The sequence below is a fragment of the Prosopis cineraria genome, unplaced genomic scaffold (genome assembly GCF_029017545.1).
Source record: "Prosopis cineraria cultivar Desert tree isolate PC_DT_omini unplaced genomic scaffold, ASM2901754v1 PC11, whole genome shotgun sequence".
NCBI classification, from domain to species: Eukaryota; Viridiplantae; Streptophyta; class Magnoliopsida; order Fabales; family Fabaceae; genus Prosopis; species Prosopis cineraria.
In genome coordinates, this window is record NW_026555342.1 from 5806575 (window position 1) to 5950753 (window position 144179).

Sequence of the window (144179 nt, forward strand, 5' to 3'; positions counted from 1 at the left end):
TTAAAAAATCGGATGATTTTAAACATAATATTAAAAAAACGGCTTAAAAATAAAAAAAACTATAAAAATTCATAAATTAAATCCTACTAAATGATAACTTTATTTTTGAAAAATTTACATATATAAAATATAATTTGAGATCATTTTTATAGAGATATTGATAATTATAGATGTAAATACAAATATTTTTAAATTTACTTATATTTAAATTAATTAAAGTTCACCTATATTTGACAAGTTATAAAATTATAATTTATTATTAATTTATTGTTATGTTATATCATTTTATTAACATACTATAGATTTTTTTCTTATCTTTATTTTATATATATATATATATATATATATAATATTATTTTTATTTAATTATTACATGTTTGACTATTAGTCTAACCCGATTTGATCATATGAACCGTGATCTGTTAGCCTTTTTGATTTAATATTTGGTCCAATTATGAAAATATTGGATTTTAGTTTCACTGATCATATTATTTTAAAGTTTTTGTAATATAATATTACATGATTGAATTTTTAAAATTTTTGTACGAATATTATTAATTAAATAATAAAAATGTACACGACTGTGACAAAAAAAAAATGAAGTCCAAGAGGTTCTACTCAAGCTTCCTCCAAAAAGTTGCTACATTCAATTATTTTTTATTTATTTATTGTTGAGGAAATGTTTTTTTTTTTTTTGGAAAGACACACGCACATATATATCTTAATTACTTTCCACATGACTCGGTTTCTGGACGTTACTTGGTCCTATTTTTGAGTGACAAGCAAGCAGAGAGATCCGCGAGTCAACAGTTTTTCATAATTGATTATTATATGCGTTTTTTCAGAGACCTTTTTTTCTTAAAATAATTGTTCACCACAAAAAAATGTCCTGAAAAAGTTGACTTTGAGGTTTAAGACATTGACTGCGTGTTTGGATTAGTAAAAAAAATCGATTTTCAAAAAAAAAAAACCCCCAAACATCAATTTAAATAGGTAATGGATTGTTGGGAGAAAAATCAGTTTTTTTTTTTTTGGTTAAGTTGACTCTGTGAGCTTCTGGAAACAGAAGGGAAGAGAATAAAATATTAATTTAAATAAAATATTAATTGATAGAGAAAAATTAATTTAATTTAATTTAAAATTTAGAATACTTACAAAGATTTTTATAAAGGTTTAGAGAGAAATTTTGGATCATTTATTACATTGCTACATTTTTTATGTTGTCAAAATTTCAAGGTAGTGCCTAACATCTTCATCAGATATGGCTCATATTCATAATGTTATTAGAGATTAATTTATATATTATCATCTTCATTAGCTATTATAAAATTAATATTTGATAGTTAAAAATTAAATCTTTCTCTTTTATTAAATTTATTTGAATTAAAATATATTGAGTTATTTATTTATGTAAATTAAATTATTAATATTAATAAAATTTAAATTTTTATAATTAATCAAATATGTAATTTAAATAATATATTTTACTTCTTAAATAAATTTAACAAATTTAATAATGATAGATACAAGTATATCAATAATTTAATTTTAAAAAGTAATGTTTTTATAGTAATTTATACAGTTAAAATTAATTCTTATTAAATCATCTAAACATCTTCAAATTTTTTAAAATTAATTTTTTAAAAAATAATATCCAAATAAATTACGTTATAACATAATCAGTTATAATTAAAAATAATTATATTAATTAATTTTTTTATAATTAATTATATCTAACTGAAATTCAAAAAGGCTCTAAGCTTACTCCAGAAGAATCACTTCTTAATTTTATTTATAAGGGGTAAGCTTTTTTAAAAAAGAAGAAGAAGAAGTGTTAAACTTTTGATGTTGAAGCCTCTCACAACCTCCAAAAGAATTAAATTTTGTTATTAAAAAACACAATCCCGATTGTGACTGCAAAATATTTAATTCATAATAAACTTAAATCCATAAGATCTATGGCTCAAAAAATTTAAAAAGGCATGATGACTAGCTGGTTTGACAAAATAAAGTTGATCAAATCTAAATATGTTCCATACGGTGCAAAAGAAATTCTTCATGGTTCAGATAACTCAAATTAAATTTTGTCAAAAATTTTAGAAGATGAAAATTTGAACACGATTGCTTCTTCTTCTTCTTTCTTTGGTGAATGAATTATATTGCTTTCTGAATTCCTCATGTTTCATCATCATTACAGAAAATGCTCCCCATTCGTGCGTGTCGTTTTAACATTATATTTGTTTTTATATTAAAAAAAAATGTCGTTCAATCTTGTGATGTTAGGTAATGATGCATTGTGCACTTAAAAGGGAAAAAATATAAAATATATATGAATTTAGTTTTATTATTTTTATTTTCTCACTTTTAGAAATGTAAATCATGTAATTGTTTATCAAATAAAAAAACAAAATGAAAATTCACATGTGGCTCTGACTAAAATTGGTTAGGTTTTTTTCTGCTTTAGGTAGGTTTGCATTCGGAAAATCTATTTTTTTTTCTTGAATTTCATGAAGTAAGTGAAATTAACATTAAAAATTTTATTTTAGATGAATTCTTATATATTTATAATTAACCATTGGACATTTGGAGGCTTAGGCGACGATAATCTCTTTTATTAAAACTAGCGTTTATTAGTTGAAATATTGTAGTACCACAAAAACTATGATGCCTGTTAATTTTGCTGGTTTTTATAAAGTAAATATGAATTGCATCTCTTAAAACATCATGATGGCTTATGTTTTTTATTTTTTTGGTAAGAGCCTTATGTTTTAATTGTGTTATTGTTACACTATGAAGTTAAAAATATTGTGAAGATATAGCATAATTAATGCACAACGTGATTCTTTTTTTTTTTCTGTTTTTTTTTTCGGGTTTCTAGTTGAAATGAAGGTTCATAGGAAGGTGTAGTAGCAGTGCACACCAAGACAAGATGTGATGAAACTCCTCCTAGTATGGTTCGCGTAAAGTGTGCTTTAAAAGTAATGGTTAAAATTAAAAATCCTAATAGATTATGGCCCCATAAAATCCAAATACATAAGCTGTAGCATTTTTATTCATATTATAATGTAGGGACCATTTGTTTAAGGGTTTTTTCATGAAAATTACTTAATTTTTTTAAAAATAGATTTTGTGATATTTATAATATTTGTTTAAGTTTTTAAAAATAATAAATTTTTTTAAAAAACATAGATTTATAATTTTTTTAAGAATAACTTATAAAAAAAATCTGATGTGATAAATAAAAAAGTTCATAAAATTATGAATATATATCCAGATATACAATAAACATTTAAGAACAAATGTGTGTGTGTGAAAATATTATAAAACAGCAAAATTTTTAAATAATAATTAATTTTTTATAATCAAATACAAAACAATTTCTTCTTTTCATAAAATTTTTTACCTATCGAAATATTATTTATTTTTAATTTTAAATAAATGGATTCTAAAATAGATGGATGATATTCCATACCAAATATAAGTGATACCCACCTTTATCATGCATAGAAATGAGTGTGTGTATAATTCTCGATAAAGAAGTACTACTTTTTAATAGTATAATTTACTCTCATATTGTTATACATAAAATATTTTTAATTAAATTTCATATGTCGATAAAATTTTATTATTTAGAGTCTATTTATTTCAGCTTGTTTTATAAGAAAATCACTTATTTTTAAAAAAATACATTTTGTGAATTTTTAATATGTTTGTTTAAATTTTTTAAAATAATCAAAATCTAAAAGAAACCATATTTTTAATTAAATAACAAGACAAAAAATTTGATACTGTAGATGAGGGAAAATATTTTAAAAAATCAAGATATCATAAATTTTAAATAATTAAATAATGAATTATTTTTATAATATAAAAATAAAGAAGATATCATAAAATTTAAAAATAACTAACTAATAATTTTTATTATTATTGTAGCCGAATATGAAACAATGTTTAATTTTTATAAAATATCTAGAAAATAAATCTCTTTTATAAAATTTTCAAACTATCTAAAAATAATTTATTTTTTAATCTTAAACAAATGGACTCTTATTTGAAATCACATAAATTTGCAATGATTTTTCAGTTTACTCACAATTTATCATGGTAGTGGCAGGTAAATCATATACTCCTTCAATCTTATATATTAGTCACAATTTAAAAGCATAATCTAGCTCACTTTATAAGTTATTAGTTAATGGAATTATTTTATTTTAAATTAAAATTTCCAAACTATCATTAAAAAGTAAGAGAGAGAAAGATAAAAAAATATATGATTAACTTATTTTTTGCTTTTTACTTGAAAGTTATGTTTGGTATTGATGAGGTTAGTAAAAATAACTCATAAAGAGAATCGAGAGAGTAATTAATATCTCCTTCATTTTTCAACATAAGGGCAAAATTATCTAATCACTTAAAAATATTATGCCACTCCTTATATTTAAGGATAAAATAAGCTTATAAAAAACACCTTATGAATGGAAAGAGTAACTTTTTGCATGTTTGAGAAGACAATCAAACCTTTTAAAGGAATAATTAAGATAATTAAAGTAAAAAGAGGCATCTTAACTACTCTATCCTATCTAAAAATATGAGCAGTTTTTTGAAAAAATTTGCATACCAACAAAGTTATTAATCTCATAAAAATAATTATTTTTCCTTTTTCTCCTAATTTCAATTATCAATATATTCTATGATAAGTGTGAAACATATTTATGTAAATATTTAGGTGAATAAATATAAGAAGTAAAATGAAAAAAAAAAAATACATGCACTAAATTATTAATATTTTCAATCGAGATGGGGTATAGTTTCAGCAAATATGCCAATTGAGTGGGCCTTATACGCAAGTTAAATCAAACCTAGATGACGACTTTCGTTGATTAAAAAAATTGACTTTGAATGGGAAACAAGAGACATAAAACCTAGACTTTGAACTGGCTCGCAAGACTATGTCTTGTGGTTGTTGCTCACTCGGAATTTACCAATTTTTTAATTAGCATCTTAGTCAGGGGTGGAGCCACATGTTACTGATGGGAAGCATATGTCCCTCTCACTTGAGAAAAATAATATGTTTGAAAGTATAGGATTTTATATTTTATAATTTATACCTTTTACTTGTCATACTTTATATTCCTTTATTTTCATATTTTAAATTTTAAATTTATTTTAATCTTACTTTTTTTAGCTCATATTTATTTAAATTTTTAACTTAATCTCATAAATATTAGCTCATGATTTTACTATACCTAAATACTAATATTATTTATTAATTATTTAAAAAATAAAAAAATTTAATATGATTAAATAGACTCATTACTTGCCTTGAATGCTATTCAAGGACTAGTTAGAAAAAAGAAAATGATAAATAATAAAGATTTAAAATTCAAGAATAAATTAGCTGAATATTTTTTACTAGCTCGTTATATTTACGAATCTATAATTGATAGTTAGATAGAGAACAAAAAAAAAGAAGAAGAAAAATAGTTAATTTAAAAGAGATAGAATTGTTTTTTTTTTTACCAAAGATCTTAGCTTCATTATTATCTCTCTTGACCTAAAATCCTGCCTCCCTCGGTGATTTTAGTATTATTATAGTGATTATTAAATGTTAATTTGGTCTGAAATTTTGTAAATGCTAATTGCAGGAAATTACTTACCGTGAATGAACATTCGAAAGCCTTTTTTTTTTTTCTTCCTTTTTTGACCAACTTCGAAAGCATACGCTTCTGAATATGAAAGCAACAAAACTAAGTGCGTGTTGAAAGTCAAAGAGACTCGCGCTGGCACGTATTTCTGTAACGAGCAAAACTTGTGAAAAAGTTAGATGAACGATTCAATATGATTTGGAAATAAGGGTACATAATTGAATCATAATATTTCCACACACGCGACGAAAATAGTTATAAATAAAGTCAATAAAAGTAATAAAAATTTGCCCAACTAGTAAAATTTTGACTCAGACTTACTTGATCTTGAGTTTTCACTGTTCATGTGAAGACTTTTTAACAGATGATCTTAAAATATTTTTAAATGTACACTTGGAACTTAGAAATATAGTGATCCCAATAAACCTTATTACACAATTTACCAAAACTTTTAATTATAAAAATAGTTATAAATAAAAATAGAGATGAATAATCAAATGAAAATTGAAACCGCTCAATTCCGATATATATGAATATATATTATCAACTATAGAGAAGCTACACCCCGCCTATCCTTGTAAAACAAACCTAACCAACTATACGTCTATTAACATTATTAAAATATATATATATATATATATATAACTTTTCATTTTTTTTGGTAATTAATAATTATAATAACTTGTTGACTAGGAATTCAAATAATAATAAATAAATAAAGAGTGAAATTTAAAAAAAAAACATTACTTTTAACTTTTTCTTATATGAAGAATTAAAAAAAAAAACTCAAACTTTGCCTTAAATAAATGACAGGAGTATTGCCAAATTCAGTTCTCTCATAAATGTAAGTTCCACTTGAAGTATTACTGTTTTATTTATTCATTAAAGACCCGATCCCTTCCTTTCAAATATTTTATTCACACATGACTCCGCGTGACATAGAAAACTTCCAAAAATTTAAATAATTATTTAATCTTCACGTGTATTTATATATATAGAACCATACATACTTTTATCACATCTATCCCTCTGTCGAACTACCATACTCTTCAGAATCTGTCACCAAATTCCCAACCATTTAAGCATCAGAAACGCCACCTATGGCGCTTTCCACCATGACTCACACTCACCTTCCGGCCACCCGCCAGCCCAGATTAAGCCAGTTAAACGCAGCTCCGGCCATACAAGAGGTGGTTCATGATCACCCACAAGCCAAAACCGCCAGTAGAGCTACTCGTTGGGCTGAATCACTATCCCATCTCCTTCACCTGCACGTTGAACCGCCTTCTTCTTCACACGCCGGTGTCCACAACTTCACTTGGCACTTGCCGAGAGACCATGAACAAAAGCTTTCAACTCCAGCCATGTCTCCCAAGGAAGACATATCCCAAAAATGGAGGGAAATCCAAGGCTTCTCTGATTGGGAGGACCTCTTAGACCCACTTCATCCATGGCTACGTAGGGAAATAATCAAGTATGGTGAGTTCGCACAAGCAACTTACGACGCCTTTGACCATGATGCCTTCTCTGAGTACTGCGGAAGCTGCCGATACAATAAGAACAAGTTGTTTGCCAAGATGGGCCTTACAAGACATCGGTATAAAGCAACAAAATACATATATGCCATGTCACACATTGAACTGCCACATTGGATTGAAAGGTCGCATGTGGCAGACACATGGAGTCGGGACTCAAATTGGATGGGCTACGTGGCAGTTAGTGATGATGAGGAGACACGAAGGATCGGGAGGAGGGACATTTTGGTGGCATGGCGTGGCACTGTAGTACCGTGCGAGTGGTTTGAGGACTTTCAAAGCAAGTTGGACCCAATAGGACAAGGGGAAGCCAAGGTGGAACATGGGTTTTTAAGCATTTATACTTCCAAAAGTGATTCCACGAGGTACAACAAGTCAAGTGCCTCAGAACAAGTTATGAGGGAAGTGATAATGTTAGTGAACTCCTACGAGGAAAAAGGTGAAGAAGTGAGTCTCACAATCACGGGGCATAGCTTGGGAGGAGCATTGGCTTTACTCAATGCACATGAAGCAGGATCCACCATTCCTGATCTTCCTATAACTGTAATTTCCTTTGGAGCACCAAGGGTTGGGAATCTTGCATTCAAAGATGAACTGGATAATTTAGGGGTGAAAACCCTAAGAATTGTTACGAAACAAGACTTGGTGCCAAGAATGCCAGGGCTAGTTTTCAATGAGGCACTTCAGATTTTTGACGAAATTACAGGAACATTGGAATGGATTTATACTCACGTTGGGACTGAATTGAAGCTTGATGCTCGTTCATCTCCTTATTTAAAGAAAGGGATGAACTTCTCAGGGTTTCATGGCTTAGAGACATACCTCCATCTCGTGGATGGGTACTTGAGCTCCAAAGTGCCATTTAGGCTTGAAGCTAGAAGGGATGTGGCTTTGGTAAACAAGGCATGTGATATGATAGTTGATGAGCTCCGTATCCCACATTGTTGGTACCAATTGGCCAATAAAGGGTTGGTTTGTAATGATCATGGAAGATGGGTTAAACCAAAGAGAGAACCAGATGATGTGCCTTCACCAACTATAGAAGCGCATAACCATGGTAACCATGATCTTGCAGTTGAGATGCAGACATATAATGTAAATATAACTGGGCCTCTTCGTAGTGCATAAAATTATAAAGTTAATTTCCTCTAATAATTAGCTGAACAGTTTTGTAATTTGTTTTTCTTCGAATTTGTGTTGTGGCTACTGGCTAGAGGCTAAACAGTACACTGATCATTACAGCTATGCTGAACGGAGCAAATAATTGGGCAAATGCTCATCCTTCATAGTAGCAGAGGTTGTATTTCAGCAAGAAAAATCTCAATAACTTAAGAAGCCTTGCATTGTTTGAGCCTAGTCTGACCAAAACGCTTATTGAATAGAACTTTTTATTCTCTCTAGAAATACAAAACAAAAAGACGATAAAAAAAATGCATGATAAACATATAGATGATTGAAGGAATCAAGCATATAAATCTGCAACAAGCAAAGCTGAAAGCAAGAAAAGTCACACGTCTCATAGCAGAAGAGAAAATGAAGATAGAAAAGAAATTCTAAACTGCTATATGTGCTAAATGGGAGATAAATAACATAGCAAGAAGAAGAAGAATAAGGAGGAGAGATAAAGTGAGTAAATCGGAAGCTGAACAAGATGATAGAACAAGCTGGAGCTGGATGCCAAGAATACAGGAACAGATGACTAATTAAAAAGGAGAAAAATAAATTAACAAGAAAAGATAGCACATGAACACTAGTTTTTATTGTTAGAAATGATCAAGCACAGAAGCACCAAACGAGCAGTGGAGAGTCACACCTTTATATGTCAGAGTGAGCCTTCTACAGGAATTTTTCTAAATGATCACCTCCTGATCATAAATCTCCAATTAGCTCTGATTTCTATATCACTGCGTTTAAACCTCACAATATTCTCTGAATGTGAGGATCTAATAAACAGTGAATCGAGAAATATGTGCAAGAATTTTAAGGATTTCACCAGAAGCTTTTATGAAGATACCGATGGGTTAATGACAGTCAAAATTATAGACCAGAGCATAAAGCAGATCATAAAAAAGGTTTACACTGCTGTGATCCCCAAGGATGGATGATTAGAAATTAACAACAACAACAAGAAGCCTTATCCCACTAGGTGATTAGAAATTAATAAATTAGAAACAAATGAAGCAGTGTTCACTACATACTCTTGTCCTCACCATTGAAGGTGTTCTGCCTATAGATGCCTTTGGGGTCACATGTGGGCATAGGTGCAAAGAGAGAGTCAAGAGACAAACAATGGAAACTGAGTACCAAAAATAAAAATTTGTTTTCCTCGTTTTATAACTCAACCAAGAAATTCATCCAACAAAGTATATGCTGCTGAAAATATAGGTCTATTCAAGGAATACAAATAGATTAGGCATGGAAAGAATAAGAAGACAAGATATGATAAGCCATATCGCAGTTACAACCCTTTATTAACAAAATAGAGTTTCCACAATTTCAAAAAGGGTTTACCTAAAGCAAATAATAACTTAAGAAATCACTTCTCAACGATATAATGAATTAAAAAATATGCTTTTTTTTTAAATGATTTTTCACGGGTTTCACCTTCAGATTATGTATCAATCTTGATATCGATAAAATTGAATGGTCCTTGGAGGGTAGAGAAGGCAACCAGGGCCTTTGTAAACAAAGAGTATTGGTGCATAATGATGAATCAAATGAATATGAGAACAAGGAAGCAACCAAAGTCATTCAAGACATGACCAATCCAGTCAGAACTCTTACAATAACTGACCTTTGACAATCAAGCAATTCATTCTTCCCTGCGCCCCACAGAAAACGAAGGAAAATCACTAATAGGCTCTTGCACAATAAGCACAACTAATCTCCTCTTTCCAACAATAAATTGATTTAACAAGAATGCCAAGAAATATGTAATTTGCATAGTATGAATGGAAATATCATGTATGGCTGTATGCTCTTTTGAAAGAGTTCCTATTTCAACAAAGTAATCGTGCAAAAGAGGGTGAAAAAACATTGAATAGGCTACTTAAGCTTTCCCAGTCCCAAATCATTTTCCATGGAGATTCTAATGATATTTTATACCGACTCGTGCAAAATGCCAAATAACTATAGCCTAAGTCAGGAATACTGAAAAGGAAAAGGGTCATGTAATCCGTACTTGAGTATAAGCCTGTTAGTACATCAAGTACAAACCCACCTTGAAAGAGGCTAACGAATCAGAGACTTACTTCAGGCTACCCTACAAATCATGATGGTGCATTAGGTTAAGAAATAGAGTCCCACATTCAGCAAGTGCATTATTATCTAACGACTTGCTTCAAAAGAGTTATTGCTAGAGGAAAAGAAAAAAAAAATTACTTGTTTGAAATAGACTCAAATGAAGGATCCATACGAAGAAGTCCAGTGTGTACCTCTCGCAGGAGCTCAGTTTTCGCTCACTAATCACTACCCATTAAACAACTGAGAATGAAACGGAGAGGCCAATGGAAATCGATGCTCAAGCAGAAGAAAGAGAAGACGATGGCCTCAGAACGGAGCAGGGTAAGGGAAGGAATAAGCAGCCAGGGAATCGGAGACCAGAGGAGGAGTAAATTTCGAAACTGCCGAATTGGTCGGAATCCATCGATCGTTGAGGAGAGAAGGGATTATCGTTGTGATGCCAACAAAAAAAAAATTGTAAATGTGATATTGACAATTTTAATTATAAAATAATACTTTAAATTTTTTAAATTTTGTTTTTTCTTGACAATTTTTTTAATTTAGTTGTAGCTGAAATATACTAATGCTGTATAAAATAATTTTTTATTCGATAGTATTGGTAACACTTTTAGCTTTATTCTTAAAATGTATAACTAATTTAAACAATTTTCGGCCTTTTGTGCTCTATTTAAAGTGGCAATTTTAAATTGTGATGATAAAAAAAAATTAGATTAAATTTAGAGTGGTTTAATTATTACCCAACACTGTTGGTAAGTTTTGAGCCATCTTTGAAAGCCTTGTCCTTTTTTTGAATAGAAAATTTATTAAAATTAATATCTATCTGAACTCTTTTAAAACTCTCTTGCTTATTTAATACAATTCCAATCACCTTATCTCAAAAGCTATCAACAAGAACAAGAACCTTATCATAAGAGATTGATGATTATTTCAATCATATATTTAGAGAAATGAATAAACATGTTAATTGACTTGTTTCTGGCTTCTATAAAAAAAATTTAAGCTCTAAAAGTCTTTGAGCTTTGATATGATTTGATTGTTACACCTAACATAATTTATCATGATCTTTTTATTCAAAACATAAAAAGTAACAATTTTAAAGTTAACATGTCTTTATAACTGGTCACATGTTGCCAGTATGCATTGCTAATGAAAGGAGTTATAATTGCTTAAATGCAACGACTTGAGTTTAAGTTTGTGTAAATACAAGAAAAATGTCTTTGAAATATTTATCCCTCATTATACTTGACAATGCTCAAAATTGATCCAATTAGATAATTATATAAAATACCTTATCACATGCCATTCTAATGCTGTAATATATTTTCAAAACAAAAAATATTTGAGCATTTATCATCTTCTATTTAAAAAAGAAAATACTAGATAAAAAGGACCTTAAATTTTCAAATTTACGTTTAACATCATGAAAAAAAGGCATTTTTGGCTTTAAAATTTGAAATATTATATTTATTTAAAAAAATATCTGAGACTTCTAAACAATGTTAAAAAAATGAATCAAGCAATAGTCGACTTTCTAAAATGTTTACTTTTTGTGAAGCTAATTTTCTGATAGATTTGATAAATCGAACCAAGCAACCCATGAATTTTTCTGTATTGACTAGTATTTTTGTTTTTGCCAACATAGTAACTTAAAAAAAATGTTGACTCAATTAAATACCCAATTTCTGAATTTTCATTTAATATGCAAGTCAACGTCCATGCTCTTAATTCAATTTAAAAACGTCTTTAAATTTTAACTTTTACAATTCAGTCCTTTTAGTTTTATTTACTTAAAATGTTAGTCCCTACATCTTAAAAAATAAAATTACAAATAATCAATTTATTATTAAGGCTTAGAAACTAATGTTTTAAATAGCTAAAACTATAAAATCTAAGCCACATTAAGTTAAAATTCAAAGAATGGGTTATAATTGAGTCAAACTATATAGATTGAGTTAAAATTTAAGTATCAAGTTACAATTAAATTAAAAGTATAGTGATAACCAAATAATTAATTTTTCTTTTTTAAAACAAAAAAAAATTGAGCACTGCTTATCTTATATTTTGTTGAAGGGAAGTAAGAAAGAAAAGGCAAGATTGTTTGAGAGTGATTGTTAGATTATTCAAGTGTAAGTGGACATATATAAGACGATGTGGGAAGTCTAACATCTAATAGAGTTAGACTTAATAATTAATATATAATAAAAAGATTTGTAAACTTGAGCATTGAGGTTTTGAGTTAAGAGGTGGCTTTTTTTCACTAATCTTGCTCGTCTCTTCTCTCTCCCCCCCATTCCTAAGTGTAACATCCCAAATTCTAACCCCTGGATTATTAAGGAATTAGTCAAGTTTAATTATGCAGATTGAGTGATTTGTTGTTATATGTAGCCTAAGAGGTCTAATAGTTGTATTCGATTGTACTTTCAGCCTTAATTATGGATTCAAAATGAAGTCGAGCCACCTAGGCATCGAAAAAAAGGAAAAAACATGAAGGAATAGTCTCTGTGTCAAATATCACAGCGTGCAATATAGTTGCTGTGACACATAGATGGCAAAAGGATAGGAGAACCTCTTTGTGACATGCGCTGCAGTGTGTATTGCATGTATCGCGGCACATGGCCTAATCTTTTGATAAAAAACTCATGAACAAACTAAAAATCAAAAAGAGAAAAAGGGAGAGAACGAAGAGCAACTATCAAAGCTCTACTAAGGTTCACATTTAGAAGGTATTTAAAGTATTTTGAAGATATTAATCACTTGAGGTAAGTTCTTCAAGCCCTAATCTCCCTTTTTCTTCCATTTTCTTAAAATTTTGTGTTAAGATTTGATAATGAGAGATGATTTTTGATTCATATAAATTATGAATCTGAACCCATTAACTCAAATGGTATTAATAGGAATTGTTTGAAATATTTAAACTTAAGAATAATGAGCTTACACGTTTTGGTAATTGTGGGTTTATTAATGACTAAAAATGCCATTTATTAGGGTAGTTAAACTTGGTTTGGAAGTCATAAATGATAATGTGAGAGTTTAATAAAACTATTGGGAGCTAAAGGGAGTTGATAAGCCCAATAGATAAGCCTAAAGTGAGAAATAAGATGTTGGAAATTTTAGAAGTGAAAAATGTGAGAGTGAAAATTTATTCTTGGCAATGTTGATGAGTTTATAATTTATTAATTATAGATTTAAGCATTCGGGCACCATGTTTGGCTTGAGAATCAAGCTTAGAAGCTAATCATTGAGAGGTAACTTTTGACTTCTCAAAGGTTTGAGATAATCGAAGGAACCCTGCTTTAGGTAGTTGTGTGTTAATTAAATGTTAATTGTAAAATATGCATATTAGCATGTATGATTTGACTTTTGAACATGAAAGCATGTCATTAGCATTGATAATTATTTGAATTTTGAATGTACATAATGTTTTATTTTGACTTGAAATGTGAAATTGAAGTCAAAATGATTTTTAAAACTATGAACATGTATATATTTTGGGACGAGAAGTGTGGAGTATGTGATGTAATAATTGTTCTATTGATGAAGAAATATTGATGGTTTAGTAAAGTGAATAACGATTGTGAAAACATTATAGATGCTCACTTAGGTAGCATATTATCGTGAGCCCAATGTGCTAATGATGAAATTGTGGAGTGAGCATCGTACATGTCGTGATCAGTTGGTGAGAGTTCACCTAGAGAGAGGAGTAGTTAAAAAAAATTCATATGGTATTTTTGGCCTCCTTCCGGTGCATGAGGCATAGCTTTATCACATAGTTTATTGAAGGACTTGAACCTAGTTATCCACACTAATTTATCAAGGATATTAGCTTAGAATATATGACATCCTAGAGATTCAAGTATGGGGGAAACTATGGTCCAAGAATGAGTCATTTGATTTTTATTCGAGTCACACCTCATAATTGGTGAGCTTGGGTAGTCCAATCACATGGACAGAACCTTGTTTGATGTTATAACCCACAAAGGAGGGTATAAAGATGGTTTGATCATACATATCTATTTATCTAATGTGTCACGTGGTTGTTTAAGTTTGTGGTAAGTTATGATAATAATTTGGGTCATTGTCATATGTCTGTATGTCTTGTGGCAATATATCGTATGATTTGAGATGAGAATTTATAAGAATGAGTTAAATTGGAAAAGGCCCCGGGGGCTTCGGAATCTGAGCATTCCTATTATAGTGCCTCTTTAATTCATTTATTTTGTGCAATAGTTTAAATATTATTAATTATAATGTATTTTATTTATACTTGCACTATATGGTTGTTTATAATGCCTGAAATGTATTTTGAGCCCAAAGATATTGTTTATAAGAAGTTGTAAATGTTGATAGAGCCAAAATACTAGTACAAGTATGGTAAGGTTGGTTTAAACATGATATGGATGATTTTTGAGAAAATGCAATGCTAAAATCTCCCCCGTTCATTTTTAGTATTAAAGAGGTTAAGGGGTGAAAATGTAAAATAGTGGTGAAAATGATATGAGCTTTCAATATGCACCTATATTATCTCATTTGGATGTTGGACAAAGAAATAAGACACGCTGGAAAAAATGATGTCATGAATGTGCAACATGCCGTCGTGGATTGTACACGAGCTGTGGCGCAATGCTTTGTTTTTTAGCTTTAGAGATTTTTCAACCTATTTTATATTCTTTCACTCCTTTAAAATATCTCATATTTTTGAAATATTATTTTACTCTAATTAAATGTTTAAAGAATGATTTTGACTCATTATAACCTATAAAAATGTAAAATCTCAATATTTCAAATTACAAATTTAGTAATCTCTTTATTGATTAACCCCTTGATTAGCTTAGGTTTTTTAGTTTAATGGTGATTAGATAAGGGAGAGCTTACACTGAGCGGTTGCTTTACATTCCTAACAAGTGGTATTAAAGTCAAGTTTTATCTGGGACCTGTAAGCCCTTATTTGCTCACACGTTTGAAACTTAAAAATGGGACTGACCCTGTTTCAGCAAGGATTTATGTGCGCCACATGGTTTGAAGCTCGAAACTGGGCTTGCCCTAAAAAAATAGGGACTTAGTGTTTGGGGTGTCTTTTGTAACACCTCCAACAAATATATATAGATAAGGTAGGATTCCTCTTATAATTTTTGAAAAATTCACATGTTTTCTTGTATTTTGCAAAATGGTAAGTATTTAATTCTCATATTTAGGTAAAAAAAATTGTTGGGTGGCATATACCAATGTAGTAAATCTATTTATTATAGTTCTTTTTATAAATTATTATTCTTTGTGATTTTAAACTTTAGCCTTTTTTTTTTTCTTGTAATAATAAAGTTTTGCTTGACTACTTTTCTCATAATTAAAGCCATGCATGGAAGGGCGAGGGATGTATCAAACTTTGGAGAGAGATAAAAAAAAAAAAGAAGGAAAACGGTGGGAGCACATGAATGAAAAAGAAAAAGGCATAAAATATTAAATAAATATAGGATATGGATGAATTTATAGTGAGGAAATGTTTTTGTAATCTAAGATGAATCCATCAGTGGTAAGTAACGAAATAAATTATGAACTACTTACCTTTCTAATCTTTTTCTACAAATAGCCAGACAATCAAGTAAAGGGGATGAAAAAAATTTACCAAGTAAAAGAGTGAGATAAAATCTTGAAGACAAATACGTGAGAAAAGAATAGGAGAAATATAATAAGATATTTCCTTAAAATTTTTCCTCATCTTTTCATAATACAAGGATATTATATTTATTTTTTAGCTAATATCATTATTTAGTTTCTATCAAAATTATTTTAGATATTTGTTTCTAGTTATCCTTGTGCTTTCGTATCTATTTTAGTCACCCAATGGCATATATATTTATATATATATATAGTGGGAAAGGAAAAGACATGTAAATAAGGAAAAATTATACATAAGTACCCCATTTATATGCTAGGGCTAGCTGTAATTTATACTTCTTATAATATATTCTCTCCATTCTAAATTATAAAATAATTTTAGATAAAATCTTATGTATCAATAAAATTTATTAAATATATCTTACAATCTTACTTTTTTAAGACAAATATATAAACTTTCAAAAATACTTTTCATTTAATACTTTATTCATGAAAGAATATTGAAAAGAGAGAATATATGAGAAGGGTAAAATTAAAAAATGATCATTATTAAAACGTTATTTTTATTAAAGTGTCTTATATTTTATGACGCTAAATATTTCTTAAAATATCTGATAATTTGGGATGGAGGGAGTATATATATAACCTATTTGTGCGAGGAAGAAAAAGGTGTGAACAAAAGGGCAAATTATACACAACTTCTCCACTCACATGCTAGGGGTTCCGGTTGTAGTTTATGCTTCCTAAAACATACATATAAAATTTTTTATGTGTGTGTATATATATTTAGTTAGTTATTTTGTATTCTTTTTATAAACATTATTATTTATTTATCATATAGTTATTAATTAAAAATTAATTTGTTCCGTGAACCTACAATTTTAGTTTTAAGTAATGATTATTTATTTGCTCATTTAGTATAATCAATTATAGTTAGTTATTTTCATAATTGATGCATTATTTTAACTGCTTATTTACTATTGTATATACCATGCATGCTCCATTGAAATTTATTTGTATTAATTACTCTCTTGGATAAATAATTAGTACTCCCTCTGTTAAAAAATGTAAGGCATTTTTTAAGAAATTAGATATTAAAAAATGTAAGACATTTTTAGTTTTTTGAGGTGTAATCATTATTTTTTTTTCAAAAATATCCTTGTTGATAATAACTTTATATTTATTGTAGGGTGTTTAATGGAAATAAATATAAAAAAAATAGGGTTATTTGAAAAGTAGGCAACTATTTTATTGGGAAGTGAGATTTGATTAAAAATATTTTTTATTTTTTAATAAGGGGAGTATTTATTTCATGCGCACACATTAATATGTGTTAGTATTAGCAATATCTGTTTAAATCATACATTAACTCTTTGAATTTATCTTAGTTACTTGATGAACATTTATTTCTTCTTGTAATTATTAGGGGTGTGTGTGTGTGTGTGTTGTTATTAATATTTAGTTTTTGTGATAATTGTTTAATTATTGTGTCAATGTTTATTTTTGGTGTCATGTCCGTATGAATAAAATTATCACTCTAATATATATATATATATATATATTTTTTTTTTTCTAAAGAAAATTCCTTTTATGGCATAAGATTTGGGTAAAAGAAACTATTCTATGGATTTATTCTAGGAGACACCATAGTACAATTTCTTATGATAAAATATGGTTAATTTAGAAGTGTTTATTTTCAATTTTTTTGACAATCATTATAGTATTATTAGCTAATGTAATTAATTATTTATGATATGCTTTCAATTATTTAAAAAGAATTTTTACACTCGAGGCAATTGGACCATTATTAGTTCTTAGATAAAAATCTTATCAAGACTCTAAATTCTTATTTGGTCATCTTTGTAATGTATCTAGATGGCAATAGAAAAGATTGTCATGAATATCAATTGGATGACAATCATAGTGCCAGATTATGGATTGACTTGAGTGATAGCGAACATTCGCACCCACTTTGAGACCATCTAGGGTCCCTTGCTGCCACCTACTCTGACCAGATAATGCCACCCTCACCCTTTCATTCATCACACCTTTCACTTTCCCTGTCACCATTAGTGCCTTCACTAGATTGACTTTAACCACTCTTTCACCTGCAGGCTGCCGCCGCCACCACTCTTTGTGCCACCACCTCCACCATTTATGTAGCCGCTACTACTCTTCATGCAGCCGCCACCTCCATTTATATGTCTGCCACCACCACCTTTTATATGCAGCCCACTCCGATGCGAATGATACCTCCAAACATACCCAATGGGGATAATGAGATATTTTAGGAATGCATATGTAGGACTTTTTTTAGTATATTATATTAAGAGATACTTTGGTATATGTTTGGTATAACTACAAAATCCCCTTCTCTTACATGCATTAGGAATGTCTAAAAATTCCACAAGTTGATCCGATATAACTTGGCTTTATATAAATAAATATAGGTATATATCTATTTGATCTTACTTAAATGTGTGTAAAAACAATTCTTCATGACTTAATTTGTAGTTTAATTTTTATTCCTTTAAATGTGGTATTAAAAAAAGAATGTCCATGATTTCTTGTCACTCTTGGATAAATTTAGTTTTAATAATAATAATGTAAAAACAAACAAATAAATATTCTAACCTGTTAACCAATTAAACCATCCTGAGGGGGTTATATCTTAAATATGGGAAGCTTGTGGACTCACATTAAAGAGGGAGATTTTTAGATTATCCAAGTGTGGGTGAACATAAAATGATGTGAGAAATCTCATATTTGATAAAGTTAAACTTAATAACTAATAATAAAGAGGAATGATCCATAAACTTGAGCCTTAAAATTTTAAATTAAGATGTGACGTCTTTTTACTAATCTTGCTTATCTCTCCTCTCCTCCTATTCTTGGGCAATCATTCCCCCATCCCCAACAGTAATAAATTTTATCGGCTTGGTTTACCAAAAAGCTCAATTTTTAGGAAATTAGGCCACTGATTTTCCCATGATTATAAAATTAACTTATTGGTTAATAATTTAGTTTTCCGATGACAGCCAAAATAACAACAGAAAGATATATATTCAAATCTTACCTTTTCAAAATTTTGAAATAAATTTCAATTAAAAGGCACTTTTATCATTAAAATCTTAAATATTACTTTTTTAAAAAAAATATAAGGCATTTTTTAAAGGATTAAACGTTAAAAAATATAAAAAATTTTAATTTTCAAGATATATATAATCATTGCATTTTTTTAAAAATATCTTTATTGAATAAATTACTTTATAGTTATTTTAGGGTGAAACACTTTATTAAACAGGGATAAATATAAAAAAATAAAATTAATTTAAAGATAAATAACTACTTTATTGAGGTGAGATTCGATTAAAAATATTTTATATTTTTAAATAGAGGGAGCATCTATTAAAAAATAGTTGAGACTTCAAAAAATGAAACAAGCAGCGGTCAACTTCGTAAAATGCATTCGTTTGTGAAGCTGATTTTTTGAAGAAACTGGTAAATTGAACCAAACAACTCCAGGAATTCATCTCTACTGACTAGCAACTTCTTCTTCTTCTTCTTTTAACGCGTCCATTTTAGTGAAAAAGTTACTTTAAAAAAAAATGGAAACAACAGGAGATTGCAAATTTAATGTTATAAACATTCAACCTTTTGTAGGATGGTTCTGTATGGATGTGAGCTACAGATAGAAATATAGCCTAACGTTTACACCCAGACACATTTATAGTATACATTAATAATTAAATCCAAAATTGTTAAATCCATTTCTTTTTGGTATTTAAAATATTAATCAATTTATCAATTACTTTCTAGAAATACTAAATTTGTCACACATTTTTCACATCTATAGCCAATTTATCATATTTTTTTCAAAAAAGGTTTAACATATACACTTACCATTTCTAATGAACTACCTCAATATCAGTTTATAAGACATTTTTTTAATAAAATTATATATATTAATAAAATTTATTAAATATATTTTACAGTCTTATTTTTTTTAAAAAAGTACAAATATAACTTTTTAAAAATATCCTTAATGTAATACAATTTTATTTGAGAAATATTAAATAGAGAGAAAAAATATATTAACAACGGAAGCGTAATATTGGATCAGATGTAATCAATAAAATTTCATTTTTGTTAAAATATTTTATATTTTGAGACACTATAAAGTGGGACCCACTGAGTAATATAATCCTTGGTAAATCAAATTAATCTTTCACCTCCGCGTGTGTATATATAGCCCTCATTCTTCCTCAAGCTCATCCATCTCCAGCTCAATATTTCCTCTCCTTTCTTCTTCATCTTTCACATTTCCGATCAAACAAGTTAGGGTTCATGGGTCGTCGAAAGATCGAGATGAAGCTGGTGAGAGACTCAAGCTCAAGGCAAGTCACCTTCACCAAGCGTCGCAATGGCGTGTTCAAGAAAGCAAACGAGCTCACGACATTGTGCGGAGCAGAAGTCGCCGTCATCGCTTTCTCTCCTGGAGGAAAGCCTTTCTCCTACGGCCAACCCGGCGTCGACGCCGTGGCCAATAGGTTCCTCCGCCGTGGTTCCGTCAGAAGCAAACCGGACAACATTAACGGTACTGCGATTGAGAAGCTGAGCCAGGAGCTTATGAATCTGATGAATGAGAGTGAGGCCGAGAAGAAGAAGGCAGAGATGCTTGACGAGAGGTTGAAGAAGATGAACTTGACTTGTTCGGGGAAGCTGCCATTGGAAGGTCTGAATAAGGATCAGCTTCAAAAGCTGAAGAGGTCCTTGGAAGAAATGAAAGAAGAAGTTCGAGAGAGCGTGAAGCAATTGGAGGCATCTTCAGGCTTGATGCTTCTTGTTCAGAAAGCTGCGGACGATAAAGAGAGTCATAGTAATAATGCTTGAGATTTAAATATTTCTTCGATTTATGCAATCTAAAATAATATAATCTATCCTATTTTTATTTTCCTTCGTTGAATGAAAAAAAAATGAAGGAAACAAAATTTTAGGGTGATAAAATAAGTGAGGTTTATTTTTCTTTAATTTCAATTTAAGATAGATTGCTCTTGTTAGTCTAAATTATAAATTTCATGTTGATGTTTCTCTTATTTCATGAATAAGCTAAGTTTTTATCCCAGATTTGCAGCACATGAATCACCACAAAAAATAATATGTAAATAGCGTAAGGCTCTTCTATCAACTAGTTGAGTTAAATCAACTGATGATGGGGTTTCAAGTTTGAATCTTGACATATGCAGTGAGGCTAAATAAATACTCTCCCCATCCCTATATATAAAGTGTTTTTCATAAGTTTGTTTTGTCTCTAAATGTAAAGAGTACTATGATAATTTTAAGTAGTTAGTTAATTTTGTCCTTATCTTGAAAAGGGAAAGAGATATTAATTATTACTTTACCCACCATAATAATATTAATTTAGACATTTATCAGGGGCAAAGTTAGACAGTTGTTATAATTTTATGAGTTTTCAACTAAATAATAAATTTTTATTGGTATGTGTAATTTAGTTAAAAACACCTTATATATAAAGATGGAAGAAATATGTCAAAAATATTTTTAAAATACTCGTGAGATTATCATTGGTAATAACGATCTCACACAACAAAGATTTAAATTAGTGTAAGAAGAAGGTAGTAATACTCTCAAGTTTGTCCATAATACTGAAAGATGGAATCAAGAAAATATTAATGTTGCTAATTTTTCTCATCCTTTATGTATGTAACAGCACAGTTGTGGAGTTATGTTATTTGCGAGTTGCCATAAGTAGTTGGAGGAAGATAATATATATATATATATATATATATTTGCAAGTGATTTTAAAGGAATATTCTTTTCCATTAATTAGTTAAAAGCTGAAAACGTTTTATTTTAATCTTTCTTTCTTTGAAAAATCAAACGAGTTTTTGGGGCATGCATTAAAATAAATACAAGAGATTCCTTTAAATATAGTATGAAACATACATGCGTACAAGCATCTTAAAACGCACGCGCCAAAATAATTTTAATAATTTTAAATAGTATGTTATGTATTAATAAGAATAAATTAATATGTAATATAAGATTTATAACAAATTATGCTAATTATAATATGTGATTTGTTTTTATACTTAGACTGCATAATATATTTTATTAGAATGACAAACTGAATATTTCGGCCCAAAAAAAAAAAGAATGAGAAACTGAATAAGTAAATTGCATGTGTATTGAATAGTAATTAATTAATCGAGCTCTGCCTTATAAATATATCAATACTTTAATCAAAATAAAGTGGATAGATTTCACAAGTCTTTTATAAAGTGAAGTGAAAATAAATTTAAATATTACTTTCATAAAATCAATATCAGTTGAAAATTTAATAATCAACAAGTCTCAAAATTTTAATATTAATATAATATAAAATCTATGAGAAGTTGTGTTATTGATTGATAGATACATGCATACATACATACAAAATAAATAGCATATAGTAACTGAGCTTATTGATCCTATAATTTGAATTCTCAATGTGTTATAATTAATTATTAATTGCGGTTAAAACTACATGCATCAGCAAAGTTATCTTGAATAATAACTTTCATATCAAGCATCAAGTGAATAGTTTTAGTGATTACATCTTATATGAAAACTTTTAAATTAATATCATCATGTGATTCTAGCTATCACAAATTGTTGTGATTAAAAACATTTTGCAGTGATTATAGAAAGTTTGGTTTGTTTTCTGTAGCCCATGGTTTCTAAAACAACTGAAATGAAAATACATAACTTGCAAATTGAAGAACAATTCATATCGATGTGAAATATATTTATACTTTGAGTAATGCTAATATATTTTTTTAATTACGCTTAATTTAATTGGTTTATAACTTTAATTTATTTATAAAGAAAATTAGCGTATGCATTTTATTGCGTGGACATTTTTTATATATTAATAAATAACTTTCTTCATTTGTGAAAATAAATTTTTTAGATCTACACCTTCCTTGTATATATTGTAAAAGGTATTCAATATATGTGTTCCTTTTTGTTTTTTTTTTGGGGGGGGGTAGAAATGGGAACTAAAATTCAATCAGAACTAAAAAATTCAAAGCACAAAGCAAAACAACAAAGAAACAAAGAAAATTTTCATCAACCGCTAACTTCAATAATATGTTTTCCTATTTGGAAAAATTAAGATGGCTTGCATTTTTTTAGAGTGATTATGGCTTTGTATCTAAAATTAAGAAAGCTTTTGTAGAGTGATTATGGCTTGCATCCAAACACTATCTATGCAAATCCTTTGGAATGGGGAGCCAACAAAGCCTTTTTCCCCTTCAAGGGGCCTCATATAAGGTGACTCAATTTCTCCATATATTTTTACTTCATGTATAGAGAGACTCAATCATAGTATCAAAGATGCTATTTCGGAGAATAAGTGGAAACTAACAATGGTGGCCCTAACATCCCTCATATCTTCTTTGCAAATGATTTGGTATTCTTTGGGGAAGTTTCAACTGATCCAGTGGAAATTATGTTAGATTGCATTAATAAGTTTTGTGTTGCCTTTGGTGAAAACATGAACAGTAGCAAGACTAAGGTATGCTTCTCATCTAACGCCTACATCTCTAGAGCTTTGGAATTGAGTAATGTAATGGGGGTTAGACTCACTAGTGATTTGGGTAAGTATTTGGGTATCCCTCTTATTCATAAATGTGCTTCCTATGTCTTGTTCGCTCTGATTCTAAATAGAACTAGAAACAAGTTGGAAAATTGGAAGGGGAGATTTTTGACTATTGAAGGGAGAGCGACCCTAATTAAAGTGATGTTATCTGCCTTACCTTTTTACTACATGTAAAATATGATCTTGCCAAAACATTTGCCTAGAGAGGGGGCATAGATGATTCCTCTGGGGTGAGTTAGACACGGAAAGAAAAATCCACCTTCTTTCATGGGAGATTGTTACCAAACTAAAAGAGGAAGGGGGCTTGGGAATTAAAAATCTTAAAAAGCAAAATGTAGCTCTTGTGATGAAGCTTTGCTGAAATCTCCTTTGCAAGAAAGAAGCTTTATGGGTTCAAGTTCTTAAGAGTAAATATAATTGTGGTATGAAAGCTTTACCTTGCATCTAGAAAAAGAGAAGTTTTTCCTTTACATGGAAGGGCATTTGTGAGGTTTAGGAGAGGTTCAAATGTGGCTTAGGCAAGAAAACTAGCAAATGAGAAGAAAATGTCTTTCTAGTTTGAAAACTGGTCGACGATCAATAGGCCCCTTATTGACCTAGTTCCTGGTTTGAAAGGTTACATATACAACATGGTGATTTTGTTTCTAAGTTTGTGAATCAAGAGGGAGATTGAGGTAAATGAAAGTTAGGAACATAGTTTGATTCTTATATTATTGAATGTCTAACTTGTGCACACCCACCTCGTGAGGAGAGGGAAGAGGATATGTTTGTTTGGAAGCCATCTCTGGATAGTTCTTTTACTATCAAATTTGCCTATCATTTTCTTCTTGCAGTTACAGCACACGATACTGGAAGCATCTGGAAACTTTTTTGGCAGTGGAATGTTTTGGAGAAAATTAAGACATTTATGTGGCTATTCACTCATGGAAGAGCTTATATCTACCAATTTAGATTGAGCAGAGGTATCTTGAATACAGTTCTTTGTCCTTGGAACTACTAGCACATGCTTGGAGATTGCAAAAATGCATTTGACAAATGGAATTCTATTCTGAAGCAAGAATGCAAGAATAAATTTTCCATACTGAAAGGTGAGGATTGGGTAAGATGGAATCTAAAGATTGAGGCAGGCCAAGCCTACATGCGGAAGGTCCCATGGTCTACTTTATTTAGGTATATCTGCTAGGATATTTAGGTTGAGAGATGTAGAATCTTGTTTGAAGCGGCTCCTTCCTTGAACAACTAGTCAAGGATTTCCACCTACTATAGAGGTTGCATGGATAGAGATTTGATGCTATCTTACAATCTACAACAGAAGGGTTTAAAAGAAAAAGTAACTTGGAGAGCTCTTAAGATTTAATTTGTGTGATTAGATGTGGATGGTTATGTGAGTAATAATGGTCAAAGCAGTTGTGGAGGAGTTTTGCATGAATGTGAAGCAAAGTGGATTTGGGAATTTAGTTGTAAACTCTCTCTGGTCTCGATCACCATAGCTAAATTATTAAGTTTTATCTATGAGCTTAACCTTTGTTGGCCCAAAGGTTATAGAAAGATAAAGGTTTTCATGGATAACATTGAAGCAATTAATCTTTTTACCCATGGAAGCAACATTGTTCATCTGTTTCATGATATCATTGAGGAAGCTCACTCTTTTTTTTTTTTTGTGGAAATTTGTTTATTTATGTTAATTTTATGTTTAGAGAGTAAAATGTTTTGGCTAACTCCTTAGCCAAATGGTCCCTTAAGTCTAACAGAGCCTTTTATCTCTTTGATCAAAAGCCATCTTTCATAATAGAGATGGGGTTTGATGGAAGAAGAATTGTTTAAACTTTTGTTTTGTTTGTAGCTGGTTGCATTTAGTGTTCAGACTTTATTCCAAAAAAAAAAATTTAAGATGGGTGTAATGAATATTTGAAAAGAAATGAGTAAACATTATATATGAATGAATAAAAGCATGCTAGCACAATAATCCTTTGATTGTAGCTATCATAAAGGAAGACAATTTTTATTTGATCAGTTGATGAAAATAATTTTTACTTTTTAAAAAATTGTAGCAGTGAAACATACATACGATATTGCATATATAGCAACAGCAATCCGTTATTAAAATTTAGAAAGATGGATGTCACCAGATCTAGAGGTTTTTACATATATAACTTATGTCATAAGATTAAATCAAGCAAATAGTTCAATATTTATTATATTTTGTATTATAAATGGTTTATTATTTTTGTTAATAATATATCATTATATATCAATAATAAACCCTTTATAAATTTTTAAATTTTTAATGATAAATCTCTTGTGTATCAATAATAAAGTCCTTGTATACTAATGTGAATTGGTCATATTTCAAAATTTTCAAAAATTCAGTCTATATTTATTGAACACAAAATTTTTTTAGGCCAGTGGAACAATTTATCTCTAAATATATTGTTGAAATAAATTAAGAAGAAAATGTTTATATATCCAGAAAGGGATTCAGCCATGTTATTATTTTATTTCGTTTTAATCAGCAAAAAACAAACATAAAAAATTTCTTAAACATGTCCTCCCTTGAGTAGTCACAAGCTAAAGCTCGCAATGCCAATCTGGCAAAGTTACTGTTAGCTACAAACATTTGCATATTTTTAACAATTTCAAATTTTTTCCCTCGATGCCTGAAAGCTCTCCTTTGTTTTTTTTTTAAACAAGAATTCTAATTTCCCTCAGACTTAATTGCCATTTGGTATTCTGGTTTTCCTTCAGCTTGCCAGAATTATATTTCAGAAAAAAGACTAAGACGTGTGAAATTTCATCCAGTCCCAACCCACTATAAAGGGTCACTATTGACATCGTTGTGGAGCCATTTAATGGCCGGAGCCTGGCCCATGTGAGCCTAGATTTAAAAGTCTGATCACCTTAAAATTAATTAATTCTTAAATTTGATCTCTTATTAATCAGGATTAAGGCCGGACTCATGAACCCTTGTATAAATTTTTTTAATTTTTTAATTTTTAAAAATAATTTTTACATTATATTATTATATATTCATGCTCTAAAATCCAAATCATAATATTTAGAAGTAAAAAATAAATAATGTATATTCTAATTCTAATTTTTTTATATTATGTAAATTCTAATTTTAAAATACAAGCATATATTTTAAAGTCTAAATTTAATTAAAAATTTAAAATATTTCATTTTCAAAGGTAAAAAAAAAAAAAGAGCTTAATTGAGTAGCTAAATTTAAGCTTGAAATCATTTTTTCAAAACTCGATGATTATATTAAAAAATTAGGCTTGAATGGATAGCCTTATAAAAGCCTGGCCTGTATGTATCCCAAACTTTGGTTAACTAAGAAAGACTATAATTAGTGAGTTAGTCTGACGGAATAGGATTCTTAATGCTCTTTTTTTGTTTTTTTTAAGAAAATTCTACAAAACGCTTAGAAGATTGTGATATCTCCTTGGTAGTTATCCATCATTATTGATATGGTTTCACTCGGTTCAGGTAATGACACGGTTACATTCTTCGTTGGAGACCCTACACTCACGCACTTGTGTTGTTAGATCCAAATCAAATTTACTTCTTTCATCAACACATCAAAACGTGATCGTAGATAATAAGTAACGTGACATTGCCTCATCATCATCATCATCATCATTCACTTTATTCTCGTTTTGTTTATATTCATAAAAACCTGAACCTTTTTTGTATTCTTCATGCAATCAAGGTTTTGAACAACATTTGTCATGAACATTATTATTTTTTTCTTCTCTGAATCTTGAGGAGAAAAAGTAACAAAAAATCATACTCACTTTTTTTTGCCTGCATGCATGCAGGTTCTTTGATTATTCTCATAGATAATTCCAATTTTACATCCTAAAAAATATAATAATTTATTTTCATCAACTTCAATTTGTTTTAAAATATATTTAATAACCAAAATTTAACATAAATTAAAATAAACTAATTTTTTAAATTAATTTGAGAGAATTAATCAAATTTATACTTAACACGACGTTTGACAAATTAGCGATGGCATATTTGATAAAATAATTTTTTTCAAAAATACTTGAAGAGCTTTTTGAAAGTCAAAAGTTCTTTGGTAATCAAAATTCATCCAAAAACTCATTCTGAAATCACTTTATAAAAGCTTATCAAAATATATATGTTAAGAGTGACATCTACTGACTACTAGCAATTATAAAGCACATTTGCCGCTGAATATTGATGTGTTATTTAAGCACGAGCAGTTTATTCATTGGGAGAAGACGTGTGTTATGAGAGCTTTTGGTAGGGATCGGTGATCGTATGACAGATCAATGGATGTTAATTGGAGATTTCAATGAGATAGCTTCAAAATTGGAACAGCAAGGAAGTGCACGTGTTAATTTGAATCGCTGTAATATGTTTTGTGATTGGATACATCATTGTAAATTGATTGATTTAGAGGCAAAAGGTCCTCTTTCTACTTGGAAGGGACCTCATTGGCAAGGTTATGATAGGGTGTTCAAGAGGTTGGACAGGGTTTTATATAATGAAGCGTGGCTTAATAGATTTCCTAATATGGAGGTGATTTGTATTACTCGTGTTTGTTCAAATCACCTTCATCTTTTTGTGGATACATGTTCGATGGCGAAAAGGTCTTTTTAATAGGCCATTTCACTTCGAGGCAACTTGGTTGTTGCATGAAGATTTTGACGGCTTTTTGAAGTGAAGTTGGTGTAGGGAGGATAAGGTGCGTGCTGTACTTGGTAAATTCCAAAATTCTATAATTGTTTGGAATAGAGATGTATTTAGGAGAATTGATTAAAGGAAGCGAATTCTTAATCAAAGGCTTTTTGGTATTCGATGCTGTTGAGATAGAAAGGATAATCCATTCTTGTTGAAGTTGGAAAAAGAACTTAAATTAGAGTTGTTAGATACCTTGAAAGCAAGAGGAGATTTTGTGGTTTTGAAAATATAGAGGGAAGTGGTTGGATCATGGTGATCGCAATGCACAATTTTATCATAATAAGGTTGTAGTGAGGCATACAAAAAATAAAGTGCTTTTTTTGAAGAATGATAAAGGTGAGTGGGCGTGGGATGAGAATGTTATTTCTGGCATGGGGAAGAAGTACTATCATAATTTGTTTAAGGAATACTGTCTTAATAGAAGATGGGTAGGTATTGGACCACGTTGGGAATTAGTGGGGGAGGAGGACTTAAAGAGAGTGGGTCGGGATGTGACAAGTGATGAAATTAGGGATGCTTTCTTTGATATTGGCAATTTTAAAGCTCTTAGTGGGGATGGATTTCCGGCAGTGTTCTATCAAAAAAAATTTGAGTATGGTGGGGGAAAGTGTGGTAAAGTTTTTGAAGATTTTGTGGAATGAACTTGAAAGAATTAGTGAAGTTAATTAGACCTTGCTTGCCATGATTCCTAAGTTGGATAGTTCAGAGGTTGTTATACATTTCAAACCCATTGCTTTGTGTAATGTCCTTTATAAGGGACTGTCAAAGTTGATAGTGAAGAGAATGAAGCCTCTTATGGATAAATTGGTTTTACCCTATCAAGCTAGCTTTGTTCTTAGTAGAAATATCCAGGACAATATTATTACAGGAGATGGCTAATACCATGTCTTGAATGAGGGGAGGGAAGGGGTACATGGTGATTAAAATTGAGTTGGAGAAGGCTTATGATAGAATGGCTTGAAGCTTTCTTATCAAGGTACTTCTTGAAATTAAGCTTCCTCTTCGTGTGGTGGATGTGATTATGCACTAATTCTGCTAATCAAATATGTCTATTTTGTGAAATGGTAATGAGTTTAAACCCACAAGCAAAATTAGATAAAGGGACCCTTTATCTCCTTACTTGTTTGTGTTGGGCGTAAACTATGATGATTGATACTAGGATGCTTTTCTATCTACCTTTAGAGTGTGGACATCTATCTTTTGGTTGTGCTGAAATTTGCATAAAATTCACCCTTGATGAGCCATCATTGGGATATGATAAGAATCTGGTAATGATGAGTTGATCGGAATATGAAATTAATTTAATTAATTTTTTTTATTGAATTTCAAAATGAGAAATAATCCTCCACAATGATGGTAATTATTTCAATAATTTTATTTCCTAAATAATGAGGCAAATTATTATTGATTGGATTCCCCTTATTGGTGGAAGCCTCCCTCCACTATAAATAGAAACAAGTGGTTGGAGATAAAAATCATCCCAGAGTGAATAGTTCTCTAGTTCACTCTTCCTCTCTCTCTCATTTTCTTTTTAGTGCATCTATTGTGTGCTATAGTTTAAACTCTAATAATCTAAATTCGTGTGGATAGTCGGGTAGACCCTGCTAAACCCGAATTTGGTAACATTATGACCAAACTCGTTTACTTAGTTTATTATTTATTTAATATTCCTTCAAGTTGCTCGTTTAACTTAACTTGTTTTATCACTCGTTATTATCACAAGTTTGCTGTGACATTGTATTAAAAAAAAACATCATAGGAAAGCTTTAGATCTGACATTAGCAAATCATAAAGATCATGGCCATTTAAAAAACATTATATATCAAGGATTAACTTAATTTTAATTTAAGTTTTGAATTAATCTTGAATATTTTCAGATTACTCAAATTCATACTTAAGTCTAACCTAACAATTCCTTGCTAAAATTAGATTCTAAGAGCATTAAGTTCAAATTCCTTTTAACCATTTAGGTCTTTCAAATATACTTTTGTCCTAGAGGCAAATTAACTATAATTAATCATAAACATTCAATTCCAATATAATGGCCCAAATAGAAATTACTTTTTGAGATTCATTTTATTTTTTTTTAAATTATCGCTTAATGGTGGCCGACTATTAAACAATACAAATTTAAACTAGAATTAAAATATAAAACATTCATTAATGACAAACTAATCAATACATTAAGGCCATGTTTGGTATGATGGAAGAGTTTTTAATGGAATCGAAATCGAAATCGAAATCAGAATTGGATTTAAAAGTGTGTTTGGTATGATGATGGAATCCTGATATACTTTTAATAAAATATAAGTACTTAAAATAAGAAAAGACTAAAGTGTCCTTTTTAAAATTAAAAAAAATTATATTGGAGGAGAGAGAAGGGGCAAACTGGAGAAAGGAAACCATGGAATTGGATTTCATGATGCATGTGATGGAATTAGATTCTGTCAAATTTTCTTAAATCCTAATTTCAAAGAATCATAATTATTGCATACCAAACATACATGTTAACAGATTTCATGTTCAATTTCATTTCTTTCTCCATGATTTCAAGTTACCAAACAGAGTCTGAGATATAGTCAGAACAAATGAGTTCATAGCACTTTATAATATCAAAGTTTCGCTACATATCTTACCAAAAAAAAAAAAGTTTCGCTATCTATATAGCTAAATAAAACATCAAAACAATAGAATAATGGTTCAAATTCGGGCACATAAGAGAGAGAACGGGAAAAGTCATAGAAACTCAATAAAGACGCGAATTGTGATGAGTTATCTTCCTTCCATGCTCTAAATTCGATCAAAGATTTCCAAAATCGCTCCAAGATTAAAAAACGTAAAAAATGAAGCCTAGTTCCAAAAACTAGCTTCCTTAAGCTATGCATTTTAACTGTAAAAATTGCGATGGTAGGTTCCTATTCTGGTGCTTATATGAGATCAAGCTCTATTGTAGGAATTTATTGTGGCAACCAGATGACATGTTATGTCATCTTTCTCTTGGTAAATTCTCTCCACTTTTAATATCATTTCATGCTTTATTTAAATTCATCTCAAGGTCATCTAAAATCATATATAAACAAAATAAGCAACTAAAGACACATAACAAGATATGAACAAGATTAAAAAGCGCTGCAACAAAATAAAACACTAAGCGACCTAAACTAAATTTCTAAATAAAAGATCGAAACTAAAAAGGAAAAAAAGAAATAAAGTGATTCTTTAAATTCATAAAAAAATGTAAAACACCAAAATATAAAAAGTTATAATATATTGCTACAGTGAAAAAATGCCTTGTAGCAAAGAAGCTATAGTATATTGAAGTGGCAGCAACGGGTTTTAATTTTAATATAAATATAAATATAAACCACGTTATTAATGGGTTCTTTTTTTTTTTTTTTTCATTGGATAGCCAGCTAATCCTACCTAACAAGTGATCTTACATTGAATGGATGGTATAGTTCATGACTTCATGGATGGGGTTTGCGTTAATGCGCATGCATATTTCACTTTCATTGGTAGGCAGGGGATATGTGAACCGGAACATGTTTGTGAATAAAGCTACGTGGGCCATCATGCTGACGTGATTTTCAGATATGTGAACCAATCCTGGCCGTTTGTTGGAGTTCAAAGTCAACTGATCGTAGGGTCCTTCGTGGTTTGTGATTATTGGTTGGCTCAGTGGTTTTGCTTGGACTACTTCTAATCTTTGTTTAAAGGAGACAGATCACTTCTAACAACCCGGGATTAATATTTAATTGAATTAAGGGATCTCGTTACACTTTGACTATATGAAGGGTTTATATATTGCTTACATGGTGGATTTTAGTTGTCACTTCTAGTGTTAAATTTTCAATCTAGATCTTCTTAAATTTTACAAAAGTCAAGCTAACATGTTTATATTATTTTTTTTCCATGCAAAAGAGTATTTTATGACTCTGTGAATTAAAAATTCGTCTACATACTTCTTGTTATATCTTATATGGAGAAGTTAGTTGAAAATTTTGTTTTAATATTGAATATAAGAACTCAATTTAATTTCTTTAAACTTTCATGTTTATTTTCTTCTCAAGTTCCCTTCCAATAATGCAACCAACAAGGTAATTTTTAATATTAACAATGAAAAGAAGGGGTAGTTTAGTTTGGAATACTATATGTAATCTTCCATGATACTTACTCTCTCCATTTCAATTTCTAAACTAGCTTTTGAGGTAATGTGATATCTCAAAATATAAGGTGTTTTTGACAAAAAAAATTTCAATGATAATTATTCCAATATCATCTCTCATTATTTTACTGTTTAAATAAATTTATTTCCCTCCCATCTCTTTTACCAATAAAGGATATTTTTAAAAGATTATAAATTGTACTTAATACACATGATTAGTAGATATAATTTTATTAAAAAATGTCTTATAAATTGAATTTAGACATAATTTTTTTAAAAAATTTTATTTTTAATTTAACCCTTTCCTATAGAAATGAGACACACATATATATAAATTCATGTTAATGTTATGTTCAAACTCATGATCTTTTGCAAGCAAGGTAGGTGACAATGCTGACTAAAAGATTGACATGATACAAAAATTGAAGTCTATCAAATGCAATATAAAATATGATAAATTAAAATATATTTATTGCGCAGGTCCCCTAAAGGAACAATTGATAGAATTGGAAATTGCTTATTAAGTAATCCAGTCACATTTTATTCTAAAATAATAACTAACTCCACGAATCACAAGGAGGACCTACAATTTATCGTCCAATTATGACTCTCCACGTATCAAACTGAGCCCTATAAAGTATAAGCAACAAGGCCATGTGATGTTGGGGCAAAAAAAAAAAAAAAAACAAGGCCATGTGTCGCTTCTCTCGGAGCTGGATGCTTCCTTGGGCTGTCGGCAACCTCCCTCTGCTTAGCTGTCACTGCACACAAACGAACGAACCCAGACACGCGGCACACCTCTCATTGGCCCAAGATTCTCCCGTCGTACTCCGCCCACTCACGATGCTTTTCCCCACTGCGCCAGCACTATAAAATCCCCACACACCCAACATTACAACTTGATAGTGTCGGCAGATCAATGCAACGTTCTCCACTCATGCCTTAGAGGTATTTTCTGTCACTTTCCCGAGAAAACAGTCTCCCTCCTTCTCTCTTGCTTCTTTTTATGTTGTTCGAGACTTTTTTCCCGGGAAAATTGAGTTCAAAATGATGAGGAGTAGACTCAATGCGTATGGTAGAACCGATGGCGGCTCCACAACGACGAGGACGCCGGTGCCGTCGTCTTCGTCGTCGTATACTTCGAGAGGCGAAGATGCTGAGTGGGAAATGAGGCCTGGAGGAATGCTGGTGCAGAAAAGAAGTGAAAAAACAGAAGCTCCGGTGCCGACTTTGCGGCTTCGAATTGCATATGGTGCTCTACGATATGAGATGTCAGTTAGTTCCATAGTGACTTTCGGTAAGATAAGCTGGATCTAGGATTGCCATTGTTACATTTTCATTTCCTGTTTGGCTGCTGAGAAAATTTAACAGGCTAGTAACTGCGTTGGAATGTCAAAATTGAGTTAGGTGGTGAGTTCAGTAGTACCATCATTACCAATGCTACGTCGTAGCATTGCATGGTGGATTTTTTTAGTTTTCTCTCTGCATCTTAGAAACCAAACAAGTCATGATGACAAAAGAATTGATGATTGTTCTAGAAGGATGCGCGGCCACTATCTTTGGCATTTGATACGATTTGTGATGGAAACTGAGAAAGAAAAATGAAAAACTTAATTACAGGGGAGGTGAAGAAGCTGTTAACGGAGCGGACAGGGTTACAGCCGGGTGAACAGAGACTTGTTTTCCGAGGAAAAGAGCGAGAAAATGCAGAATATTTGGACACATGTGGGGTTAAAGACCGTTCAAAAATCGTTCTAATTCAAGACCCGGCCAGCATTGAGCGTCGCTTCCTTGAAATGCGTAGGAATGCCAAGATCCAGAGTGCCCGTTGCGCCATTTCGGACGTGTCTGTGGAAGTTGACAAGCTGGCGGAGCAGGTAAGCAAAACCCCCTACTACTTTTTTTGGTGTCTATAATATTGGATGTCAAGATGACTTGACATCGGCAAAAAGTCTCACGTGGATTGGAATTGAATTGAAGAAGAGCTACATAAGTAAAAAAAGATTTGTAAACTCAATGTTTTGAAGTTTTGGATTAAGATGCGTTCCTCTTAAAACCCATTGGACAGTCCAGTTGTGTTTTCCCCTGGTCGCAACAAATAATTGTGTCTTTTACCTGTAATTGTCATTAATGTCTATTTTTGTTATCGGTGAAGATCCTGATATAAGTATTAATGGTTTAAGTTGTAGTCGAATAGTATTAAACAAAGCATTTCATTTAACCGTTCAAATTTCCACGGTTTAAATGGTTCATAGGTCGAGCTAATTACCTTGCTTTTCAATACTACTTTAAGTATCCACCATTTCTATCCGTGAATAACTGATAGCTATAGCGACGGAGTGCATGACAGTTCAACTTAGTGGGTTATCATGATCCCGCAGCTACGAGTGCAGGGGTTTCATACAGGCAAATTCGTAGAAATTTGTGGTATTTAAATTCGAACCTTCTGAAGATAGAGAAAAACTAGACTTGCAGCTTGTTCATAATCAAATCTACGTTAAGGCGCGGTGTTGAATTTGAATGCTTGATGTAAGTATTGGATGTCTAAATCTCGATCTTAAACATCAAGTTGCTCTCAAGCGGGCTTAAGAGAGTTTTGGGTTTCAAACTTGGCATAATTTAAGCTTAGGGGAAGAGTCGAAGGGATGTTTCAGCAACTTTTCTTTTTTAAGTAGTTGATTTCTGATAAGCAGAGGATCTCTAATCTATTGGCTCAGATTCAGATGCCCCGGGACCACACTGAAAGTTTTAGGGAATCTGATTTTTTCTTGTCAAGTAGTAGACTACATGGTGAGGGAAAAGATTGGCCCTTTCCCACTCATTGTTTCATCCCTACTTCATTTCTTTGCCTTCATTTTCATGTTTCCCAAATAAGTAGTGTTATGTGTAACTAATATAAAATGAAGAGAACTCATAGACTTTAAGCCTTAAGTTTTTGAGTCAAGATGCGGTATTCCTGACTATGGCGTTTGAATGTGAACCCATTTGTTTGTTTCGGTTTTCTTTTAGTGCGAGTTAGGTGGCAGAAACCTATAAGGCCTTGAAAATTGAGTCAATTTTAAGTCTTAACCCAGACTATAAGCATGAATTGTTCAAAGGAATTAAACAAATGCTCAGCTCGGGCGATCATGTTCTGCGATTTTTCACCATACAGATTCCATTTGTCAGAGCTTAGTATCCTCTTTCATAGGTTCCAATCCTGTGAACAGTTGTATGATGCCCTGTCTTCGCATCTAACTCAACTGGTTTACATGGTAGAATTATCCAACAAGGCATAAGCTTATAATCCTTTTTGGCATGCTCTGATCTATATTAATTGATTATTGTACTATCTTTTCATATTAGCAACAGTCTCTAGCAGTCTAGCCAAGTTATTAACGTGGTATAATCTATGAGTGCCAATGTAATTGTGAATTGTAAGTGCTAGCTGATTTTCCACCCTATTGCTGAGAAACTAATGAAGCATTTATCCTTTTGTAGGTCTCCGCAATTGAAAAGTCTATTGCCAATGGAGTCAAGGTACCAGAACTTCAGATCACAACACTAATTGAGATGCTTATGAGACACGCAATTAAATTAGAAAGCATTCAAGCAGAAGGAGATGCTTCTGCACAGAAAAACTTGCAGGTAATAACAACCTCAAATTCTCAAATCTTACTTGAAGTTTCCTAAGCCTTTTTAGTAAAACCGATTATTGGATGAGTTACTATTTATGGTGCAGTTAAGTAATATACTCTAACAAAGCCTTTAAGTTCAAACCTTTTTGCCCTCACAGATATAATAACCAAGTTAACCTTCATAATGGCTATTGGCTCCACATTCTCACCTTTATCTCCATTGGTTCAGCCGGTGCATAATGTGTGTGTGTGTGTGTGTGTATTCTTGTTTTTCCATTTAAGTGTATGTATAGTTTATATGTCCAAATAACCCCTAAAGCCATGTAGAGTTTATAGTTGCATGTAATTTAATGTTACCTGTGGGAAAATACTGTTTAGTCATATGCATTTGAAAAAGAAAAGAAAAGAAAAGTCAAGGAAATAAAACTTCACTGCAGGATTTGGGTCGTTCAAAATGCAAATAATGAAGTGCAGATAAATATATGATGATTTTCTTGTAAGATTTGGATAAACTAACTGATAACAGCTTACATATTCAACCCTCAACTTTATCATCAATGATCACTTTCTTTATCACTCATTTCATCCTAGTTTATAAGATAGTTTTAGATAAAATTATATATGTCAATAAAATTCATTAAATACACTTTATAATTTTATTTTTTTAAAATAATAATATAAATTTTTTAAAATATTTTTCATTTAATAATCTAAGAATATAACAAGAAGGGAAATGTAATATTAAAAAAATGTATTTAATAAAACTTTATTTTTATCAAATTGGATAAAGGAGTGTTTTTTTAAAGTAAAAAAGGTGCGCTTATGTAGGGCTAGATCCATCAGTTCTCTTAACCTTATTACGACGGTGGGGAATATTAAATGAAACTGGAAGGCTAAATCCGATGGTTGCAATTTTCAGGGCAAAAGAGTACAGAAATGTGTAGAAGCTCTTGATGTACTGAAGATATCTAATGCACGAATAAAGCCTATTGTTGTAACAACCAAGTGGGAGACCTTTGATCCTCCTCCGTCCACCACCACCCAATGGGAATTATTTGATTGATCTTTCTCTGCCATTTCTCTCTCTCTTTGCTTGTTTCACGTGTACGTGGCTCAACAGCGCATAAACAAGCATATAAATTTACTGTCTGCTTCAAAATACAGTCTCAGTGGCAGCTGATCAACATGTGAATATGTCCATTTTTGTTGTTAAATTTGTTTTATCATTCTAGCTTTGGAGTTCGCTACATCGTTTTCTATATTGGGGCATATGAAATGTATATTCTTCATGTATTTTCTATTTGAGTGGTTGGAATAAAACAGCTCAGCTTAGCGTGAGTTTATTGTAATTGTAACTTTATATTTTCCAATTTTCGAGGAACGTGTCTGGGAGAATTCTTTTATCAATCGTTAACTTGCATTTTATGGTTATATTAACTGATGGTTTAGAAATGATTATTATAATTGAATTTTATTATCTTCATTATATTTGGATTCAATTATTTTGAAGATGTTTTCAATTTTATCTTTTTGCACAATTCACAAACAATCACGCATTTATATAAGCATTTTAATTTCATTGGATTTATTTAAAGGGCAAATTTTGTGTTAGAAACCACTAAAGTGAAACAAACGCCTACTTGCTTCAACAGTTCAAATAGTAACAAGTGGTACCTGCGCCACTTCGGCCTTCAACAAAGGACGTGATTGCAGAATGCAAATGCATTTGTTTGTCATTTCCTTTTTAAAATATTTTTTCATATATCAGCATGCAATAATAAATAATTAAAGGGTAATTTAACCTCTTAAATTATAAATTTGAGCACATTTGAGACCTTAAATTTATTTATTTTTTAACAATGCTTCCTCCCAATTTTTGAAAACAATATAATATAATCCTTACCATAATTGAAAAATAATTTTAATTATTAATTGATTAAAAAATAAAAAAATTATAGAAAATGATTCAAAAATTTCAAATAAGGGCCATAAAATATAATAGTATACTTTAATAAAAATAAGATTTCATTTGTTCCAATTACCCTTCATCTATTTAATGTTTCACGTATAAGATTACTTCTTTTGTTAAAAAATATAAAATATTTTTAATATTTTAAAGTATAATCATTGTTTTTTTTATAAATATATATTAAATAATAATTTTATATTTATTTTAAAATAAAACATCCTAATATATAGGGGTAAATATGAAAAGATAATATTAATTTAAAAATATGCAATTATTTCATTGGAGGTGGGTTCGATTAAAAATATTTTATATTTTTTTAAATGAAGAAAATGTATTAAATTAAGGCTATTTTTAAAAATTTAAAATTTTGTTTTAAAAAAATAAAATCACAAGTATATTTAACAGATTTTATTGGTAATGCATAATTTTATCTAAAAATATATGATAAATTGAGACGGATAAAATATAGTAGAAATATCCCATAAAAAAATTTCATTTGTTAATCACTAAGGAACTATTTAACCCAGCTAAAATTCAAGAAAATTGCCCGATTGGTAGCATGAATCTCATGGATTTCCATTTCCATTCCGCCCAAAATTGGAGGAATTCATCCTCCAAACCAAAGAATTCAATTTCCATGTCCCTTAGCTGATTTTTGCCCTCTCACCAAGCCCTTGGGCGATTGTGCCCCACCTTCTCACCCGAACAGCCCACGGCCCTCTCGTCATTTTCTTCCCCAATGATCCCTGTGGCCGGTGCGACGGCGAGGAAGAGACGGCGAGCTGACGAGGATGACGGTGACATCAATCCATCGTCTTCAGCCTCACATCTTCGATCCCACTTCTTCCTTCCTCTAGTGACAGCGACGGCAACCTCCTCATTGATTTCAACCTCATGACAGCTACGACGACAACGACCTCCTACAGTGACAGTGACGATTTCCCTTCTCTGTCGACGGCAGAACCCCTTCGATTTCTAGGTGATTTCTGGTTTCGAGCTCTAGGTGATTCCCTTCAGCGTCTTCACTTGCTATCTTACTGTGATTATCACTGTAATTTAATCTTCAATTCAGTGTAGAAATTCCCTTTAAACCTTTTTATCATACAAATACTAGTTTATATATCGAATGCACCCCAAGTTTTCCTTCTTGTTAACTTACAATGCCAGAAACTACTCATGCTTCTTTTCAAGCTCTTTATCAACTTTCCCCGAAAACACCGTACTAAATGTTCTCAAGAAATGCATTACTCTTTTGCAACTATGTGCCTCTTCGAATTATAAATTGAGGCAGATCCATGCATTTTCCATTAGGCATGGTGTCTCAATCAAAGACCCTGAAATGGGCAAACATCTTATCTTCACAAGTGTGTCCCTTTCTGTATCCATGTCCTATGCTTCTCGTATTTTTTCCCAAATCCAAAATCCGAATATATTTACTTGGAACACCATGATTAGAGGCTATGCTGAAAGTGAAAACCCAAGGCCTGCAATTCATTTGTACCGAGAGTTGCATGTTTCTTCTGTTGAACCTGACACCCACACTTACCCTTATCTTCTTAAGGCTGTTTCTAAGTCGGCCAATTTTAGGGAGGGTGAAATAATACATGCTGTTACTATCAGAAATGGTTTTCAGACGTTGCTTTTTGTCCAGAACACTTTGCTTCATATGTATGCTGCTTGCGGGGAAACAGAGAGTGCACACCAGATGTTTGAGTTAATGTCGGAGAGGGATCTTGTGGCTTGGAATTCTGCGATAAATGGTTTTGCTCTCAATGGAAGGCCCAATGAGGCTCTGACTCTGTTCAGAGAAATGAGTTTGGAAGGTGTGGAGCCAGATGGGTTCACTATGGTTAGCTTGTTGTCTGTTTGTGCTGAGATAGGAGCTTTAGAGTTAGGTCGGAGGGTCCATGTATACATGTGGAAGGTTGGTTTTCTGGAGAATTTGCATGCTACTAATGCCTTATTGGACCTTTATGCAAAATGCGGGAGCATTAGAGAGGCCCAGAAAGTGTTCAATGAGATGTGTGAAAAGAATGTGGTTTCTTGGACATCTTTGATAGTTGGTTTAGCTGTTAATGGATTTGGTGAGGAAGCAATTGTACTTTTCAAAGAGCTGGAAAGACAAGGGCTAAAGCCTAGTGAGATAACTTTTGTTGGTGTCTTGTATGCTTGCAGTCATTGCGGTATGTTAGATGAAGGATTCAATTACTTTGAAAGGATGAAGCAGGAATATGGTATTGAGCCAAGGATAGAGCACTATGGTTGCATGGTAGACCTGTTGGCCAGGGCAGGTTTGGTGAAACAAGCCTATGAGTATATTCAAAATATGCCATTACAGACTAATGCAGTTATTTGGAGGATGCTATTAGGGGCGTGCACAATACATGGACACTTGGATCTAGCAAAAATAGCAAGATCTCACCTTTCAGAGTTAGAGCCAAATCATAGTGGGGATTATGTTCTCCTTTCCAATCTTTATGCCTCTGAACGTCGTTGGTCAGATGTTCAGATGGTGAGGAGGTCAATGTTGAATGATGGTGTTAAGAAAAACCCAGGCTTTAGCCTAGTTGAGTTGGGAAATCGTGTCTATGAATTTACCATGGGCGATAGATCTCATCCTCAAAGTGAGGTTGTATATGAGCTTCTAGAGAAGATCACGGAATTGTTGAAGTCAGAAGGGTATGTACCTCACACTGCAAATGTTCTGGCTGACATAGAAGAAGAGGAGAAAGAACAAGCTTTGTCTTATCATAGTGAAAAGGTTGCAATTGCTTTTATGCTCTTAAATACAACGCCAGGGACCCCAATAAGGGTTCTCAAGAATTTGAGAGTTTGTGCAGATTGTCATATGGCTATTAAACTCATATCAAAGGTTTATAATAGAGAGATTGTTATCAGGGATAATAGTCGCTTCCACCATTTCGGTGGTGGTTCATGTTCCTGTAAGGATTATTGGTAATATATGGAAATATGGAGACTTGGCAACGCCATTTATTGGCTGTCTTGTGCTAAGAGCTCTGTTGGTTTTGAGGTTTTCCTTTTGCGTTGGAATTGTTTATGAGAAATTGTGAAATTTCTTTTTCTATATTTGGTCTACCTCTGACCATATACCCGATGATTCTGATTCAATAATATGTTCCCATTTACTTGGTAAAGAGTTTTTCTTTTATTAATATTTTTTTATTAGGTAGTGTTTGGGAGTTTTGTTTTGGGGTGGGGTAGAATGGAGTGGGATGGGTAAAAGTTTTATACCATATTTTTGAAAGGGTTTCTAAAAGGGAGTAGAATGGCTTGGATGACCTTCTAAGCCATTCTAAACTCATTTTTTCAATGGAATTGGAATGACATGATATAAATAATGTTATCACAAAATTACTCTCATCCTTCTTATCCCTCTCACTCTTTCACTCCCTCTCACCCTAAAGCTGAAAAACATAATTATATTTAATTCAAATATAATAATTTTATAATAACTTCTTAACAACAACATAACAAGAATAACAATAATAAGCTTTATCTCAATAGGTTAGATTGATTATATGGATTGCATGATGTTATTTTATAATTAATCAAACTTTTAGAAATATTGTTAATTAAGAGGTCCCGTTCAATAACTATATTAGTATTCTCTTTAGTCTTTCTTTACCTCTCTCCAAGGCTATCCATTCTACTCTCCTTACTAGTATTTCTCATGGTTTTATCTGAATGTATTCAAATTATCTCAAACGATTTTTTACATTTTCTCTGCAATAAGTGTCATGCCTACTTTTTTTTGTGTATGCTTATTTTGTATTTTATCTTTTTGTGTATGTCCACCCATCAATCTCAATATTTTTATCACTGCAACTCAAAGTTTATGTTTTTATTGTCCCTTTAAAGCTTAACATTTATTGCTATATAATATGGTTGGTCTTATATTAGTTTGATAAAACCTTCCTTTAAATTTATTAAATATCTTTCTATTACAATTCACGAATAACTTCTTTAACTTTTTTTTTAATTATACCATTCAACTTGTACCCTACGTGCAACATCTTCATCAATAATAATTTCTTAAGTAGTGATTAGATAAAATCATTCATTACTCTAATAAAACTTCCAAATAATAAAATGTCCCACTCTGTCCTACTCCTCTCATTTTATTCTATCAATGAATGTTCCTTTTATTACATATTCTGAAACATAATAACTAAGACTTGTCTAATTTTCTATCTAATGCAGATGATTGGGTAAAATTTCTGTGCAACTGTGTAAATCTTGTTTGTTAGAGTGCTATAATAGCTGAACACTCCCAATGTCCAGGACGTCATTTATTTATTTATTTTTGGTTTTGGAGATGACAATGATTTTATGGTTCTCTAAAGTTTTGCATTGACATTGGCAAATTTAAATGAACATTATATTAGATCTTTCCTCCGTGATCTTTTATGAGGCTCAATAGAGGAGAATAACAATTTTAACACTAGGTTAAAATTTCTAATTGTAACTTACATTCACATACAACCTTAAAATTATGCAGAACCTACTCATTTAATGGATAGCACCAGCTCTATCCATCATCAGTCTTGATCTATATTGAAAACTGGCGTTTTCATATGTAATCAAATGCAAAATATATATATATATATATATATATAATTGCATATATATAAGGCGGATCATCCATCTTTTGTGATATTTATGATTTATCGAAGTTCCTACTTGAATTCACAGTTGATATGTACAGTGGCCAACCCATGAACTCATCTGAATCCAAGGTGAGGCTACCTGTTCAGGGAAGCGATTGTGCTAAGTGATTCAGTCTGTTTAAGTGAAAGTGATGTGTATCGAGATCTGTTTAGATAAGAACAATTTAAATAGGAATGTAGTTTTTCTTAGTACTCTGAAGTAGTCAAAGACCTTAAATGTGAAGCTGTGAAAAGATCACTTGGTTGGTTCAAAAGGGTATTGAATGGATCCCTCTGGAAACAGGTTAGGTTTGATAGAGATGGTTTACCAATAAGTAGAGGCCATTTGTGACAACCTAATTTATAACATTATCGAAAAATAGTTTAGTTGCCTTTGTCAAAAGAATGTGGTTTTATTTACCATTAAGTCTAATAAATTGAGCTAATTTTTTATAATGTGGAGAATTAAGAATTTTTGTTGAAAGATGTGTTTATATTTGGTATTTGATTGTATCTAGAACAATATTACTTTTAATATAAAAATATTTGCGAACGATGAAAAAAACTAGGTTTTATTCTAACTTGGTTAAACTTACGGGAATATTGCACGATTTAATTCTATGGTCGAGCAGCAGTAAAGAGAAGTCATCTTACTACCTAGGTAGAGGCTCTAAATCTCATCTTCCTGGCTCAACATGATCATCGGATAGATGGAGAATTTTTGAGTCTTCCTCATTTACATATAAGAAGCCCTGTGGAGACTGATGCAGTGATATTTGTTACAAGCATACTGAGGCAGGTATCAACAGTATTGTTGTTTTTCTGCATCATTTGTACTGTTCACTTGCCCTTCAACTTCGCTTGGTAGAATTTCTAAGCTCACCATTGCTCTGAATTGAGTGTGCGGCTGCGCACATGTCCTCTCTGTTTTTTTTTTTCCCCTTCTTTTATTATGTAAATTTTGTTAATTTATTTTTACTTGCCCTCTCATTTGTGGTGAAAGAATACGACGACTATGACATGGTAAAAAAAAAAAAAAATTACGCACACAATAATATATACAAACAGTATATAAACTATAAAGAACAATGTTAAGAAAGCCAAATGTGATTGAGATATAGGTTTACGGTTTAACAGTTGAATCATAATTTGAATTATGGTTTAACCGATTATGAATAAATTGATATATTTTAAATAATATATGTTTAAAATAAAAATAATTGTTTCATCATAATCATAAAAATGAATTTTTAAATTTTAAACAAAATAATATAGAATAAAAAAATAACATCTATCATTTTAATTAATATATGTGTGTTTGTGTATATTATTAAATTAAGATGGAAAAAATAAATAAAAGGTTGGTTCAATTGGTAATTATATTTTACATAATCTACAAAGTTGCAGGATTACATTCCATTATTGACTTGGCTGAGGACTATGGCCTTTGGAGAATTTATGAGATCTAACTCATCTAAATTTTGTTTAATTTTACATCCTCTTTTTATTGTTACATTGTATAGGAAAAATTAATCATTTAATTTCTATTGTTTTGATTTAATTGTAATTTAATTTTATGTTTTAATTTATTATAACTCAATTTTTATAATTTTGACTCAGTTATAATTCAGTTTTTAAATTTTGATCGGGTACAACCCGGTCTCTATAATTTTAACTATTTAAAATACTAGTCGCTATATTTTAAGAAATAAAATTATAAATACTAATTTTTTAAGAATACAAGAATTAATATTTTAAGTCACTAAAACTTTAATTTTTTAAAACATATAAGGACCAATATTTTAAATTACAAAAAATGTAGGGACTAAGTTATATTGAGTCACAATTCAAGGATTAAGTTATAATCAAATCAAAATTATAAAAATTGAGTTACAATAAATCAAAGTTTAAAAATTACTCCCTCCATTCAAAAATATAAGGCATTTTTTTAAGTTTTGAATGTTAAAAAATGTAAAGTATTTTTAATTTTTTAAGATGTAATTATTATCTTTTTTTTAAATGTTCCTATTAATAATGATTTTATATTTATTATAAAATGTTTAATAAAAATAAATATAAAAAAATAAATTTAATTAAAAAATAAGTAATTATTTTATTAAAAAATAAAATTTAATTAAAAATATTTTATATTTTTAAACAGAAGGGTAAGTTATTATTAAATTAAAATTATAAGAATTAAATAATTATTTTTTTATTATATATTATATTTATTCTCACAGGACTTGGAGGTCCGAACAGGAACGATCCAAGAGAAAGAAAGAAAGTGACGCCTCAAAAAGTCAAAAACATCTTACCAAAAAAAAAAAGTCAAAAACAAAAAGATTGAGCTACGCGCCAGCCATGACTAACAAAACGAATTGGCGCGAGATAACCGAACGCGCGCTTGTTGAAGTTTAAAATCAGATCGAAATTTGAATCCTAAATCTCTGGTGTGCCTCCCGCTTTTGGCATCCAGTTCGAGCATCTATCGTCTCTCTCGTTGAGCTTCTAATTCAATCACTCGCTTTCGCTTTCATCGTTCTTCATCTTCATTCTCCGTTACTGTCTCTCGCTTTTTGATCCATAATGGGTGATCCGACTCATCTCGAGCAGATGGGCAGAGAACTCAAGTGTCCCATTTGGTATGTGATTCTTTATCATTTCTTCTGTTCTGTTCATCTGCAATTTTGTGCGTGATCCATCTTGCTCTCAGCTTTGATATCTTGCAGGAAATGGGTAGCCGATTCCTTTATTCATTTACGTTTCAGCTTTGTTTTTTACCCACCCCCACGGGCTCTTTCTTTCTTTCTTTTTTTGTTTTCTGGGTTATCCCACGGAAAAAAAAAAGGAATTGATATGCTCTACCCGATTAGCTGTTGTCATATTTTGCTTAACCAACGGACAGCCGAAACTTAAATTGATTGCAGATACATTTTTTATTGTTATGAAAGCCATCTCGTTATTATTGTTCTCAGTTCAATGTCTGCTAAATAGAACTTTAAACCCATGTTTTCGTAATAGTACTTTTTATCAGCGATACTTTTGGAATGAATTACGAACGCATTTTCTTGTTCCCTTTAGTATAGCTGGAGCCTGCAAGGGCGATAATGATGTAGTGTGGTATGAGGCTAACTATGGTCGTTGCTTCTGTACAAACTTTTACTATTTAAAGAAAGAATAAGAATCATATTTGCTCTAAATTTCAAACGGGTTGAAATTTGAAACAACTTGCTTGGGATACAATTGGCTGATTTTGTACGCGTTGCAATGAATATGCAGTTGGAGTTTACTGAATTCTGCAGTTTCTCTTACATGCAATCATGTATTCTGCAAGTAAGTTGCTTTATCGATTTTATAAATGGTGGTTCTTCTCTTGCTTCACATAAGCCTCATTAATTGAGGATGCTAAAAGCAAAATTTTCCCTTGGTTTCAGCTCATGTATTGTGAAATCAATGAAATCAGGTTCTAGTTGCCCTGTGTGTAAAGTGCCCTTCCATCGCAGAGGTAAGTTTCATAATTTTATATGGAGATAATAAGTTGCAGACTTGCATTGAATGAAAAAGTAAGTTAATATTCTTGAATGATATATTATTCCTTGAAGAATTGTTGATTGCGTGACCAATATTCACTCAACTTAAGTGGTTCTTAATAGTTGCAAACTTGCGAATAATTTTCTTGTGAATAATCAATAAAAACTGGCCTGGCAAATATATTCCTAACATGTTTAAGGATATGTTCTTTCCTTTTTGATGTTTCTTGCTTGTATATTCGAGTCAAGAACAGAATTTTTAAAGGCTACAATTTGATTCCTTGTTTTCTTTTGGTCTGGAACGTTCATTTTCCTTCCTTGTTGGTATTTTTGTGTATTTGACCGAAGATTCTTGTTCTCTTGCTTATTATTTTTGTTTTACTCATTTCAAAAACTAATATCTTCTGTTAAAGTACAAGGAAGATTATGGTACTCAATATTTGACAGTGGTTATTTTACTGCACAAAGCTAAGTGCTGTAAGAAGATTGGTTACTGAGATGCTAAGATTTGGTCTAAACATTCCTTAAGGCCCTCAGTAATTTCAGTTCAATTGCAGGGGACCATGTGCCAATTGGAGTATAAATTATCAGCCTGATAAAGGAGATACACAACATTTTTATAACATTTAAGGCTTGTGGTTTAGGGTATTATTTTTTCACAATGATTTACCATTTAAAATCTTGGTCTTTTTTACAACTAGATAATCACATCTAAACGTTCTTAGCTTGAGTCTAAAATCTTAGTCTTTGAAAAGTAGTCCACTTGATATGTGCACGACTGTGTTTGCTTGATTGCCTTGAACGGCTAATTTTATATCTGCATTGTATAACTTTGCGCACCTTGCACTTTCTTTAAATGTTATTGATGAAAAAATAGCCTGTTATTGCTTGAAACTTCTGGTTGACTTGTGTAAACTGTAAATTCTGTCACAGACATCTGTTTTTATGAATTTTGTATGAAATGATTTTTTCCCTTCAAAGAAGGTGAAAGATTATATTTCACTCAAAAATAACTTTCTATTTTTTTTTTATGTGAAATATTTTTCAATCTCTCATTTTGTTGAGGTATCTCAACTTGGTTTTGGATGCTGTCAAATATCTATATATAATTTCAAAGTAAAGAAGGCATCTCTACCAAATTTTACGTCCTCATTTTATGCTGCTGTTTCTTGGATTTTAGTAATTACTTGCTTAATCACGGACAATATATTTCTGTGTGAAGAGATTCGCGCTTCTCCTCATATGGATAACTTGGTAAGTATCTACAGAAGCATGGAAGTTTCTTCGGGAGTAAATATATTTGTCACTCAGAACGTTCCTGTTGCTAAATTGTCAGGTACTTTTGCTTCTTCTTCTTGTTTTCACTTTTGATGATCGCAATATTTAGAAAACGATTCTGATAATGGATAGTCCAGGTTGTTTGCTTACAAGAATCCTTCCTGATCCTGTCCTTGCATATTTCTCAACTAGCAAATGTTGAGTTTTATTTTCTTCTTGTTTACGTCCTCATTATAAAGGGCAAATAGTCGGACTACGAAAAAAAAGAGTTGCACCTGTGTCCGTTATTTTCTCCTAGAAAAAAGCCCAGTTATGGACTGGCAAAAATTTGAATTTTATTATTATCCCTCAGTTAGAGCTTATCATATATGCTATTACAGTCTTGTAGCTGCAGGCAAAAATTTGGTGGTGATAATTACATGCCAAATATACTTTTCGTTTATCATCTGTCGGCACATTGCTGCTTTTTTGTTCCCTTGCATGTAAAGCTGCATGAATTAGATGGTTTTGATCCTTATCAAGAAAGATAGAGGAAGATTGAAGAGAATACTTTTAAAGATTGTTGAACGAGATTTTTTAACTAACAATATTTCTAAAAGCTTAATAGATGATAGAGTACAATAGTGTCATATAATCCATGTAATCAATCTCACTTAGTGGGATAAGGTTTGTTGTAGTTGCATGTAAAGCTGCATATACAGTGGTCTTCCAATCATGCATTGGGTTTGGGCTTTAATGTTATATGGCTTATGCCGTATTGTACCTACACGATCTTGCAGATGGAGAAAAGCAATGTGATGGTGATGCCAATTGTAGGGTGAAGGTTGCTGGTGATACTCATCAAAATCATCCAGAGGCAAAAGAGACCCGCAAAAGGAAGGGATCAAGGAAAGAGATCGAGGCCAGCAAGAATTCTGGTGCTGACTCTGTAAAACCTACCTTTCCGACAAAGAAAAGGATTCAGGTTCCACAAAGTCCTCTTTCAAAAACTCCATTTAAGAATGCAGGGCTTAGGCCTTCTCCAAATGAAGTTGTCAAAGAGGGAAGAAAAGAGGGTTTGGCCACGTCAAATGGGAGGCCTATCAAAAATGAGAAAGAAGAAATAGCTCTTTCACCCTTCTTTTGGTTAAGAGATGAAAAAGATGGAGAAAAGTCAAGTCAGGGCACCGTTGGGGATAAACTGAGTGATACACCAACACCAAATTTACCGTCATTCAGTGATCTCAAGGACTCTGATGATGAAAACCCTTCTGAAGGGGCTCCATCAGTAAGTTTACATCATGTACTGTTATAACTTTCTAAGCAAACAATTCCTTGACAGTTTGTTAATTAGAGTAGCAGTTTCTTACGGTTATATATCTGATGAGAAAACGGTGAAATTTAGCTCTGATGTGTGTTCTGAATAACTCGATTAGTTGATTGACTTCATTCTTTGGCTACCTGATTATTGACAACTAATGAAAGAAAACCTTTCAGAAATCAATCAACTTGAAAAATCAGCTTAATTGTTCATTATGCATTTCTCCCACTGAACTCTTCTATTTGGCTAATTAGAAACTGAAACAGGTTGAATAGGTAAGCTTTAGCTACAACTCGAGTCTGAATTATACTATGATATTAATTCTTGTTATTACCTTGTAGGATGATGCACAAGATAAAACCTTCGTCGATTTATTTGATAGTGAAATGTTTGAATGGACACAAAGGCCTTGTTCCCCTGAATTATGCTCAAGTCCCTTCAGGGTGCAGGTAGTGGATGACCGATAGCCATAGTTTCCTCAAACATGAGTTTGAATCTTATCTACTAATCTGTCTATTAATTGCTTGTTATTTTCAGGTTGAAGATACTGGAGAGGTTGATGAAAATCAAGCGAAGGGTTATGTAGCAGACTCCCTGGACCTTGAAGCAAATCCATTAAGTGCTGAGAATACAAAATTTGAGAATTTAGAACAAGGAAATGCTTTGAACATGATGGTGCCTGGAGTGGCTTCTTCTCGAAAGAATGCCAAAAAGAGAGGCAGGAAGGCAACAGAAAACCCTTGGAAAGTGCAGACTGAAAAACATGGAGTCTCAATTGAAGGGACTGACCTCATTCCAGAGAGATTATCAAAAGCCAGTCACGAGCAAATATGGGACAATAAACACAATTCTTCACACCTGGGGAAAACAAATAAAAGAGGTAAGAAGGTTTGTTGTGATACATCTTCAAAGGAAACACCTCAAACTGCTCAAGCACTTTCTGATATATCTGGGATTATTGGTAATTGGGGAACAAAGATGGTAAATGATTCACCTGGTAAACAAGAACATTTGAAGGATTCTAATCTGAAAAATTGCAAGAAAAGCCAGAGGAAAAGGTCTGGGAAACAAAGGTTGGATAATTTCCAAAAAAAAGTTGAAGACTCATCTTCAATGCAACACCATAACAATGAGTATGCTGGTTGTCCATCATCCAATTCAAGTCTCCAGATGGATAATAATGGGAAGTCCTCCAATATGAGGCAAAAAGAAACTAGTTCCGTCAGAAAATCCGAGTCCTACAACAGAGAATTGAGAAATAATAAAAGGTTAAAAGTTTCATCTGCTTGCATCTCCCAGCAGGCACATGGTGAAGAAACCCAGCCTCCTAAGAGGATTCATCAACACCCTGAAAGTGGGGCTTTGAGCGAATCATTAAAAGAGAAACAACGTCCTCGGACTGATGAAGTAGTTTTACGGAAATGTGGGACCCATATTAAGAAGTTCCAATGCGCTTTCTGTCTCTCATCAGAAGAATCCGAGGTAACAATGCTTGTTTGTTTATTGGCTATAAGTCCATATAATTGTTCACCCTGGGGCCACTTTCCTACTCTCTGTTGATGCTAGCTAGATATCATTATACATTAACTGAAGTTTAGTGTCTTTAAACCAAAATACAGGCTTCTGGCCAGATGGTGCATTACTATAAGGGCAAGTCTGTTGCTGCAGATCATGAAGGAGGATCGAAAGTCATACATTCTCACAGGAATTGCACTGAATGGTAAGGACTTTTACTCCAGTAAAGTGGTTGATTTTGCAACGGTACCTTGTGTCATTAATTTAGCATGGAGTACAGTTGAATTGGTTTTGTGCTTGTGCTTATTCTGAAAAGCATTGTATCTCTCCACTTCATAATATCATACTAATAAGTGATACTGCGATTAATCTTTCTTCTTGAAAACTAAGAAGAAAGAAAATCCTCTTTTATGTTTGTTACCGTTTACTAGGTTTAATTAGTTCTAGTTTGAAGTCAGACTTGTGAATTTAATATGTTCACTGCAGTTGAACTGTTTTATACTTGCACAGGGCCCCCAATGTATATTTTGAAGATGATATCGCAATTAATCTTGAGGCTGAAATAAGTAGAAGTCGAAGAATTAAATGTAGCTTCTGTGGACTTAAGGGGGCGGCATTAGGCTGTTTTGAAAAAAGTTGTCGCAGGAGCTTTCATGTTGCTTGTGCCAAATGGACTTCTCAGTGTCGATGGGATATGGTATGTAGTAAAAATCAAATTGCACCTATCATTGCATCCCACTTAACTAGGAAGTTGTCTAATTCAATCCTTTTACCATGCTGATTCAGGATAACTTTGTTATGCTCTGTCCTCTCCACGCTTCTTTGAAGTTGCCTTGTGAAAGTACAGGAAGTCAAAACAGAAGCGACAAATGCACGGCTAGAGAGTAAGCCAATACCGGGATATCCTCTTGATTATCCAAAAAATCGTCACTTATTATTTAACATACTTTCATTTCATTCTGTTTACCCTTTTGTCAGACGAGAAGATCAACGCAATAACAGCACTGCTGGCAAGCATGACCCTGGTGTTCAAAATCTGAATGGTCGCTGGTCACAAAAGAAAATTGTTCTCTGTTGTTCAGCTTTATCTGGACTAGAGACGGTATTATCTTTGTTTATGGAATCCCATTGCTACTTTCTTTTTCAATAAATCTAATTTCTATCTTTCTTACTATGGTTAAAATCTGTAGGATATTGTTTCTGAATTTGAAAGAGTTACCAAGGTTACAGTTTTGAAAAAGTGGGATGCAAGTGTGACCCATGTTATAGCATCAACAAATGAAAATGGGGCATGCAAAAGGACCCTCAAAGTGCTGATGGGTATCCTCGAGGGAAAGTGGATTCTCAATGTGGAATGCAAGTTCTAATCTTTTCTGAAATTTATGTTATTTATATTCTTTTTTATCATAGTAAATGACTATAGTTTTGTCTTCTTTTTTCTTGATTTGTCATACTTATTTTTTTGTTTGGCCGCGGCGCGGGTGTATTTGGGGTGCTAAACAGGGATTAAAGCATCCATGCAAGCAATGGAACCTGTTGATGAGAAGCGTTATGAAATTACTGCTGACATCCATGGAGTCAGGGATGGCCCTCGTCTTGGACGACTGAGAGTATTGGATAAGGTTGGTTTTCCTTGTGTTCTGGTAATATTTGAGGGAAAAAAAACAGAGAAGGAATTTAATTGACAAAAGGAAAGTCTAAAGGAAAATTTTGCGAAAGTAAACAATTTTTTTTTTAATGGTCTCTAGCCTGATCAAGAAGCTGAATATTCTTAAAAATAAGAATCGAACGTTGACAAAAAGTTTTGAAGTCCCATCTCATAGTATCTGCAAACCAGAACCAATCGCTACCTTCAAAGTTCAGTTTGTCTTGAGACTGTAGGGAATGAGAATGTTGTGGATAGATAGAATTTGGAGGAATGAACATGAGCGATGTATATGTACTTTATACCATGTCCGGATGCCTGTGAAATTTTACTCCATTTTATACCTCATTTAAATTCTACACGAGCACATCGTAATTTTGTTCTGGATGTGTCAAGACTTGAGGATTATTCTATGGATATGTTTTATATATTTGAAGGTTTGGTAATTGGTATATACGAGTTAATATAGACTTCAGTCTATCAAGTTATAACTGAAGAGTGAATGATGAAAACCTAGGTATAGGTATGACAATATGGATTTATTAAACGAATACTAAATGCTTACTTGTGTGCTAACAAGTGCTACCTTTTGTTTCTACCCATGCAGCAACCAAAGCTTTTCGATGGTTACAAGTTCTATTTTATGGGTGATTTTATGCCATCATATAGGGGCTATCTACAGGACCTCGTCACTGCTGCTGGAGGGATCTTTCTGCAAAGAAAACCAATACGTGGTGACCAAAAAGCATTATCACCTGATAGGCATCCTTCCAAAACCTTCATCATTTACAGCCTTGAACTTCCTGATAAATTTGATCTCTTAAAAAGGGAAACAATTCTCAGTCAAAGGCGAAATGATGCAGAGGCTTTGGCAAGTTCAACTGGTTCAAAAGCAGCGAGTAATACATGGATTTTAAACTCTATTGCAGCCTGCAAGTTGCAAAGCCTTGTTCAGTAAAATATACTTCCAAATCTCTGATTCATCTCTGATTCATGTATATATCCCTATCCCATCCTATCTTTCCTTTTTTAATCTTTATCTCTGTTTAAAGTTTAAACATGGATAAAAATAACATTTGAATTTGTAAAAACACATTTTGAAATTTGATGTTTGTATGAGTTTTGGGGGAAGGTGAGAATTTGGCAGTGATTGTTGCATCATGGGAAGAATTCATAGCCTATTCATGTTCTTATATGTCCGCTGTAATGAGATGTTCAAAAATGGTGAAGTCAATTGCAAGCAGTTATAAAATTAATTGCGGGGAGATGTATAATACTTGTAACAAAAGCATATGGAGATATACATCATTGATAGTTATTACATACATAGCTTTGCAATTATCAATTACATGATTAAACTACCACATGAGGTCCTCGAATTTTCTTTTCCTGGTGAAACATGAATTGAACAAAGCTTGGGTTTGGGTCTGCGGGCAGAGTTCAAAGGAAAGGAAACGATCCGGAATACACAACTCTTGTGCCATTGGACACACAAAAAGCTGAAGTTTTAGGAATATGTGCAAGGCTACTAATCTCCTCTACTTTGACTCATCTCCTCACCCTCATAATACGAACTATTATTAGAGGCAAACTATTTAATCCATGGCTCCTTTTTCTTTTCAAGATCTAAGCATGCTTTCTAGAACTGAAGATGAGTAACGAGGAAGGCGAAGAGTGAATAATGATTTCAAGCTCACCTCTTATCTCCGCCTCTACCTAGTACATGTTGAGTTTTTGTATTAATGGTCCCAAGTTTGCTTTTGCCTATGTTTTGAAATTTTCAAGCTGAGAGATTTAAGCATGTGCTCTAAAGCTGAAATTTCCTCTTTGACATTGAGTTTGTCTTCTCCATTTGTTGCCAATTTTTCCTTGAAGCCATGCATCTTGTTAATGCCTGCTTGAACTTCCACCTCCATTTCCTCCATTGTATCGAGAATCTGCGTGTTCTCCTCTTCTGTTGCTTGGAATTTTTTCCTCAGAGATTGAAAATAATCATTTAACCTTATGAGTTGCTCTTTGAGTTCCTTGTTTCTCTCTTGCAGTGCCATGTTGCCTTGAATTTCCTTTTCACTACTCCTCTCCTTGTGTTCTAAGCTGCAGGAGCGCAACTTCTCCATTAACATGTGGTTCTGATCTTTTAGATCAATAATATAGTCCTCCATTTCCGACAATTCTTGAGCCTTCCTTGCAAGTTCTGATGCCATGATTTGTTTCTCTTTTCCCAAACTTGAACATATGGCTTGAATGCTCTGTCTTGCTATCAAGCTTGCATGAAGCTCTCTCCTTAGTCTTTCTTTCTCATCTGTTATGAGTTCAGGGGCTTTCTTGTCCCTTGGACTTGGAATATTAGGCTTAACATCGGTGTTGCACCGTCTGAGTTCAGCTCTTCGCTTTGAAGTTGTTTGAATCTTCTGAATCCTGTTCTTAACTTCATCTATGATAGAAATCATTCCAGCCACCCTATGATGTTTTCTCTCTAAATTATCTTTTGAGTTACACACACTGTGATCTTGAATTAATTTCAGCAACAGCTTGACATTGGTGGCAACACCTATATGACAAATAAGAGAGAGATGAATATAACTTGTTCGATATGCTTGTGCTTGGTTTATCCAGTTGCTACCAATAAACATGGGAGGACCTATATTACACTCCGGGGGCATCCGCCTCTGAAATCTTTGAAATATGCATAGTTGATGTAATACCCTTTAGGACTTAGCCTTTTGCTGCATTGAGCTGGTGATTAAAAAAAGTAAAGCAGGTATATATCCGTATGAATACTTGAATAGTGAAGATGATAGTTTTAAGTACTTATGAAATAATAAAAATATCTTGTTTCGCAATTTTTTATGTCATATCTAAATATATTAAACGTTTTTTTTTTTTTTGAGTGAATGGGAAATTTCATTAACTCAGGAAAACCGTACAAGGCGAAGGAACCATAAGAAACATTTACATCAGGGCCTTAAAGGCAGAAAATGAACGAGTGTTATGACTAACTATGGCTCTAACTTGAGAAAGAACGATATGAACATGGAATGTTTGATCAGTGAACAGTTTCTTGCAGATATATTAAACATTTGATCTTTTACATATGTAACACAGTAATTATAGAATAATAGAGAAGTTAATAGAAATTTTTATATTTTGCATTGATATGTACTGAATCTAATATGCTTGTGTTTGGTTTATCCAGTTGCTCCCAATAAATATAACAGAGCTACTGTATCCTTCCTCTCTTTGATGTACTTCTGAATTAAATAAATTGTTTCATTGGTTTTCAGGATTGAATACAATATGAGGGATCATTACATGCAGGGTCTGACAAAAAACCATTGAATCTAACAAAAGAGAGTTCCTAGATTAATTACCTTCTAAACCAACACCATTTTCGCCTGGCTGTGAAATGCTGCTCGAAGAAGGAGGTATTAATTCTGGGGCTGAAACAGCTCGAAGTTGACTCATGGCATGCATTCAGAGGAAAAAAAACTAATAATAATAATCTGGTACAAGAAGAAAAGAGGAGGAGAAGGATGAGTAAGAGGAAAGGGATAGATTGATTGTTATGATGACAGAATTTGAATGTCTATGTGTTGTGTTGTTTCAGAGATCCAAGAAAGAGAGATTGCTTTGTTGCAGCCTCTCTTGTCCTTTCTCTCTCTGCTCTATGGAAAATTTTCCCTTTCCATTTCACCATTTCTAATTCAGTATATTCTTAAGTTGGTGTTAGTTTTGATGTGGTTGGTTATTGCGCAATTATTGGGTGTGGTTTTGACTTTTTCCATGGCCATTGCTTCTTCTCGTCCTTCCCTTTGTGATCCAAAGCCACATGGGGATTAGATGTATCCAACTAAGATACCAATTTTTTTATAAGAAAAATGTTTCTGTAAAACAGACTCCCTCATTTTATTTGTTAATACCAACATCTAATTGGTTTCAATGGTTTTTCCCCACCAAAAACGGAGTCCCTTTTTTATTTTATATTTTCCAAACCAGCCTAAAATATAGAGTTCAGTTGACCAAGGCATTTTTTTTTACTCCATTTTTCAACAACCACTGTAAAGCTAAATAAATTAAGTTCTTCAATAAGGAAAACAATTAATTATTTTGGGCTAAGAAGTTCAAAATCTTACAAAGATATTTCTTTTTTGTATTCATCTTCTTTGATTATAGAATATAGATATAAAAAACCTGCAAAAAGATTTCCTACCATATTATTAGTTACAAAAAATTATAAGGGCTTAAAACTTAAAAGATTAAAATAGAAATTTGTCATGGATGATTTGGGGAAAAAAAAAAACCACAGTTGGTATATTAATATTTTAAAAGGCGGAAAGTCGTCTTCATGTTCTGTAGAATCGTACAATCTTGCCCTGGACTGAGGTAATGGTGTTAATCTGGTCAAATGGACCCATAGATGCCACATGTGTTGGTCAAATGGTTCCACGTATGTTGTTCTCCTTCCCTGTCTCTCTGGTAACATAGAAGTCCTCTTTTTCGGTCTTTCCCTACTTTTTCCCTTACAATCCCTTTAGTTGTTTCTCCATTGCCATACGAACCCAAAAACTCATCCCTTATCATCGGCACATTCGTCTTTAAGTTTAAAATAATAACAATAACAATGCAATCATTTATGTTCATTCTCGCCTTCCTCATTTGCTTCCTCTCCATATTAATGGTTTCCCTGGCCTAGCTCTTCGTAGCTCACTCTCGGTCGGCTTCGGAGATTTCGCCTCCGACTGCTGCGACTAGCGGTGATCTTTCGATGATGTTGGACGACTCACAGGGGGTGCATGAACTCGCTCCCCAACTCGCTTTTGAGTCACAACATTCGGATTCCTTCGCCCAACGCCAGCTGTGACATTATATTGTGCTTCTGCGGAATCAAGCTTCATCAGATCATCTCCCTGAATTGCCCTACGGCGTTCAATGTCTCCGCACCTCCGTCATCGCTTGATGCTCGTGAGAGAGTTTAAAGTTTTGTTATTTTGGAACGAATTACATAGGTTGAAAGATTCAAGATCTCGGATTGTTGAAAAGATAGTTTTGGGTTCCTCTATTGATTCTTATTGGGCTTACATCTTGTTAACGTTTTCCTTGTGAACCATTCGAGCTGTTTTTAGGTTGGTTTGGTATGTTGATTCGGGTTTTATCCTTTTACTGGGTCATTGCTGTTGCTGCTACGCTATGTCTGAATTCGTAGCATTTTTTTCTTACTTCTTTTCATTTAGGAATGGGTGCAGAGGATGTGTCTAAATTCAAACGTTGTGTGCGCTTTCGATTTGTTTAGATGAAGCCATGGAATGGGTGCAGGGGAGGGTGCAAAGCTATCGTCGCTATTGATGATGGAGGAAGACAAAGATAATGATGGAGAGGTAAGGAAGAAGACGTAAGGATAGGGGTGTGAGAGGAAGACGAACGAAGAAGCAGCAACAAGCGTGGCAAAAGTCATTATGTGAGTTCATATATTATGAATGAATGGAAATAAATTGAAAAAATTGCAATAAGGTCTCACAGCAGAAATTTAAATACAATCAAGTGCCATGAAATAAAAAAATTATTTTATAGTCCCTTGGTCCTTTAGTGTGAATAATTCTATAAGTAAAATTACTTATTTACCCTAATTGAATCAAAAGGAAAGAACGAAAAAAGAGAAGCCATTTTCAAGTAGTGGAGGTGATGAGCTGAGCTTTCGTGATTGTCTTTAGAAAAGTGAGTCAAGTAGGATTATTTTATAGCTAAAATTCAAACCCACTGTTATCCTTCCATCACATATTGTTGCAATTTCGATCTCTAAAGTACGCTTGGTGTTTGCAACTATAGGAGTTCGTCAAGGAAGAAAAGCCCAACTTTGACCTTCAGTATGATCCAAAGAATTGATGCATAATGAGTTGTGGAGGCTCAAGCATAAACTGGTTAACAGCATGAACTGCATAAGCAATGTCAGGATGGGTGATAACAAGATAGATGAGGCCCCCAATTAGCTGGCGATAATGGGTGGGATTATCCAACAGGGTGCCATCGGTAGAAGTATAGTGAACATTCGGTTTAATAGATGTAGTTTCAACCTCCTTATTAGAAAGGCGAGCTCGGGATGTCAAATCAATGGCTCCTTTATCAGGTTCAGCCTCAACTTCACTAAGTAGGAGAGGTTGGAGGATCGAACATGGAGATGCTTCCTTAGCACAGTAGGTGCAAGGAATATCCCACGTACTACCATGGAGAAAGCTAACTAGGGTTGCCGTGAGGTGGCATAGCCTAATCCTCCATTCATAGCAGTGGGCTCGGGGGGAGTGACTGTTACACCAAGCCCAAGAAAATAGTTCAATTTGTCAAGATCCTTCATTTTAAATTGTTAGCCCAATATGTCTTGAGCTCTTAAACTCCTCTATTATCACTGCCTGTAATAATCATGTCACCAACATACAATAACAACATAACAATATCATGAACAGTGAAGCGAACAAAAAGAGTCAAGTTGTAAGGACTACAAGAAAAATTTAGTTGACTCATAGTGTTACTAAACTTAGCAAACCATACACTTGGAGCCTGCTTAAGCCCATATAGAGCTCGACAAAGAGGACATACCTTGTCTTTTGGATGTTGATACCTGGGTAGAGGCTTCATATACACTTCTTCTTTTAGATCTCCATTTAGAAAGATATTTTTAACATCTATCTAGTGAAGAAGCCATTGTTTAACGACAACAATGGCTAAAAGGCTACGAACAGAGATTATACGGGCAACAGGTGCAAAAGTTTCCTTATAATTAACACCATACTCCTGTGTGAATCCTTGGGCCACCAAGCGAGCTTTATATCACTTCAAAGAACCATTAGAATGAGTCTTGTTCTTGTAGACCTATCGATACCCAACTAGAGTTTTACCATGAGGAAAATCAACAAGATCCTAAGTATGCATTTTTTCTAGGGCCTGTAATTCATCATCTATAGCTTCTACCAAAGGGGATCACAAGAGGCTTTTTTAAAGGATTTAGATCCCTGAAACTAGAGAATGGTGAAAAAATAATGGTAATCATTGAGGTAAAAGGGAGGATTTCTTATACAATTGGGCTGAGAGTCTGTGGATGATATGGGCTCAGTAGGCGTGACTTATGTTGGAGGAGCAATAAGTGTGACAGTAGGCACATCTGGAGTGGGCGTAACGTCAATGCAAAAATGAGCTCATTAGAAGAATTTGTTCCTGTGTGACTGGAAAAAAGATCACTAGAAATATATATAAAAATAAGAGGTAAAGAAGATGAGAACGATGAGAAATCAATTAAAGATGAAAACTTGATATTCTCTCAAAAGACAACATGCCGAGAAATATGAATACGGTAAGAGAGAGGATCCCAACAATGATAACCTTTATGCGTAGAATCATAACCAAGAAAACAACAAACACGAGAACGAGCTTGAAATTTGTTGTTTATCTCATAAGACGGAAGAAGAACAAAACAGGTACAAGCAAAGACTTTCAAAAGATTATAATTGAGAGGATAATCAAGGAGACACTCAAAAGGAGAAATGTTATCGGTGATAGGAGATAAGAGTTGATTGATGCAAAAGATAGAGGTTAAGGCTGCTTCACCCTAAAATCATTTTAGACAAGAAAAGAAAATGAGCAATAACCTAATAAAATCAAGAATATGATGGTGTTTATGCTCAGCACGACCATTCTGTTAAGAATTATAGGGACAAGTATATTGAGAAATAGTACCTTAAGAATCAAGAAAGGTGAGTAATCTAGAGTCACGATATTTAAAGCATTACCGTGACAAAATTTTTTTATAACTTTATAATACTGAGTGTGAATCATAGTAGCAAATTTGATATAAAATTCAGATAGCTCATATCGATGTTTCATCATATAAATCCAGATAAAACAAAAAAGTCATCAACAAAAATCACAAAATATCAAGATCCTCCCATAAAGGGAGTAGGTACAGGACCTCAAATATTAGAATAAATCAAATCAAATGGAGAAGCAAGAATAGAATCATTTTTATGAAAAGACAAAGTAAGTTGTTTAGCAATCTGACAAAAAATGCATTGTAAAGAATGACTATAAAATGGCCTAACAGAAAACCTAGAAATTAAAGGACACAATTTACTTAAAGAAGGGTGAGCAAGACGACAATGCCATAAGTCAAGAGAAGAATTAGGAGAAGAGGATGTGGAGGCAACGCATAACATGGGAACAATGATCTCAAGTAGGTGCATAAAGGTGAGTTCGAACATACGACCAACTTTGCACCTGATCTTGATAACCTGTCCTGTTTGAGAATCCATCATAACATAACCACATTTATTAAATAACATGTCATAACCCATTTCAACAAGTTGTCCAACAAAAAAAGGTTAAAGTTAATGGTAGGAACAAAATATGTATCATGAATGAATAAAGAAGGTAAGGAGACAATATCAATATGACTTATGAGTATTTGAGAATTATCAATAATGTGTATAGGATAGGCAGTAGAGTTAGGTGTCATATAGGAGAAGAAATTTTCTTGACTCGTCATATAATTGCAACAAGCAAAGTTAAAATACCAAATGAATTTATCAGTGAGAGTAGATAAGGCAGTAGATGAGCTAGAGAAACTCGAGATGAATGTACTCAATAAAGTTTCAAGTTCAATCGGAGAGGATCCCAAAGTAAGTTGAGTAAGATCACATTTTTTCAATCAAAAATGGTAATTGCAACCATTTAAGGTAACTAATATAGATTGAGCAATATCTAAATTTTTTATTTTTTTAAAGGAAAAAAGGCTTATAAAAGAAAATGAAGGATTAAAAACACCCAAGCCAGAGACTATAGTACAAATAATATAGCAGTCACACTAGAAAAATAATCAACGATCTGACCATTAAAAATGACGTGTTGGATATTTTTTGCCTGCTAACCAAATTTTAGCATGATCCAATGGTTAATGAATTTGTAAATGTCAATTTACTGAAATTGCCTTGTGGATATACGCAAATAGATTTAAGGTGGATCTAAATTTGTGATGAAGGATAGCAACACTGCTACGAAGGAAAGCTAACACTCTTTAAAAAACTAACTTATTGTGGGAAAAAGAAATATTATATGGCTCTGGTACCATATCAAAGATGAAGGAGATAAACTAGAGAAAGATTAAAAAATATCATATCTATTATTGAGATGAATGGTACATTATATACACAAAGAAAATAAATAATACAATAATGACTAATTATATAATAATATTAAATAATATTTTCTAATAATGATTGAGATATATACACAATAATGATAAAAGATATTTGAAGAATATTTTAAATAATAAGTTTTACTGTTACTGTGACTGTGCTAAACAAGGTAATTAATGAGATCGATTTGCATGTATTCTTTGCTAATCATTTAATTCAATCTTTTATTATTTGTTGGTTGAATAAAGCCATGTGTGTTGTCTCTCTCTCTACGAGTATATTAATTTGGGTGGCCTATCTTTCTCTCTTTATGTGGTATATTTGTGGTGAGCAGTCACAGGCCTTGTGTTTGTAATGGTGTATTTAAGATTATAGTGCTACTTGATTAAGTTGATAAATTTGTTATTAAATGGCAAGATGTGTTGTTAATAGCCCAAGTGTAAGTCATCAATATGTTCTATGTGATTTAGGTTGAACTAATAAATCTACTATAAAAAGTAAGTTTAGCTGATAAATCTATTATGAAATGACAAAATGTGTTGTTAATAACTTAAGTGTAAATTGTCAATATGCTATGAGTAGTTGTCAGTATGTTCTATGTGGTTTAGGTTGAATTGACAAATCTATTATAGAGACCACCTAAACTAATATACTCGTAAAGAGAGAAAGAGACAACCTACATGGCTTTATTCGACCAACAAACAATAAAAGATTGAATTAAATGATTAGCAAGTAACACATGTAAATTGATCTCATCATTTACCTTGTTCGCTGTGGTCACAATAATAGTAAAATTGCAGGTCGAAGCTAGGCTTTTCTTTCTTGACAAACTTCTACAGTCGCAAACACTGAATGCACTTTAGAGATCGAAAATGCAGCAATATGGGATGAGAGGATAATAATGGGTTTGTATTTTAGCTACAAAATAATCCTATCTAGCTCACTTTTTCGAAGATGATCATGAGAGCTTAGCTTGTTACCTCCATTGTACAAAAATGACTTCTCTTTTTTTGCCTTTTCCTTTTGATTCAGCCATGACAAATGAGTAATTTTACTTATAAAATTAATCACACTAAAGGACCAAGAGACTGTGAAATAATTTCTCTATTTTGTGAGACTTAACTGTATTTAAATTTCTTCTGTAAGACTTGATTATAATTTTCTCAAATAAATTAGCTTGTGAGTTACTTTATGAATAAAAAAGAAAATTAATTTGATAGTGTTAATAATATCCAAAACTAATTCAACACTCGATTTAAAACAGATAAAAAACTAACAGAAGATCAAAAAAAAGAGAGAGAATAATAAGAAAAGATCAACTTGGTGGAGAGGATAATCTAATCTACAGTTGAGATGTGGTGCTCTACTAAAGCCTTTTAGGCTTTTACTTATAAAACTTACAAACTGTGTATAAGACTTTCAATATTTAAATTAATTTAATATCACTTAATACACAATTTTCTTGCATGTCTTCCAAGCATGTTGCAATGGATGATAGTAGGCCTTGCAACCAACTCATGACACGATAGTTGAGGTGGAGAGGATTGAAGATTTTCATGCATGTTAAAAATTTCTTGCTATCACAGTTTTTTCAGAAGGGAGTATTATCTTTTGGGACATTCAACATATGCTAGGTTCTCTTAGCTTGGTTTCAATGGAACGAATTAATCAATATTTGATTCCTCTATTTTCTTTGCTTTATTTTGTTGACTTATGAATTGAAATTTTTATTGGCTTTAATTTTATCGTTTGACTTGTTATCCAAAAAATAATTTAATAGATAGGATTGAGTAAATATTAGAACCAATTTATTGTTACGCATAACACTTGATAGTATGTAAATTCAACAAATAATTTATTGTTACTTATAATAATGTGTAAATTCAATAAATGAATTATGAGTTTCCAAATTACGATGGAAAGTATTACATGCAAAGACAAGATAATTTTAGATTAAACTATATATTTTACCCAAAAATTACATGTGCTGCCAAAAAAAATGCTCAACTAAAAATACTTTGACACAGTAGCTCTTCTAAAGTAATCAATTTAAATGCTTATTTTTATCAATACACCGTAATTTTCCACAGTGTTTCGCTAAAAATAAGAAGGAAAAAAAAAAACAGCTTTGGAATTTTATGACACTCAATTGACTGCACCGATTTATTATCTCTTCTCAATATCACTGTAAATGCTGCCTAAAAGTTGGTCATAAAATGCCATTAACAAAGGCAAATTGAGATTGTCTCCAAGAGATGGTAATTTTGTGTTATAAATTTCACATCACATTAGTATGATATGATTTATAAGTCAGCTAAATATTTTTTTTTATAAGGTATTTTTTGGAAGTGAGTTTTATCTAAAGAGTCTAAAGAGTTTATAATCATAATATTGTTGCTCCCATTTGCCTTTTACAAAAAGAGCTACTGACGGAAAGGCTGACCCATTGGTGTGCTAAGATGGCATTGAACTCTGCACCTGGACTTCATTTTCTCCAACCTGAGCAGATTTTCTGTGACAGTCGTCTGTGACCCTCCATAAGCTAAAGCTAGTATTTTTGTATTTTTTTTAGCTTTTTTTCCTTGCTTATCCAAAAAAAAAAATAGCTAATTGAGATTGTCAAAAAAATAAAAACATATTCTCTAGGAGATTTTTTTTTTTTTGGGGGGGAGCGAAGATCCAAAAAACCACGCGTTTTATTTGAGATTGAGAAGTTTGGTTGAGGTCTCAAAAGTCAAAAGCCCAGTTTTCATTTCACCGCCAATGGTAAGAACGAGGGTTTCGATTTTGAAACCATCAAGTTTTCCGGTTTTCTCGCAGAATCGGTTTCTGGGGGAACTAAGGAAGCTTCAATCATGTCGTCGTATTCGTCTTCTTACTCGGCCTCGTCTTCGTACTTGTCTTCGAACGAACTATCTGATAATGAGGAACGTGAAACCAGGAACTGGCTGGACCTTCCTCGGGACGTGACGGTGACGATTCTCCTGAAACTCGGCGCTGTAGACATCCTCACGAGGGCTCGGTGTGTATGCACTTCGTGGCGGAGCATCTGCAAGGACCCTACCATGTGGCGCGCCATTGACATGCAAAATCCGGGGGATCTCCATGATATGCCTTACGATTTGGGGATTATGTGCCGCCACGCTGTTGACCGAAGTTGTGGTCAATTGGTCGATATTAATATCGAATACTTCGGTACTGATGATCTGCTCAAGTACATCACTGATAGGTAAGCTGAAAACACTTTTCTGTTGTTATTTTTCGAACGTTCTAGGTAGCTGGTTTTCGTAGGTTTGTGGAGTAAGAAATTCTATGGCTCTGGATTTCCCATTTTTGGGTACTGTCATTACCATGAGTTTCTTTCAATTGTGTGGTACTGAGGGATATGATTGTTTATTTGCGTCCTTTCTTCAGAAAGGGATTGGCATGTTTGGAAGTGAAAATTGAATGCATTCTGGATTGCGGAAGCACTTTTAGGGTTATGTTTCCTTAAGTTGCGACCGTTTCGAACGAGGAAGATTCCTTTCCTTTTCACGGGGGTCCTTTTGTATTGCGTTATAGGGAACATATTAGGTTGGAAATGCAAATAGTGGTCTTGCTGGAGGCAATAATTAGATGTATCGTTTTCTATTCGTTACAGTGCAATGAGTTTCGGTCACTTGATGTTACTGCAGATTTAATCTTAACTTTGAAGTTAATGAAATGGAGTTCTCCTTCTACCATGAAAGTGAAGGCCCAAGAACTATGCTATATATTCATGAACCTAAAGGAGCTCTAGATGGGTGTACATAATTAGAAGTAGGGGGTAATTGTTGGAAGAGAGGAGCAGTTTCTAGCTGGTTTGGAGGGACTGAAAGCCCAGGGTTGTGATTTAGTTTTGGAGACCCTTTGCCTGGATGAAAGTAGATGACTTGGATGAAAAGCACAATGAATTTGTTTAAAATTTGGGTAGAGCACTAGGAATTTACATTAATATCATTATCTAATACCTGTCTCTGATAAAGATGTTTGCTGTAATTTTCTTAATGAAGGATATCAAATGTAATTAGTTAAAGCTTAAGAGAGATAATTATGGTTGATTGACTTGATTCTGATCCTGATTTTCATAATTGGTCACTTTTTGACAAGGAAGACTACAGAAACATAATTCTCGTGTGTTAGCTGTTCAATGTGTGAAAGATAGAGAGGAAGGTTATGGATCTTATCATTAAAGGCTTATTTTCCTTTTGTTTTCTTCCTTTCCCCTTTTTAAGTTCAGAGTTTTAGACAATGCTTCTCCTTTCCGTGGATTGACTTTATGATTGTTATATTGAAAGATGAAAGTAGATGCCATCCAAGGTTAATTCGGGTGATAAGGATAGGGATGGGGTGTGGGTAGTGGTCTAAGATTCAAATCCTCATGATATCAACTACATGGATCACACGACGCTGTTGTGTTCCATTAGCAACCAATTTTTCAAATATATCATTCAGTAAGAGCCTTGATTTGATAATTTCTTTGAGTGTTTCCTTTGACCTCCCTCTACATATTTTTATAGGACTAAAGACTATCTACCAAACTTGTCTCATTGGTGCTTCTATTGGCCTTTGCATTTGTCCAAACCACCTAAAATGATTTATGATTTTCTACTATCTTTTCCTCATATATTTTCTTTGTAGATATTTTTTTCTCCTCATATGAACACACATCCACCTCAATATCCTTATCACCAATCTTTTGCTCTTATTGCCTCTTCATCTCCCAACATTCACTACCATATAGTACCACTAGTATAAAAGTAGTTTGGCAAAACTTTTTTTAAGCTTAGGCTTAGCATGTATTTTGCGGTCACAAATGACTTCTGATGTCTTCGTGAAGAAAAGATGAGCCTGACATTAGTTAATTGTCGTTTTTATATTTTGGAACCTATATGTCCTTTTATGTGCCTGCACATGCTGTTAAACTCTTTGTTTATGTATTTTGACTATGTAGGTTTTACTCATTTCTGGGAGAGTATTTTGATGTTAACATCACCGCCCTTTCATCGTGTCTTGTTATGTTACAGTACAAGCCACCTACGTTGTCTTAGGCTTGCTTGCTGCGATGATATATCAGATGAGGGATTGTGCGAAGTTGCTGGGAAACTTCCACTGTTGGAGGAACTTGACATTTCAATTGGCAACATATCTAAGCGTTCTCTTGAAGTTATTGGCCGAAACTGCCCTCGTATAAAATCCTTGAAATTCAATATGGAAGGTTTCAGACGTCCTCACATTGAATCTGATGATGAGGCCTTTGCTGTTGCTAAAACCATGCCTGAGCTGCGCCATCTCCAGCTTTTTGGTAACAAGCTGACTAATGTTGGTCTGCATGCCATTCTTGATGGTTGTCCTCACCTTGAATCCCTTGACCTGCGACAGTGTTTCAATATTAATTTGGAAGGAACTTTGGGAAAAAGATGTGCTGAACAGATCAAAGATTTACGGCGTCCGAATGATCCTACTAATGACTACCCTTTTGATGCCACAGTTCGTGATGTTGGATCATTGGATGAAGACTATCCCTTGGGGATCTCAGACACAGATTTCTTGTCAGATGATGATTATGAGTTTGACTATTATGCATTCTCAGACGGCAGTGATTTCTCTGACAATGTCGGCTATTATTTTGATCCTGATACCTATTAGCAAAACATGAAGCAACTTGAAGAAAATAGGTGCTTCGAAAATTCTACTTTTCATCCTTTTGTGGCTCTCTCTTGAAGATTGTGACGAAAGGAGAAGTTTCTCAGTACGTTAAATTCAAGTCATCTGGATCTAGTAGGGGTTGATGCCTTTTTTAATGAATATTGTATACGGAGACAGCCTAACTGATCGAATATATGTAGTCTCTCACTGGAGAAGATAGGTGATAATTATTTGGAACGTCTATGAGATACCTGCATGGTTTGTAAGCTTCCCTTATGTTCTTTGCCACCTGATTTAAGGTTTTTTCGGTTGTAGTCCCTGATTTAAGTTTTTAATTAGTATATCGCATATCAAAATTGATCCATTGAAACATTGTTTCGATTCGGTCCTTTAATTATGAGTTGTGCCAATTAAGTCCTTTAACAGATATCTTATACCATGAGATCAAAGAGATGTGACGCGTATGTTAAGTTAAAAGAGTGAACTTCAATGGATTAAAGGGTAGATTTAACCATTTTCCTCCTTTTTTTTTTTTCAAATAACCTAGAATTTTAACTCTAGTCATATACTTCGAAAGGTGTGTCTTTTGGCTTCACGGTGCTCAGACTCATTTTCCTCTCAAGTTTCAACTGTTGGAACCTTCATGGTGTTTCTTCCGGAATGTTACATATTTGAACAACAACATTAAAAATATTAATTAGAGGATTTATATTTGATTCAGTGTTCACAGTTTAAAAGGTGGATACAAAATAAAAAGATAAGTAACAATAAACTTTCATTTAAATAATCATTTAACCCATTGGGTTCATCGGGTTTTTTAAGTTAAAAATTAATTCATGAAGTGATTACTTAGTTAACTGAACAGTCTTGTGACTAGTTATCAAGTCAAACCGATTGGACTAGTTTTAATTTGCAAATAGTGATTATGTGTTGTGAACAAGCTCAATTAAGGTTATCAAACTGATGAGATTAAATAAACTCATAAAATTAAGATAAACTCATAAAATAGATATTCTCGTATTGTAAAATCATAAAAATTTACCTCTATTAATATTTAATTATAAAATACTTTTATAAAAATAAGTTAAGTAGGGTAACAATAAATAGAATAAACTTTGGATAACTTTAATGTATAATTATATGGTTCAAATTATATTATCTTAAAAATTCATTATATCCTATAATCTGTAAATGTTACTGAACATCACAATGTTTTTGGGGTCAAACTGAACATCAAATTTAAATAAAATTCAAACATAAATAGAGAATTTTCAAAAAAAAAAAGTATTACAAAAATTATCCATTTGTTATTCTTAAAACCTGTGGAAATTAATTTTTTTAGTGGAAAAAACACAATCATATTTCCAAAAGATTTGGGAATAGCATATATAGCATATGTTCTAGCATCTGAACATTTGATTTGTCTCAAAATGTTCCAAGTTATGAATCGCTCGTGTGCCGTGTTAACACAAATTTCTACCGATTCTGTGTGCATGGCAAGCAATTTCACTCGAGTTTGCAAATAAGCGAGTTTATATACGAGTCAACTCATTTTTCTTAGATACAAACGTTAATTCGGTCAACTCAGCAAGTTGACTCGTGTTTTTGACAACTACAAGCTCAACCCAATGAGCCCCTCGCTCAAAGTCCAAGTTCACTTTAGGTCTAAGTTGTTGCCCCTCGCTCTCGGCCTCTCGCCTTCGTCTTCTCATTTGATGATCTGAGTCGAGTCATCTCCTAATCTGTTTCCCAAACCCACAGTCACAGGCCACAACGAGGAGATATGTTCGAAGACCGAAGTCCTCTACTGAAATTTCATCATCTTTGACTTTGATTATATGTCCTCTTCGTTTGTCTAGTCAGTCCCTCCGTTCCTCGACTCCTCCCTCAAATTTTGAGTTATTGCTACACCTAATGCTGAGGTCCGAGTCTGCTTTGAATGTGTTATTTTGTTAGGATTTCCTCCAGGTTATATTGAGTATGGTCTTATGGAGAAGGAGGCACTTTAATAGTTTAACATAAGCTATCAGAAGAAAACCATTCACATTGCTCTTGCTAAACCAAAAGGAGAAAGCTTGTCCATACATATTCAATATCCTTCCTTAACTTCTCGAAGATGGCCATCTTACTAATTCAGTAATTCTTTGGTCTGTGAATGCATTATCAATAGATCATGAGTCGCTGTATGCTTTCCCTACATTTTAGTTGTTTGGACCTAAAATGTCAACATTCAAATAAAAACTCCATATAACAAGAAATGAAAAGTCAGGCTCAATACAATATTCAATGAAATAGAGTCTAATCCATTTAAAATAGATCTTTCAGACTAAGTAAGCATTGAGTTATGAATAGAACATAACTATTAAAACTTGTAGCAACTACCCAAGTCAAGTAGGAATAAATTTTTTGGCATCAAGCATCTAGGCTCTTAATTTTGCATATGCAACAAACTTATACGAGCATTATAAAAAGAGTTCTAGAAAAAAAAAAGGTAGTAACTAATAACAAAAAATTCAAATAGTTCATCATTCAATTTATCCTTTATATCACTTCATCACTCAATTTTTTATAAAAAATTGAAATTGAGAGTTAGTTATAAGTAGAATGGGAAGGATAATCTGCTGCAGAAGAAAAAAAAACTTGAAAGAAAATTAAAATTAAAAAATAGACGTGGTGGTCAATATAACTTCTAATTAATACCATGACCCATTCATTATTCAAGCTTCCAGTGACTTATAAAAAATGTGTTTTATATTCACTAAAAATTCTATGAAGTTGATGTGATTTTCCCCGATCATAATATCATGGCAACGGAATAATTCGAATAAAGTTGTTATCGTCAACAAATTGAACACCATTTCCATGCAACTCTGCTGTTTATTGTCTCGGTGCTAAGCAACCTAAGATCTCGCCTTTCGTGCTCCCACGTCAACCCCAACGTGCAACAACAAACTTTTAAAATTACAATTACAATCCTGATCGCCCAACGACACTTCCACCGGCGGCGGCGGCGATCTCGCCCTCCGGCACCTCCGTCTTCTTCTGGGTTCCTCGCTGTTTGATAAGCGGCAATTCGGGTCCGAAGGATTGGGCGGATAGTAGATCTTTTAAATTTGGATCCCATCCTCATGGTTCACAAATCCGTACTCATATCATTCCTTTTCAACTTCCTGTTCTTCGGGTATGCGGATCCCGGTGGGAATTGCGGCCGGAACAGCCCACTTGTCGATTTGGAGTCCGAGTTCAAAATGGTTCAGCACCAGCTGAGAGGGTATGTGAAAATCATTGATGATTGTTCATTTAGGGTTTCACAATTCGATATGCTTTCTGGGTCCGATGTCCATTGGTGGGGTGCAACCGATTCTGATTTCGACAACCTCACTGCGGGATTCATTGTGTCTGATCATAAATTGAACGATACTTACAAGAATGCTAGCTTTGTCGTGCGTTTGATGGAGAATATTACATGGGATATGATCCAGGTCCTGGCTGTGTGGGATATCCCCACTGCCTCGGATTTTGGGCATGTCATGCTTGGGGAGTTGATGAATGGTACTGCGATTTCTCCCAGTCCTAGTTTGGCTCCTTCGCCTTCAAGCAACGCTGGTCGTGGGGCGGACAGAGGTCGTAATCACACGGAGCCAACTATGTTTGAGAACTGTAAGGTGTTATCAAAGGCTTTCAGAGTTAGGTGGACGCTAAACGTTAAGGAGGATTTTGTTGATATTGGGTTGGAGGCCGCTACTGGAATTCTAAATTACATGGCATTTGGTTGGGCAGACCCGAATTCTTCTAGTTCTGAACTCATGATTGGAGCTGATGTGGTTGTGACAGGGTTTAAGGAAGATGGTTTGCCACTTGTAGATGACTTTTACATTACCAAGTACAGTGAGTGTATGAACAAGAGCGATGGATTGCCGGAAGGGGTTTGTCCTGATTCAGTTTATGAAGCGTCAGAAGGGGTTTCTTCAGAAAACAACACAAAGTTAATTTATGGGCATAGGAAGGATGGGGTCTCATTTGTTCGATATCGGAGGCCATTGAGTAAGGTGCAAGAAAAGTATGATCACCCAGTGAACCATACAGCAAATATGACAGTGATTTGGGCTTTGGGGTTGATTAAACCTCCTGACTCTTTTTGGCCTTACTATCTTCCTCAAAATCATGGGGGACCACCATTTGAGACATATGGGCATTTGGTGTTGAATGTGTCACAGCATTTGAATGACTGTCTAGGTCCTATTGATGCAGAAGATAAGGAAGATCAAGATATTATCATTGCAGATGCAAAAGTTCCATTGGTAGTTTCATCTGGCCCCGCATTACATTACCCAAACCCTCCAAATCCAGCTAAAGTTCTTTACATCAACAAAAAGGAAGCTCCTGTCTTAAGAGTGGAGAGAGGGATGCCAGTTAAGTTTTCAATACAAGCTGGGCATGATGTTGCACTTTATATCACATCAGATCCAATTGGTGGAAATGCAACCTTGAGGAATTTGACCGAGACCATTTATTTTGGAGGCCCTGAAGCCGAAGGAGTTCAAGCCAGTCCCAAAGAGTTAGATTGGGTTCCTGACAGGAACACTCCTGATCATATCTACTATCATTCATTGTTTGAACAGAAGATGGGTTGGAAAGTGGAGGTAGTTGATGGGGGCCTGTCAGACATGTACAATAGCAGTGTTGTTCTGGATGATCAACAGGTTACTTTCTTTTGGACATTGGCAGAGGATACAATATCTATTGCAGCTCGTGCTGAGAAAAAAAGTGGATATCTTGCAATAGGATTTGGAACTGGAATGGTAAAAAGTTACGCTTACGTAGGATGGATTGACGAAAATGCTGTTGGTCGTGTAAACACTTATTGGATTGATGGAAAGGATGCCTCAAGTATACATCAAACGAATGAGAATTTGACATATGTCAGATGCAAAACAGAAAATGGCATCATTACTTTGGAATTTACGCGTCCTTTGAATCCATCTTGTAATCAAGGGGATAGGCCAGAATGTAAAAATATCATTGATCCCACCACTCCTCTTCACATTGTTTGGGCAATGGGTGCTTCATGGGATTATGAACATCTTAGCGAGAGGAATATGCATTCTCTTACAAGCAGTAGGCCTATCCGTGTACTACTGATGCGTGGTTCTGCAGAAGCAGAGCAAGACTTGCTTCCTGTCCTAGCAGTGCATGGGATTATGATGTTTCTTGCATGGGGTATCTTGCTTCCTGGTGGTATATTGGCAGCCAGATATGCAAAGCATCTTAAGGGTGATTTATGGTACAGGATTCATATTTACATGCAATCCTCAGGGTTAGCTATTATTTTACTTGCCCTTCTCTTTGCTGTGGGAGAGCTGCAGGGTTTCTATGTCAGCTCTTTACATGTTAAATTTGGCATAGCTGCAATGTTCTTGGCTTGTGTACAGCCAGTGAATGCATCCCTAAGGCCTCAAAAACCAGGAAACGGGGAGCATTTGCCCATTAAGAGGCTTATTTGGGAGTACTTTCACATAATTGTTGGCAGATCTGCTATTGTCTTAGGGATTGCTGCACTGTTTAGTGGGATGAAGCATCTCGGCCAGAGATATGGTGCTGAGAATATTCACGGACTCAATTGGGCTTTGGCTATTTGGTTCTTAACACTTGCACTTGTGCTTGCCTATCTAGAGTACCGTGAAAAGGAGCTACGAAGGGATCATATATTTGGAAGAAGCAATTGGGTGTTTGGTAATCTCGAGTCAGACGATTCTCTTGATCTCTTGAGCACAAACAGGACAACTGCTGAGGAAGTTTTAGATTCCTCTTCAAGAATGGAAGTACAGTTAGAACCTTTGAGAAGATAGATGATTGTCTGATGGCAAGTTGCTGTTTTGAGCCAAGTTTGGCATATTCTTATATAATCTGTGGCCTGACAGGATCATTCATTTGCTTGGAGGCTTTTTCTTTCGAAAGCCGTTTTGAGGTACAGTTGGAGGCAATGGATCTTTTAGTCTTAGTTCAACAGATTTTGTATTGTGTGAAGAGTAGCATTCCTACAAGTGGATTTCCAATAGATAATACATCTTCAATTAAATAGATTACATTACTTTTCTTTCTAGTTGCTGCAATTTTCTCTTCTTGGCACCCACTGTTTGAAATTTCCCATATACTGTGGAGGTTGCAAGGGCTCTTCATTTGCTTGGAGACTTATTTAAAAAACAAAAAAGGAAAGAAGAGAAAAGGAAAGGAAAGAAAAAGAAATCGAAAAATAAAAAACTGTTGAGGCACATGGGGAGGCAGATGCTCTTTAGTCTCCGTTCTACCTAATGTTGCATCCTGTGCAGGGTAGATTTCCAGCATGCATTTCCTATAGCCAATACTTCTTCAGAGAAACTGGTTATATGATTTGTCTAGCCTAGCTGCCAGTCTTCTTTCCTTTCGTTTTCTTTTCCCCCCCATAAAAATAACAGAAATTGCACTTTACAGAAAAGTGAAAATTTTCTTGTGCATCATGGTAGTTCTTTATGTTTAGTTTGATAGTATCCTAGCCGTACTTGAGGCATGGAAAACAATTCAGCAAACAGTATTATTGTAAACTGTGAGATGCAGGAAGTAAAATATAATAGCACACTATTCTGATCAACCTTGGTAACACTAGATATGAGATCCAATGCGATTGCATGATGTCATATGCTATCAATTCCAGTGAATACAAGAGCTAAACAAAAACAATGTTTGGGGACCGAACCGCTGGGCAGAATTTATATATATGATTTGATATGTTAGAATTGATGGAAATTTATTACCTTCTTTTGCTGTGAATTATCCGGTGTTTCAGTTTATCTATTGCGACACCATTGTGAAAGATACATGTGCTAACAAGTGATTTTGTATGCCTACAGAATTTCTCTTATATACTTAAATCCCAACATTATATTTTATCACTGATCGATGTGGCTAGCTTTGGCCTAGGTGGTTCACACTTGCAAAGAAACTATTGCATCCAAGGACTAAGGACCGATGCCTCTATAATTTGGTAGGTGTTCCCATCGTCAAAATCAGGAATTTTTCAGTGTTTTGATCAAGCTGATCGGAATGAAGTTTTATTTCTCTTTGGAGATACCTGGAAGTATAATTTATTTAAACTTTTCAGGGCTCAATGTATGCCTGCATTTGACAGGCGAAGGGCATTGTATTGGCTGACACGAGTTTTTATGCCTCTTTCTGTGCCTAATGACCATGTCATAAACATTGTTTTGAGGGTTAATACTAGAGCTAGTAGAACCATATTATTACTTGTTTGTTGTAATGTTCACTGTCTCTTGAATTAAGCCATAGGTAGATTGAGAAAATTGGTAATAAATTTTTTTTCTTGGAGGCTGGGGGCTCGGCTCAGCTCAGCTCGGCTCGAGTTTTGGTGGTCTAGGTTTAGGACTGGTTGAGTAGAAATTGTTTTTTTTGAGTCATAGCAGTAAGCTCTGCTTTTAGGGGGACGCCTTCTGGTATAGTTTGCTTAACTTTTGCTCCTAGGCTTACTTTTCTCTTTGGTGAGAGAAATAAAATGAAAAATAAAACCAAAAAAACCATCATCTTTTAGTTTGAAGTAAAAACAAAAACAAAAGCCAATGGCTTTATACCACCAAACCTTTCTTCATTAAGGTCACAAGCGAGTCTGCGCACTCGTATGTAGGGGGTGGCTGCGTCTATTTTTTCTATAGCTATTTTTAATCTTGAAAAACTTGGAGCATTATTATGATCCACCTAGATTAATCTGAATCTTATCGTGTGAGATTGTTATTATCAACAAAAGTCTCATGATTATTTGGGAAATGTATTTGGTATTTTTATTTAATGCAATTTTAAATTTTAGGATTCAAATTCAAGATTTTAGGATAAATTGTTTCAACTTTCTCAATCAGTTGAATCAAATATTTATCAGTTTTTTATATGGTTATTTGATTTGATCATATTTGAATATCATGGGACCTAATTGTGACAGGTCCTTTAAAAGCATAAACTAATCCAATGCTACAAGAAAACTAATTATTAAAAAGAAAAGAGGCCCATTATCTGCTGGGTTTCATTAGAAGTGGTGGGCCAACAGCCCTACAAACACATCAATGTTGCCTCTCCACTGCATTTGAGGTTTAGAAGTAGGCATAATCAGAGCTGCCGTTTTATTAAACATTTCCTATTCTGATGTCAAGACCCACTACTTTATTTCCTATTTTACGGACATTGAAGCGTGGAGCTCATAACGTCAAACACAAATCAAATATCTATTTTAACTACACACACACACACAAATGTTCAATAACTCGGGGAATATACTTCATTCATAAGTTATTCCTATAAAAATGTGGTGCCATAAATTTGATGTAACATCTTGTGAGCCATTTAATGCTTGGTTTCAGGCTTTCTCTTTGTTTTTAATACTTTAATCTGAGCTTACAGTGATGTCTCCCCTTCAGAAGCAAAGATGGAACAGCTGATTTGTTTCAATAATCCAATTTGCTCTCGCATTGTTTCCTCCAGTTATATATATAATTACCTTTTGAAAGAAGTTGATTGCTTTTTTATAAATCAACTTTGTATAAAAAAAAATTGGATAATTAATTACTTTTTTTGAATGGTACCTTTTCATAATCTTCAATGCGTATAGTAAAAAGTTATTTAGAGAGAAAATAATTTTAAATGTTATATATTCAATAACTGTAAATTAAAAAAATAATTTTTAAACAATATCAATTATTTAACTATACGTCTTTTACTGTTATAAAGTAATTAAAAATAATTTAAATATAGGATCTAATAAAATACTTTTTCTTGGGTCATAATATATAGCATTTTTTATAAACCCTGCTTGATCCACAATATAGTGTTTTGATTAAGTTAAATATTATATTTATTCTTTTTAAGGGCACGTTTAGAAAGATATAAAAATTTTAAAAAAACACATAAATTAGTTATAATATTATAATATGAAGAAAGTATATAAATTTTTGATCCCCTCAAAAATCCTTTGTAAGGTTAAGAATCGACTTAGAAGATCAAGTTGTGATGCTACTATTCAAGGTGTCTGAATTCTTCAATTTAACTTCAAAAATCAAGGGTCATGTACTCATGTTCGAATTGATGAAATATTTTCACAATAAAAAAGAAGAATATATGAAATTTACGTAGAGAAAACTAGCACAAGGAACAAAGAACAAGACACAAAACAAGCAACTATTTTATCAGTTAAATATAAATAATTAAAAATTCAAATTATAATTAATTTATATATAATAATTTAGTTGAAAGAGATTTATTTTTTACTCGAAACATACTCTCATACTCTTTATGCATAAAAAAAAGAACTATATATTTTAGAAACTTCTGACCAAAAACAATATATATATATATATATATATGTATATATATTAGAAACTAAAAATAGAGTGGGCGTAAGCATCATGCAAGGGAGGATGAAACGCGGAGAGAGAGGAGGGAGAAGAATCAAGTGCATGAGGTGCAGAGAATAGGGCACAGCATAAGAGTGTAGGCCACGTCAGTCTACCCCCTCCTTAGATCCAAGTTCCACTGCATGCCCCTCTCACGTGATCTCTCTGCGACGCCGTCTTGGGCCACCAAATTACAGTACCACCCTCCCCGCTGTCCCTTTTTTTTTTTTTTTTTTTGGGAATTTAAATTACTATACCATGCTCTTTGCTCCGTGTGATGAGCACTTGTGTAATTAATTCATTAACTCTACTTGAAACTAAAATAAATTTTTAACTTTATTTTCATTTGAATGGCAAGTTTTCCTTTGGCCGGAAAAAACAAAAAAGAATGGAAAGTTTTCAAACCTAAATTACATTAATTTTTATAATCAATAAATAATATTAAAAAATATAATTAATATCCTATCAAATATCTTTAAAAGAATTAATCATTTAATTCTTCAACTTTTAACTCTCTTGTAACTCAATCCTTTAACTTTTGATTCACTTATAATTTGATCCTTATTTTTTAATTTTTAAAAAAAATTTCTTATAAAATAAGAGGGATAAAAAAATACTCATATATTATTCTAAAATATCCTTCTCTTATTCATTGATGTGAGATATAAATTAACATAAAAAAAATTAATAAAAATTCAGGGATTAATTTATAAGTGATTCAAAAGTTGAGAGATTGAGTTATAAGTGAATTAAAAGTTTGAAGACTAAAAAATCAAAATTTTCAATATCTTATATTACAGATAAAAGAATCATTTTAAAAAGGCAAAAAAGAGTATATTCTAGAATAGATAGGCAGTCCTCGATATAATTTACCTGATAAAATATTAAAATTTAAATTTATTAAGTGGGAATATAAGGTAAATTTAAAATTTTTTATTTAAATGAAAAAAAAAGTCAAAAACTTCTTTTATTTTTAAATAAAATCAATAACTTAATTATTTCTCTCTTGTTTAAGCCCGAGGGGTTTAAAGATACTCGGCCAGCATGTCAATATCCTCATCGATGTGAATTGACTATTAAAAGTAATTGAAAAATTACTTATTTGATGCCTATAATTTTTACCCAATTATAATTTAATTTATAAAATTTAATTTAATGCAATTCAATCTTTATTATTTTGAGACTAGTATTTTAAATTACTAAACTCTTTTAATTTTTTAAAGATTAAAAAATTTAAATAATTTTAATATTGGTAATTTTTTAAAATATAGATATCAATACTTTAATTGATTAAAATTATAAAAATTGAATTGGAATAGTTAAAATTTAAAAATTACGTTATAATATAATTAAAACTATAAAAATTGAGTTACAATAACTTAAAATTTAAAGAATGGGTTAAAACTGATGATCCACAACTCTAAGGGCATATGATTATTTTTTCCAAAAAGTTATATTATGATAGGTGAAATTGAAGATTAGCTCATGAATATAACTTATTATGAGAAATATTACTCCTCCTATACAGGATATAATTATTTTTTTAATTAATTTTGATTCAATATATAAATAATTTAATACTTGTAAAAACAATTTTTACTTTACTCCCAGTATTTATTAACATAATTTTTTATGTTCATGAATTCATGGCCCTCTTCTTACTCATTATAAATTAAAACTAAGGTCTAAGGATAAAAACATAATTTGTATTTTGATGAAAATAAAGATTTTATTGACATACAAATTTTTATTAAAAGATACTTATATTTTAAATCGGAGTGAGTATTAATCAAAAAATACTCCCTCCATGCCAATTTATAATATACTTTTGGGTTGAGATGGATTTGATATTTTAAAATATAAGGCATATTGATAAAAAAAAGTTTTTGCTAATGATATTTTTCTTATATTAGCCTTTTCATTTTCCCCTCTCATTAATATTCTTTTATAAATAGAGTATTAAATAAAAAATATTTTTAAAATTTATTATTTTAAAAAAATAAAATTATAAAGTATATTTAATAAACTTTATTATTATTTATTGATTTTATTTAAAATATTTGTAAATTAGGATGGGGAGTAGCATTTGATCATTTTGATGAAACCAGTGATAATCTAGCGGCTGAGCCGGAGATAATTACACACACCCACCCACGCATCACCCTCTGTTGCCCTTTAAAAAAAAAAAAAAACTTTTCTTTATGTTTTTTTTCTTTTTTTAATTTTTAATACACTTAGGATTACCCACTCATAGTCCTACACGTGCCTCTTGTTTTATCCATCAGTCGTTTAACAACTTTCTCTATTTTTTTAAATCACAAGATAATAAAAAATTGTAAATAAATTCAACAAATCTCAGCTCCAATAATTTTCTAGATTCAATCGGGAGAAATAAAAAAATGTCATGAGTCCAAGCTTCGCGCGAAAGCTCCCAAGTTCATCCTCTATAGATATGAACCAAAGAGAGTGAATTCTCCCAACATCAACCAAATCTCGATTCCAATCTTATTTATAAGACAAACAAAGAATAACTTTTCATCCTATTTATAAAATACTAATATGTTATTAACTTTTTGTTTTGAGTTTCATTTTTACATCCCATTAAATATTTACTCCTTTGATTATATTTATAACTTATAAATTACTTTCCACATATTGTACTGGAATTAAGGAAAAGTTTTAAAACTCATTAATTCTATTAAAAATTTAATAATTTTTTAAATTTATCTCTATTAAATATATACACATACTTTAATATTATATTTACTCCCTCCAACATTTAATTAAAGGCAATTGGGAAAAAAAATTAATGAAGTGATTTATAGACATGACAAAAATATATTCTCTTTTTACCTTATAAATAGGACTAGGAAGTACTGTGTCAATAAGAGAAAGTATAATGTTAAAATGTGTGATGGATCCCATGACACAGATGACATGGCATTAATGACAACGAAACTTAATGATGGTAATCATGAGCATGGTGGCATGAAAGAAACCTAAGGCGAAGAGCAAGGAGCCTAACACTTCCAATTCAACATGCTTAAAGACCCTTCACAATATATTAGAGATCCAATCACAAGAACTCAAACTAAAGCCATAAAACAAGCCTTATTTAGTCACGTGTAAGAAATTCAAGAGTTTGGAGAACATTGAGGCACTCCTTTCAAGCCCAAAGGAGAACATCTAGGCATGTATGATGTGTTTAAGATCCAAATCCATGAAGAGTCAAGCTCAAGAAGTGCAAACCCAAACCCAATAAAAGGACAACTACAAGTGGAGCCTCTTGCAAGTAAGGAAGCATAAAACCCTAATGAAAAAGTTAAGGCTGGTGTGAGTGAGTCCTTTATGATCCTTTGATTGTTTCCTTAATTGTTTTCTATTTTAGGGGTCATTTGACTTGATTTCCTTTCTTAAAGAGCGAGACTAGTCATAGTTTTTCATTTCGAGTATAGACAATGATTAGGATTAATTATCTTATTTTTAATTTCTAAGCTTTATAATCTCATAATTTTAGGATCACATCTCCTAAATTATATGGCTGAATATTTTTTCCTTTATTTTATATTATTTTCTTTCTCATTTTAGTATTAGAAAATTGGGTTTTTAATTTTAAGAAATAATCTTCTCTATGAGTTTATATATATTAGGCATGCTCCTTCTTGTAAACGGAAGAGAAGTTGAATAAAATTATTTATTTTAGAGTTTATAACTCTTATGAGCCTTAGTACTTTGTAGTGACATTCCGTGTGAGAAATAGACGTGATCAAAAATGTGATCAACTCTTGTGGTGTCTTCGAAGGTTGAGGTTCCTAGGAGTAGGTGCTCTGAAAGATTTTATCCTTGATCATTATCCTGTTGTTTATTTTATTTTTTTTATTTTCATCATAAATTTCGTCTCTTTTTTTATTTTTATGTTTTTGTTATGTTCAAGGATTCTGTTCCTAAATTAACACGATTTTACTTCCGCGTCCTCTATCAACATGTATATTTAAAAAGGGTAAACTTAAAAATCTACTAATTTTTTTAAAAAATTAATGAGTTGTAAAATTTTTATTGGTTTTGACAAAATATGTTAGAAACTACTTTTAATAAGCCAAATGGAGCAATTTCTGAGTTGGCTCTTGAGCATAGCAATGAATTAAAATAATATTTAAATTTTTATTAAAAGAAATGCGGACATTTAATACTCCATTTTATAAACACATGAAAAGCCATGAAAATATAAAGCCGTACTGCATGCCTTTTAAAATTATTTATTACCAATATTATTTAATTAATTGAAACGAGTGGGATTACAGATCAAGTCTTCACAAAATAATTATTTTATAATTAAATATGGTCGCAGAGCTAACCAATTTTGGGAAACGCAGACAGCGTGAGGATGGTTGACAGGTTTCACTATGTCGGTTGATAATGAAGTCAAACTAATTTAAACACAACAATTGGTAGCAGTACGTATTAGGAACCAACGTCGGTGCCTCCAGCTCTCCAGGAATTGAAATTATATTTGCATACTACCTAAGAAAAATATAAAATCAACTAACAATAATATTAATGATATAATAATCATATTAGTCATTAATGGCTGTAAACTTGTAGGAGAAAGGAGGAAAAATTTAAAAAAAAAATTGGCTAAAATGTATCAAAACTCTTTTAAACTTTAAAACAATTACGTATAACCCTCATCACTTTTAAAGTTTAAAATTCATCCCCTAACCTTTAATTTTATCTTGCAAAACCCCCTATTATTAATTATGTTATTCTTTTATAAAGGTTAAAATATCATTCAACTAAAAAATATTATTAAACAAAAATATTATATTGTATAACTATTAATAATAAATTTTTTTATATTTTTTTAGATAATTGAGGCATCGATAACCCAAAAAAAAAGTTATTATCACTATATAAAATTTTAAATATTTATGTGTGTATTAATTTTATCCATGTTTTATTGTTATCAATGGAGCATGATTTTATTATTTTAAAAGATAAATTTTTATTTATATTTTTAAATATTATTATGTTAGATTAATTTATCTTTTAATACTAGAAAGCTATGCACTACTGATAACAAAAAATGTAAAAAACTAACACAAAAGTAAATATTTAAAATTTTATAGGGTGATAATAACATTTATTTTGCTATTATCAATGCCTTAACTATCCATAAAATATAAAAAATTTATTATAAATAGTTATACAATATAATATTCTTATTTAATAACATTTTTTAGTGAAATGACATTTTAATCCTCATAAAAAAAATAACATAATTAATAATAAGAGATTTTGCCAAATAAAAGGGAGTTAATTTTAAACTTTTAAAGGTAAATGAGATTATATACACTTGTCTCAAAATTTAAAAAAGTTTTATGTATTGTAACCAAAAAAATTTTCCTCCCCTCCACAGCCCACCCTTTGTTTGATAAGGTGGAGGGCCTCCTATCCAAAACCTCCCCCCTCCAAATTAGGGGATCTTCTCCTTCCCTCCCATCCAACCAAACATAACCATAATAATTGTCCAATGTTTTGTCATTTTGTGACCAAAATAATTTCAAAGCTCTTGGTGAATGGTAATAACAGTCCACAATATTAGTGAAGCGATTGATAATAATAACAGTTCCACACAAGAGTTCTAATTACTCTTGGAGAATGGTGACCAAGAGATAGCTATCTATAAATTGATAAGTAGTGTATGAATTTTTGAGAAAAGAGGAGCCATGGTGGTCCCACCAACCACCTAAATTCCACAAGTGAATAAAAAATTGGACCTGCATTGAATCTCATTCAATCTCATCCCATCAACCATCTATCCTTTTGAGGAGAAGTTTGGTTTCACATCTCGATTCAAGCCAAAGAAATATATAATATTAATGTGCCTTGGATGATAATAAATAAATAAATACATGAATAACATCGAAATAGAGCTTAATTGCTCTATAAGAAGATGTATGCCTTTTCAATTGAACTAGCGTGATTGCTTGAATGAAAGAATAGTGAAAAATATTCAAGTATATTATGTCTCATCCTTAGACGGAAAAATCTAAACAAGTGCTATAGCCTCTATTTAAAGAAGTTAACTAAGCTTAGATATTATGAAAATGAAGAATCAGAAGGATTTCACTCTAATAAAATTGAATAAAAAAATACTGAATTGATGAAAAAAGGAATATTGAGTATCAAACCAATTTGTCTGTCCAAAAAATACCTTGAACAATTTAATACATATCAAACCATAGGCCTTTGGTTGATTCATAAGGGAAAGCACCAAATTAATCAAAGATATCAACGAAAAAGCTACGTTGATAAGAAAATTTTTAGATAAATCCATTAAAAGGTCCATTACAAGAATAACAGATCAAAAACTAACTGAAAATAAAGAAAAAAATTCATTATAATTTGTTTGTTCCTGAAAATATTTTATCCTCTAGAAGTCATAAAGAATTGAGAATTGTAATTTATTTCAATCTTAGGAATAGAAATATGGCATTTTACAATGAGAATAAAGTGTGAATAATTTATGTCAAATTTTGGCTACAAATAAAGATCTGGATACCTCACATTTTTTAAACACCAAGAGATGAAATAAAAACCAATCTTAACTGTGTCAACAATCTATCGCTTTTTTGTTAGTTAAAAAAAAAATTTTTAAAATAATATTTCCTTTATTTTAATTTATAAAAAAATTTTAAATAAAATTAAATATATTAATTAAGCACATTAAATATATTTTATAATGTTATTTTTAAAGAGAAAAATATAAACTTTTAAAAATACTTTTCATTTAATACTTTATTTATAAAAGAATATTAAAAAGAAAAATTTACCAAAAAAATATTAAAAAGAGGGAAAAGATAATAAAAAAGGTAATATTTTAAAAAATTATTAATAAAATTTTATTTTTTATCAATATGTATATTAAGAGATTTAACCAATTATAAAAGTGTCATATAAATTATGGTGAGGTAATGCGTTCAAGTATCTACATTTCAACAGATTGAAATCAAGGGTTAGACCTAGTAGGTATCAAATGCTTTCCACTCAAAAAAAGTAGGAATCAACTGCTTCTTTTATGTTGGCCAAGAAAAAAAAGAGCTTATTTTATAATAAAAGAAATTAGTTCATAAATATTTTAATTAAACTATTTGGAATACTCAAAAGATGTGGAAATAAAACTATTGGTATAAAAGATGGATGATACTATTATAAATTATTAGTATATTAAATAAAAGTGTATTTTTTTTAAATATTTTTCGAGAAACATTCAATACTATAAACTATTAGTAGGAATAAGTTTAATCTTAAATTTTCAAGTAATTAAAATGAAACATTTTTATTCTTACCTTCAAATTCTCTAACAATTAACGTTGGAGGGAGTCCCAATTAATATTTTTTAACGGTCAACGTCGGAAATTTAATGGTAAGAATAAAAATGTTTCTTTTTAATTACTTTAAGAGTAAAATCTCTTCTCTAATAGTTTAGGGTGATGGGTGCTTTTTAAAAAATACTTCAAGAAAAAAATACACATTTACCCTTCATATATTATTTATTCTTTTTTATTATATTTGTCTTTTTTTAAGGATACTGCATATAGATTATAATATATAATGTATATGTAAAAATATGACATATTAATTAGACATGCCTTTCATTTAATGCATCTAAAAACAAAATAATGAAACGGAGAAAGTACATTCATTATGTAATATGTTGGTAAATATTTTTTAAATAAAAGCATTCTTAAACCATATAAAAAGAAAAAGCAAATAAAAAGATGAGGTGCTTTGTCAAGTTTTATAATAAAGCGGTGGAACGTAAAAACTATTCCCACCTTTTTTTACTGTTCACATTTATTTGTTCTATTAATTAAAAATAATTTTATTTGAAGTATTGTTAGATATTAAGTGTGGACACCTTTTTGTGTGAAAATTTAAACATTAGTTCTTTATATAATAGAAACTAACCTCTTATATTAGACTCAACTTTTATTGTTAACTATTCCCTCCTTTTTTAAATGTAGGAGTTAAAAAAATTAAGAAAAGTACTTGAGTTAATTAATTGTAAAATTACATGTTCTAATTTTCTTAAAATGCATGATTATTTTAATCATTTACTTTAGAAATGATACTTATTTATTGCGCACTTGAGAACATTAACAAATATTAGAGACAAATGAGATGGATGTGTCTTGGGACTTGTAGGATCAAAACAAACTTTACAACCATCCTTGTACCCCTTTTAAATCACAATGTAAAATATCTTCTAAAAGTTTTGATTAATCTAAAATATATATAATGAGTTTTTAATTATCATTATTAAAGGACTTATATAAAATATTCAGTAAAAATATAATTTAAAAATATCAAAAATTTGAAAAAATTAATATTTCAACTAATATTTTTTAAAAAATCATGAATTAATTATCAATATTCTATATTGTGATCCAAACAGAATATTTAAGATGAGAGGAGCAATAAAATCCATGATTGGGCATCATTGTTCTGAGTAATGCCTAATTTGCGAGCAGATTCATGCATGTGTGAAGTGTTAAGTTCATGGCAGACATGTTCCAACCTGATGTTTCAATCCACCGTCCTGCCACAACATTGTTTCTTTTAAAGCATCTTAATAACTGTCTAAGCTAAGTCCGAGTCACAAGTGGTCGATGACCATGACATTCCGTCATTATACAGTTCTTGATGATCATGTGGATACATATTTCTTAATTACCATGTAACATGCATACGTGCATGAATGTATGATGGGTTAAAAAGCTTTCACACATGTACCCTCTTCACTAATTAATCATGTCATGGAATGGAAGAAGCCACACCCACATGTGTGTGTTGATAAGATAATGAGCTGCGTCCTTTTTGTTTTTGTCTCAGAATGCTAACAGTTGATCCCACTAGTTTCTGTTATACATGTCACAAAAAGATGCTTAATCATGTTTAGCAATTGACCAACGTGCCATATATCATATCACACACAAATAACTCTGTTTCCCACTTCTTTTTTAATTTATACAAATAATGAACTACATTAAATAGTTTGTAATCATAATGTTCTATAAATTTCCAAAAATATCATTCATCAATGAGTGAGATTAATAGAGAAAGAAAAATATATTTAAAGAGCGAAATAATAAGGAATAATATTAATTAATGAAATCTTATATATTTTAATTTTTTTAAAGCATATTATATTTTAGAACACCAAATCATATTAAAAAAATATCCTATGAAATAGGATGAGTAGAGTAATTTGTCATATGAAAAGGAATAATTATATAAACCATGAGACTAACAAGAGAATCGTACCAAGCTACTTGCTTAATTAGAAGTCCCGAATTCAACAACTAAGAATGAAGGAACTTTGATAGTAAAACTTTTACTTGAAAGAGTCAAAACTTGACTTGATCCAAATTAATTTGGAGTGTTAAAAGTTTTCTCAACGCAAAGCAAATATAAGGTTCTAGGTGCTATACTTAAAAAAAAAAACGGAAAATGATATAAAATTTTTAATAAAAGACGATTATTATATATATAGAGAGAGATGAAAATAATGGAGAAGTGGCAAGAGATAATTGGATGAAGGGAAAGGAAAAGAAAGATCGGGGGACAAGAGATTAAAGGCTTTGCCTGGTTGGCAGGATGTCACATGGCCACCCCCTCCCTCACCATCTTCCTCTTCCTTCTTCTCTATCTTTCAATCATGTCTCTTCCTAACTACTATTCTCTATTTTTTATTTATATATTTTCTCACTTTTTGTCCAAAAAAAAACAAATAATATTTCATTTTTTATAATTAAACATCATAAATATATATACCCCATCCTAGTGCTAAACAGATTGCGGGTCAATTCACAAGCTAACTCACAAAGGTTGATACATTAATGAGTTGGGTTGGCCAGTCTACTAAAATAAATGGATTAAAAAAATTCAACTCAACCCATACATTAATAGGCTAACGAGCTTGCAAGCTAGCTCGCAAAATATGATTTTATTTTGTTAAAATTATTTAAAAATTATAATTAACATATCATATACGTAAATAATAATTTTTCTCATATTATTTTTAAAATAAAATTTAAATATAAATATAAATTATTTTTATCAATAAATTTATATTTGTAATTTCAATCAATAAATCTTATGAGATTAATAAATAATATATATTTAAAATATTTTTACAAAAACTAATAAATAATTAATTTATAAACTATAATAAAAACTTTATTTGCATATTGTAAGAAAGATTTATATTATTTTTTAAATCTAAAGAACATGATAGGGACTCAAAAATTATAAATTTAAAAAATATAGTAATTATTGTAAATTTATAAAAAAATATATTATGATTAAAAAAATAAGCTAATCTACGGGCCAGCCCGTTTAACCCGTGGGCTAGCTCGTTTTACCTGTCATTTTTGCTGGTTAGGTTTAAAAAATAGACTAATTCTTTTAAGCCAATTTATCAAAAATTGCGGGTTGAACGGGCTAACTCGCGAGTTCAACCTGTTTTTCTGGCTTTACCCCATCCATGGTAGAGACTTATTTTTTCAAAGATATATACTATGAATAAACAGTAGTGTACTCCTTTCAATTAATTTTTTTTTTCATTCATAAGAGTTGAGATTCCAATTTCAATTACCTACATACAAAGCTCGTATCACCTTCATCAATTATTTAGTGAGTACATTTTAGATAATTGAGTAAATATCTCTTATTCATAATTCATTAATAACAGGAAATAGGTGTTTATAAAATATAAACCGCGCACCTTTCCACTATTTGAATAGCGATATTTATTGATATTAATATTGAATTAAAACTCGATTTATACTTGTCAAATTTTAACATGCATGTATTTGTTCATTCCACATATTTATCAGCTTTCAATGTAACAATGACGTGTATTGTATTTTCTCCTATTCGAACCTGACGTACACTTCTTTTGTTTGACATTACGGCATGAGAGGACGTAACGTAAAGCCTATCCAAATTAATATGCTAGCCGGTAGCCACGGTGCCACGGAGGTTTATTTATCTAATTTCCTTTAAATTTTTTTGATGGATTCTCTATAAAAGTTCTCTACGTAACTAATTATTAATTATTTATGTATCTGGCGCGGACACAAAAATTTAAATGTCAATAGCTTGACACTTATGCCATGCTTACATTTACCTAAATAAAAATAAATTATCTGTTAAAAATACCATTACATAGAAATACTTTGACGTGAGATACTGGATTAATTGATTTTTTTTGTCATATTTATAAATTATTTTTAATATATTTTAGAAAAATAAAAACAATCTTAAAATTTATGAATTTTGTCTAAAATTTAATTAATTTTTAATTTATCCTTAATAAATGAACATATTTCAATAACATATTTTTCCTTACTCATATTAGATAAAAGAAAAAATTTATAATAAAGAATTAATCACATGATTTGTAAATAAAACCAAAAAAATTATTCCCTTTATATCTTATAAATAAAATTGGAGAGAATACGTTGTGACATTTTTTTTAAATGTTGAATACCTAATGTCTTATGCATGCCCCGCATCGAGTCAATATATAATAAGACTCGAACTAATCTGAATTAAGTCAGGTTAGAACTCTTTCACATGAAGTTCCTGCTACCAAAAATATTACATTTCTAGAATTCAAGGCTTTTGATTGAACCGGAACAACTCTCTCTTCAGCTGAACTAATTAGCATGGGACCTGGTAACATCAATTTAACGTTGATGGAGTTCAAATTTGTCGGTGCAAGTTCAAGAAAAATATTAAAATGTGTAGAATAAGTATTCTATATCTGTATAATGGACCCCACAAGATGAACAATTTCTAAGCTGTAACAGGAAAGTTTTTGTATCTTGGGGAATTCTGAGCTAATGTATTGAACTAATACAATAATCACACTAATAGTATAATGAAAACGTCGAGGTCTGTGTAAACTAAACTAAAACTCAGAAGGTTATTTAGTCAAAAGCGAGACGGAATTTGAGGGAAGATGTTAATTTCAGTTTCACACACTAGAAAAAGAACAACTTTGAAGGGGTCAAAACCTAAAAGAAAAAATTATTGTAATGCCCACATGTTGTGTGGCACTAGCAGTAGAATATAGTAGTTGAACTTTCTAGTCCAGTTCCCAATAAGTTGAACAATTATTGGGCGTTTTATTTATTATACGTGTTTCGCGAATCATGATTCCTAGTTTCTTCCATTCTCCTCATGAAAGAAACCACAACGAAAACTCCAAACTCTAGTTAATTTCTGACCACCTAACCGACTAGCTCTAAGTGTTGTTCTTTTCTCACACAGCCAAAAACAAATCTCCAATCCAACCGCTTTTATTTACTCGCTTTAACTTCGAGAGCTACTTCCATATCTTTTTGTTCTCATAATGGAGCTGCTTCTTCACTATTCCTACCTAAAACACCTAAAAAAATCTCATAGTTTATTATTATCACATCATTATTGTGAACCAGGACTATAGGGTCGTAAGCATTACATGGTATTAACACCCAATTGGAATTGGCTAGTCAGACCATTGAAAACGTGAACTAGTCCCCTAATTGATATGGTCAAGAGTTTTGAACGAATCTAACACATTATATGATTTTTTTTTCTCCACTTTGCTTTGGCTAAAACTTCCTTTCGAGTTAAAAAAAAATCATAACTAGATTAACTTTGATTCAACCATGATTTTAATCACCAAACTTTGAAGTACTATTACAACTTGTTCAATGACTCATTCAAGTTTTACTACCTTTACTGCTTTGCAGGTCATTATCACATATATTATTGTGAACAAGGTCTATAAGGTCATGATTCATGAATGAGGCGAAGAATATATAAACAATTTCCAACACTGAATCTTTGTTTAAAAGAATCAAACTTTTCACCATTCAAATTCACAGACATTGGTTAAGACATTGATTAAGTGTCGGAATGGTCTTCTGAAGAATATAAAAAGGATTATTCTAAAAAGGAGGAGACAAGATAAAAAGTGGAGGAAAGTTAAGTAAAGGTCCAAAAAGGGGGATGATAAGACGGTAGAAGTTACAACAAGGTGAAGTGTGAGGGCTTTGAACAAGGTGAAGCGTATATATGGATATTCTTGGGTTCACCATATATTATATTCCATATATGTGCACTCACGGGTGTGACACACAAGTTTTGAGGAGCAATTGGGTTGAAAATACTAAACCTAGCAGCAGATGTAGCACTTCAATTACTACGGGACGTGTCATGGATTATTTCTACTTCAAGTCATTACAAATTTTACGTGTCAAGTTTAACTATCACTTTTACGCCTTAATCACATGCAGGCTTTACATTACACGTCTCACTTAATGGTGAAGGGACAAGGGTGACATTTAAGCGCAGAATCTTTTCCCATAACAAGTTTAATTTCCCCTTATACATACATACTCATCTTGTCCAGGCCTTCCTTACAAGGCAAATGACACAGCCCTCATCTCAGCTTTTTTCCAAGGGCACCACCCCGAACCATATTTGATTTTGTGGAGTGAACTTTTTTATACATTCGAACTAAAATTCTGAAGTTGTTAGCTTGAATATTAAAATATTAAACTTTCTTTCCTTCCAAAAAAGAAAAAGGGATTACAGCTCGAATATACAAATACGTCACCCGCCAGGTAGAAAATCTGGACGGGGGCAGCGACGAACACGTGGCGCAAAGTTCGCCGGTCGTCCGGTTGAAGATCAGAAGTAGTCAAACGTCGCCGTTGGCTGCAGCCGCTGTCTCCTGCCAGTCCTACTTCCGTTTCCCTTCACCTGGCCTAACGGCGTCGTCTTCTGCCTCCTCGAACCTGGTACCTCTGGTGGCGTCATCATCCGTATCAAAGCAAAGTTCAGACCTTTAAAGAACGCGTGCTTCTTCACGTCTGCCGCGCCCCGCTTTGACCCGAGTCTCCGGGTAGGGTCTTTGTGAAGCAAATTGAATATCAGGTCACGCGCGTGTAGCTCAAGCGTGCTATACGGCGTGGCGGTGGGGAAGGTGAGGGGCTTCTTGATGATGCCTCGCAGCGTAGCCTCGTTCGTAGGGGCTGCAAACGGTGTTCTCCCGTAAATGAGCTCGTAGATGAATATTCCGAAGGACCACCAGTCGACGGCGTTGCCGTGAGAGTGGCCAGAGGCGACCTCCGGAGAGACGTACTCGTGGGTCCCTACAAAGGAGCATGACCGAGCAGATACCGGCTCGGCCACGAATAGTCGGTTTGGGAAAAGGGTTTGGACCTTGCGGGACCGAAAAATCCGGTTAGGGAGGCACGAGAACGGATTAGAGTGCGGGCGGGTACACGGTACGGTATCTCGGAACGCAGGATCGGGAGATAAGTCAGAGGATTCAACGGCTGGGATTGCGTCAGAACACATCGAGAGATCAAAATCGGAGAGCATGATGTGGCCGTCGGATCTAACCAACACGTTCTCCGGTTTCAGATCTCTGTAAATGATTCCCAGCATGTGAAGGTACTCCAATGCCACGAGCACTTCTGCAGCATAAAACCTGGCAAGGAATAATACCCAGAAAATTAATAATAACGAAGAAATTTCTCGGAAGCAAAACAGCATCAATGAAACAAAAATTAAAAAAAAAAAACACAGAATGAAATTCACAAACATCATCTTCTAATGTATTGAATCAGCAGGCAAAATGCAGCGCCTGATCTGGTAATGTTGATCAGAGCGAGCAAGGTTATTCAAACTTCTAACAAAGGAGAAAAAAAGTTTCACAACTGGAAACTTGCGGCTAAGTCAGGTTTATAATCCGAGAAAATCACAGATGACGAAAAATTTAAAAAAATGGCTATGATATTGTGAAAAAGGATTTTCGAAAAAAAAAATATAGTGAAGTGAACATTTCAAAGGATGAAGCAGACAAGAAAATAACAAGGCGTTAGATGCAGCAGAAGCGGCCAAAATAGAGACGTAAACAGAATGGTTCTGTATGTGAAACAAAACAAAATCGTGCATAACAAAACGCTATCGTTTAGGTAGCTGTGTCTACCTTGCAGAGGAGAGAGGAAATCGCTTCTGAGGCTGTCTATGGCGTAGGGAGTGCAAGTCCCCACCGGAACAGAACTCCATGACAATGCAAGAGAAGTGTGAAGCCTCGAACTCGGCGTAAAGCGTGGGGAGGAAAGGATGATCCAGCATCTTGAGAATCTTCCTCTCCATCTCCGCCCTCTCAGACTTGTTCTTCAATGCCACCGCGTCTTTGTCCACCACCTTCATGGCATACAGGCAGCAACCATCGTCCTCGCGGTTGACAACGACATCGTCCTCCGTGCCGGTGACAAACCGATCGTCTTCGGCGTAACTGCTGTTGCGTAGGCGGCAGAGGAAGACCGTGCCGATGTCACCGGCACCGATGCGACGGAGGAGATGGAAGTCGCGGAAGGTGAGGCCCGTCTTGCGGCGGAACGTGGCGGAGCGGATAGCGGAGTATTCAAAGTCCGACGACCGATGAGGCTTGAGGGAGAGGCTTTCGGGCGACGTAGGAAGGAGTTCGAAGGAGAGACGGCTGAAACTGGTGCTGCAAATGCTTTCGCTGCTCATGGAACTTCGCTGGGTTGAACTGAGAGCCTCCAAACTAAGCTCGGAATCACGACCAGAACCGGGAGCGTCTAACATGGTAGGAGAGGTGAAAGCTGCAGAAGGCAACAAGCTCTCATAGAAAACCCAAAGAAACGGTGCTGAAATTGGGGAATCGGATACGAAAAATCAGAGGACCAAACAAACAAGAGCTTTGAATGCGTGGGTTGAAACTTGAAACAACGTTTATAATAGTCGTTGCAGCTTTACTTTAAAGGGATTTCTGACCACAAAACTTTGTAAGGATCATAAATCTCTGTTCGTACGAAGACTTGAGAGAGAGAGGGGGGGGAGGGCGGGGGGGAGAACGGAAACTGGTTTGGGAGGGGAAGCAAGGGTAGTTGTGTGGTATTTATGCTGAGGGCGTACGATACGAGCTAAGGTAAAAATGTGATGTAACCGAGAGAGGAGAAGCACGTGAGACGGGGAGGGACGTGGCACGTGCGGAGGGATGTGTTGGGGTTTGAAATTTTGACGGAAGTGATGACGCGGGGGAAGGCACGTGCGGGGGAGGGGAGTCACGTGGCAGAGATTGCTTAGGAGCATAGCTCAAGCTTTGGGGCACTAGTGGTGGGAGTCACTGGGCGTGTTGCGCAGTGCAGGGTGTGAATAAGCTTTTTCTGCAAATTTTACAGATTTCAAATGACAGAAAGGCCCCTGTGTCATTTCAGTGCACACCTGCCGTGGTCAACTCCATCTGACCAAATAATTAAAAGTTCAAACAGATCCAGAGACAGACTTGTGACTCCAATATTTGTATTTTCATTTTTTGTAATGTAAATTACAAAAAATCGTATGGCAGAATGAGTTATGAAATATCGTGTTAACTATGGCAGTAATTAACATGTAATAAAATATTAATTTGTGTCAAAATGGAGTGGACAAGATATGATTAGCATGGATTTCAAGTAAATCTTAATTATCATTAGAGTAATTATTATCTATCGTTTGTGAATAGCGGAGATCATTTTTTATGTAATTTAAATAAACATAAAATCCAAACTTTATTGACGTGATCATTAAAAAATCAGCTGACAAAAATTTGAATATATTTACTTTCTAAGCCTAATTTGATTTAGTACATATTTGAAGTGGGGCAAATGTGACATTGAACATCGCTACTATCAAAACCACCTTTGAGGTAACAAACAAGCACACATTTAACCTTGAACCAAGTGAGACTAATTGATTGTAATACCCATTTCAAGATAATCCTTTGGGTGATATTTGTACATAAGATTTCAATGAATGATAGACGAGAATCAAAACGCAGTTTTTTTCCCCAATCAGTGGGCATCCCAAGTTCACAAATGACAATTGGGGCGCACACTTAAAATTTGCAATAATTTTTTAGGGAACAAAAATGAACTTGTGTGAAGCTTTGGCGTGAGATGGAAACATCAGCGTCAGCAGATAGACAAAGATGAACAAGGAGAGAGGAGAAAACAAAAACAGTAGAAAAAAGGGATAATGATTGAAGGAACAAGAGCCACAAATGGCGTGTTCGGAATCAAAGCTAATAGGGCCTTCATTTACAGTCTAATCAAATGGGGAGAGAGGGGAGGGGTATATAGAATGTGAAAGAATGACAACATAACACCTGTAGATGCAGAGACAGGACGGGTAAGAATGTCCATCCAAACATGCCCACCTCACATCTCATACACTATCTCACGTATCTCTGTCTCTCTCCCTATTCCCCCAAAATTGTAAAACCCTCTGGGGTGATATGATGCTTGGGGAAAAAAAAGTGTCGAGTGGATTTTGGGATGAAAATGACGTGATGATCATGGGAGTTACAAATGAACATAAGTTAGAATCGATTATAATAACTTCTCATTAACTCGTATTACATGATATGTCCACAATTGAGTTGTATGTTGTGCTGGTGAGGAATTAAGGCCGATGTTGTTGGGTGTGGGAACGCATAGAACTTAGAAGCTCCAGACATATTGATTTAACATATCACAGGGTACGTGTTGTGCTGGATGTCGAGTTGTTGCATGTCTGGTGAAACTTCATATAACAAAGGGTAGCATATTAGGATAAATGAGTGAAGTTTATGGTGAAAGAGAATTCATTTGAGAGAAGACAGGGGGGAATCGATTTTCGCTAGCTCATTTATAACGCAATTTCAGAAAAATTATGTTCGTGCATCCATTAACTACAGGATTCAACTAAAGTGAAAAAGCAAACACCGCGTTAATTGTGTGTATCGGATCTGAGTTCATGCAAGTTATAACTTGCAAGTGACGATATATTCCCTCTTTATCGCCACAGGGCCATCCATTTTAATTCTCCTCCTTTTCTCCACGTTGCACGCTCCTTGGCTTATAGTTTGATCCATTATATTTATTAATTCATGAAAGTTAAAATTTTAAATTTTTTTAAAATTAAGCACTTTTATATTGTTATTAACAAATTATATAACTTTAGAACTAATTACATGATTTTTTATAACTAGGATTTACACATTTAGGTTATGTCTTCTGAGTAGTTTTCATATATATAAAATTTTCATATAAAATTAATGAAAATTTAACATTGTATTAAATCAAGTATGTTTTTTTTTTGGGGTTCAAAAGTATTAAGTAAATTTCTTTATAAACTTCAATAGTGTTTTAGGTTTTAAAAAAGTAATCATTTATTAATAATTTTAACTTTCAAGTATTAACATATCCATTCGTTTGAACCATGAAGGCTTGATCTAAAATAAATAAATTACAAAGATCTAATTTAAAATTGAAAAAAATAATTCCTGAAATAAATGGTTTGATCAATTAAAAAAATTACAAAGATCTAATTTAAAATTGAAGGCTTGATCTATGCAGATTTGCATGTTAATTTTTTCTATATAAAATAAATGTGATATTTTATTTAAGGGTTAAGGGTCATTTTGTTCATTCAATGTTACTCAAGAATGTCACTAAGTATCTTAAACTTAATTATGGATTAATTTTGTCCCTCAACATTAAAAATTCTCCCTTATCACCATGTCATGTTCTCATCATAACTTTGCCATTAATGGCTGCATATTACATTTTTAATATGTTTTATTGTGAAATATTTGAATTGAGGGTGCTCATTGATTTTTTTGGTCAAAAGTTGAGAGGCAAAATGACTCAACTCAATAAAAAAACATATAAAAATAAGAGGATCACTGATGATGAGTAGGCATTAGGTGTTTTTAATGTCAAAGTGATGAAGGACTGAATTAAGGGAAAATTATATATGGGTCTCATAGAGTGAATTTATTTATAAATAATTTTCACAAAAATTAAAAACCATAGCAAGGACATTTTAGACTTGAGTGTGATTTAAAATTGAAATAAAAAGTTAATAATGTCCATATTAAACATGTATACATTACATCAATTAAATAATTTACAATTACTTTATTAGTAATTTACAACTAAAACTTTAATCTTTTATAACTTTAACTTTATATATTCAATAATTAAACTAATCAGCTTCACTATTGAATATGTGAATTACAATTGTAAAAGGTTGAATTTATAGTTGTAAACTACTAATAAAATAATTAATATTTAACTTTATTAATAACATATAATTGCTTGACTATTGAATTTATGAAATTACAGTTGTAAATTGATTATTTGATTGATGTAATATATATTTAATAGAGGTATTGTTGTCTTTACAACTTAATTTCAAACTATACTCAGGTTTTAAGAGACTTGACTGTAATTTTTAAATTTTACAGAATTTATTAATAAATAAATCTACTTCATAAAACTTATATATAATTTTTTATAGAATTAACTAATTAAATTTAGGATGTGCGATGATCTTTTTAGGGTCGACGATAAAAATGTCCTTCGACCATTTATTCAACTATCCTTCCCCGTTCAATTGTTTATTTTCGAGCTTTGTTAAGTGGGAAAAAAACGTGATATTGAAATTAGTAAACATGTGGTTTTTTTTTTCCCCTCTGGGCCAATTAGGAAGCATGTGTGGACTGCTGGGGATGAAGGAAAAGCCCTCATCATTAAAAAAGAGTAGCGAATAATGTTGCAGAAAAAGGCTGGACAATTATTTTTGTGGTCCTATTTTCTCTTTTTTCTCACTTTTGCATCATCACTCATTACTATCAAATAATTCTCCGATGAAATTCGGGTCCGCCTCTCCCAGGCCTTTACGCTGCATGTGAACGTCACACACACACACACACACATATACACACACACACTCATTCTCTGCTTTATTGAAATCAAACTTTTTATTATATTGCGAATTAAATAAACACTTTTTTAATTAGCATAAAAGTAAATGATGTCTTGTATGAATTGTAGTACACGATTATTTATAAAAAGAAAAAAAAAATCAAGGCAACGATTATTTTAAAGCTGATGAAGCATTATATTTATCTGAGCTAACTTAACTTCAATTAGGGAGTTGAAGAATATAATATAGAAATTTAAATCAATCTATCTAGTTAAATTGATAAATTATTAAATTAATAACTTGAAAAAAATTTTAAAAAATAATTTTTAATGATCATTTTAATCATGATTCAACTATAATTTTACTCATTAATATTTGAATTAATTTATTTACCAGTTCAATAATTGGTCAAGATTTTAATACCTTGTAGAAGAGATAGCTAGAGATAATGATTAATTAATACTCCCCTTATCTCAAATTATAAAATACTTTTAGATAAAATTAATATACCAATAAAGCTCATTCAATATAATTTACAACATTAATTTTTAAGATAAAAATATAAACTTTTAAAAATAATTTTCATTTAAAATTTTGTTTATAAAATTAAAAAATATGAGAGAAAAAGAGAATATATACGAGGAGTAATATTGCCAAATCTCTCTGCAAGTATATTATAATTTGATATGGAAGTAGTATCATTCATTATTTTAAAAATGGTATATTCATTCATTTCAATCTTAATTGAGCCTCTGAAATTAATTAACATTGAATCAAAGAGGTTCACAATCAGAGAGATTCCTGTATTATTAAGTATAAAAATGGGTGGATTAGCCCAATGCTTGCATGAAATATTTTATGGAATGTTTATTATGTTACGTATTTCTCCAGTCGTTTTTATAAATGACTTAAAATATTTTTACTAAAATTAAAAATGTATTTAAAACTTATTAATTCTATCTGAAAATTAACAAAATTTTTATTTTAATGTTCATATATTAAAATTTGAAAATCATAAACCAACATTGAGGGAGGGTATTATGAGTGAATAATGGAAAATGAAAATAATAATATGATAAAAAGATATGTTAGTGTTTTATGAAAGAAAGTGGAAGAGTATTGTTTATATCATATTCATGAGTCACTTTCAATATTTTTACCGGAGCTAAAAAAATTTTTAAACCTCATTAACTCTATTTAAAAATTTTACAAATTTATAACTTTACTCTTATTAAATATGCACATTTTAAAAATAAAATAATTTAGAATTTAATTACCTTCTCAGTATTTAATAGGGGTAAAAGGATAAAGATGAATGTAATAATTATTGAGATGTTTTATAAATAGGACTAAAATAAATATTCTCTCTCTACTCTATAAATAAGCCCATAGAAGGTTATATTATAATGAATCTAAACATAGAAGTCATTAGGAATTATATTTATGCAGTATGCACTACTTCCTTTCATATAGTATTATAAAACACTTTTTAAAGTATCATGTTAAAAACTATAAGACATTTTGAGTTTTTAAAGGGTAATTAATACAGTTTTTTTAAAAATATTTTTAATTAGGGATGTAATTAATAAAATCTTTTAGTTAAAACAATGCAAAAAAAATAAGGATAAACATGAAAAGAAAGATTAATTTTAAATGCTATTAACTACTCCCTTCATTCCATAAAATATTGAGGTATTTTTAACTACGTTACACCTACAATTAATTAGTTAACCATTTTTAAAATTATACAGTTTTTCTAAACTCTTATTTAATAGTATGTTTCAATTAGAAAACCTCATTCATTATACTCCTAATTAAAGGTATTTTTGGAAAAAAAATCTCATTAATTACACCTTAAAAACCCTAAAACACTTTATATTTTTTAACATCTTATCCAAAAAAAATGCATTATATTTTGTAATGGAGGGAGTAACTTATAAGAAGGTATAAGTTAATTAAAGGAAAAATTATGCATAGGTCCCATAAAGTAGATTTATTTATAAATAAGCCCTCCAAAATTTAGAAAATATGGCCAAGTCTATTAGAATCTAAGTATAAGTTGAAATTGCGGTGCAAAAACAATGAAGCTTTTATTAAAAAATACATAATATCAATCACGTAATTTATAGTTATTTTATCAGTAATTTACAAATATTTTTTTAATTTTTTACAATTATAACTTCACATATATAATAATTAAACTAATCATCCATTATAAGTTTAACACAACTACCTGATCTAATTTACAGCTATCATTTTAATATTTTACAATGATAACTATATATATATATATATATATATCTAATAATTAAATTGATCATGTATTGCTGTTTGCTAATAACGTTTAATACTAATAGTTTACAACTATCTCATTAAAAATTTATAATTATTACTTTTATATTTTACTGATATACCTTCACACATATAATAATAGTTAAATTTAATAAGTAAGAGTAATATTATATTTGTATCCTGATTTCAAATTAAACTCAAATTTTAAAGGACTTAATTGTGGTCTCCTTGTTTACCCCAAGATCTATATACAATTTTTTCTTAATGAAAAGTGTTTAATAATAGTAAGCAAACAAATAGAACATAGGCATGCAAGTTTAATCGGAGAGTTAGTGATAATGTATACTTGAGGATTATAATTAGAAGGGAAAACATGAGAAGAGGGAGGGAAAAGAGTTTAATTTGGGTGATGTTTAAAGTTGAAAGAAGGAGAAAGAAAGAAACGTAGAAAGAGACAATTGTAGATAATGAAGGGACAAGAGAAGAGAGGGAGCATGGGTGGATCGCTAAATATCTTGTCAAGGGAAAGCAGAAGGAAAACCAGACAGACTAGATGGATGCTTAGGACTCTTCATAATTATAAACAACACCCCATGCATGCCTTGTCTTGCATTTTCCCTGCAACTTGCTCCCATTTCCCTTCTTCTGGGTCCCCCACTCTTTATTTCTCTTCTCCCTTCCTTAACTCTCCATCGCTGCATCTTTCTGCATCTATCATCTATTGCATTATTAAGCTTTAACAATACAAAATTAGGAATGATATAACTGTTATTTCCTCATCATCACTTTTTCTCAATTACTCCCTCTGATCTTATTTATAAAGCAGAGAAAGAAATTTTTTCTTGATTCTATTTATAAATCACGTCATTAAATTCTTATCACAATTTTTTTACCCTTCATTAAATGTTTAGAGTGAGAAAATATATTATTGAAATATATATATTTAACATGAATAAAGTTGAAAACTTATTAAATTTTAAAATAGGGTTAATGAGTTTTAAAGTTTTTCTTAACACTGATAAAACATGTTGAAAGTAATTTATAAATATGACTAAAATAGTATCAATTTTATTTTCAAATCTTGATTCAATATAGCTCACTTCTTGTAGTTTATTGAATTCAGGGATTCTAAAGATCGGATTGTATTGAGTTAAGAAATTATAAAAATTGACTTATTCTACATTAAGAAATTACAGAGGCATACACTAGGTTTTTTTGAATCAGATTTTGGGGATTAAATCAATGTTCGATAATTGAAAAAAAAAATCAAGAACTAAAAGATATAATTGTTGCAAGAAAAAAAAATATCCCATTGTTTTTTGTAATTTATGAATGATACATGTTTTAGCTGTGGAGATATTTATAAATCATCCATCTCCAATGTCTTTATCTTGTCTTCGGATTGCACCAAAAGAAGAAGAACAAGTTAAGCCTCAAAAGCTCTACAAAACACGGTTGTAGAGAGGTATTTACAGTACATTGCTCTCACTGATGAATGAGATCATCACACATCAATAGTAAGATTGGATGAATAAACTGCATGGTTTATAACTGGTCAATAGTATGTTGATGGAAACAGATTCTATGATGTTGATGCATTATGGGGATCTTATAAGTACATCGATCAATAAATAAATTTGAGTAATAGCGTGGATGAATTTTGGAGAATTATTATTTATTTTAATTTAAGGGGAAGTGGGAGAACTATGCACACATATGTTGTAATTTGACAGTATGAAAATAGCTGGCAGGATCATTCATCAATAGTAACTGAAATCTTAATACATCATTTTTCAAATATAAAAAAAATTACTTAGTATCCTAAATTTTGAACCAATCAGATTCTCAAAAAGATTCGGAGGGGAAGGAGAATGTAGTAATTTGGGAGAATGAAAACAGGTGGGCGGGAGGATCATTAAAATAGGAAGCTGATAGATGCAAAGGACGAAGGAAAGAAAGGGACCCAAGGCGGCTTGGATGGGAATTTGATGTCATGAGAAAGACCAACAAAAAATGTTGCCTGGTGGAATTGTTAGTGTCACTGGGGCCATTATCTATATTCCTTTTTCTTTTGCAAAAAAACATTAAAAAGGGAAAAACAAAAACAAAAACAAACCATTGCTTCTCTTCTTCATCTTCTTAAATAAAGGCGCCAACCCAACACATTCGTATGCGTGAACGTGAGCTTTATTTGTTACTTTGTGAAGTCCATGCCAAAACTTTTCAACTTCCCTCGAAGTTACCAAACTTTATATTCCTATTTACTCACGTGGATGTCACTCTATTCTATTCATTTCTTTTTTATTTATTTTTAACCACCATATAAAATTTATAGTAAAATCATATTACTTACAAGTTTTATGTATATGCAATTAAATTTATCAAATTACCAAGTTGACATGAGTCATAAAATCTCTTACCCTTTAAGCAAGTGGTTATTAGAGGTTTGATTCCCAACTTCTGAGTTAAGCATACTTAGTTGGGAGTTGCCTTATGTAGTTTGAAAAAGATTGGTCTCTTCATTCTCTTTTATATGTTTAGATGTCAAGTGTAAGTTGATTTGATTACGTTTAGTGTGAAAATAAATCCTACATCACATGGAATTAAATTAAAGAAAAGGTATATAAACGAAAAAGACTAATAAACCCAATGATTTAAAGTTTTCGGTTAAGAAATATGATGTCATATTCATTTACATATGTTCTCTTGGCTTTAGAATACTCTTGATTTCGCCTAAAAAAAATATCAAATTATATACATTATGCAAGATCCATTTCGTGTATAGATAAGTGAACTCGTGCGACATCTCATTTCTTAAAATTCAACCCAACCCTATGAAATATCTTCATCTGGAAAAAAAAATGATGAAAGACACTGCACTAACCTTCAAGCATCTCACTCTTATAAATATACTCATAGAACACTAATCATAATTTCATCACTTGATCGTGAAAACTTTTGAAGAGGCTCTTTAACTTTTAAAATTAAAGGAGAAAAAAAAAATAAAAACAAAGGATCAAAACAGATTAAGCACGTTTAGTTTCCTATACATAGGAAATTATCAAAACAACATTTTGCCAAAAATAACTCAAAAGTCTTCAATGGAAAGATATGTACGATCAATTTAAAAAAAAAAAAAAGAGACCCAAAAGTTACTCGACGAAACGTGAAATTGGTGATTTCTGATAAAAAAAATAATAATAATAAGTATGCGCTAAATCTTACATTTTCAAGATATACAAACAAGTTCACTCCAAAACAATAAGACTTGATACAAACAAGATCACATGGTGAAATTGAAGTGCCTAACAGGGAAGATACACGGAGGAAGCAATAATTGAATCAAGAGGTTATCATATCATCACAACGCAATTCATATTCTGTGGGGCACACGATGTTGAAAATCTCACATCAAATAATTACAACATCATACCAAATAGATCATCATCTTTGTATCAAAATTTAGCAAAACTAACCGAAATATATAACAACAAATTAAATCATGCATATATAAACCACATTGATAGATATAGACATATATATATATATATATATCGAGATCAGTTAATCAAAGTTATAATAATGAGTGCATCCAAATTTTAATCCCACTAGAAAAGAAGATTTGCATGCATGTGGGCCAAAATTCAGGTCACACCCTTGTCTTTGTGTTGCTTCAGTGTTTTTGTGATCTTCTCAATCACCCACCACATCATGTATATCATAATATTTATGTGTACATGTATGTGTATTTTTATTGCAATTCAAACATATTTGAACCTCATAATAATTAAGCATATGAATGAGAGTGAGAAACTGCGAATATTGCAAGTACAACAGTATTTGTGGCTTCAAATGTTCATGACATGTGCCGCTGCTACTTCAATTATTACTTCCTTTTACCTAATTTTTCATTTCACCTGTTGGTCAAACTTAAAAAAAAAAAAAAAACCTGTTTTCATCTCTTACCTACTAACAAGTCATTATTAACCTCCCTCTTTTTTAAAGAAAAAAATATAATAAATAATATATTCAGTACTCAAAAGTCATATTGAGTTTTAAGTAATTTGAGCCGAATTCAATAGAATTATTGTAAAAATTTAGAGCTCGAAAATAAATTTCTGGTGACGATGAGATTTTTCGCCCATCTTCTATGTCATATGAGAAATATGGGTAACAGTCACGAATTTCAGATGAAATTTCACAGTGCATATATCAAATTTCTAAGAGAGGTGAAAGAAGTAGAGGGAGAGAGTTTTTCAGTCATGTTTTATGAATGATGAAAACCTCCCACACATATCACAATCAGGATTTTAGGAAGCACTCAACCACACTCCCTCTTATGGTGATCATCAATATAATTATCTAATTAAATAAATAATTATTTTACATTTGGTCCATTCCGTCAAAAGTGTAATCTAACAACTACGGTAGTGGCAAAATCTTCATAATTAGTTTTTAATATATAATTAAATATTTACGGCATACTTGAACCCAAAACCATTAGTTAAACTAACATATGATGGTATGTGAGAAGTGTAAATTATTAGTTAATAATGCTATAATATGATTATAACTAGAAGATGTTTAAAATAGTATATAGTGAACATATAGAGATTGGAATAAATGTAGGATCGGATGCTGTTCATTCACCAGCCTCTATATCTCCATGTTGCCAAACCATTAAATTTATGTTATTCATTGTCAGAATTGAGCATAGCATCTTTGATAAAATTATAAAATTATTACACAAGACTTAAATATTAAAAACATATTTAATTGAAGTCAAAAATGGAGATGGTAGAATCTGATGTCATCATCTCAATAATAAACATGGTTGGCTGAAAGAATATGGAGGGAGAAAAGGTTAACGGTTTGCATATAAAATGATGAAAGAGGATGCTGGAATTACAAGCAAAGACTTTCATTCTTTAAGTGTACATGTCATGTATGAGATATGCAATATAGAAAAAATAAACTACTTAGTCTTTGTATTCACAAGCACTTGTAACTTAATTCATATACTTTAAATTTGATTGTAAAGAATTTGACTCAATTACAATTCAATAGACTTTAACTTGATGCAATTTAATCATTTTATATAATTTTAGCAACTTAAAGCATTAGTTTCAAAACTTTAACATTAATTTTTTTATAATTTTATTTTTTAAAATATAAGGATCAACATTTTGCATAAATGAAATTAAAGAGATTAAATTGCACAAGTCATATAATTTAATAATTACTAAGTTTTAACAGGGTGAAAATTATATGAATTAGTTTCACCGGATCAACAACAACAACAACAACAAGCCTTTATCCCACTAGGTGGGGTCGGCTACATGGATTGCAAGACGCCATTGTGCTCTATCATTTATTAAGCTTTTAGAAATATTATTAATTAAGAGATCACGTTCAACAACTTCCAAGAGTGTTCTCTTAGGCCTTCCTCTACCTCTCTTAATCGGACTCAAAGTTATATGTTCCACTCTTCTCACTGGTGCCTCCCTTGGTCTTCTTTGTACATGCCCAAACCATCTCAACCGATTTTCTACCATTTTTTCCTTAATAGGTGCCACCCTCACTTTTTCGCATATGTGCTCATTTCGAATTTTATCTTTACGTGTATGTCCGCACATCCATCGTAACATTCTCATCTCTGCTACTCCAACTTTATGCTCTTGCTGTCCCGTTAGAGCCCAACATTCACTACTATATAACATTGCTTTCACCGGATCAACATTCGAGGATAGGACTGACTTTTAACTAAACCAAAATTTAGGAATCAGATAATTAATTTTCTCACAATATAATTTAGAAAAAAAGAGAGCAAATTAATTAAGAATCAAAAAGAAAAAAGAAAAGAAAAGAGGTCGAAGGAGAGAGAAAGGGGCAGCAATATTCGCGGTTATTGATAGGCCGACAAAGGGACAAAAAGTGTCACGTAGGCAACAACTCATCCTTTGTGCTATCTATTTATATTTCTATATTGACACTAATAATAATATGCTTCAAGTATTTATTATTATTTTTTGGCCAAAAAAAGTTATTATTATTATTTATCAACGAAATATATAAATTTAAAACAATAAAACAGATGCTGTTTGTAGTTTGATTCCCGTTACATCATGTCACCTACATCTTCCCTCCTTCCAATACAATTTCACATCAAATTCCCCATCTCAATATTTTTTCTATATTATCTCCATCCCCATCCAAAAAAGTTTCAATAAAAAAAAAATTATACTCCTTTTCCCTTCACTTTATTATTAAACTAGCATTCTCAGTCATATCTCTTGGTTAGTTCTTTCTCTTTTTTTGTACTATTTTCCATTGCATAAATCCGCATCTTACCATTTTTAGCCCATGTCTACTTTAATGTCTTCTACTTTTTTTCTTGAACAATTTTTGTATTTGATATGATCAAATAATTGAGGGGGAGAATATCATCTAGTAAGTACCTTTGAAAAGATTAAAATCTTAAAAATATAAGATTTCATTACACTGAATCTATATAAAAATAAAATTTTCTGAAAAAATACCTAATTACCCTTGAGATTTTAAAATACATAGACAAGTATCCATTTAAATTTTGATAAATAACCATATGTAATTAACAATAACTCATTTGGAAATGAGTAAGTTGCAAAAACTTATAGCAGGGATTTAGTTGTACAAATATTGATCCTATATAAATAAATATTCATTCAGGTTTTAACAAATAACTTTACATAATTAACAACAATCCATTCGGAATTAGCAAGTGACTGTAACTTATAACACATGTTTAATTGTATATGTAATGGTCCTACATAAACAAGCATTCATTTGAGTATTTTTTTTTTTTGAGTACAAGGCTATGGTGATAACCGCACAAAAAGACTAAAATCTAGTCATATCAGAAGCCATGAGGCTTATACAAGCATTTATTTGAGTTTTGATAAGTAACCATACGCCATTAACATTAACACATCCAAAATTAATAAGTGACTATAACTAATAATACATATTTAATTATACAGGTGTTTGCCCTACATGAACAAACATTTCTTTTGGATTTAACAATTAACTACACATAATTAACAAAAGCCCATTAAATTATTAAACTTTAGTGGCAAGTAAATATTTTCTCATAAAATCTTATTTTTAGATAGGTATAAGAGGAGTACAGTAAAATTTTATATTTTTGAGGTCCTTCTTTGATGCAATAATTTTCTCTGAGTCTTTAGATGATATTTTTCCTAATTCAAATTCAATTCACTTGACCTGACTCAATGTAAGGGGACTTTTTTCTTAGCAAAGTTCATTTTAATAAATTGAATTGAATATCTTCCACTCAATTTAAACAAGAAAAAATGATAATAAAATCCCTTTGAATTATGTGAATGACATTTTGATTCCTCAAAATGTTATAATTTTTTTGAAGTCCCTAAGGACTTTTTGTTATTAAAAAATTAATATAAATAAATAAATTACTCTTAATTCAAATTTATAAATTGCTATTAAATTCTTGCGATTCTAAAAAAAAGATGTGAATTTTAAAATAAAACTTATGAATGGTAATTGATATTTGCAATACTTGAAAAATATTAGCATTTCAAATGTGAATTTACAAATTGTTGTTGAATTCTTGTAATTTTAAGAAGAAAAATTATGAATTTTAGAACAACACTTATGAATGGCAATTGATATTTGGATTAAGGATAATTTAGTCATTTATATTAAGTCTTTAATGATTAAAAAGTTCCTAAAAACTTTAAAAAAATTATGATATTTCAAGAAATTAAAATATCTTTTACATAATTAAAAAATTTTATTATCATTTTTTCTTTAAACAATGTTAGTGACATATTGTACTTGCAGCTCACTTGGAACAGGGAATGAAAAAAGTGCCTTCCCACAATGTGCAAGTTTAAAAAAAAAAAAAACTTCATTCACTACTTTATACGAGTCATATTTTATTTTATAAGTGTTCTTTTTCATTATACTTCAAAATAGAAATAATTGCTTTATAGAAGTTTATAGAACATTCACTGCTTTGTTCAAAAAATGGCATTCTTGTCAATTTTAAATGTAGCATCAAATGAGTATTCATTTTAAATTTATTATACTTATTATAGGTAAGGATGAAGAATAAAACCAACAAGGATTGGTATAGTTGACAAGGAGTCGGCCCATATAATTTATAAAGTTGTAAGATTAAATTAATACTAATGTTGATGTAGTGATCCTATGGGTGGGTAGTATATAAGTACTTATATAAGCGCTCTTTGAGTTTGTGCATGTTCTGGCCTTGATAAACTTCTGAGATCCAATTCACTTAAATTTTCTTTAACCAAAAAAAGAATAAAAAAAATAATAACAAAGTGAACTCTTACTCCCTCCAAGCTTATAAACAAGGCAGTGAGGGAATAAATTTTTTGGTTTTATTTATAAATCTTGTCAATGATTTTTTTATTGTAATTTTTTCCATTTACGCTATTAAATGCTACTAAAAGGAAGTGCACTATTAAAATATATGTATTTAATAGTGATAAATTTAGAAACCTCTTAAACTTTTAAATTAGGATTAATAGGTTTTAAAATTTTACTTAATTATAATAAATCATATTAAAAGTAACTTGTCAATTGGCCCAAACTGAGCATTGTCTCAGTTGGAGCAAACTAGTAAAAGGATACTTGTAGTAAGAATTAAAGTAACACTTATTTCTTTTAAATATCTTTTTATCTAGGGTCATAAAAGACATTTTGCATCCATAAAATTACATTTCTCAACTTATTTTTTATACCAATTAGTAGCTAATCTAATCATTTCTCCGTGACTCCTTGTTGATGATTTTGAAAGAGTTGGCTTCTTTCATTCAAGAAAGCTTTTTTTGTACCTCTCTTGGATAAATGTATAATTTGAATTGTTCATGTTTAATTTGAATGATATATATTTAATATTTTTAAAATAAAAATTTATATAAATTGTACACAAATTTAATGAATTTGTCCACTAGTTTGGAGAGCCCATATTTAATATGAATGATCAATATTTAAAATAAAAAATATATAACAATTTTAATATCAAATCTGCACTGTTTGTAATATATTTGGATAATCAATTTATAAAAAAAACTTAATGTTAAATGTAGACTGTTCATATTAAATTTGAATTATTCAAATTATTGAACAAGTTTATTAAATTTTTTTACAATTTATATAAATTTTTATTTTTTTAAAATGTAAAATAAAAAATATATTAAATGTGGACAATTCAGAGAATGCACTAGCCAACTCTGACTCTGAGCCGTTTGATTAATCCTCCATAACCATTATTCCATTAGTTCACAGTCTCACTATTTGGACTTTTGTTCCATTATTAGTCTCCGAAATCTTAACATTTGCTTATTATTTTAACTTCCAATGACCACCTAACACGAGACATGATACTGATGATGCGATAAATCATTGTCCCTCTCCCTGTACTTCCTGATCATATTTGTAATCAAAGAGTATTTATCATGATCTTGTCCCAGGGTATATACTTGATTATGAGTAAATTAAGTATAGGTAACCAACTTATTTATAAATAAATTTAAAAAAATTAAAAATTATAGTCAGGTTCTTTAAAACATTAGTGTAATTTAAAATTAGGGTCAAACAACTATAATGTCCTTATTAAAAATATACTACATCAATTAAATAATTTATAATTATTTCATCAGTAATTTATAACTATTATTTTAACTTGTTATAACAATAACTCTACATATCTAATAGTTAAACTAATAATTTATTATTAAAAAGCTTAATACTAATTATTTATAACTCCCTTATCAGTAACTTACAACTATCACTGTAATTTTTTATAACTATAACTTTATATATCTAATAGTTCAACTGATTATGTATTACTAACAAAGTTTAATACTAATTATTTACAACTATTTTATCACTAATTTATAACTATTACTTCAGTTTTTCACAACTAAAATTTCATGTTTCAAATGGTTAAAATGTTTGAATATTTGATATAAAAAGTTGAAGTTATATTTGCATATTATTGATGAAATAGTTATAAATTATTTGATTAATATAATGTATTTTTAACGGGGGTATCATAGTCTTTGCACTCTAATTTCAAATTATATTCAGATATCAAAAAACTTTGATGTGGTTTATAAATTTTCCAAACTTTTTTATAAATAAGTCTACACCATAGGGTCTATACGAATGAGATCAGGGGAATATAAATACTCCCTCTAGACCATTATATCAAAAAATTTTATAGGTCTTACTTGGTCCAAAATATAGGACACTCCATAATTTTTTATAATAGTTTTTCTAACTACACTCTTATTTTATTTAGTACTCTTTTTAAAAAAATGATATATTAGATATTCAATACTAATTATTGAAGCACTTATATAAGATATTTAATGGGAGTATAACTGAAAAAATATAAATTTTTTAAAATATTAAAATTTCAACTAACCTTTTCTAAGAATCATAAAATAATTATCAATGTCATGTATAATGGTATAAAGGGAGTATATATTTAACGCTCCTTTCTCTCCCTACTATACAAGTGCCTCTAAAGCTCTAACTATCTCCTTTAAATTAAAGATAAATGATTAAATCATTAATTTTGTTAGAAAATAAAATAAATGTATGATTTTACTTTTATTTAAATGAAAAAAATTCAAATTTATAAATACATTCATTTTCATAGTTAATTACTTTAAATAGAAGTTCAAGTATGTGTGAATACAGAAAAAATCTTTGAAAAAGTTACTTTCAATCGTGTCCACACGGCACTAATGTGACCCAATCAAATAGATATATAAAAAATAAAAGTAATATTAAAAAAGCCTAATTAATATCCTACGACGTCACTTATAATAAGGAACTAAAACTTGTAATAATAAAATGGCAGAGTGAGTATTTTATCTTATTTAATTTCAAACAAACACTTGTGTAAGGAAACAAAATAAAAATAAAATAGAAGGCATGTAATGAATCGACAACATCTGAGAAGTAGAAAATTTGGTATGGAATCTCAGTTTCCTCATCATCCTCGGAACTTTAACAGTTAACATATCATAAAGTCCACACCCTGTGTTCCCAAATTCGCCTCTCATTGTTCCCTCATGTCTCCTTCCTTCAATAATATTAAACTAATAATTCATTAATACTTTTTTTTTAATACAGCTTCAGATTTTGTCCCACCACTTCGCTTATAATATATTAAACCCTAAACATCCATGTTTAATCATGTGATTACGAGAGGTGATATGTAGTGATTTTTCCTAACAACAATCACACATCGTATGTTACACGTCCGGTTTTTATGGCTTTCATTTTATTCTCTTTTTAACAGACACACACACACACACACACACACACACACACACACATTTTGGACCAGGAATTATAATCCATTGATTGTGTGATGATTAGGACGTCGACGTATCTAAAGTTAATCCACCTAGGTTTTGCATCAGATCGTGTTTACATTTCATATGATTTGCTATATCTAAAATAATAAATTCATCAATAATCATTACAAGAAAAGGTTGGTGCAAAAGTATCTCACTATAATTTTGTGACTGCACAATGGTTTTTGATCAATAAATGCCAATGGCGTACAACTATATGCCTTCCTGAGATTAGTTCTAACTAACTTTCAAACAAAATTACAATTTTTTTTCAAAAATTATAATTGTTCTCTTTTCCCCTAATATGGCTATGAGTTGAATTTGAGCATTGTCGGGCTCCATTTAAGAGGTATTTTTTTATTTAAAAATGTAAGATATTTTTTGAAGGGTTAGATATATTTTTATGCTTTTTCTCAAAATTACCTATAATAAATAGATTACTTTATATTTATTTTAAAATAAAATATCATGTTAAATAAAAGTAAATATAAAAAGGTGGGATTAGTTTAAAAATATTTAACTATTTTATCGGAAATAAGGTTCAATTAAAAACACTTTATATTTTTTAATAGAGGGAGTAACTCTTTTGAAGATGTTTTCTGCATTCATACAAGCTCAAATTTGAAATCTTATACTTAAGGAGCCATATACCAGTTCCACTAAAACCAATAAAATTTACTAACTTGGCGTCAAATAGACCTGAGTGTAAACAAGGTCCTTCCAAGGAATTTGACAACTAATTTTTTTCTAAGAAGAATATGAAGAGAGTGCCTTGCGTTTTATATTTTATGACTTATGAATAATGTGACTTATTATTAACTTTATTATATATGTTAATAATATATGGATGATACCGTATCATCGTCTCATTTGATATTGATAATTATAATTAACAATGTTAACTAAGTCAAGAAGCTAAATATCAAGGCATTGTCTCCAGCACTGTATCAAAAAACCTAATGAAATCAACACTCGAATAATTGTTTGATACATTTCATCTAAAGAATGGGCTTGGGAGCCCAAGTTTTAACAATTTTGTGGGCCAGATCCCAATTCGTTACATTGAACGGCGTTCTTTCGGCCCATGAATTAGCCCAATAGACAACAAATAGACAAATACAAAAAGGAGAGAGTCAAAACAGAGTAAAACTCAAACAAGCCCATGCTTTATTAAGTTCATCATTGTTAAACTTCTAACCACTAAGAATAGCCTTGACTTTATTTTTAGAAATTCATGTTGATAGAATGATTTAGATCTCATTTACACACGTACAATATAAATGAGAAGATTTTACAACTCATTTGATGAGATCTTGTTTGGTACAAGAGAAAAGTTTTTATGAAAGTGGAAGTTGAAATGAGGTTAAAAGAAAAATGTGTTTGATATGTAGGTGAAATTGAGAAAAAAAATTATTTAATAAATATGTTCATATTTTGAAAAGATCAAAATACTTATAATTTTTTTTAAAAAAAAAACATCCCCATAGACTTTAGTTTCTTTCTTCACAACCATTGCTGCACATTTAGAACTTCTAGCAAACATAACTCCCATTGAACAATAATCTCAAAACAAATCTAACCTTATCATTTATGATTTGTAATCATTGACGATTATAAGCAATGTTTTAGAAAGAAAAAAACCCATGATTTAACAATGGCACCTTCACCTGCGCATCAAAGCAATTTGGCTCCCTCTATAGTAATAACAACAAATTCCAATTTAGCATGTGCAAAATGGGTAAATTGATTGAAATAGATCTTTGTGGATGCTGAGAAGTAGATCATTGTTCTCAAATTTGAAATTTATCATAGCTTAGATTTGAGAATGGAAAAAGAGTTGAAATTGGTGAGGAAGATGGAGGCCAAAAAAATCACTATGGAGGAGGAGCTAGAGGTGGAAGGTTAAAGATTGGACAAATCCAAGAAAAAAAAAATTGAAATATGATTTGAGAACGCTTGCACGCATCCATGGTCACCGATGGTCGTTACCGGAGGGGTGAGGTTCGATTGTCGTCAATCTAGTCACATCAATCATTGCCAATTTGGTCCTCCATCATGCCACCATTGATGGACATGATGGTTGATGAAGTTGGGTCAACTATGAAAGAAGACAAGTTGAGGATAAAAATGAGCAAACAAGCAAGGAATTGGAGAAGGAAGTGAGTTCTTTGGATCTAATGATGGAACTCACTTCCACAATTTCTTATGGAACCCAGTTCCACAAGGGAGTGGGATCCTGTTTATCAAACATTTATTTATTTATTTATTTCATTTTCACTTCCCCTTTTCTAACTCCAATTCCACTCTATCAACATGCCATTGGATTATAAAATTAAGAAAATGGTAGAACTTCATCCCTGGCCAAAAATGCTTTATGCTTGACTATTTCCATCATTGGGAAAATAATTAATGTAAAACTTATCCATTCTCTTCGGCATCACTCTTGCCTATAGTTGAATCCTCCAACGGATGGACAATCTAGATAACTTTTTTTTAAAAAAGAGGGAAGTAGATTCATTGTCAGATTGTTAAACAATAGAACTCTAATCATTGCCTAAATGGTTTTGGTATAAGAAAGCAAACTCAATAAACAATGTTTTTCTACCTTGTTTGCTTTGGAATTGTTCCCTGGTGAAATTATAATGTTCTCGTCAACTTCAATCTTATCTGATACGAGCATAAGAGTCAATTATAATTGGAAGAGGCTTTTCAGGGAAGACTACACCCCCAAGTATTGCGCTACTATTGCCATGGATATCTATGCTCTCTTTTCTAATTTCCAACACTCAGATGTTGATGTATTCACACACACACACACACACAAGTTTGTGTGTTAAATGCTATTTTTCATTATAAAAAAGAGATAATATAAATGCTGGTCTTTAATTTTTTTTAATTATCTATTTAATCTTTAAATTTTGACTAATTACAGCTCAGTTTTACTAATTTAGTGAGTTCAATGAATTATAAAAAATGAATTATATCAAGTTAAAAAATTATAAAAATTGAATCATTATGAGTCAATAGTGTAATGTCTGCCTTTACATTATCAGAATATGGCACATGAGCATAAAATATCGTTATGATAATCAGGATGAATTAAATTCCTTATATAAGATTATCATAATTTAAGGGGTTTTTAAAAAATAGTTTAAAAGATTGGAATGTTTGAATTCAAACTATGATTTAAAACAAGTTAAACAAATAGCAGAAGTATAGAAATCAATTACAATCTTTAAAAGCATCAAATGAGGCATTATGAAAATTTTCCAAGAATGCACCGACTGCCACAATGTAGGTACCACCTGCCACAGAAGATGGCACATAAGGACTATGGCTTTCTCTGTGCAGTGCACCATGATGCACCTACTTTGAGCTGTGGCGCACTCTTACTGTCATAACAGTTCTGTTTTTATGACAGCTCTTCCAACCAACTTTTAAAGTGTGTTATTTCACTATCCGACATTTGTTTTGAGCAATGAGTAAAAAATTGAACTAAACTATATAGTCAGACTAGTTGGACCATCGACCTGTTAAGCTAATGACTCGGTCAAATAAAAAAAACCACTTAAGGAGTTGGGCCAGATTGGGTCGTTTTGGACTGGTAGTTGGATTGGGAACTAGGATCAAGCCAAAAATTGGGTTTGATTTTCAAAAATTAGACTGTTAAAAAAATGCCCTTTTTCTTTTTTTTAAAAGTGTTTGTATCAAATTTTTTTAAAAAATGATCAATTTTTTAATCATTTGATGTTATATTGTTATGTTGTATTGTATGACTTGTTAAGTCATAATAAACTTAAAATATTTAGTTTTATTTTTAAGTTAAGTAGTAATTTCATATTTATTTCTTATATGTAGATTATTATATATATGTATAATTTTTTTATTTAATTATTACGTCATTAGTTTGATCATGAATTAGACTGTGCAAATCATAAATCGCTAACCTTTTCAGTCTAATATTTGGTCCGATTTAAAAATATTAGTTTTGAGCGATTCAAGTCTCCACACGTCGCTTATTGAGCCTTCTAGCTATTAACACTAATTTCACGCCTATACAATTCACCGTTTAAAAGTTAGACACTAAACACAATTCTTGTCCATTTTTCTTTCAAAACACACACAAGGGTATATAAATCCACCAACTTAGTGCTAATATTCTTGAAACCATTTGAACCAACTCAAATGGGCTATACACAAGCTAATAGATTAATGATATAATAACAATTACATTTCATACATATATTGCCATAAAAACCCCAATTTTCATAATGATACAAGGGGTGGCATAAGTTTACAATTATCAATCCATTGGCCAATTAAACAAATAAATTACAAACATCACGATAACATTCACTTGCATTTGTATCTTGATTTTTTATCACAATTTCATTACAAACACATTATTATAGGCTAAGATACCCACCATTACATAATCATATATATGTGAACTCAAAAATTAAGGTATGATCTTATATTGGCATAAGATTTATAAAATATTTATTACAAAATCAAAAGGAAGGGGAAGAGCTATACAAACTCAAGCTTTTCAAATCACAGCCAAGTCTTTCTTTCCTTTGCTTTTATCAGAGCCTTCTCCTATAAAGTATAACCACAGGGTGAGAAAAATATTTTAGTAATAGAATTATTCACCATTATCAATTAATGTGTATAATTGTAAATGAGTATAGCTTATATATATGCAAAGATACATTTCACATATCACAAAAGCATTTTCATATTTGTAAGTAATTTTCACACTCTAGCCTACTAAAATCAAAGGCTCTATTAGACCAGAAGCTTACACATGTTGGCTCGAGTGCACCTTCCGTAGTAGAATCGTCTGGCCAAAAGTGTTATGTCCTACTTTTAGACTATGGTTTTCTCCTACTACTCATGATCGGGGTGTCATTACTCTAATGCTGTATCACACTAACATTAAGGAGAGTAAATCTATAATACTATGCCCTACATGGGCACCAAGGAGAGAATTATCTAACATCGTACATGTACAGGCACTGTGGAGAGGAATTCTCAACACTGTACCCTATTGAGCACTAAGAAGAATATAAGCCATATGGGCTTCACTACTCCTTCCTACGAATGAACTCCTACCCCCTAATATGATCATGTTTATATTTCTCATGCAAATCACAAGTTCGAATCCAAACCGTGAATTACTCATATATAGATACTTTTATAAATTCATTATTTTTCAAATCATGTTCCATGCACAATATACTTATTTTGCAATGTGTAACACTTTTGAAAAACTTATATGCAAAGTTACATATTTATTCACAACACATTTAAACAATTAATCAAATAAAACGAATTATTCAATTACCTTAACCCTTTTATCACAAAAAGGGGTTATTATAGTTAAATAATAGCTCCACAAGTGTCCACTAGCATAATAACACTCGATCAATATTTAATCTACAAAATTAAACACTAGTCAATAATTATAACTCTAATTAAATCCCTTTTAGCCTATTTTTGAGAACCACTATATCTAAAATCCCTCTTTAACATCATTAACACTTTCAGTATACTCAATTAATTTTATTTAACACCTAACCACATACATTTCACTAATTTTTTAACCACATTGCTCTAAATATCTTAAATTTTCCTTAAGGTTTGTCCAAACCCTAACAAAAAATCTCGAATCATTATAAACTTATCAAACTTAGTTTAGAAACTTGATCTAACTCCTTAAGGCCTTATCTAAGTTAATGGGTTCAGTTATAACCTAAAAGAAACTAAAATCAAGTCCCCACAATATCCAAATCTAAAGAAAATTTGCATAAAGGAAGGAAAGGAGTGAAGAGAAATTTACCTAATGATTAATCTTGCTTAAAACATCCTCAAAAAGCCCAAGTGATGATGCCTTAGTAGAGGCAAAATGAGCTCCCATTAGTTCTCCTCTTTCCTTCCTCTTTTGTTTTGTCAATGCAAGCTCAATTTAATAAAATTTGGGCCTATTTGTTGCAATAGATGGCACAGTAAGGTCTAGAAAGATTTTGGGCCTTACATGCAGGTCTGATTAACCTGCACACCATCCTAGTCCACACCCGAAGCTATTCCAATGGTCTAACAATCTCATTAATTATTTGAAAACATCATTAACTTATCAATCCCGCAAATTTACCAATTTACTCTTTTAACACTTATAAATTTCAAAGTTAAAAAATCAAGATGTTACAAGTAAGGGTTAATGAGCATCTTATATTCCAAATTATTGAGCGAAAAACATCTTGGACCCTGAACTCTTAAAATGCACAAATTATTTCTCAATTAAAACCCCAACATTCATTAAGAGGACATTGATCATTAAGTGTGATGAGAGAGAAGACAACTTAATCAAAATTTGCCAAGTTAGCATGCCACATGTGAAAGGATGCTGTGAGAACCTATGACGTGCCCTTCAAGCATTTAATCACAGAGGAACCCTTAACTCAACCTGCTTCGACAACCTCACCTCCTTCTTTTACCTCCCTAACATCTATTGAACCATTGATTAGAGCCTCAAAGAAATTGACGCCCTTCTTAATGTCCCCAGTCTTCCATCGATTGCTGGTAGGGACATGCCTAGACCACTGCTATAAAGCCAACCTAGACCTCAAAAAATAAAAAAGAGGAAATCATATCCAATCATGTTTATATGGATAGATAAAGAGAACAATGATGAATGTAGAAAGAAATCAAATGATAATTGTAGGACCTAAATAAACTCACTCTTGAACCAGAGATTGACACAGATCCCAAGCCATCTCTATCTCCTTAGTTATTCCAAAGCTTTGCAAGGACGAAATTGACATTCAAGGTAAGGGAAGGCCTATCTTCTCGTCACCATCAAAATTGAAACATGAAAAACCCTAGGGGGAACTACCAATAAGAGAAGAACTAATAGAAATGATGAATAAGTTCTAGATTTTCATGTTTTGATTAGAGAGGAGTAGCCAAAGATTCTTATAAGTAATGTGGAATCCACCATCAAAGAAAACTTAAAATGTTGTCATATCATTATAAGTGGATCTAGATCCAGATTTCTTGCTACGATGGCCATTTAATTAATTAGATTTTGAAAGAGATCTTAACTTCACTACTCTTCATTTTCTCCTTCCCTTGCTGAAGACCCCTTGTTTTTCCTGAATCATGAATCTTCCTCCACAATTGTTCCAACCACTCTATAATTTTTGTGTTATGATCTGTGTTACCTCTCTCATACATTTTTAGCTTGTTCGAAAGATGATAGATGGTTATGCTTGTGTAAAATGGATGAAGAGAAAGAGTCCATCGACGCCATAACTTCAATCGATGATCATGCAATATATCAACAAAGGTGAGGAGGAATGATTGCCACATTAGCATGTGAGTAGGCCCTGCATGACTTGGGGCGGACAGAGGTTATAACTGGAGGGGGTCATGGCCTCCTATATATATTTTTTAATTTTTTTTATTATGTGTAATAGGATATGGTTTTGCTAAAAAAGGGGTATGGGTTGCTAAAAGAGAAAATTATTATTTTCGTCCCTAAATTTTTTGTTTTGACTTTTGCCTTAATACTTTCACTGTGCATTCCTCTCTTCCCACACTTACTTGTTGATGTTACCTTTTCACTTAATAAAACAAACATCTACTTCAACATCAATTATTATTATTTATCTCTCTTTATCTCTATAGGTAGTCATAGATAAATATGAATATATTATTAACTTCTTTTAATTTTTATCATCAACCATTTTTCTAAATCATAAAAATGTGAATTTTTTCATAGGATAAGACGTAAATACTTAACTTTATATATTTAATATATTTTTATCTAATTAAATCAAAACAAACAAATTTAAATATGCTAATAATATTAATAATAGGAGTTTCTTATGGAATAAATAAGTATATACGTTTTTCCTATTTTTACAATCAAGTTTTTCTTTTTTTATATATTCTTTGCAAAACTGTTTTCTTGAATTTTTGACAAAATTTATTATTGAAAAATTTTCAATGTTAATATATTGATAATGGCAAAGATGATATTTTTAATTATTGAAAATTTTATCAACTATATGATAAAATTATTTTAAATTAAAAATAAAAATTCTAATTACATAAAATTGGCCCCCCATTTATTGCTTTGGTTCTTTTGCTGCCCATAAGTGCAAAAGTAATAACTATTTTTCTCTAACTTAATGATAGAATTTTAGGTGTTCCTAATTTAAAAGTTAAGGATAATTTTTTGCACATTTCAAGAGTTTAAAATCTATAATATTATTTGTGCAATATTTGAGGATTTAAGATGCTCACTAACTTGTCAACAAATTATAGAAATTAAATTATTTTGAATCAAAATTTAAGGATGTGCTTGATTCGAGAGAAGGGGAGAGAAGGAGTTTGATATTACTTTATTTAATTTAAGAGGGAAGAGAAGGAAAAATAATTATATATAAATAATTTTGTCATCGTTTTATTAGTGTTGAGATGCTAGATAAATATATTTGTATTTTTTAAATTGTTATAGAAGACATATTAGTTAAGGTATGAAAAATTTTACTCTTCTCCCAATCCTCCCAATCTGAGCAGTAGGGTTTGAGGGAAGGCCTTCTAACCAAACATTTCCTAAAATTGAATGATAATTTAGAACAAATTTTGAGACTAAAGAACTCATTTCTTCAAAATATGTGCAACTTCAAACCTTAAAACATTATTCATATCTCGTTTTATAATTCTTTTTACCCCTCAAGTGTCACGATGGGGACTCCGACAACAATGAACCAGCACCTCTTAAAAGGCAAAGGCGCGTAAAAACTTAAAAAAAAAAAAAAGGCTTAAAATGAATTCAATCCAGGGGCTGGCCTGGCCGTAGTCTGTGAAAGATCGTACTAGCTTCTGAAGGATGCACCAGCATCACATCTCTTCTTTGTCCATTAATTACTTCATTACAACAAATAAAGCTAAAAAGAACCATATTTACCTCTTCAAGCAACTTCTGATTCCTCTATGACCACCTTCTCCGGCTCCTCCCATTATATCACCACCCACCAAATCCTCTCTCGCTCTTCCTTTCCTTCTTTGAACTTCGAGAAAGTCACTGATGCAGACTCATGATGCTGACTGGGAGCTATAATGTTTAAAGCTGGAATACTCATAACAAGTCACATTCTGTGAAGCAACAGGACACTACAGCATTGGAAGCTGGTACAAGTGCAACTATGAGCAACAAAGTGTGGTTTTTCCTTTGCCTGGTTTTCTTGGAAACGCATCTGGGTATGCTCTGTCTTTCACTCTTGAGTTCAGGCTTCATATTTTTATGTTGTTTGTGTAAGTGAAGTCTTCTGGGTTTGTTTTTTCCCCCATTTTAGTTCATAGTTCTGGTTAGCTATTTAGCTTCTGCTTCTGCTTGGTCTTCTCTTTCCTCTCTTCTGTGTTGCCATTTGTTAGTCTGGACGTTCATTTTAGTTTTCTTAATCTTCGTTCCCATTGTAGCAAAAATGGTGTCCCTGATCATATCTGTAACGTTAAGCCACAAAAATTTAAGCCTTTTGCTCTACATCAATACATCATTTGCAGGAAGCAAAGCAAGGTGAAAAGCTGATGGCCCAAGAGAAAAATACATGGCGAATGTTCTTATTAAAGGGAGGAAAACCAAAAGAATGAAAGAAAAATTGATTTCAGATTTTCCTTAACTTCCTCTCACCTTACAGTCTTGTGAACAGGAAGAAAAATAAATAATTACCCTTCTATTTTCAAGTCCTTGACTTCAGTGTTGGACTATGGAGTCCAGTTTGTGTCTATTACGGTGAACCTCTCACTCTGCTTCTCAATGGAGGCATCATTTGTGTACCCATGATGGGCTTTAAACCCTAAACCCCAGGAAATAATTTTTGGCTTGGTAAATGAGGATGAAGTTTTATACTTTGAATAGGAAAGAAAATTAAAAAAGGAAAAGCATGGTGGTTTCATACACTTTACTTCCATCATGCATCTTATTTGTTGCTGTCAGAATTTCCAGATCTTCTAAAATGTACATATCTTGGGCATAACAAAAGTAATGAGCTAAGAATTTTGTTCCATTTTCTCCTTTTCAGGACAAATGAAAAGGTAGGTTCTAGACTCTCGTAACATCGGTGTTTAAGATTATAAGCAAAACTGCTAGCCTTTTTACTAGCTAGTTTTCCTTTATTTTTTTCCTGTTCTAAATTTGATTTTAGATTAAACTGGATTTCAGATTCTTCGAACTACCTCGAATTTCAATTTACATTGAGACCTTTTTATTAACGAAAATATGAAATGGTTAGCCAAGCCTCGTGCATCTTTTCTCCTGGAATCACCGGAAGAAAGACCAGCTCATCCTTACAAAGCTTCAAATAAGGAAGGGGGGGGGGGGGTATAGGTTTCAAAATGATCAAGAGGGGAAGTGAAACTGTTTCAAATTATAAAATACTTTTAAATAAAATCTCGCATATTAATAAATTTTATTAAATACGCTTAACAGCTTTATTTTTTTAAAAAAAATATAAACTTTTAAAAATATCTATAATTTAATATATTGAAAAGAAAAGGGATGGAAATTAATTACCAAGAGAGAAATGATAGTATTAGAATACGTCTATTTAATAAAATCTTAATCTTCTCAAAGTGTTTTATATATTGAGACGTCGAATTTCTCCCAAAAGTGTCTTATAATTTAAGACGGAAGGAGTATTATTTTTTATTTCAATTTTCAGTTTATTGATTTATCACTGAATTGAATCATAATTTATGTTGTGATTCTATTTAGTCATGGGAAGGGGAATAGCTGTGCAAGAGAAGGCAGATGCAGCAATTCCAGTCACAACCATGTCACCTCCAGAAGGCAATACAACTTTCCTTGATGGCACAACATATTGTGTGGCCCTTCCCGGCGCTTCCCAAGTCGATTTGCAGAATGCTCTAGACTGGGCTTGTGGCCTGGGAATGGCTGATTGTACTGCCATCCAAGGAGGTGGGCCATGCTTTGATCCAGACACTTTGGTGTCTCATGCATCATATGCATTTAACAGCTACTATCAACAAAATGGGAATTCTGATATTGCTTGCAATTTTGGTGGAACTGCCACTCTCACAAGGAAAAACCCTAGTAAGTTAGATACGATTTGCTCTGCAGTTCATATTTTATGAAGCACAGACACTTCAAGGAAGAAGGCAGGTCTATGCCTGTCATACACTTGTAAAAGACACATGACATGATTCTTGAATTCATACATGAACCGTTAATATTTTATTGAGTGTTTGTGTTACCCTATCTTTATCTCAGTCATTTTCTTTGTTTGTGTCCATTTTTTTTTGTCAAGCGGATCTTCACAACTTTGCCTGCTGGCCATTTTTAATTTCCTTATTAGCATTGCCATTTACGTGACAACCTATCCCCTTTTGGTAACAGGTTTGTGTTTGTGCAGTTTATAGTGATGTAAAACTTGTGGTCCTTACTAAATTTCTTTCTGGTTGATGAATGCAAATGCAAACCATTATGCAAAAGTTTTCTTTAACTTTCTGCATGTGATTCTCTCTATCTGTACTTATTTTGTATGAGAGAAGGCTTAAAGGTGGTAAACGCTGGGGGCACAAGCAATCCCATCCAATCCCATCAATTTTATTTTATTTTTATGTACTTTCTAAATTTGATTTGCATCATTTTACATTGTTGTCATTATATTCATGTCTTTCTGATAAATTAGCTAGGAAGAATTTAAATGTGCTTCCTTTCTGTGCAGGTTATGGAAAGTGTAACTATGCTGCATCTGGGTATGTATGGAATCTTAAGCACCACTGTCTTGCGTTGAAAGAAGCAGCTCATATTATATATATTGATTGACTGATTCAAACTAGGGCATAATTTTCATGTCACAGATCCGCACGTTCTTCAAATGCAGCTCCAGTGGGGAAGTATAATCCGAGTTTCAAGTGGCGGAAACTTGCTGTTCTGGTACTGCTTTTATACTATGGGAGGCAGTGATGATGATGATGATGATGGAATTGATATCTTGAAACTTCATTTGAACAAACATGCTAGCTGGGAATGTCATGTAATGAAAGAAAAAGAAAAAGAGAAGAAAAGATAGGGAGGGAGAACCTCCATTAGCATTTTTGTAGTTGTGTTTGTGCTAAGAAATTCCTTGCTTTCATGTTGGGACAGAATCTCTCACTGCAAATCTTTAAAAGTTTCGGTGTGATTTGTACCCATTGTGCGTATGTTCTTCTTGTCTCTTGATTGCGGCTTCACTGTCAATCCTAATCATAGTATATCTTTGTTCTTCAGCTTTGTTGTGTTGGTATTTTTTATTGGGAGAATTTCATTTAAGGATCACATTAAAGAATTAATTTTAGGTGGGTCTAATTTTTTTTTTTGAACTTTCAATTTAATCAAAGGAAGAAAAGTCAAAAGGAAAAGATCAAAATACCTTTAATTTATTATGTAAAATTATTAGCTGTTAATTTTTTTATTTCACTTGTTAATTTATGAATATGAGTTATAAATTATATAAGTTGACATATCAATAATTACATAAAAATTAATATTAATTTTTTAATTATAAGCAGCAATATCAGTTGTTAAATTATTAACTTTACTTGTTAATTTACTAAAATTAGTTATAAACAAATGACATGTCATGTTATTTACAATTGATGTTAGTAAATTAATAAGTAACGTTAGCAAATTAATAATTAAAGTTAGTGATTTTTTAACAAATGGATGTAATTTGTAACTTATATTCATAAATTAATAAATGAAGTAAGAAAATTAACAAGTATTAATTTTATATAATAAGTGAAGGATATTTTAATTTTTTTACTTTTAAAATTCTTTTGACTTTTTTTTCTTGACTAAACTGAAATTTTAATTTTTTTTTGAATCTATCTGAAATTAATTACCTATAATAGTCCTTAATTGAAATTGTCCTTTTTTTATTTGGGATTGAGTATATATTCTGTAACTTTTCCAAACATTCCTTGGACGGTTTATATAATACGGCATTCCCATATCGTCTTCTTAATTATTCAGAGATGGTATTTGATAATAAAAATGAGGCAAGGAGTAGTAAGTTAGCCATTCACTGAACCTACTACAGTGGGGAATGCATCTTAGAATAACAAATTATTTATTTTCTTATGTATGGGCTAACAAATTCTAAAATAATTTTCTTACCAAAAAATTATATAGTAATTTTTAAGAGAATAAAACTTTATATTTTTAATATGCACAAGATAGGTATTTCTGAAATAAAATAGATTGTTTAATTTTTTTGATATTTAATCTCGATTAGTGTCTAACGCATCACGTAGGAGTACAATCTCGTCATAAAATAATATCTTTTGTTCCCCAACAAATAATGCGTTACTTGTAGACATTTTAACTTAAGTCGGTTGACGCAAAAAAGTTAGTTCGATCATGAAAATACACATTAAGGTATAACTTTTACAATAAATCACGTAAGTTTTTTTTTTTTTAATGTTTGATAATCGTGTAAAACTCATAGCTTTCTTAAACTTGCATTAAATCTCTTCTATCTCTTTTTGAATTTTTTTTTTTAAATATTTTTGAAATTTGTAAAGACTTGTGAAGAATAGTTTTGATTTCAAAATCCAAAATGAATAATAGAAGTAAGATGGAGCAATAAGAAAAAGGCAAACTCAACAAACCATTGAAGACATACAATGGAAAGCAGGAGCAATAATCAAATTCTCTAGTTGGAGCTAAAGCTAGATATGGTCTTACACATTATTTCCATACAGGAAGTAGCTATTCCACCATATCCTCTTGGCCAATACTGATCAAAGGCTTTCAACTTTCAAGAAGACTTGTGTTTTGAAGCTAGATTTCCTGCTGTTGCTTGCGTGGCGTTGGCCTTTGAGAACCAAGTGGTATACAGAAACTGCTTGTGAGCCCCTACATGGTTGCATATAAGACGTAGCTTCTGCCTCTCCTTCATCCACCTCAGCACTAATTTCATTTGAGTCTTGCTCGTCAAATCTTTTAATCCAACCCCCTTCAAACAATCGAGATGATCAGTTAATCCATAATCACATAAGTCAGAAGCATGTTGATCTGTCAAATCTCCAGAAAATATGAAATCACGTCTTCAGAAGCAAGAAGTTTGTAAACTGACTCTAACAGTCTGCAAGATATCTCGGGTTTCAATTAAATTCACTTCTCAGAAGTTCGATACTAGAAGTTTTTAAACTGCCTCTAAAGTGAAAGATACAGTAAAACGAGAGTGAGTGGAAAGAGAAGCGAGTCTCATGCATACTTAAATTTCTTGTATTAGTCTCTCTTTAGGATCTGAATTCAGCCACACCTCTGTTCCTCTGATCGGGCGCTCAAATGAGAGCAAAAGCTAACTATAGAGGTGTAATCCACCACCCCATCAAACATCCCATACCCCTCAATGTGAGATTTAGTCATTCTACCTTGGTCTTCATATTCTTTCATTGGAAACAAAAAGTCTCCAGGAAAAGTGACCAGGATTCATATGTTGATATGAATAAAGGATAAGGGAGGGCAGTAATTAGGAACTTAGGCTTTAGTTCGTGCCAAGTCATTGCTTGTTAATGGCATAATGACTAGAAGGGGCTTGTTTGACGGGCAGGAGAAGCAGTTATGACTGTTAATATAATCTGTTCGTCCCTACCTCTCCTTTCTAGTTCACAACGTTCACATCATATGTATAGTCATGTAACAAAAATAATCTGTTAATTTCTTGGTCGGGAGAAGAATGAGCTTCTTTGGTTTTATACTTTTATTCATCTTTTGCTCAGACTAACTAAAGCACAGCCAAATTGCCCATTCCAAATGCCATTTTCATAAACATGGCTTGATTTGCTGAAATATAGACAGAATACCTCGCCTGTCATGGCCTATCATGTAACAGTATATCATCATCCAAGAAACCCAAGAGCAAGCCAAGATGATACGTTTCAACCAGAGAGTGGCGAACATTCTATATTATTCATTTAGGATACAAATAACACATAAACTTCAAAATTTTCAAGTACTTTTGAAATTAAAATTCCTCCATAACAAACACTATCAAAAAGTTTCAGAGTTTTTAGTGGATGTACGGGAATTCAAACTGCATAAATAAATCAAACAAAGAGACAGTACATTCTATTATACCTGGACACGTTGCCAGGTCTCTCCGATGGTGATGGGTCCATGCTCATTCACAATGTCAAAGAGAACCCTAGTGATGGTCTGCCTCTGCTCTGGCGGCGTTTTGAGAGATACAGGCCTCATCTTTGGTTTTGATTTCTTGGCAAAGTACCTAATTGCTGTCGCAAACATACTGTGTTCTTGTGCTGAAACCTAAATGAACACCCTCCTCCTTGCACAGTCAAAGAACACTGAACTCTAACACCAACTCTGCAAATAAATACAAAACATAATCCATCAGCAGCACCATCTCAATTCCTAAATGAGGTTAGGAAAGCGGTAACTTCTTTGAAATGTGAAGATTTAGGGCAAAGCCACGCCAACTCCTTAAATTGTATGAACTCAAATAGACATTGTGGCTAGGAAAATGAACAAAAAGAAATCTAGAGAATGACAAGATAGATACTTAATAAAATGAAACAACTCAAACAATATAGATAAGTTGCACGGGCAGCGAATGAAGAATTTGAATCAGAAGCATAACCAAATGAAGCCGCTAGAGAAACAAAGATTAAAGTCATAAAATCAAATGAATATCATAATAAGACACATGAAAGGGTAAGAAACACTATCGCTGAGGGCAAATGACAAAACTTATAAACACATTTCGAATTTATTTACAAGGTTATGAAAGTTGAGTTGTTTTAAAATCGATGAAGACTTTGGACAAAACCAAATCGATCCATGATAGAGGGACAGCTCATAAATGGGATATGACTTATGTATGGTACTATATAGCAAGTGCCACCGCTGAGATGAATGAAGAATCTGAATAAGCATGAACAGGATCAGCAGACAAAAACAACGATTAGAGGAATCGAATCGAGTGGAATCACAACGAAAAGAGGAAACAAGTACCTGAGAGATAGAAAAACGCAGATAGGGAGGCGCAATCTCAAGTGGGTTGGAGACTCAAAACTCTGCTTGCTCTCCTTGGCGCTCGAAGCAGGAGGGAGGGCAAAGGGAATGCCGCACTTTGCTGGGGTGAGAACGACACTCCCAATCTGCGTTTTGATCCATGGTGTAAAAATGTAAACTATTATATTATTTAAATCAGACTAGTTCTTGGCTTGAAAGAAAACTATTTAACTTCTTTTTTTTTTTAATATAACGGGCTAAAAAAGCCTGAAGAAAGAGACAACAAGGATGAAACCAGATCCATTAGTTCACTGTTAATAGTTTAGACCGTAATAGCCAAATACTTTATAAAAGGTTTCACAGTAATACTTGATAGATGGTTAGAAAAATACGCATTACATGCAGATCAATCGACATATATATTAACTTCTCTAAAATCATGATCATAATGCACTTCTTAATCTCACATAATCATTCTCCTTATATCTTCTACAATTCTATAAATAGAGTGTGATCTTTGATGAATCTTTTAAATGTTCTTAATTATTTCTTTTAAATTTGAGAATATTTTAACTTTTTTTGATCAAAAATTTTAATAAAAAATAAAAAATTCTCTTATTCTCAGTATTCTTGTAACCGTGCTAAGAAAGTATCTCAATTTTCTCACGAAGCTGCCTCTACAATTGCTGGAATGCCTCCAACAAGATGAGCGAGGAATCTAGAGATAAAATATAATGCCTCCAACAAGATGAGCGAGGAATCTAAAAATAAAATATAATATGATAATTAAAGTATTTAGTTGTCCGGCTTTAATTATAGGACAAAATTTTAAAATCCTATTTGGCCTTAAATACAAAATAAAATAGTTAATTTTTTTCTTCTTAATATTACCTCTCACTAATTGTATTAAGTTGTAATTTTTAGACATAATTTATGATGACAATTAATTTTAATAAAAGACAAAATTTAAAAATTAAACATTTTTATAAGTTAAACTTTTTAAGAATATTAACTACTTTTCTTTAAGAATTAAGAATCGTAAATTTAGTTATTTTTGTCAAATGACTAGGAAATGAGGGAGTAGACATGCTATCTATTTTCTATTAATACAAATGTAAAATTAATAAGCTCAATGCTAAGTTGCTAACGGTTTTTATCTTTTTTTTTTTTTTTTTTTTCCGTTGGCCAGCTTTGACAAACCTTAACCTCTTTAAGAGGCCACGAAAGCACAAACCCCCTATTGCACAGATCCTCTGAAAGGAAAAACCCTAACAGCAGAGGAAGGAGGAAGAGAATGGCGAAGTCCATGAGATCGAAGAGGGAGAAGAGGCTGAGGGCTATTCGTAGGGAGATCGTTGAGCCTTTCTACGATAAGAAAGAAGCCGCTAAGCTCGCCGCCCAAGAGGCTGCCCTCGCCGCCCCTAAACTTCCCGTTCGACAACCACCTAACATCGCCATGGACGCTTCCACCTCCGCCCCAGCGCTCACTACCGCCATGGGTATGATCCCTTCTGCTAAATATTTGCGTTTTGATGACTAAGCTTGCGTCTCTAACCGGGTGAAATTCGATGCAGCGTTCTAATTTCCTGGTTGGTTTTGGGGAGGATGTTGATTTTTTGTGTGTTGTTTTTGGTTGATGTTATATATTGAAGTAAAGCTTGTACCTTTTAACTAGATGTAATTATAACACTATGAGACTCTATTTGTCAGCCACGCTTAACTAGCAGACTCTGAAGCATAATTGATCGACTGCTCTAATTTTATGCGTTTTCTTGCAAGTTTTTTCTTTTATTTTTGGCTGTTTAAAACTTAAAAGTTATTGAATGAAGTAGAACTGATCAGATCATTAATGACTAAAAAAGAAGTAGAGCTGACTATTTTTATGCTGACTTTAATTTTAATACTGTATAGTACTGGAGTAGTTGTTATGTTCATACATAAGCCTGGAGTTGCGTGTCTTTATGCCTTAGTCGAGAACTCCATGACGGCTACTTGGCCAGCTGCTATAACATACTGATCAGATGATTCAGTGCTAATTTTCTTGATGGTGCTGCTTTCCCTGCCATCCAGGCTAGCATCACTGGCTGTATGTCACTATTGTGTTGATCTGTTCGATTATTTTGTGAAGGCAAAAGGAAAATTTTGGCGTCCTTTCTTGTTTCATCTTTTAAGTTCAAGTTAGTGGTTTAATGTGTGTCAGTTTTTATTTTCCTTGTGGCTCATTCTGATATCTGGATTTTCTAATAAATTCTCAAGATGTGGAGATGGCTGATGGCAATCAAAGCATGGTTTCCCTTAAGCCTACTGGTGGAGTTGGGAAGAAATCTAAGAGAAAATTCAAGGTTGGCAAATGCAAACGCCGTGGCGCTAAAGGCAAGTTTAGGAAGAAGCACATATAAGTCTCCAATTGATAATGGTAATGATTTTCATTTATCTTCAACATTAGTTTTCTTACATGTGGTTGCAAAGTTTGGGGCTATGTTTGTCATATCACGATAATGTTATATACAATTTGATTTGATGCAGTATCATTTTATTTTATTCAATCTTTAAGGAAGCATGACATGGATTTCATGTTGTTTCCTGCAATAGCATGACCTCACCACTGCCTCCCTAGGGTCTTTTAGCGATGCTGGGACCCCTCCTCTCACGGGATCCAGTCCAGCATTCCCCATTGGTGGTACAGTGGGTATTCCTCACCCTATCCTCATGGGGGTCTTTTGGAACCTCTCCAGATTCGATCCTCTAACCTCTACCACCTTAGCGAAGTTGAGGCTGAATCTAGTACCAATGAGTGACTCAATAGTACCAGGTTTAGCCTTAACTTTGTTATGTATGAGAGGTTGGAGGATCGAACCTGGGAAGGTTCTCCGCAAGGGGAATAATCCTTTACATTACTGCGGGGAAGCCTTTGTCTCCTGATGCTTACCGTAAGGGGTGGGGTCGCCCTGTTGTGGGGCCTGGGGGGAGAGTGTCTAGCGTCGCAAAAGACTTCGGGGATGTGGGGTGAGCGGAGGGCTGTTACATAAAAAGGTACTCATTGGTACCAGATTCAACCTCAATTTCGCTAACGTGATAGAGGTTGGAGGATCGAATATGGGGAGGTTCCAAAAGACCACCGTGAGGGTTGGGTGAAGAATACCCACTGTACCACCAGTGGTGAATGCTAGACTGGACCGCGTGACGGGAGGGGTCCCAGCACCACCAAAAGACCTTAAGGAGGGAGTGGTGAGGCCGTTTTGTTACATAAGACTCAATGGTACCAGACTTAGCCTCAACTTTGTTAAGGTGGTAGAGGTTGGAGGTTCGAGTTTGGGGAAGTTTCAAAAGACCCTCGTGAGGGTGGGGTGAGGAATAACCATCATACCACTGGTGGGAAAGCTGGCGACCATCCCGTGAGGGGAGGCACGCCCAGCACCGGCAAAAGACCCTGGGAAGGCAATGGTGAGTGCGTGCTGTTACATAATTGTAACATCCTGATTTTTTTAGATTAAAAAAATTGTGAAATTTAAGTGTTTTTTTTAAAAAAGAGAAAAGTATGTTAAAAAAAAGGGAGGGCGGTTTAGTTCCATATTGATTAGATGCGGGAAGGTGAGGCGCCTCCTCGTGAGGAGGCGCAGGCGTGAGGAGACGCAGGAGGAAGTAAAAGAAAAAGAAACTTTTGCAATTTGTGAAAATTGCAACTAATGGCCCAAGATGCAATTTTTAAATTGCAAGTAATGGCTCAAAAGTTTGAATAATTAAATTCAAAAATAGTTTTTTTAATATAATTGTGGGACCCACAATTTAATTTTTATATTATTTTTCTCTTCCTCTCATGTTGCTCGGCGTTTTCTCGCAAGGGGGATTATTTTATTTTTTTCAGGTATGCTCCAACTTTTCTGTTTAGATTAACATTTAAAAAATTATTTAATTACAAAATTAATTTTATAGTTATTTTTTAAATAGTATTAGCTTTCTAGCGATATGAGTATTTTGTAGAATAGAGCAAATATTTTGATTAGAATTTTCTATAGGATAGTTAATCTGATAATATGATGGATTAAAAATATAGATTAAAGTTCTTAGAGGTATAATAAATATTATAGAATATTTTTTTAGGGTTGAAACTCATGTTTAAGAATTTTGAGTTAAACTTTAGATCTATATGGTTGAATTTATGGTGAATCTGAGATGTAGAGATGAATCTCTGATTATTAAATATTTGTTTAAGTATGAATAGGTATTTTTTAGGTTATAGAAAAGTGATTTGAGATTTCAGGATAATTCTAAAATTTTTAATTTATTTTTGGACGAATTTTTAGAATATAGAAGGATGAAATTGTGGTAAGAAAAGTGATTTGAGGCTTAAAAATAGTTTATTAGGATACGGGAATTTTAGAAAAGAATTGGAAAAGTTAAATAAGGCCTTAAATTAGTGTTAATATGGATTATAGATCTAAGGCTTTCTAACTTTTTAAATTAGAGTTATTTATTTTAATCTAAAATTAATATATAGTATTATGAAATAGCTATGTAGATTGTGTTGACAAAGATAGTAGTGAAAGAAGAGTTGTGAAGGGGAACTTGTTTTTCAAGATGCAAGGAAACCGTTATTAATATGTTGTGATGAGTGTGTTTGTAAATGGTTATGTGTTCTCTTATTGTTTGAAAAAATTATGTATTATTGAAAATAAATACTGTTGTATACTTGTTTGAAATTATTGCCAAGTAGGTCAAAAATTTATTTTTGTTTATCATGATGAGATAGTATTGTTCGGATATATTTCTGTTTGAATATTTGAATGATGCATGACTTGTCAGGGTATTTTAATATGTGGTGTTAATGGGAATTTCTGTTCGGTTAATTATTACCACGTGGTAAGCCCTCATTGGACCCAATGAGTGGCGTGTCGCTTGGTCCAACTCACTTTTGGCTGGGTGATTTGGCGTCCGAGCATGACGAAAGGAGGATATAAGGTGCAGTCATGCAATTAAATACCTGTTCGGTTTGTTAGGAAATATTGTTCGGTTAAATGTTTTGTGTGCCCACTTAGCAATTGCATGATTAGCTACATCTGCATGCGTCATTACATATTAATTTTTGGTTACTGGGACTTTTAAGTCTCATTCCTCGTGGTTAACATTTTTACAGGAGCGAGCCCGGCCGAGAAAGCACCAGAGGCGTAACTTTGGTGTATGAAACACCATCTTTTACGATGGCTCTCATTTTGTATTATGCAATGTATCTTGTGTCAATCTAGGACATTTCTTATTTTGACAACATGTAAACTCTAATCCTTTTCATTAAATGCATTTATATGACCAAGAGGATTATGTGTGTCCCTCTTGATTCATGACCTGATTTAAATATCATGCCATGAGGATCCTGTCTGTCCCTCATGGTTCTAATTGCTTTTTGAGATATTTTAAGACCTGTGGTATATTGTCTTGGATGTATCTTTCTACCATGATAAGGATTCAATGAAAAAAAATAATTTATTGAATTAATAATTTGTCAAAAATCGGTTTGTAAATTTAAGGATGTTACATATTGGTATCAGAGCATCATGTTTTGAGCCTTTATTTTAGTGATATTTATTTAGACTTTTGTTTGAAACTATTACTTGTGTGAATTTAATATGTATTTATTATGTGTGGTGCATTGCATATAGTCATTTGGCAATATACATTGTTATGGTGCTTCTCATTGTATGGCCATTATATAATTAGGTTAATTTTATTATTTATATCTCGTATCCTTTGGAAGGGGAGAGAAAATGCCTGTTACTCGCGGAAACTCAGGATTCCAACATGAGCACCTACCACCGCCACTGCCAAATGAGGAGCATGACTTGGCAGAATTGAGAATGCTTGTAAAAACATTAACAGACAAGGTTCAAGGATAGGAACGAGAGTTGACGGAGCTAAAGAGGCAAAAGGTGGCTGAAAATGGAGATAGGGCTCATGTTGAGAGTCATGTGGGGCAAGACAGTTCCTCACATCCTGCCATTCCGAGAGATCATGAGTGTAGAAGGGAGGAAACTAGGCAGGAGGAACAGAGAGCCCCACCGACCATTACCGATGTGTGGGAAACTGTTAGGAAGTTTAACCTTCCTACATTTGATGGTAACCTTAAACCATCTGTGGTAGAGGAATGGGTGAAGAGACTGGAGTCCATCTTTCGAGTAGTCACGTGCACCAGTAATCAGAAAGTGCAAGTAGCATTAGTGCTCCTAGTGAAGGGAGCAAGAGATTGGTGGGGGACAGCTGGACCCAGGGATGATTCTACACTCACATGGGAGGAATTCAAGTAAAAATTGTTCAGACATTACTTTTCATCAGAGTTAAGGTCTGAAAAGGAAGCTGAGTTCCATGCTTTTAAGCAAGGAAATCTCGATGAGGACACATTCATTGCTAAGTTTCAGGAGTTATCTAGATGCTCCACGTACATGCAGTATAGGGATGATTCTGAATGGAAGGCCAAGCGCTTATTGGAGAAGGTTAGACCAGAATTAAGGGAGCAATTGGCTCACCTGGATATCCGAGACTATGACGAAATGTGCATAAAATTATAAGTAGTAGCTCGCAGTAAGAGGGAGGACGAGAGAGAGAAGAGGGGTTATTCATATAGTAAACCCCCAACCTACCCCCGATCCATTGGAGGCATTACAAAGAAGAACCATCAGGGTTCGAGTAGCTTATGGAACCAGGGAAGGCAGAAGGGTCCATTTCAAAAGAGCCAAGGACACATTACCACCCTAAGCTTACCACTGGAGACCGAGGAGAATGAGGCGAGATTATCCACAATTATTTGCTCAGGTACATAGTTTCTAAGCTTACCAACATTAAATTTTGAGGACAATATTTCTAAAAGGAGAGGAGAATTGTAACATCCTAATTTTTTAGATTAACAAAATTGTAAAATTTAAGTTAAAAAAAAGAGAAAAGAAAGTAAAAAAAAAAGAGGGTGGTTTAGTCCCATATCAATTAGATGTGGGAAGGTGAGGCGCCTCCTCACGTATAAAAAGAGGAGGCACAGGCGTGAGGAGACGCAGGAGGAAGCAAAAGAAAAAAAAACTTTTGCAATTTTCACAAAATTGCAACTTAAGGCCCCAAGATGCAATTTGCAAGTAATGGCCCAAAAATTTAAATAATTAAATTCAAACTTATAATTTTTTTTAATATAATTGTGGGACTCACAATCTCATTGTAATGAAAACGCTGAGCAACGTGAGAGGAAGATAGGTAAATACTGTCAGGCCCCTCTGTGACCCTTGATAACTACTATGATAGCTTCTCTGTCCTTGGCTCTTTTGAAATGGACCCTTCTGCCTTCCCTGGTTCCACAAGCTACTCGAACCCTGATGGTTCTTCTTTCTAATGCCTCCAGTGGATCGGGGGTAGGTTGGGGGTCTACTATATGAATAACCCCTCTTCTCTCTTTCGTCCTCCCTCTTACTACAGCTACTACTTATAATTTTATGCACATTTCGTCATAGTCTCGGATATCCAGGTGAGCCAATTGCTCCCTTAATTCTGGTCTAGCCTTCTCCAATAAGCGCTTGGCCTTCCATTCAGAATCATCCCTATACTGCATGTACGTGGAGCATCTAGATAACTCCTGAAACTTAGCAATGAATGTGTTCTCATTGAGATTTCCTTGCTTAAAAGCATGGAACTCAGCTTCCTTTTCAGACCTTAACTCTGATGAAAAGTAATGTCTGAACAATTTTTACTTGAATTCCTCCCATGTGAGTGTAGAATCATCCCTGGGTCCAGCTGTCCCCCACCAATCTCTTGCTCCCTTCACTAGGAGCACTAATGCTACTTGCACTTTCTGATTACTGGTGCACGTGACTACTCGAAAGATGGACTCGAGTCTCTTCACCCATTCCTCTACCACAGATGGTTTAAGGTTACCATCAAATGTAGGAGGGTTAAACTTCCTAACAGTTTCCCACACATCGGTAATGGTCGGTGGGGCTCTCTGTTCCTCCTGCCTAGTTTCCTCCCTTCTACACTCATGATCTCTCGGAATGGCAGGATGTGAGGAACTGTCTTGCCCCACATGACTCTCAACATGAGCCCTATCTCCATTTTCAGCCACCTTTTGCCTCTTTAGCTCCGTCAACTCTCGTTCCTATCCTTGAACCTTGTCTGTTAATGTTTTTACAAGCATTCTCAATTCTGCCAAGTCATGCTCCTCATTTGGCAGTGGCGGTGGTAGGTGCTCATGTTGGAATCCTGAGTTTCCGCGAGTAACAGGCATTTTCTCTCCCCTTCCAAAGGATACGAGATATAAATAATAAAATTAACCTAATTATATAATGGCCATACAATGAGAAGCACCATAACAATGTATATTGCCAAATGACTATATGCAATGCACCACACATAATAAATACATATTAAATTCACACAAGTAATAGTTTCAAACAAAAGTCTAAATAAATATCACTAAAATAAAGGCTCAAAACATGATGCTCTGATACCAATATGTAACATCCTTAAATTTACAAACCGATTTTTGACAAATTATTAATTCAATAAATTATTTTTTTTCATTGAATCCTTATCATGGTAGAAAGATACATCCAAGACAATATACCACAGGTCTTAAAATATCTCAAAAAGCAATTAGAACCATGAGGGACAGACAGGATCCTCATGGCATGATATTTAAATCAGGTCATGAATCAAGAGGGACACACATAATCCTCTTGGTCATATAAATGCATTTAATGAAAAGGATTAGAGTTTACATGTTGTCAAAATAAGAAATGTCCTAGATTGGCACAAGATACATTGCATAATACAAAATGAGAGCCATCGTAAAAGATGGTGTTTCATACACCAAAGTTACGCCTCTGGTGCTTTCTCGGCCGGGCTCGCTCCTGTAAAAATGTTAACCACGAGGAATGAGACTTAAAAGTCCCAGTAATCAAAAATTAATATGTAATGACGCATGCAGATGTAGCTAATCATGCAATTGCTAAGTGGGCACACAAAACATTTAACCGAACAATATTTCCTAACAAACCGAACAGGTATTTAATTGCATGACTGCACCTTATATCCTCCTTTCGTCATGCTCGGACGCCAAATCACCCAGCCAAAGGTGAGTTGGACCAAGCGACATGCTACTCATTGGGTCCAATGAGGGCTTACCACGTAGTAATAATTAATCGAACAGAAATTCCCATTAACACTATATATTAAAATACCCTGACAAGTCATGCATCATTCAAATATTCAAACAGAAATATATTCGAACAATACTATCTCATCATGATAAATAAAAATAAATTTTTGACCCACTTGGCAATAATTTCAGACAAGTATATAATAGTATTTATTTTCAATAATTCATAATTTTTTCAAACAACAAGACAACACATAACCATTTACAAACACACTCATCACAACACATCAATAATGGTTTCCTTGTGTCTTGAATAACAAGTTCCCCTTCACAACTCCTCTTTCACCACTATCATTGTCAACACAATCTACATAACTATTTCATAATACTATATATTAATTTTAGATTAAAATAAATAACTTTAATTTAAAGAGTTAGAAAGCCTTAGATCTATAATTCATATTAACACTAATTTAAGATTTATGCCTCATTTAACTTTTCAAATTCTTTTTTAAAATTCTCGTATCCTAATAAATTATTTTTAAGCCTCAAATCACTTCCAGTATCACAATTTTATCCTTCTATATTCTAAAAATTCGACCAAAAATAAATTAAAGATTTTAGAATTATCCTGAAGCCTCAAATCACCTTTCTATAACCTCAAAAATACCTATTCATACTTAAACAAATATTTAATAATCAGAGATTCATCTCTACATCTCAGATTCACCATAAATTCAACCATATAGATCTAAAGTTTAATTCAAAAATTCTTAAACATGAGTTTCAACCCCAAAAAAATATTCTATAATATTTATTATACCTCTAAGAACTTTAACCTATATTTTTAATCCATCATATCATCAGATTAACTATCCTATAGAAAATCCTACTCAAAATATTTGTTCTATTCTACAAAATAATCATATCGCTAGAAAGCTAATACTATTTAGAAAATAACTATAAAATTAATTTTGTAATTAAGTAATTTTTTAAATGTTAATCTAAATAGGAAAGTTGGAGCATACCTGAAGAAAAAGAAAATAATCCCCCATTGTGAGAAAACGCCGAGCAACGTGAGAGGAAGAGAAAAATAATATAAAAATTAGATTGTGGGTCCCACAATTATATTAAAAAAACTATTTTTGAATTTAATTATTCAAACTTTTGGGCCATTACTTGCAATTTTTATAAATTGCATCTTGGGCCATTAGTTGCAATTTTTACAAATTGCAAAAGTTTCTTTTTCTTTTGCTTCCTCGGAGACGCCTGCGCCTCCTCTTTTTATACGTGAGGAGGTGCCTCACCTTCCCGCATCCAATCGATATGGGACTAAACTGTCATCCTTTTTTTTTTACTTTCTTTTTTCTTTTTTTTTAACTCACACACACACAAAAAAAAATTATTTATATATTTTAAATTTTAAAATTTATATCTTAACTAAACATTTCTTATGTAATTTTAAACTTAAGTTTTTAATTCATAATTAAATGTCTAACCATATCATTATTTCTGAATAATCTTAAATAATATAAATTTCTATTATTTTTTTTTTATAAAAACTTAAATTTCACAATTTTTTTAATTTAAAAAAATCTGGATGTTACATTTCCTGTTTGAGCTCTTGCCTTCGCTCTACATCAGCTCTTTATATTGAAAATTTGGTTATGGACAGCAATACTTTTTTAGTAGCCAGTGCTATGATAAAGAAAACCCAATGTTCTAATACTCATCTTTACCTGCAAGTTATTGCCTTCTCAATCTCCACCACATTAGGCTTCTGGCTTCATAAATTCTAAATTTTCTTCTCAAAAGACCTAGTCTAGTTGCCTCATAGTGTGCTGACGTTGAAATAACGGGTATTAAATGTCTGCAACATTGGTGGTTGAAGGTAAGGAACTGCTTCAATTGTAAGACTGCTATTTACATCACTGGAACTGCTTACTTAAAGTCTGTGACAATGCATGGCGTGTAATTCAATAGCCGTGCTAACCAGTTAATACAAGTTTTCAGAACCTGTACTGTTCCCTTAATCGTAGTGTTTTGGCCTTTTTGTAGTCTGTTACATACCAATCGAACTAGCATGTTTAAGACTTAATTGCTTTATATATGCGATCGTATACCATTTGTTTTCAAAAAGCTGGCATGAATGAAGTACAGTCTGCACTATAACCATCTTCTATTTGATTCCTTGCTTCGTATTTTTGTCAAGGCTTTATATGTTTAGGATCGACTCGTTCCTTCAGTCTTAAGTGCATTAAATTTCCAAGTATGATAATGTTTGTTTTCTTTCTTTCATATTTTTCCCTTTGAATTAAACTTTTATTTTGGTATCTTCTATTGCAGGTTGTGGAAGGTTGAGTCGAGAGTTGCTGTATGTCACCCGTGATTCATCAAGAATGTTAAAAATTTTGCCCCAAGTTATGTTTGGAACGAGAAGTTATGTTTGGAACGAGGAGGATATAGGACATTAAATTTTGTTCCTGAGTTAGTATGGAAATTTAATCTTCCAATTAATGCAAGGTCTATTTATGCCCTCTTCGTTTTTCTTGTAAAACTTCTGCGGCGGGAAGATAGTGCCATAGTTTTTTCTATCCCCCCAGTTGTTAATTATTGGACTGTATTAAAAAATCCTAAAAACCATTCGGCAATTTTATTTAAATCCCTAACTATTGACTCTACTTCCCTCACAGTATTATTGGCTTTGAAACATCAATAATAGTTCTCTATTGAATTGCAAAATCAATAAATAATTAATACTTTTTCTGATAAAAAATATAAAATATTTTTAATTGAATTTTATTTTTTAATAAAGTAGTTACGTGCTTTTTAATTAATTTTATATTTTTTTATTTTTATCAAACACTCTACAATAAATATAAAGTCATTATTAATAAGGGTATTTTAAAAAAAGTGATAATTATATTTCAAGATTAAAAATATTTTATAGTTTTTGAACATGTAAGTTTTTAAAAAATTTTATTTTTAAATGGAGGAAGTATAATTACAAATTTCTAACGATAGAAGCGCAACAATGAAGTGAGAGTTCGTGCCTGAAACCGAGTTTTGGGTTTTCACATCACTTGTTGGGTTTGTAGAGAATGCGTTATATGACTATGCCAAAGTCGGATTTTGATGGCATTTACTAGGTTTGTAAAGGATGATGATTCTAAGTGAAATGTCCTGAACTGTTGCCCAAAGGTCACACTTTCTTATAAATTGTCTATAATGAAGTTATCATTTTAATTTTTTTCCTTTAACGTTTCTTTTAAAGTATTAGTATAATGATTGTACCTTTTATTTCAAGCTCAATTAAAATGCCCACATTGAAACCCCGTTGTTAATTCTTGAGTCTTCTCGAGTCACATGAGTTTGTTTAACATAAAGTTGGAAAACAAAATTTATGATATTAATTTAAAAACATGCTAGAATGCCAAGCGAGTTACAATTCCAGATTTTTTGGTAAAGAAGTAGAGCTCACTTATCAAAGTTATAAAGGGCATGTTTGGTTTCTATTTAAAAAAAAATGTTTTGATAAGTGTTTTGTATTTAAATATTTTTAAATCTGTTCTAATTTTTTATTTTAAAAAACTAGAAATGGAAACATTTTAGAGTTATTTTTTGTTATTTTATTTTTAAAATATACTATATTTGACAATTGTAAACTAACTTCAACTATGTCCAACCATTATCACAGATCATAACTATTTTTTAACTTTGAACTTGTTTTCAAATTAACATAATTAAACATGTTTTCTTTTTGTTTCATTTTAAAAAATAATTTTTAAATTTGGCTTCCAGAATAGTATTTTAAAAACAACAAATGAAACAAAACTATATAAGCCCTAAATATTCTTTATATAGGACATTGATAACCATTTTACAATTATTAAAAAAATTAGTTAAAGCCTTGATCTTTTAAAATATTATATTCTCTTCGTTTAAAAATGTAAAACATTTTTTGAAAAGTTGAATGTTAAAAAATGTGATACATTTTTAGTTTTTTGAGATATAATTATTGTATTTTTTTTAAAAATGTCCCTATTGATTTATTATAGAGTGTTTAATATAAGTAAATATAGAAAGATATGGTTAGTTTGAAAATAGATAATTATTTTATTAGGGGATGTGATTCGATTAAAAATGCTTTATATTTTTGAATGAAGAGAGTATATTTTTTCAATTTCAGTCTCACTTATGTCTTATATAATTGTTTTAACTTTGATAATTAAAATTTCAATGAATTATTATTTTTAAAATAAATAATAAATAACAAATATTTGGCCAAAATAATAAATAATAAATAAAGTAAGAATATAGTAAAAAATATAAAAAAAAACCTAATATTTGTATTTTAAACTAAACAATGTTTATAGAAAATGTTCAATATATCATAAACACAGGGCGAAGCTAGATTGTGATATTCGTATTACTCGAGCTCGAGGCCAGGTCTCAGATTTTTATAACGGTATCAATAAAAATAAAAAAAGTTAAAAAATAAAAAAATTAATGGAAAAATAATAATAAAATTCTTTTGAAATGTATAAATAGCAATTTGATTTTTCAAAATATCATAATTTCTTTAAAATTTCTACAAATTTTTTTATTATTAATAAATTTATATAAATTATTAAATTATTTTTACTAAAAGTAAATGATTAATAAGTTTTATTTAAATATTCACAACTTTTTTTTTATATTTTAAATATTATATTGCTGCCAATATAAAAAAAAATTATAAATATTTAAATAAAATTGATGAATCATTTATTTTTAACAAAAATAATTTAATAATTTATATAAATTTATTAATAATAAAAAAATTTGTAGAAATTTTAAAGAAATTATGACATTTTGAAAAATCAAATTGCTATTTATACATTTCAAAAGAATTTTTATTATTATTTTTAAAATTAATTTAAAGGTTTTTGTAGTTTTTATTAATTTTGAATTAGATTCTTGTAATTTATTTTATTTTATTCAAATTCTTGATTTATCAAATATGTTAATCCCTGAAAATTAAAATAATAATGAATCGTTAACCTTTCAAATACGAAAACGCTTATGGAGTTCATAGAAAACTGATTCAATACTTTCTAAAAAAAAAAAGTAAAATTTAATTTAATACAATTTTTATATTTTTATTTATTTTTTCATAAAAATTATTCATATATGAAATATCTTTAATTATATAAATTTGAGTTATAAAAATTATATAATTAATTTTAAAATTTTATAATCTTTTAATAAAAATATAGAAGTTTTTAATTTTATCTTTTAAAAATTCAATAATTTTAATGTTTAAGGATTAAAAAATTATAATGAATTAAATTATAAGAAATTAATTAAATAAAATAAATTATAAAGATCTAGCCGAAAAATTTAAAAGATTATAAGAATATATAAATATATATTAAAAAAAGTTAAAATATACTTTTAATTTTAAAATTTTATGTAAGGTTTTGATTTTAAAAAGTATTTTTTTTTAATTTTATAACTTTAATATAATTAATTATTTTTATGTTGATTATTTAAAAAATTAAATTTAATATGTTAATATTTAAAATATTTCATCAAGTTTAAAAGATTAAAAAAAAAACTTTAATTTCAAAATCAAACTTATGTAAAATATACTTTAGCCTTGAGGGGCGAAAGACAGAAATCTTAACGTCGTCGTCCCAAGCTTCATATCCCTAATCAGCAGGTCAGTACTGAAATACCGGCGCTGGTCCTCCCCTGCACGACGCCGTCAGCTTTCGTCTCTTGCTCGTCCTCGAAGGCCGCCCCTGAACTTCACCTGTTCAATACGTCTTCTCGACTTTCATTCTCCTCTCCTTCTCGGGCAACTTCATCTTCGGGTTTGTTGCATAATACGCATTTTACTTCTCTTCTGATTAAGACTAAATAGAATGTTATAGAACATCCCTTGTCATTGTTTCGAACTTCTTATATTTCTATATTTCTATTTTCTTGTTGACAATAATTTCTGGGTAGCTGCTTTTCTGTGCTTTTTTCTGTTCACGTGTTTGATTTTGATCAATGCATTTGCTGTAGATGGGAATATCTGATGCGGTGATAGACCAAGGAAATGGGGAACACCCTAGCACCAAACCCAAGGAAAAGCGGAAGGGCAAGCATGACAAGCCCAAGCCATGGGATGAAGACCCAAACATCGACCACTGGAAGATTGAGAAGTTTGACCCTTCTTGGAACGAAGGTGGAATGCTTGAAGTTAGTTCGTTTTCCACGCTTTTTCCACAATATAGAGGTATGCTAGGTCTCCCGGATAAGCAAAGGATCAACTTTTATTGTTTATTGTTGTGTTGCATTTATCTTGATTTCTTATCATCAATGAACAGACCTCGCAGTGCATGTATGTTACTTTGGGTTTTAGGGATGCTTAACCTGTCTAAATTTAAAATTTATGTTGGATTTTGTTTTTTTTTTTTGTGGACGTTACAGCATTAGACATTGATTTCTTGGTTGTATGATTTCAAGGAGATAAGAACTTTACGTAGCTTGAATTTCCCCCTCTCTTGTATCATCTATAAGACATCAGAACTTAACTGAAGTTTTTTCCAATATTGATGATATACTGACTCCAGTTTTCATTTGGCCGTTTGTGTGTTAGACTTGTCATTGGTGTGTTTGCCTTCTGGATTTAGAATCCTCCTTTTATTTTAATCAATGCGATTGGGTTGGGAACCTTGTCTGACATTTGGATTGTAGGGACTTTCTTGTCGCATGTGTTAGCATCTCATTGATTCAAAAATCATTTGACTATCCTTGCTTAGTACCTATTAGTCCCTCTAATCTTTTTGTATGCATATACAAAAGAAAATTTTGCATACGATGGTTTCTTATTCTTTTGTTTTTGTAATGCTATTCTCAGAAAAATACTTGCAAGAAGTTTGGCCCATGGTAAAATCTGCGTTGAAAGAGTATGGTATTTCATGCGAACTAAATCTGGTAAGTGCTTGCAATTACGTTTGTGAGTTCATCTATTTAAGTCTTTTGATTGCAGAGTATTGCTATTAGGAAATAGAAGAGGTTGATAGTGCTCTTATTTTTTAGACGTGAACATGTAGATGGATGGAATAAAATATGGCCTCTTATGAGCTAATCTGCCATTTTTGGTTCATAGTTTATCATATGCATCTGCATGTTTGTTCAAGGAGGATTTATTATCTTATATGTACAACTCCGTGCTTCAATTTTTATTATTTGTTATAAAATTAATAATTAATAAACTTCTTTAAACATGCAAACATACACGTGGTCAATTTGTTCAGGATCATCACAGCTGTGACTGGTCAAGGCTAAAAGCCTTTTGTGTCTTTGGTTTTCTCAACTTCCCAAGCTATAGTATCCAAAGGTCATCGCCATTTTTATTATTCTGGATTTGTGCTCTCTTATTTATTGTGTTGATTTGACAGGTGGAGGGATCAATGACAGTTTCAACTACCCGAAAGACCAGGGATCCCTATATCATTATGAAAGCCAGGGATCTTTTAAAACTTCTGTCACGCAGCGTGCCTGCTCCTCAGGTGAGCGAATGTATGCCTTTTTTTTTTTTAAAGGGGATTTGATTTTTTTTCCTTTTAAATTCTAAGGTGTTGTTGTTGTTGTTGTTGTTGTTGTAAATTCTAAGGTGCAGGGTTATTTATACTTGTGAATTGTAGAGGAGGTGCTGTTGGTAAAGAAACATTTGCACACATATGGGATATGCTTTTCATCCAAAGAATCTGTATTAGATATGAAATGATATCATTGTGTCGATACATTATAATACCTATAGGAGGAGAAGATGATCCAAGCACGCATTAGGATAAATCAAATAATGTAATTTATTGGGAAATAAACGCATCTTTACAGTACCTGTAGTTCAAGGTAGTCTTTATGCAAACTTTTGTAAATGCAGACTATAAATGATGTTGTTAGTAACTGGTAAGACTTCTCACAACTTAACTCACAAATAACCAGAAAAACAATGTAAAAATGGGATAACTTAGGTTTTGATATTAGTTTTCTCAAATACATTGAATCAGATTCCAGCCAAAGCTGATATCCCAAATATACCCAGACGTCAGTGACATCAACATAATTCAATTGAACAGCTCTATCGTATTTTCAAAATATCACTAATTTTGCGAAGTGCCAGCATCTCAAAAGAGATCTATCAATATTTTGAGATGATAGTGTTCTGTTTCAAGAAGGGAGCTATGTTAAGCTGGAGGGACCTGCGTCATATGACTGATTTAAATCCAAAATGTAATATTTAGTGTTTGGTTGCGAACTCCTATTTTTTTTTTTTTCTAGTCATGCATTCAATCGTGCATCTGCAATTCTGCATCTGTGTGAAATTATTTTTGTCATTTCTGGAAATTGAAAAATATTCTGCAGTTGTCTAAAATGTGTGCGTATATGTAATAGAAACTAGTTTCTACCACTTAATTATTGTTAGCATTCAACTTTGTTCCACCATGTGTAATGGGTGTTTGTTGGATTGTACGTATCATATTTAGTTTAGCTTACAGATTTTTATGTCACTATATTTTTATACTCAGAAGTTCGGTTGTTTTCCCTGTCCTTTTTGCAATATTTGTTGGAGATATTTGTTATGGTCAGCTCATTAAAGTATTTATTTGCTGATCTCAGGCAATAAAAATACTAGATGATGAAATGCAATCTGACATCATCAAAATTAGTGGCTTGGTTCGCAATAAGGTACTGATTTAGGTTAATTTTTAACTTGTCAGTTACATATGGCATGGTATCTGCTGATACATATGCACATACATATATGACTATGTATATGTTTGCCTGTGATATTTCACATGGATGGGTTATCCATGGCATGATTATTCCCTTCATGATATTGATATTTGAGCACATTTTTTTACTATAGATTATATGCTTGCAAAGTTTTTGATGGATTGTGCAAATGTTTTACAACATAACTTTCCGGTTGGCATATTTGAATTCCATTTCAATTTATATAATTTAAATTGGGGTAGATTTGAATTTTCAGCATTAGCAGCTTGACTATTTCAGAGCAGTTTTCATTAAGAATGAGATCTGAGTGGTTCCTCA

The 144179-nt window shown here is 32.0% G+C and overlaps 13 protein-coding genes across 18 annotated transcripts in view; 10 read left to right on the plus strand and 3 right to left on the minus strand.

Annotated features, from left to right (window-relative positions):
• Nucleotides 1-6684: 6684 nt before the first annotated feature.
• On the plus strand, nucleotides 6685-8431 carry LOC129287215 (phospholipase A1-Igamma1, chloroplastic). Its single transcript, XM_054923401.1, has one exon. It carries the CDS (start codon nucleotides 6746-6748, stop codon nucleotides 8306-8308), a length of 1563 nt encoding a protein of 520 aa, XP_054779376.1. The 5' UTR covers nucleotides 6685-6745; the 3' UTR covers nucleotides 8309-8431.
• An 11952-nt stretch (nucleotides 8432-20383) lies between these two features.
• Nucleotides 20384-20929, plus strand: LOC129286044 (agamous-like MADS-box protein AGL29). The gene has a single exon (XM_054922086.1). The coding sequence runs from the start codon at nucleotides 20384-20386 to the stop codon at nucleotides 20927-20929; it is 546 nt and encodes a 181-aa protein (XP_054778061.1).
• A 12544-nt stretch (nucleotides 20930-33473) lies between these two features.
• Nucleotides 33474-37604, plus strand: LOC129287218 (BAG family molecular chaperone regulator 2-like). The gene is made up of 4 exons (XM_054923406.1): nucleotides 33474-33877; nucleotides 34201-34457; nucleotides 36061-36207; nucleotides 37117-37604. Exons 1-4 carry the CDS (start codon nucleotides 33628-33630, stop codon nucleotides 37258-37260), a joined length of 798 nt encoding a protein of 265 aa, XP_054779381.1. The 5' UTR covers nucleotides 33474-33627; the 3' UTR covers nucleotides 37261-37604.
• Nucleotides 37605-38754: 1150 nt separating this feature from the next.
• Nucleotides 38755-41321, plus strand: LOC129287214 (pentatricopeptide repeat-containing protein At4g21065). The gene has a single exon (XM_054923400.1). The coding sequence runs from the start codon at nucleotides 39293-39295 to the stop codon at nucleotides 41123-41125; it is 1833 nt and encodes a 610-aa protein (XP_054779375.1). The 5' UTR covers nucleotides 38755-39292; the 3' UTR covers nucleotides 41126-41321.
• Nucleotides 41322-45206: 3885 nt separating this feature from the next.
• Nucleotides 45207-53357, plus strand: LOC129287213 (protein BREAST CANCER SUSCEPTIBILITY 1 homolog). The gene is made up of 14 exons (XM_054923398.1): nucleotides 45207-45475; nucleotides 46113-46166; nucleotides 46268-46338; nucleotides 47586-47699; nucleotides 48421-48908; nucleotides 49283-49390; nucleotides 49479-50423; nucleotides 50561-50661; nucleotides 50967-51153; nucleotides 51243-51340; nucleotides 51435-51558; nucleotides 51647-51812; nucleotides 51960-52078; nucleotides 52709-53357. The coding sequence occupies exons 1-14, from the start codon at nucleotides 45420-45422 to the stop codon at nucleotides 53057-53059; spliced, it is 2982 nt and encodes a 993-aa protein (XP_054779373.1). The 5' UTR covers nucleotides 45207-45419; the 3' UTR covers nucleotides 53060-53357.
• Nucleotides 53358-53375: 18 nt separating this feature from the next.
• Nucleotides 53376-55807, minus strand: LOC129287217 (uncharacterized). The gene is made up of 2 exons (XM_054923405.1): nucleotides 55473-55807; nucleotides 53376-54652 (listed from the first exon to the last, which is right to left on the minus strand). The coding sequence occupies exons 1-2, from the start codon at nucleotides 55573-55575 to the stop codon at nucleotides 53841-53843; spliced, it is 915 nt and encodes a 304-aa protein (XP_054779380.1). The 5' UTR covers nucleotides 55576-55807; the 3' UTR covers nucleotides 53376-53840.
• An 8156-nt stretch (nucleotides 55808-63963) lies between these two features.
• Nucleotides 63964-67318, plus strand: LOC129284878 (F-box protein SKIP19-like). Of its 2 annotated transcripts, none has more exons than XM_054920373.1 (2): nucleotides 63964-64506; nucleotides 66323-67318. In XM_054920373.1, exons 1-2 carry the CDS (start codon nucleotides 64133-64135, stop codon nucleotides 66942-66944), a joined length of 996 nt encoding a protein of 331 aa, XP_054776348.1. In that variant the 5' UTR covers nucleotides 63964-64132; the 3' UTR covers nucleotides 66945-67318. The 2 variants fall into 2 exon arrangements, with proteins under 2 accessions (XP_054776348.1, XP_054776349.1); XM_054920374.1 differs by having other exon boundaries at nucleotides 64238-64506; nucleotides 66250-67318.
• A 2476-nt stretch (nucleotides 67319-69794) lies between these two features.
• On the plus strand, nucleotides 69795-74224 carry LOC129285787 (cytochrome b561, DM13 and DOMON domain-containing protein At5g54830). 3 transcript variants are annotated; one of them, XM_054921673.1, is made up of 3 exons: nucleotides 69795-72912; nucleotides 73902-73965; nucleotides 74083-74224. In XM_054921673.1, exon 1 carries the CDS (start codon nucleotides 70073-70075, stop codon nucleotides 72791-72793), a length of 2721 nt encoding a protein of 906 aa, XP_054777648.1. In that variant the 5' UTR covers nucleotides 69795-70072; the 3' UTR covers nucleotides 72794-72912; nucleotides 73902-73965; nucleotides 74083-74224. The 3 variants fall into 3 exon arrangements, with proteins under 3 accessions (XP_054777648.1, XP_054777647.1, XP_054777646.1); XM_054921672.1 differs by having other exon boundaries at nucleotides 69795-73965; XM_054921671.1 differs by having other exon boundaries at nucleotides 73832-74224.
• A 15542-nt stretch (nucleotides 74225-89766) lies between these two features.
• On the minus strand, nucleotides 89767-92307 carry LOC129285023 (protein kinase PINOID). The gene is made up of 2 exons (XM_054920561.1): nucleotides 91428-92307; nucleotides 89767-90926 (listed from the first exon to the last, which is right to left on the minus strand). Exons 1-2 carry the CDS (start codon nucleotides 92051-92053, stop codon nucleotides 90122-90124), a joined length of 1431 nt encoding a protein of 476 aa, XP_054776536.1. The 5' UTR covers nucleotides 92054-92307; the 3' UTR covers nucleotides 89767-90121.
• Nucleotides 92308-118955: 26648 nt separating this feature from the next.
• On the plus strand, nucleotides 118956-122169 carry LOC129284924 (glucan endo-1,3-beta-glucosidase 13-like). Its single transcript, XM_054920437.1, has 4 exons — nucleotides 118956-119181; nucleotides 120695-121033; nucleotides 121668-121698; nucleotides 121804-122169. Exons 1-4 carry the CDS (start codon nucleotides 119127-119129, stop codon nucleotides 121907-121909), a joined length of 531 nt encoding a protein of 176 aa, XP_054776412.1. The 5' UTR covers nucleotides 118956-119126; the 3' UTR covers nucleotides 121910-122169.
• A 1400-nt stretch (nucleotides 122170-123569) lies between these two features.
• On the minus strand, nucleotides 123570-126122 carry LOC129286801 (uncharacterized). The gene is made up of 3 exons (XM_054922852.1): nucleotides 125963-126122; nucleotides 125069-125314; nucleotides 123570-123941 (listed from the first exon to the last, which is right to left on the minus strand). The coding sequence occupies exons 2-3, from the start codon at nucleotides 125234-125236 to the stop codon at nucleotides 123744-123746; spliced, it is 366 nt and encodes a 121-aa protein (XP_054778827.1). The 5' UTR covers nucleotides 125237-125314; nucleotides 125963-126122; the 3' UTR covers nucleotides 123570-123743.
• A 1072-nt stretch (nucleotides 126123-127194) lies between these two features.
• LOC129286605 (uncharacterized) lies at nucleotides 127195-137767 on the plus strand. Of its 3 annotated transcripts, XM_054922556.1 has the most exons (4): nucleotides 127195-127461; nucleotides 128219-128378; nucleotides 129805-129827; nucleotides 131097-131378. In XM_054922556.1, exons 1-2 carry the CDS (start codon nucleotides 127257-127259, stop codon nucleotides 128359-128361), a joined length of 348 nt encoding a protein of 115 aa, XP_054778531.1. In that variant the 5' UTR covers nucleotides 127195-127256; the 3' UTR covers nucleotides 128362-128378; nucleotides 129805-129827; nucleotides 131097-131378. The 3 variants fall into 3 exon arrangements, with proteins under 3 accessions (XP_054778531.1, XP_054778529.1, XP_054778530.1); XM_054922554.1 differs by lacking the exons at nucleotides 129805-129827; nucleotides 131097-131378 and adding an exon at nucleotides 137433-137767; XM_054922555.1 differs by lacking the exon at nucleotides 129805-129827.
• A 2975-nt stretch (nucleotides 137768-140742) lies between these two features.
• LOC129285247 (KRR1 small subunit processome component homolog) overlaps nucleotides 140743-144179 on the plus strand; it is a 6088-nt gene continuing 2651 nt past the window's right edge. Inside the window, exons 1-5 of the mRNA XM_054920836.1 lie at nucleotides 140743-140944; nucleotides 141141-141354; nucleotides 141979-142055; nucleotides 142523-142633; nucleotides 143745-143813. Of these exons, the coding sequence (XP_054776811.1) occupies nucleotides 141141-141354; nucleotides 141979-142055; nucleotides 142523-142633; nucleotides 143745-143813 (471 nt within the window). The 5' untranslated portion in view covers nucleotides 140743-140944. The remainder of the gene's footprint in view (nucleotides 140945-141140; nucleotides 141355-141978; nucleotides 142056-142522; nucleotides 142634-143744; nucleotides 143814-144179) is intronic.

What these genes read in the sequence shown, in the direction of transcription:
- LOC129287218 (XM_054923406.1), top strand. Translation starts at nt 33,628, where the DNA reads ATGATGAGGAGTAGACTCAATGCGTATGGTAGAACCGATGGCGGCTCC. An exon ending in TAGTTCCATAGTGACTTTCG is followed by an intron (nt 33,878 to 34,200) that starts GTAAGATAAGCT and finishes ACTTAATTACAG; the next exon opens with GGGAGGTGAAGAAGCTGTTA. An exon ending in TTGACAAGCTGGCGGAGCAG is followed by an intron (nt 34,458 to 36,060) that starts GTAAGCAAAACC and finishes ATCCTTTTGTAG; the next exon opens with GTCTCCGCAATTGAAAAGTC.
- LOC129287217 (XM_054923405.1), bottom strand. Translation starts at nt 55,575, where the DNA reads ATGCATGCCATGAGTCAACTTCGAGCTGTTTCAGCCCCAGAATTAATA. An exon ending in AAATGGTGTTGGTTTAGAAG is followed by an intron (nt 54,653 to 55,472) that starts GTAATTAATCTA and finishes TTTGTCATATAG; the next exon opens with GTGTTGCCACCAATGTCAAG.
- LOC129284924 (XM_054920437.1), top strand. Translation starts at nt 119,127, where the DNA reads ATGAGCAACAAAGTGTGGTTTTTCCTTTGCCTGGTTTTCTTGGAAACG. An exon ending in TCTCACAAGGAAAAACCCTA is followed by an intron (nt 121,034 to 121,667) that starts GTAAGTTAGATA and finishes CTTTCTGTGCAG; the next exon opens with GTTATGGAAAGTGTAACTAT. An exon ending in TGTAACTATGCTGCATCTGG is followed by an intron (nt 121,699 to 121,803) that starts GTATGTATGGAA and finishes TTCATGTCACAG; the next exon opens with ATCCGCACGTTCTTCAAATG.
- LOC129286605 (XM_054922554.1), top strand. Translation starts at nt 127,257, where the DNA reads ATGGCGAAGTCCATGAGATCGAAGAGGGAGAAGAGGCTGAGGGCTATT. An exon ending in AGCGCTCACTACCGCCATGG is followed by an intron (nt 127,462 to 128,218) that starts GTATGATCCCTT and finishes TAAATTCTCAAG; the next exon opens with ATGTGGAGATGGCTGATGGC.
- LOC129285787 (XM_054921672.1), top strand. Translation starts at nt 70,073, where the DNA reads ATGGTTCACAAATCCGTACTCATATCATTCCTTTTCAACTTCCTGTTC.
- LOC129287214 (XM_054923400.1), top strand. Translation starts at nt 39,293, where the DNA reads ATGCACCCCAAGTTTTCCTTCTTGTTAACTTACAATGCCAGAAACTAC.
- LOC129287215 (XM_054923401.1), top strand. Translation starts at nt 6,746, where the DNA reads ATGGCGCTTTCCACCATGACTCACACTCACCTTCCGGCCACCCGCCAG.
- LOC129284878 (XM_054920373.1), top strand. Translation starts at nt 64,133, where the DNA reads ATGTCGTCGTATTCGTCTTCTTACTCGGCCTCGTCTTCGTACTTGTCT. An exon ending in CTCAAGTACATCACTGATAG is followed by an intron (nt 64,507 to 66,322) that starts GTAAGCTGAAAA and finishes GTTATGTTACAG; the next exon opens with TACAAGCCACCTACGTTGTC.
- LOC129286044 (XM_054922086.1), top strand. Translation starts at nt 20,384, where the DNA reads ATGGGTCGTCGAAAGATCGAGATGAAGCTGGTGAGAGACTCAAGCTCA.
- LOC129286801 (XM_054922852.1), bottom strand. Translation starts at nt 125,236, where the DNA reads ATGTTTGCGACAGCAATTAGGTACTTTGCCAAGAAATCAAAACCAAAG. An exon ending in AGACCTGGCAACGTGTCCAG is followed by an intron (nt 123,942 to 125,068) that starts GTATAATAGAAT and finishes GATTGTTTGAAG; the next exon opens with GGGGTTGGATTAAAAGATTT.
- LOC129285023 (XM_054920561.1), bottom strand. Translation starts at nt 92,053, where the DNA reads ATGTTAGACGCTCCCGGTTCTGGTCGTGATTCCGAGCTTAGTTTGGAG. An exon ending in TTTCCTCTCTCCTCTGCAAG is followed by an intron (nt 90,927 to 91,427) that starts GTAGACACAGCT and finishes ATTCCTTGCCAG; the next exon opens with GTTTTATGCTGCAGAAGTGC.
- LOC129287213 (XM_054923398.1), top strand. Translation starts at nt 45,420, where the DNA reads ATGGGTGATCCGACTCATCTCGAGCAGATGGGCAGAGAACTCAAGTGT. An exon ending in GACAAATGCACGGCTAGAGA is followed by an intron (nt 51,341 to 51,434) that starts GTAAGCCAATAC and finishes CCCTTTTGTCAG; the next exon opens with ACGAGAAGATCAACGCAATA. An exon ending in GACTGAGAGTATTGGATAAG is followed by an intron (nt 52,079 to 52,708) that starts GTTGGTTTTCCT and finishes CTACCCATGCAG; the next exon opens with CAACCAAAGCTTTTCGATGG.